Genomic DNA, 144,179 nt, shown 5'->3' with positions numbered 1-144,179 from the left:
AAGATAGATATGCTGATGGCTCATTCCTGTGGTAGGCAATGCCCAGTCAATCATCTTGTAATGTCCAACACCTAGGAAATTCCCCAGGGAGACCTCATGAGTGTTCACCTGAGCCAGCTCCATGGCTTCTTGACTATTCCTCTACCTAATACCCTCCTGGGAGAATCACCTTTCCAAAAATGAGCATAAGAGACATGGGCCACCTCTTCCCCTATTTCAGGGCTCCAATTGGACTCCATCACTACCATGGCTTCTGTTGGCAGAGTGCCATGCAAGAGAACCATGGGGTACCCCAAAGAGGAATGTCACAGTGCTAGCACTTAGACCTCACAGGCATCCAGGCTAGGGGAGGGCCCTTCCCTGCTGAGGTTCCATGAGCTTTCTCCATACCTAACCTCCCTAGAGATTTTTTTCTAGGTATAGCACTATTTGACCCCACATCACAGGGGACTTGTGCCCAGTAACCACTAGTGGACTTTGAGGTCACAGGATTGTCCAGATTCCCCTGAGATTTCACCTGAGCATTCCTGCAAGGTAGGCAGAGTATTGGCAAGATGTGCCAAAAGAAGAGATCCGGCTAAGAATGGAGGTGTGTTTGTTCAGGTTCTGAGGGCCTGTGAAGCCAACACAGACAGCCTTAATGCCTTGTGACACTGGGAAAGTAGGGGATCATCTACCTGTGTGCTTCTTTGGCTTGCTCTGGGTCCTTTCTCCACCTGTCCTGTTTCTATTCCCTCTGCAGAGCAGAGATTTGCGGGCCATTGGTCCTGCAGTCAGTGCTCCCTTGTTATACCCAATTCACCCAGGATCCTGACACACAAGGGCTTTCAGGATGAGACCTTTTGTGTGCCTTGGTGCAAGTCATTTGGGGAGTATTTGTGAAAGCAGAAATGCTGTCAGTCATGGCCTATTGTGACATGTACCATCCCTCCAAGATTCAGGAGCACCATCAACCTCTGCTCAAGTTTGTCAGCTTCTCCCAGGGGCTGTGGAAGTGTCACCTGGTATGTGGGGATTTAGGCCCACATTCTTGCTGGCAAGGGCCAATTTCACAATTTCACTTAGGAGGATACCTCACAGGATGAGGCCTAAGATCAAGTGAGGCTTGGAGGTGAGCTCATATGATATGCCTGATAACATGCAAGAGTTGGTGGAGATCACCCAAGATTTGGTCTGAGATTTGCTGGAGTTCTCACAAGATTTGGACCAATATCTCACAAGTCACGAAGGCGATCTCACAAGTTGTGGACTGAGATCACACGAGATTTGTTGGAAATCTCACAAGTTTTAGACTGAGATCACGTGGGACTCAGTGGAAATCTCATGAGATGTGGATGGAAATCACAGGAAATCTATATGGAAATCACTTGAAATTTGGTGATCTCCCAAGATTTGTTCTGAGATCACACAAAATTTGCTGGAGATCTCACAAGATTTGGACCAAGATCTCTCAAATTTTGGAGGCAATTTCACGTCACATGGACCAACATTATGCAATATTTGGTGGAAATATCACCAGATTTGGATAGTGATATCATGAGAATTGGAGGCGACCTCATGAAACATGGTCCGTGATCACATGAGATTTGGTGGAATACTCACAAGATTTGATTAGAAATCTCGCAAGACTTGGATGGAAATCACTTGAGATTTGGTGGAGATGTCTGGAGATTTGGACTGAGATCTTGCCAGATTTGCTCCAGTATCACCGTAGATATGCTGAGGGCAGAGGCTGGCTCATTCCTGTGGTAGGCAATGCTCAGATCATCCTGTAATGTCCAAGGCCTAAGAAAGTCCCCAGGGAGATTGCATGAGCATTCACCCAAGCCAGCTCCCTGGCTCCTTGACTATTCCTCTATCCAATGCCCTCCTGGGTGGATTGTCTCTCCTGCAATAAGCATAAGAGATGTGGGGCCCCACCTTCCCCATTTTAGGGCCTTGATTTGACCCCATCACCATGTCTTCTGTGGGCTGAGTACCATTCTAGGAGACACCATGCTCCCCTAAAGTGGAATTCAGAGCGTTAGCACTTAGGCCTCACAGGCAACAAGTCTAGGGAAGGGCCCAGCTGGACTGTGGGACTATGAGCTTTCTCCCTATCTCTCTAGAAGTTTTCTCTAGGTGTGGCATTTTGACCTCACCTCTCAGGGGACTTGTGCCAATTTCCTGCCAGTGGGCTTTGAGGTCAGTGGATTGTCAAGATGCTCCTGAGATTTCTTCTGAGCATTCCTGTGACATAGGCAGAGAATTGGTGAGATGCACTCCAAGCAAACATGAGATCCCTTTCTGCACTTGATCATGACTTTTTGGGTTTGGGGGATCTTCAAAGTGAACTCATCAGCCTTAATGCTTTGCCATACTGGGAAAGCTCCCATGGGAGGAGGCTGCCTGTATGCTCCTATGTTCTACTCTAGGGCACAGGCTTCACAGGCACCAAGGGTAGGGGATATCCCAGCCCTGCTAACGTCCCATGAGCTTTCTCCCTAGCTCTCTAGAGATTTTTTTCTAGGTCTGCTGTGATTTGGCCCCGCCTCTCAGGGGACTAGGACCAAGTTATCACCAGTGGGATTTGAGGTCTGAGGATTGAACAGATTCTCCTGAGATTTGTTCTCAGGAGAGGACACGAGATCCAGCTAAAGATGGAGGTAGTGTCTCTTTGGGTTGCAGGGGCCCTGTGAAGTCAACACAGATAGCCTTAACACATTGGGACACTGGGAAGGCACTCACGGGGGAGCTTGCCTGTGTGCTCCTGTGTCTTGCTCTGGGTTACAGAGTACTTGTTCTTTCTCACCTGTCCTCCTGTTTCTAACACCTCTGATTTGCTGGGGAGAAGAGCCACTGGACGCATTGTTCCTCCATTCAGTGTTCCCCAGTCATGCCCACTTCACCTAGGAGGCTTACATACCAGAGCATTTTGGGTGAGACCCCTTGTTTTCCATACTTCAGGTTGTTTTGGGTGGCTTTTATCAAAGTGATAATGCTGGCAGTGGTAGCCACTCCAGCCATGTGACATCACTCCAAATTTCAGGGGTTCAAATCAGGCTCTGTGATGGATTGTTAGCTTCTTCTGAGAGCCAAGGAACTGTGAACAAGGATGCGGGGCATTCAGGCCTGAGATTTTGCTGGCAAGGCTTGACTTCCCGTGAGACTTGGAGATGTCAAGAGATGGAGCCTGAGATCATGCAAGACTTGGAGGTGAGCTCACGTGATGTGTACAAGGTTCACACAGGATTTGGTGATCACCTAAGATCTTTTTTCTGAGATCATGAGAGTCTTGCTTGAGATCTCACCAGATGTGGACTGAGAACTTGCGAGATTTGGTGGAAATCTCATGAGATTTGGATGGATATCACATGAGACTTGGAGTCAGTCTCCCGAGATGTCACTTGAAATCACACAAGATTTTGTGGAGCTCTCTCGATATTTGTAGCAAGACACAGAAGATTTGCCACAATAGCATGTGACATCTGTTGAAGGCAAAGGCTGGAATGTTTCACTGTTTGGCAACACTGTCTCAGAGTGTTGTGAAATGTATAAAGCCTAGGAAAGCCCCCAGAGAGATTTCCCATGTGTTAGGCTGAGCCAGATTCTGGGCTCCACCTAATGCCCGTCTGGGTGGATTGCCTCTCCTGCAATGATCATAAGGGTCGTGGGGGCCCTCCTTCCCCATTTCAGGTGTCTGATTGGACTCCAACACCACAGTGGAATCTGTGGGCTGAGTGCCATGCCAGGTGGTTCCAAGTTCCCTCAACAGGAATGTCAGAACGCTAGCACTTGGGTCTCACAGGCATCAGGTCTAGGGGTGGTTTCTGCCCTGCTGAGGGCCCATGAGTTTTCTCCCCAGGTCTCTAGAGAGTATCTCTAGATCTGTCGTGATTTGGCTCCACCTCTCAGGGGACTTGGGCCCAGTTCTCACCAGTGGGATTTGAAGTTTGAAGATTGTCCAGATACTCCTGAGATTTTGTCTGAGCATTCCTGCAAGGTAGGTAGAAAATTGTTAAGAAGTGCCTCAAGGGGACACAAGATCCAGCTAGGAATGAGTTGGTGTCTTTTTGTGTTTTTGTGGGCTGAAAGTCAAACACAGACAGCCTTAATGATGACACTGGGAAGAACCCCTGGCGGGGGGAACTTGTAGGAGTTCCCTATCAGTTCCATAGCTGATCCTATGTCCTGTTCTGGGGCACAGGGTCTGTCCTTTCTCCTTTTTTCCTCCTGCTTCTATCCCCTCCTATGTTCTGGAGAGAAGAGCCATGGGGGTTGTTGGTCCTGCAGTCATGCTACCTTGCTACACCCACTTCACCAAGGATGCTGACTCTCCAGGGTGTTTGAGATGAGACCCTTTGTGTGCCTTGCTGCATGCCATTTCAGGAGCATTTTTGAAAGTGGAATGCTGACAGTTGTGGCCAAACATGGCATGTGCCATCCCTCCAAGCTTCAGGAGCACAAATCAGGCTCTGCTAGGGACTGTCAGCTCCTCCCAAGAGCCGGGGAAATCTGATCATGGATGCTGGGCTTTTAGGCCTGAGGTCTTGTTTGTGAGGCTGGAAATTGTAAAAGATTTGGTAATCTAATGAGATGGGGCCTGAGATAACTTGAGAGTTGGAGGCATGCTCATGTGATGTGGACTGAGGTCACATGAGATTTGGTGGAGATCTCCCAATATTTTGGCTGAGATCACTTGAGACTTGCTGGAGATCTCACGAGATTTGGACTGAGATCTCACAAGACTTGGAGGTGATCTCAGGAGACAGGGACCAAGATCACACAATATTTGGTGGAGATTTCCAATAATTTGGATTGAGATCACGTGAGATTTGCCCCAATATCACACAAGATTTTTTTTAGGGCAGAGGCCAGTGTGTTCCCCTGGGGATGGACTCTCATCAGACTGTTCTGAAAATGTCCAAAGCCTAGGAATGCCTCTGGGGATATTTTCTGTGTGTTTTGCAGAGCTAGATCCCTAGTTCCTTGCCTATTCCTTTATGTAATGCCCTCCTGGTTGGATCACCTCTCCTGCAATGACCATAGGAGATGTGGGGCACCCTCCTTCCCCATCTCATGGCTCTGACTGGTCCGTAACACCACCATGGCCTCTGTAGGTTGAGTATCATGCCCAGTGATACTTTGGATCCCCCAAAGAGGAAGGTCGTCAGAGTGTTTGCACTTAGTCCTCGGAGGTAACAAGCCTAGAGGAGGGCCCAACCCTGCTGAGGTCCCGTGAGCTTTCTCCCTAGCTCTCCAGAGATTTTTTCTAGAGTTGGTGTGATTTGGCTTCACCTCTCAGGGGACTTGGACTTAGTTACCGCCAGTGGGGTTTGAGGTATGAATATTGTCTAGATTATCTTTAGTTTTGGTCCCAGAAATCTTGCAAGTTAGCCATATATTTGGTGAGATGGGTCCCAAGAGGACACGAGATCTGTGTTAGGAATGAGGTGTCATCTCTTAGTTTTGTTGGGAGACAAACAGTCTTTAAGGGTGGAGAGACTCAGAAAACTACCAGGAAGATCCTACTTCACATGTCATGGTCTGGGCCACAAGGCCTCTTCTTTCTTCTTCTGCCATCCTGTCTCTATCACCTCCAGTTTCCTGGGAAGAGGAGCCCTGGGGACCACTGGTCCTGCTTTCAGTGCTCCTTTGTCCACCCACTTCCCCTAGGAGGGTGAATCCCCAGGGTGCTTGGGGTGAAACCCCTTGGGTCTTTCTGCATGGCATGTTGGGGAGCATTTCTGAAAGCTGAAATGCTGAAGGTTGTACCCAGTCATGGTATGTACCATCCCTACCTCCTTAAGGAGCCCAACATAGGCTCTGCCAGGGAGAGCCAGCTCCTGCCAAGGGCCTGGATCCATGGTCAGAGATGCACAGGGTTCAGTACCTAGATTTCAATAGCTTGGCTTTAGTTCTCGTGAGACTTGTGCTTCTTACAAGATCTGGAGTGAGATCAGGCAAGACTTTGAGGATATCTCAAGAGATTTGGTCTGAGATCTCAGATATTTGTAGTGAGATGGTGAGGCTTGGAGGAGAACTCATGAGACTTGGGGTAAGACTCTGGGAGATCTGGACTGTGATCATGGGAGCTTTGGAGGAGATCTCATGAGATTTGGGCTGAAACCTGGTGAGATTTGGATTGATATCTTGTTAGCCCTGGAGGAAGTCTCACGGGGCTTGTGGCTGAGAAGTCAGGGGATTGGGACCGAAATCACCCCAGATTTGCCCCTTTGCTGATCTAGTGGGATTTTCTGATCCCTTTAGATCAGAAAAGGCAGGAACTGGCTTGTTCCTGCAGGTGGTGACCCTCACCCAGACTGTCCTGAAATGTCCAAAGGCTGGGAAAGCCCCAAGGCACCTTACTGTGTTTCCCTAGGAGGCAGCTCCCAAGCCCCTTGCCTCTTCCTGTACCTAATGCCCTCCTGGGTGGATTGCCTCCCATGTACTGACAGGAAGAGCCCAGGAGGCCTATTCCTGTTTCAGGGCTTCAGTTGGGCCTCCACTTCAGAATGACATCTGTGGCTTCAGTGGCATGCCCAGTGTTCCTAGGCTTCCCAAACGGGAATGTTGGGGTGCTATCTCTTAGGCCTCGCATGTATCCAACATCAGGATGTCCCAGCCCAGCTGAGGTCCCCTGACATTTCACCACAGCTCTAGGGAGATTTCAATCTAGATCTGGTGAAGTTTGCTCCTACCTCTCAGGGGACTGGGGTCAAGTTCCCAGGGTGGGCTTTGCCCCTGGTGAGATTTGTGCAGATCCTCAGGAGATTTAGTCCAAAATTCCTGTGAGGGAGCTATACCATTTGCGAGACTTGCCCTGAGATTACAGGAGATCTTGCTGAGGAAATAGGAGTCATATATTTCTTTTTTCTGGAGTGTTGTAAGACAAACAGAGCCACCCTTCATAAGTTGACAGACTGGGAAAGCCCCCAGGGAGCCTGCCTGGGTGCTGACATGTCCAGCTCTGGGACACATAACTTTTTCCTTCTCCTCCTGCCCTCCTGTTTCTGTCCTCTCCAGTTTCATGTGAATAGGAGTCCACAGGAAGCATTCATCCTGAATTCAGTGCTCCCTTGTTATGCCAACTTCACACAGGATACTTGTAACAGCAGGGATTGGCATGTAAGACAAAATGTCTTCCTGCAGGTTGTCAGGGAATCTTTCTGAATCTGGAAGTCTTGGAAGTTGAGCCCAATCATGAAATATGCCATATCCATCTACTTAAGGAGCACAAAGCTGGATCTACTAGGAAATGCCACCTCCTCCTCAGGGCCAAGCAGCTTTGGCCAGCAAGCTCAAGAGGTATGGCCCTATATCTCACTGGCTGTGCCAGACATCTCTTGAAGTTGGGGTGAGAGTCACAAGATTTGGACTGAGATTACATGAGATTTACTCCCATATTACTCAAGATCTGGCAAAGACAGGAGATGACTTCTTCCTGCAGGTGCCAAGTCTCACAGAGAGGCTCCTAAACTGTCAAAAGCCTAGGAAAGTTCATTTTTTGCTTTTGTTTCCTTTGCCTTCATAGATGAATCTTGCAAGAAGTTGCTGTGGCCACGTTCAAAAAGGGTGTTGCCTGTGTTCTCCTCTAGGATTTTGATGGATTCTTGTCTCACATTTAGATCTTTCATCCATTTTGTGTTTATCTTTCTGTGTGGTGTAAGCAAATGGTCTAGTTTGTTTCTTCTGCACGTGGCTGTCCATTTTTCCCAGCACCATGGGAAGAGACTGTACATTTTCCAGTGAATAGTCTTTCCTGCTTTGTCAAATATTAGTTGACCATAGAGTTGAGGGCCCTTTTCTGGGTTCTCTATTCTGTTCCATTGATATATGTGTCTGTTTTTCTGCCAGTACCACACTGTCTTGATGATCACAACTTTGTAGTACAACTTGAAATCCTGCATTCTGATGTCCCCGGCTCTGGTTTTCTTTTACAATATTCTGCTGGCTATTCCAGGTCTTTTCTGATTCCACACAAATCTTAAGATGGTTTTTGCCAACCATCAGACCTGATTTGTGACCCATTATGTGGTCTCTTCTGGAGAAAGTTCCATGTGCACTTGAGAAGAATGTGTATTCAGTTGTGTTCAGCTGGAAAGTTCTGTATATATCTGTGAAATCCATCTGGTGCAGTGTATCATTTAAAGCTCTTGTTTCATTGGAGATGTGCTTAGAAGAGCTTTCATTTGCAGAAAGTGCCGTGTTGAAGTCTCCCCGTTTTAGTGTATTATTATCTAAGTATGTCTTAACTTTGGTTATTAATTGATTGATATAATTGGCAGCTCCCCCATTAGGGGCATAAATATTCATGATTGTTAGGTCTTCTTGTTGGATAGACCCTTTAAGTATGATGATATAGTGTCCCTCTTCATCTTTTACCACAGTCATTGGGATAAACTTTACTTTTTCTGATATGAGGATTGCTACTCCAGCTTTCTTTTGAGGTCCATTTGAATAGTAAATTATTCTCCAACCTTTCATTTTCAGGCTGGAGGTTTCCTTATGTCTAAAATGAGTCTCTTGTAGACAGAAAATAGATGGGTCTTGTTTTTTTATCCAGTCTGGAAACCTCCGTCTTTTGATGGTATCATTTAGCCCATTCACATTCAGAGTAACTATTGAAAGATATGAATTTAGTGTCATCATAATACCTATTCAGTCCCTGTTTTTGTAGATTATTTCTTTAGGCTTTCCCTTTCTTTTACAGGGTCCCCCTTAATATTTCTTGCTGAGCAGGTTTGGTGGTCACATAGTCTTTCAGTTTCTGCCTATCTTGGAAGCTCTTTATCTTTTCTTCTATTCTGAATGAGGGCCTTGCTGGACAAAGTATTGGCTGCACGTTCTTCTCATTTAGGACCCTGAATATATCCTGCCAGCCCTTTCTGGCCTGCCAGATTTCTGTGGAGAGGTTTGCTGTTAATCTAGTATTTCTCCCCGTACAAGTTAAGAATCTCTTGTCTCTCACTCCTTTAAGGATTTTCTATTTATCTTTGGAACTTTCAAGCTTCACTCTTAAATGTCAAGGCATTGAATGTTTTTTACTGATTTGTGGGGGCCATAGCCCGGGTGGCTCAACGGTTTAGCACTGTCTTCAGCCTGGTGCGTGATCCTGGAGACCTAGGATCGAGTCCCACACCAGGCTCCCTGCATGGAGCCTGCTTCTCCTTTAGCCTTTCTCTCTCTCTCTCTCTCTCTCTCTCTCTCTCCTCTGTGTGTGTGTCTCTCATGAATAAATAAATAAATAAAATCTTTCAAAAAAAGATTTTTTGGGGAAACCTCTTTATCTCTTGGATCTGAATGCCTGTTTCCCTCCCCACGTTAGGGAATTTCTCAACTATGATTTGTTCAAATATGCTTTCTGGCCCTCTTTGTCCCTGTCAGCATTTTCTGGAACTCCAATTTTATGTAGATTCTTCTTTCTGAGGCTATCATTTATTCCCCTTAACCTTCTTAGAATTAGTTATATGATACATTTTCTATGCTTCCACACATTTGAAAACTATTCTAACATTATGAAATAGATTTTAGTTGAAAGATGCTTTCTACACAGATTTTTTTTCTCATAGTTATGTTTTTGACACATTCCCTCTGTGTTCACACATACATTGGAAAATGCTCCAATCTTCATTGTTAAAGTAGATATTAGTTAAATGACTGTTTCTATGCAGGTTTCATTCTTAGAGCTAAGTATATGACACATTATTTATGCTTCCACACATACATTAGAAACCTTCTATGTTCATCAAAAAGATGTTACTTGAAAGAAAGTTTCTTTTTATTTTAATTATTCATGACAGACACACAGAGAGAGGCAGAAACATAGGCAAAGGGAGAAGCAGACTCCATGTGGGGAGCCCAATGTGAGACTTGATCCCAGGACTCCAGGGTCACACCCTGAGCTGAAGGCAGACACTCAACCACTGAGCCAGCCAGGGATCCCAAAAGAGTTTCTATGCACACTGTTCTTTCTTAGAGTTCAGTATATTCTATATTATTTACACTTCATCACATACAATTTGTTGTATATTTTTTATTGGAGTTTGATTTGCCAACCTATAGTATAGCACCCAGTGCTCATTCCGTCGAGTGCCCTCCTCAGTGTCTATCACCCATTAACCCCATCCCTCTGCCCACCTCCCCTTCCACTACCTCTTGTTAGTTTCCTAGAGTTAGGAGTCTCTCATGTTCTGTCACCCTCTCTGATATTTCCCACTCATTTACTCTACTTTCCTCTATAATCCGTCACATACATTTTGAAAATGCTTCTACATTTATGAAAGAAGGTATTAGATGAAAGATGCTTTCTACTTTTAACGTTTGGTAGAATTTGCCTGGTAAGCCAACATACCTTGGACTCTTATTTTTTGGGGAGGTTTTTGATCAATGATCCAGTTCCATTGCTGGTTAATGTTCATGTTTTCTATTTCTTCCTTTTTCTGTTTTGGTAGTTTATACATTTCCAGGAATGCACAAATTTCTTCTAGATTGCCTAATTTGTTGGCATATGGTTGCTCATAATATTTCAAGGAGAAATAATACCTGTCCTACTGAAGCTATGCCAAAAAATAAAAATGGAAGAAAAACTTCCAAACTTCTTCTGTGAGGCCAGGATTACTTTGATCCCAAGATCAGAAAAACACCCCATGAAAAAATTAGAGATCTGTATCCCTGATGAACATCAATGTCAACATACTCAGGTTACTATCCAACAAGATCCAGCAAACATTAAAAAGGATTATTAGTCACCATCAGATGGGATTTATTCCTGGGAAGCAAGGGTGGTTCACCATTTGAAAATCAATCAACTTGATAGATCACTTTAATAAAAGAAAGGACAAGAGCCATATGTTTCTCTCAATTAATGTAGAAAAAGCATTTGACATATACTTATTTCTTTTTTGAAACTCTTCTAAGTGTAGTAATAGAGGAAATATACCTCAATATCACAAAAACCATCTATAAAAAACCCTCAGTGAATATCCTTCTACATGGTGAAAAACTTTTCCCCTAAAGTCAGGAACAGGATAGGGAGGGGTGCCCACTATCACCAATGTTGTTCAACATAGTACTAGAAGTCTTAGCCTCAGCAATCAGACAACAAAAATAAATGAAAAGCATTCAGATTGACAAAGAAGCTAAATTCTCACTCTTGACAGATTACATGATACTTTATGTGGAAAACCCAATAGACTCCACTCCAAAATTGCTAGAACTCATATAGAGACTTAGCAACATGGAAGGTTACAAAATCAATGCATAGAAATCAGTTTCATTTCTATACACTAACAATGAGAGACAAGAATGACAAATTAGGGAATTTATCTATCCTATTTATAGTTGCACAAAACATCATAAGATAACTAGGACTAAGCCTATCTGAAGAGGTAAAAGATCTATATTCTAAAAACTACAGAACCCCTATGAAAGAAATTGAGGAAGACACAGAGATGTAAAAGCACTCCATACTCATATATTGGAAGTGTAAATATTGCGAAAGTGTCTATACTATCCAGAGCAGTCTACACATTCAGTGAAATCTCTGTCAAAATACCCCGGACATTTTTCACAGAACTGGAACAAATAACTCTAAAATTTGTATGAAACCACAAAAGATCCCAAAAGCCAGAAGAACTTTGAAAAGAAAACCAAAGCTGGGGGCATCATAATGCCAGACTTCAAGCTATTAAAAAAAGCTATAATCATTAAGACATTATTGTGCTGGCATAAAAACAGACAAATAGATAAAAGGAACTTCTGTTCCAAAATGGACCCTCAAATTTATGGTCAACTAATCTTTGACAAAGCAGGAAAAACTATCCACTGGAAAAAGGAAGTCTCTTCAGTAAATGGTGCTGGGAAAATTGGACAGCTACATGTAGAAGAATGAAACTAGATCACTTTCTTGCACTGTACACAAAGTTAACTGAAAATGGATAAAAGAGCTAAATGTGAGACAAGAATCAATCAAACTCCTAGAGGAGAACACAGGCAGCAATTTGACCTTGGCCCCAGCAACTTCTTGCAAGCAAGTCACCAAAAGCAAAAATTGAGACTTTTTGAAGATAAAAATATTCTGCACAGCAAAAGAAACAGTTGACAAAACTAAAAGGCAACTTACAGAATAAGAGAAGATATTTGTAAGTGTCTTATCAGATATAGGCTTAGTATCTAAGATATATAAAGAATTTACCAAACTCAACATCCAAATAGCAATTAATCCCTCAAAAAATGGGCAGAGGACATGAACAGACATTTCTCCAAAGAAGACATACAAATGTCCAACAGACAGATGAAAAAATGCTCCACATCACTTGGCATCAGAGAAATACAAATCAAAATCACAATGAGACATCAGTCAAAATGGCTAAAACTAACAAGAGAAGAAACAACATATGTTGGCAAGGATGCAGAAGAAGGGGAACCCCCTTGTACTGTTGGTGGGAATACAAGCAGGTACAGCTATTATGGAAAAAGTTATGGAGTCTCCTCAAGAACTTAAAAATAGAGCTACCTGACAACTCATCAATTGCACTATTAGGTATTTACACCTAAGATACAAATACAGTGATCTGAAGGGACACCTGCACCTCAATGTTTTTAGCAGCAATGTCCAAAATAGCCAAAATATAGAAAGACCTGAGATGTCCATACTCAGATGAATGGGTAAAGAAGATGTGATATATATGTATGTGTGTGTATACACACACACAATGGAATATTACTCAGGCATCAGAAAGGATGAATACTTGACTTTACATCAACATGGCTGGAACTGGAGGGTATTGTACAGAGTAAAATAAGTCAGAGAAAGACAATTATCATATGGTTTCACTCATATGTGGAATATAAGAAAAAACACAGAGTATCATAGGAGAAGAGGAAGAAACCTGAATGGGAAGTCATCAGAGAGGGAGCAAAATCATGAGAGACTCTTAATTATAGGAAACAAACTGATGGTTCCTGGAGAAGAGGTATCCATCGATGGGATAATTGGTGATGGGGATTAAGGGCATGTGATGTGATGAGCACTGGATAATTTTTTAAGGATTTATTTATTTATTCATGAGAGACACACACACACACACAGAGGGGTAGATACATAGGCAGAGAGAGAACCAGGCCTCCCACAGGGAGCCCAATGGGGCACTCGATCTCAGATTCCAGGATTATGCCCTGAGTCGAAGGCAGATGCTCAATTGCTAAGCCACCCAGGCATCCCAGCACTGGATATTATACTCACCTGATGAATTATTGAACACTAAACTTATTGATTAACATATGTTGGCAAATTGAATTTAATAGAAATTTTGTATTATTTTATTTTATTTATTTATTATTTATTTTATTATTTATTTTATTTAAATTCAATTTGACAACATATAGTATAACACCCAGTGCTCATCCCCATTAAGTTCCCTCCACAGTGTCCATTACCCAGCAATCCCATCATCCCACCCACCATTATATATATATATATATGAATATATATATGATGGAATATTACATATATAATTATATTTATATATATATAAAATACCAATATCAATATATAATACCAATACCAATATATAAATGCGATGTATACCCCTCTTAGAACTGCTTTTGATTTTTATGGATTCTTATCTCACAGTTAGATCTTTCATCCATTTGAGCTTACCTTTGAGGTATATCCCAACTCTTTATCCATCCAACTGTCAAAGGACATCATGGCTCCTTCCACAGTTTCGCTATTCTGGACATTGCTGTGATGAACATTGGGGCACAGGTGCCCAGCATTTCATTACATCAATATCTTTGGAGTAAATACCCAGTAGCACAATTGCTGGGTCATAGGGTAGCTCTATTTTTAACTTTTTTTGGAACCTTCAGCTGTTCTCCAGAGTGGCTGTAACAGTTTGCATTCCCATCAACACTGCAAGGGGATCCCCCTTCTCCACATTCTCTACAGCATTTGTTGTTTCCTATCTTGTTAAATTTAGCCATTCTAACTGCTGTGTATTTCATTGTGGTTTTGATTTGTATTTCCCTGATAGCAAGTGATGTGGAGCATTTTTTTCATGTTTGTCTAAGTGTATGTCTTCTTTGGATAAATGTCTATTTAGGTCTTCTACCCATTTCATGACTGGATTGTTTGTTTCTTGGATGTTGAGTTTGATAAGTTCTTTATAGATCTTGGATACTAGCCCTTTATCTGATATGACCTTTGCAAATACTTTCCAATTCTGTAGGTTGTCTTTTTGTTTTGTTGACTGCTGCTTTTGCTGTGCAGAAGCCTTTTATCTTCACTAAGTCCCAATAGTTCATTTTTGCTTTTGTTTCCCTTGCTTTCATAGATGGATCTTGCAAGAAGTTGCTGTGGCCAAGTCAAAAAGGGTTGCGGCCTGTGATCTCTTCTAGGAATTTGATGGATTCTTGTCTCACAATTAGATCTTTCATCCATTTTGAGTTTATCTTTCTGTGTGGGGTATGAGAATGGTCTAGGTTCATTCTTCTGCATGTGGCTGTCCAATTTTCCCAGCACCGTTTATTGAAGAGACTGTCCTTTTTCCAGGAGATAGTCTTTCCTGCTTTGTCGAATATGAGTTGACCATAAAATTGAGGGTCCACTTCTGGATTCTCTATTCTGTTCCATTGATCTATGTGTCTGTTTTTGTGCCAGTACCACACTGTCTTGATGATCACAGCTTTGTAGTACAACTTGAAATCCTGCAATGTGATGCCCCCGGCTCTGGTTATCTTTTTCAATATTCCCCAGGCTATTCAGGGTCTTTCTGATTCCACACAAATATTAAGATGATTTGTTACAATTCTCTGAAGTAGGTCCATGGTATTTTGATAAGGATTACATTAAATGTGTAAATTTCCCTGCGTAGTATTGGCATTTTCATGATATTAACTCTTCCAATCCATGAGCATGGAATATTTTTCCATCTCTTTGTGTCATACTCATTTTCTTTCAGAAGTGTTCTGCAGTTTTTAGTGTATAGATCCTTTACCTATGTTTTAAAATTTATTTATTTATGATAGTCACACACAGAGAGAGAGAGGCACAGACACAGGCAGAGGGAGAAGCAGGCTCCATGCACTGGGAGCCCGATGTGGGACTCAATCCCAGGTCTCCAGGATCGCGCCCTGGGCCACAGGCAGGCGCCAAACCGCTGCACCACCCAGCGATCCCATAGATCCTTTATCTCTTTAGTGAGGTTTATTCCTAGGTATCTTAGGCCTTTGGGTGCAATTGTAAATGGGATTGACTCCTTCATTTCCCTTTCTTCAGTCTCTTTCTTAGTGTATAGAAATGCCACTGACTTCTGGGCTTTGATTTTGTATCCTGCCACACTGCCAAATTGCTGTATGAGTTCTAGCAATCTTGCGCTGAAGTCTTTGGGTTTTCTATGTAGAGTATCATGTCATCTGCAAAGAGGGAGAGTTGGACTTTTTCTTTGCCAATTTGAATGCCTTTTATTTCTCTTTGTTGCCTGATTGCTGAGGCTAGGACTTCTAATACTATGTTGAATAGCAGTGGTGAGAGTGGACATCGCTGTCGTGGTCCTGATCTTAGGGGAAAGGCTTCCAGCGTTTCCCTATTGAGAATGATATTGGCTCTGGGCTTTTACTAGATGGCCTTTAAGATGCTGAAGAATGTTCCCTCTATCCCTACACTCTGAAGAGTTTTGATCAGGAATGGATGCTGTATTTTGTCAAATGCTTTCTCTGCATCTACTAAGAGGATCATATGGTTCTTGTTTTTCCTCTTACTGATATGATCTATCATGTTGATTGCTTTACGAATGTTGAACCAGCCTTGCATCTGGGGATAAATCGCACTTGGTCATGGTGAATAATCTTCTTAATGTACTGTTGGATCCTATTGGCTAGTTTCTAGCTGAGAATTTTTGCATCCTTGTTCATCAGGGATATTGGTCTATAATTCTCCTTTTGGTGGGGTCTTTGTCTGATTTTGGAATTAAGGTGATGCTGGCCTCATAAAACAAGTTTGGAAATATTCTATCCCTTTCTCTCTTTCAGAACAACTTTATTAGAATAGATATTGTTTCTTCTTTAAACGTTTGATAGAATTCCCCTGGGAAGCCATCTGGCCCTGGACTTTCCTGTCTTGGGAAGTTTTTGATGACTGCTTCAATTTCCTCCCTGGTTATTGGTCTGTTCAGGTTTTCTATTTCTTCCTGTTCCAGTATTGGTAGTTTGTGGTTTTCCAGAAATGCGTCCATTTCTTCTAGATTGCCTAATTTATTGCCGTATAGCTGCTCATGATATGTTTTTAAACTCGTTTTTATTTCCTTGGTATTGGTTGTGATCTCTCATTTTTCATTCATGATTTTATTAATTTGAGTCTTTTCTCTCTTCTTTTTAATAAGGCTGGCTAATGGTTTATCTATCTTATTTATTCTTTCAAAGAACCAACTCCTGATTTTGTTGATCCTCTATTTCTTTGAGTTCTGCTCAAGTCTTTACTAACTCTCTTCTTCTGCTTGGTTTATGTTTTATTTGCTGTTCTTTCTCCAGTTCTTTAAATGCAAGGTTAGCTTGTGTTTGAGTTTTTCTTTTTTACAATTTTTTGAGAGATGCTTGTATTGCTATGTATTTCCCACTCAAGACTGCTTTTGTTGTATCCCAAAGATTTGGAATGGTTGTATCTCTTCATTTTGATTAGTTTCCAGGAATCTTTTAAATTTTTCTCTGATTTCCTTGTTGACCCATTCATCTTTTAGCAGGATGGTCTTTAACCTCCACGTTTTGGGCTTCTTCCAAATTTCTTCTTGTGATTGAGTTCTAGTTTCAAAGCATTATGGCCTGAAAATATGCAGAGGACAATCCATACTTTTGGTATTGGTTGAGACGTGATTTGTGACCCAGTGTGCAGTCTATTCTGGAGAAAGTTCCATGTGCAATTGAGAAGAATGTGTATTCAGTTGTGTTCAGATGTAACTTTCTGTAAATATCTGTGAAATCCATCTGGTCCAGTGTATCATTTTATGCTCTTGTTCCTTTGGAGATGTTGTGCTTAGAAAATCTGTCATTTGCAGAAAGTGCCATGTTGAAATCTCCCTGTTTTGGTGTATTATAATCTAAGTAGATCTTTACTTCGTTTATTAATTGATATACTTGGCAGGTCCCACATTAGGGGCATAAATATTCATGATTGTTAGGTCCTCTTGTTGGATAGATCCTTTAAGTATGATATAGTGTCCCTCGTCATCCCTTACTACAGTCTTTGGGATAAACTTTAGTTTTTCTTATATGAGGATTGTTACCCCTGCTTTCTTTCTTTTGAGGAACATTTGAATGGTACTCCAACATTTCATTTTCAGCCTGGAGGTGTCCTTAGGTCTAAAATGAGTCTCTTGTAGAGAGCAAATATATGGGTCTTGCTTTTTCATCCCGTCTGTAACCCTGCGTCTTCTTATGAGATCATTTAGCCCATTTGTGTTCAGAGTTACTATTGAAAGATATGAATTTAGTGTCATCATAAAACCTATTCAGTTTCTGTTATTGTGGATTATTTCTTTGGGCTTCCTCTTTCTTTCAGTGGGTCCCCCTTAATATTTCTTGCAGAGCTGGTTTGGTGGTCACCTATTCTTTCAGTTTCTGCCTATCTTGGAAGCTCTTTATCTCTCCTTTTGTGGATGAAAGCCTTGCTAGATAAAGTATTCTTGGCTGCATGTTCTTCCCATTTAGGACCCTGAATATATCCTGCCAGCCCTTTCTGGCCTGCCAGGTCTCTGTGAAGATGTCTGCTGTTAATCTGGTATTTATCCCCATATAAATTAGGGATCTCTTGTCTCTTGCTGCTTTAAGGATCTTCTCTTTACCTTTGGAATTTGCAAGTTTGACTATTAAATGTCGAGGTGTTGAACAGTTTTTATTGATTTTGGGGGGGGGGGACCTCTCTGTCTCCTGGATCTGAATGCCTCTTTCCCTCCCCAAATGAGGGAAGTTCTCAGCTCTGATTTGTTCAAATATGCTTTCTAGCCCTCTGTCCCTCTTTGCACCCTCTGGAACCCCAATTATACATAGATTTTTCTTTCTGAGGCTGTCAATTATTTCCCTTAACTTTTCCTCATGGTCTTTTAATTGTTTTTCTCTTTTTTCCTCAGCTTCCTTCTTTGCCATCCACTTGTCTTCTACCCTTCTACTCACTCTTTCTTCTATCTCATTAACCCTCGTCATTAGGACCTCCAGTTTGGATTGCATCTCATTTAATTGATTCTTAATTTCAGCCTGAGTAGATCTAAATTCTGCAGTCATGAAGTCTCTTGAATCCTTTATGCTTTTTTCCATAGTCACCAGGACCTTTATAATTGTGATTCTGAATTGGCTTTCTGACATTGAATTTTAATCCAAATTCTGTAACTCTGTAGCAGAGAGTACTGTTTCTGATTCTTTCTTTTGTGATGAGTTCTTCTTTTAGTCATTTTGCTCAGTGCAGAGTGGCTGTACGAGGGTGATGTGTTAAGAATATCGGGATCCCTGGGTGGCGCAGCGGTTTAGCGCCTGCCTTTGGCCCAGGGTGCGATCCTGGAGACCCGGGATCGAATCCCACATCGGGCTCCCGGTGCATGGAGCCTGTTTCTCCCTCTGCCTGTGTCTCTGCCTCTCTCGCTCTCTCTGTGTGACTATCATAAATAAATAAAAATTAAAAAAAAAAAAGAATATCAACTACGACCTAAGCAAATTTCACCCTTGATGATTACTCCGAGGTCAAACACCAGAACGAAGTAAAACAAAGGGACCCCTAAGGTGAAAAACAAATTTTAAAACAAAGTAGTAAAAAATAAAAAGTCCTTGAATCATAAAGAAGAAGAGAACAAAAGAAAAAAAAGAAGAAGTAAAAAAGGAGAAATAAAGAAAATGGGGGACTGGGAGATGGTGTTTGTGCAGAAGTTGTAGTGGAGGGAGAATGTAGTCTACCTGAGAGGGTTCTAGAGGTTGATGCTCTTGTTTCTGAGTATATTAAGTTCTGTATATTAGAAGATGCTCAGTCCAAATGTATATAAACCAGAAATATTTGTAGAGGGCCCCAACATTGACCACCAAAATATAAATGAGATAAAAGATGGAGGAATAATAGGAAGGAGGAATTTCACAGAATGAACCAGCATGGTATACTTAGTTCTGGGTGCATACTGGTCATGTTTTAGAAGGTATTACCTTTCACCATTGTATAACAAAATGAGGCAGAGGAAACAAAAAACACAAAACAAAACAAAACAAACATATCTTGTATATCTCCCAAAATTAAGTTGAGTATGTTGAAGGGAATCTAGAAGTGGAAAATATATCTAGGACCTGTAATTGTAGAAATATGAACGTCAGTGGAAGAATCTTAAAAATGAAGAGGTGGTAAAAGATTGTAGTTAAGGTAGGTAAAGAAAAAAAGTAGAAATTTACAGTCTGGTATAAAAACGAGTTGTGCTGGGAAAAGGGGGAAAAAAAGAAAAAAGGAGGATTATCCTCTGGTTCTATATACTGTAAATCCTTCAACTTCCCTAGAGCTTTAAAGTGATGCTTAGTCAGGAGCTTGCTTTTCTCCCGTTCTTCCAGATGGTCTTCTGGGGGAGGGGTCTTCTGTGCTGTTTCTTAGGTGCGTGCACCTGGGGGAGCTGCCCCGTCCCCTGCCAGGTGCTCGGCTCAGTGGGAGCTATTTATCCTGTGAGGCCCTTGTTCTCCATGGGCCCCACTCTGTCCCCGGGACAGGGTGACACAAGGAGGAACAACACTGGCGGCAGCCAGCTCTCCACCTCTGGAGTCAGCTCCCACGGTAACTACCGCAGCTCCCAGTCCACACTGGCCTAGGTGCTCCGAGGGCGGGGGCGCTGATCTGCACAGCTTGGGGCCCCGGCGGCAGGAGAGTCCTCGCTGTCCTGTGCCCTCCTCACTTCCACCTGTCCGGGGAGGGAGTGCAGGATCCTGGGCTGTGTCCGCTCGGCACCAATCCGGGGCCTGTGCTGCTGGAATCCTGCTCTTGGTGCTGCCATGTGCAGCCCCCTCCATCTGGAGCTGCCACCTGAGCTTCTTCCGAAGACCTGCAGGGCAGTCTTCAGCCCTTTACTGACCTCGGCCCACAGTTTGTGGCGAGCTCTCCCCTGGGGAGCACTTCCTCTATTAGTGACTCCAGGAGACTGGATGCTCTACTGCCCCTCCTGCGATTCTGCATGAGTTCCCTGCTAAGTGCTTTTCCGTCTGGGAAGAATCTGGTGTGGATTTTTAAAGTTCTTGCTTCTCCGGGACTGGGCTTTCCTGCCTGGGAGGCCTTTGCCGCAGGGCCTTAGCCCAGCTCCTTGTGGGAGCTTGATTCTTTTTTTTTATGCCTTCCTAACTTGTTAGAAGCAAAAACCCTTCTCTCTGTAGTATTCCAGATGTTCTCTCTTAAAATCTCAGGTCGATTCAGCATGATTTGAAAGGTAAGGTAAGTTGTTGGGGACAGGTGACTTGGGGACTTGGGGACCCTACTCCTCCGCTATCTTGGTTTCTTTTTTTTTTTTTTTAAGATTTTATTTATTCATGGTAGACACACAGAGAAAGATAGAGAAGCAAGCTCCTTGCAGGGAGCCCGATGCAGGACTCAGTCCCAGGACTCCAGAATCATGCCCTGGGCCGAAGGCAGGTGCTAAACCACTGAGCCAACCAGGGATCCCAAATTTTTGGTTTCTTTTCATTGTATTTTATTGTATTTTTTCTTTCTTTCTTACTTGGGATCTAGTTTCTTTTAACAAACAGATCAAAATACACCTAGAATCTAATTTGTTGTTTTGTTCTGTGTTACTTGTTTGATTTTTGAAATTTTTGTTTTCTTGTGATTTATTTTGTTTCTATTTTTCTGGTGTTGTTGTTCCTTTTCTCTCTCCTTTATCTATTCCTTTCTGAACATAATGATGAGATCTAGAAACTCACCCCAAAAGAAAGAACAGGAGGCAGTACTCATTGCCAGGGATTTAATCAACATGGATAGAAGTAAGATGTCTGAATTAGAATTTTTAAAAATGATGAGAAAAATACTAGCTGGGCTTCGAAAAGTGTAGAAGACACTAGAGAATCCCATGCTATGGAAATTAAAGAACTAAAATCAAATCAGGCCAAAATTAAAAATGCTATTACTGAAATGCAGTCACAAATGGAGGCTCTAATAGCAAGGATAAACAAGGCAGACAAGAGAGTCCATGATATAGAAGACAATATAATGGAAAATAAGGAATCTGAAAAGAAAACACAACTACTGGACCACAAGAGTTTGCAAACTCATACTGTCACTCTGGAAAATAGTATGGATGCTCCTCACAAAGTTAAAAATAGAGCTACACTATGACCCAGCAATTACACTACTAGGTATTTATCCAAAGGACACAAACATAGTAATTTGAAGGGGCACCTGCACCCCAACATTTATAGCAGAAATGCCCACAATAGCTAAAATATAAAAAGAGCCCATGTCTATTGACAAATAAATGGATAAAGAAGATGTCAGATGTATATTTTTTATACATATATGAATGGATAAAAATGTCATATATATTTTTTATTTCATAAAAATGAAATCTTGTCAATTGTAAGGACATTCATTGAACTAGACAGTATTATGTTAAGTGAAATAAGTCAAAGAAAGACAAATACCATATGATTTCACTCATATGTGGAATTTAAGAAACAACAGATCAACATAGGGGAAAGGAAAGAAAAATAAAATAAGATAAAATTAGAGATATAGGCAAATCATAAGAGACTCTTAAGTATAGGGAAAGACTCAGGGCTGCTAGAGGAGTGGTGGCTGGTGGGATGTGTTAAATGGGTGATAGGTATTAAGAAGGGCACTTATAATGAGCACTGGGTGCTATATGCAAGTGATGAATCACCAAATTCTACTCCTGAAACTAATACTGTGCTATATGTTAACTAACTTAAATTTAAGTCATGAAATAAAGGGAATATGGAAGGAAAACATAAAATTTCAAATTAAAAAAATCTCATCCCCTTGTGTCAAAAATGTAAAGAAGTCCCCAGACTGGGTTATTCCAAGACTGGAAGACCTGAGTTCTAGTTGTGGCCCTAGTTGTTCTTGCTTTGTGACTTTGGGGAAGTCAGTTCCCCTCTCCGCATCTCATCAGTAAAATGTAATAGTAATATATGCAATACTAACAGTACAAGGTATTAACATAAGCATCAAATGAGAATGTTGAAAAAGGTACTTTAAGTGGAAATGATTTACCAATGCAACTAACTTCCTTTACTCTCCTCCTCCTCACCTTTTTCTCTCTTGTCCATCCCTTTTATTTTCTTCTTTCATTCTATTTTTATGCCTTCTCTTCCTTTTTTATTCTCCTTTAAGCAGGCTTCAGAATTTCCTGCCAGCACTGCACTTAGGCAATAGGAACACAGCCTTATAGGAAGAGGGACCTGGGTCTGACTCCTGGCTCTGCCTTTTTCTTAGTTGTTAGGCAATCACTTTACCTCTTTAAGCCACAGTTTTATCATTTATAAAATAGGCACAGGGGCTCCCTGGGTGGCGCAGCAGTTTGGTGCCTGCCTTTGGCCCAGGGCGCGATCCTGGGGACCGGGGTCGAATCCCACGTCAGGCTCCCGGTGCATGGAGCCTGCTTCTCCCTCTGCCTATGTCTCTGCCTCTCTCTCTCTCTCTCTCTGTGTGACTATCATAAATAAATGAAAAAAAATAAAATAGGCACAAATAACACCTTCTTTAAAAGGTTGTTGGAAGATGTAGTAGATTGTCTGCAAATATGTCCAACAATCCCTCCCATCTCTGACATGCATGTAGTCCTTCCCATCAGGATATTACCCACTTTGGGTGCCTGGGTGACTCAGTCCATTGAGCATTTGCCTTTGGCTTGGGTCATGATCCCAGGGTCCTGGGATCGAGCCCCTCATGGGGCTCCCTGCTCAGCCGGGAGCCTGCTACTCCCTCTCCCTCTGCCCGGTGCTCTCCCTGCTTATATTCTCTCTCTCTCTTTCTGTCCAATCAATCAATCAATCAATCAATCTTTAAGAAAAAGGATATACCCCACTTCTTAGATCTGGGCTAGCTGTGTGACTTGTTTAGACCAATAGAGTACAGCAGCAGTGCTAGTATATCACTTCTGGTCTTATGCCTCAAAGGCTTTGTTTTTTTACCCTTTGGAAGCCTGCCACCATGTGAAAAATGTCTGACTACACTACTTAAAAGAAATGTCAAATGGAGGACGAGAGGCTGTGGAGGATAAAATACTAACAAATGAGGTAGGAAGCACAGGAAGCCCACAGCTCCTCAGCCACCCCAGCTGAAGTATCAGATATGAGTGCAGACATCTTGGATCCTCCAGACCTAGCCAAGGTGTCTGAGGTAACACTACATAGAATGTAAAGCAATTCTCAGCAAGTCTTGCACAAATTACAGATCATGAGCAAAGAAATTGTTGTTTTAAGCCACTAAGTTTTGAGGTGGTTTTACAACAATAGATAAATGAACCAAGGAAACTAAATGAGGTAGCACCCTACCCAGTGGCTAGAAGGTATAGGTGCTCAACACATGGTTGTTCCCTTCCCATTCAGAAGTGTCTCTAGGAGATGGCTGATCTAGTTAGTGGTGCTACAACTGACTTTTAGAACTGACAAACCTGATCTTCAGTGTGCAAGGATGCGGAGCAATAACAACTCTTCATATACTTACAGGAACCTATGAGGCCTATACAGGTTAAGATATACCCCAAGTTACACAGCTGAGTGTGCTCCTTTTGCCCACAGTGAGCCTGGGCCACCTCAAAAGCAAGCTTGTAGATGAACAAAATCTGTGGTGAGGAAGTAATGTCAGGTAAGACAAATAGTATTTATTTTACCAGTCATTCAACCTACCTGAAGGAAATTAACACTTATTGAGTGCTTACTATGTATTCCATTGATTACAATAGCCCATAAGTGGGTACTGTTATTTCTCCCACTTTTTGGATGAGGACACTGAGGCACAGAGACATTTTTGTCATCTATTGGGTTACTGGGAAGCACTGGGACTATTTAATGTATAGGATGTTAATTAGGGACACCTTTGGATTAATACTTGTAGAAAGGAAGCATTAGAGGAGGCAGGGTTTAACAGAGGATGCTGTTAAACTGCAATGCAGTCTTAATAGAAACCTCAGTCTACCCAATGGAGAGCTCTGAAACTAGGATAGTCTCTCAGTATTGTTCCCTATTGTATCTTTATAGGGAACCAGACCTTTGTATTCCTGCATCAATCACTGGATTCTGAGTCCCTAGTATCTAGTTTAGAGTTATTTCAAATACTCCTATCATCAAAGTATTCCATAGAGGAGAAAGCCTTAAAGAAATAAAAGTGATCATAGAGAAAAAGAAAAAAATGGGCTCTAGAACTAAATCTGGATTGAAATCTTAACATATCTGTTACTGTTTAACTCTGGGCAAGTTATTTAAATTCTCTGAGCTTTGGTTTACCTTTCTGGAAATTAGCAATAAAAATACTTAGCATGAGAAGATTAGAGGGAAGATGGCAGGAGAATAGGGGACCCATGTTTCATCTCATCCCTTGAATTCAGCTAGTTATTTAGAATCATTCTGAAACCTGTGAATTTAATCTGAGATCTAATAAAATAATTGCTGCAATTCTACAAATAGAAAAGTAACCACTATTTGCAATGTAGGAGGTGCAGAGACATGAATCTGAGGGGACATATCGGAATATAAACCATGGGGCGGGGGAACCTCCATAAGCCAGCTACCAGAAAGTGTTATAGCAGTGCATTGCAAAATCAAAGCTTTTATAAGTCTGCTCTTGTGAGGGAAGTCCCTGCCTGAAAGCTGATCAGGTGGTGAAGTGGGGCAGAATCCTAGGTAGGATAGTTTTGTTTCAGGATTCCCAGAGTCACAGAAAGAATGACGGTGCCTGAGTGCAGCAGAGTTCCCAAACATCGGAGAGAGGAAGACCAGCTACAATTAATGAGTCCTGAAGTGGCCTCTCAACTAGGTGTTACCATATTAGCTCTAACCACAGCACAGATGTGGTGACCACTCTCCAAGCAGGGGCCCAGCAAACAGCAAAAACTGCTACAAGACCCTGCTCTTTCCCCTGGGATGAGTGGCCCCAGTGCATGCATGATTGGGGAACTGATCCCCAAGCAGGAGTCCAGTGAGCAACAGGGAGTTGTGAGACCCTCTCAAATCTCCCCTCCTGCAAGATTGGTGTGGGTATGCACTGCAGGAATCTGTGGAATTTGGCACACACAAAAGGGATTGAATGCTTTTCTCTGAAGGTGCACTGAAGAGTGGGGGCAGAAATCTTTCAGCTCCAGGACTGGAGATTGAGGTGCCACCATTTTTACTTTTTTTTTTTTTTACCATCCTTTAAAGCAGCCCAAAAAAGCATTCGGGGAACAAAAGCCACATAGAACAGCCCTAAGCAGCTTACACTGAGCCAGGTCCCCTAACAATGGGGGATTCAACACAGCCCTGGCAAAGACACCTGAGAATCAGCGCAACAGACACCTCCCCTAGAAGAGCAGGAGGAATATGATTCAAATACCAGGTAATGGACCACTCAAAACTGAAAAACTCCTGTGCTAGGGGAGTTTTTCACAACAAAACTCGAGGTTATTTCCTCATGAGTCTTTTGGTATACAGTTTTCTTTTTTTCCCTTTTCAACTAGTTTCTTATTTTAACAATTTTATTTTTAAGTCTTTTTTATTTTCATTTTTAAGTTAAATTATATGTATATACTCTTCATATTTAGCTTCTTTTCACTGCATTGAATTTTATTTTAATAAATATATAAGTTTTGCTCTCTTTATAAATTTGTGATTTAGGGTCTTCTAACAGACAAAAATACACTCAGGACCAAGAGAACCACCCTGTTTTGACTGGCTGCGAAATTATATTCTCTTTTTCCCTTTTTTCTTTTTCTTTACTTTTTTGGTTTCTGACATCTTCAGACTTGACTAATTTGTATTTTGCTAGGGTTGCGGTTGGTATTTTGATTTTGTTCTCTTGTTCATCCATTCTTCGCTGGACAAAATGATTAGAAGGAGGAATCCATAACAAAAAGACAAGAGGTAATACTCTGTGCCACAGACCTAACCCATATGGATATAAGTAAGATATCAGAGCTGGAATTTAGGGAAATGATTATAAAGTTATTAGCTGGGCTTAAAAAGCATAAAAGACACAAGAGAAACTCTTAGTACAGAAATAAAAATCTAATCAGACTGAAATTAAAAATGCTTTAACTGAGACGGAGAGTAAGATGGATACTCTAGGTAGAGAACTCCTCTCAAAATCGATAAAAATAGATCAAGACCCCAACATATAATAGTCAGGCTTGTAAATTCCAGATATAAAGAGAAAATCCTGAAAGCAGTTAGAGACAAGAGGTTCTTAACCAACAAGGGTAGAAACATTAGGCTGGTAGGAGACCTCTCCACAGAAACCTGGCAGGCCAGAAAGGGTTGGCATGATATATTCAGGGTACTAAATGAGGAAAACATGCAGCCAAGAACACTTTATCCAGCAAGGCTGTTAATCAGAATGAAAAATACAAAAAAGACCTTCCAGAACAAACATAACTAAAAGAACTTGTAATCATTACACCAGTCCTGCAAGAAATATTAAAGGGTATCCTGTAATGGAGACAGAGCACAAAAGTAACATAGAACAGAAAGAAATCTACAGAGACAATCTACAGAAACAGAGACTTACAGGAAATAAAATGGTACTTAATTCGTATATTTTGATACTTATTCTGAATGTAAATGAGATAAATGCTTTAATCAAAAGACACAGAGTATTAGAATGAATAAAAAAGAGTAAGATCCATCCAAATACTGTTTGCAAGAGACTCTATTTATTTGTATGTTTTTTTTTGGACTTAGATTTGCCAATGTATAACACCCAGTGCTCACCCCGGGAAGTTCCACCCTCAGTGCTCGTAACACAGTCACCCCATTGCCCCGTCCACCTCCCCTTCCAATACCCCTTGTTCATTTCCAGAGTTAGGAGTCTCTCATGGTGTGTCACCCTCTCTGATTATTCCCACTCATTTACTCTCCTTTCCCCTATAATCCCTTTCACTATTTTTTATATTCCCCATAAGAGTGATACATATAATGATTGTCCTTCTCCAATTGACGTACTTCACCCAGCATAAAACCCTTCAGTTCCATACACGTTGAAGCAAATGGTGGGTACTCAATGTTTCTAGTGGCTGAGTAATATTCCATTGAATATATATACTACATTTTCTTTACCCATTCAGCTTTTGATGGACATTGAGGCTCCTTCCACAGTTTGGTAATTCTGGACATTGTTGCTATGAACATTGGAGTGCTGGTGTATAGTATTTTCAATGCATCTGTATCTTTGGGGTAAATGCCCAGTAGTGCCATTGCTGGGTCATAGGGTAGCTCTATTTTTAACTCTGTGAGGAACCTCCACACACTTTTCCAGATTGGCTGTACCAGTTCACATTCCCACCAACAGTGCAAGAGGGTTCCCCTTTCTCCACATCCTCTCCAGAAGTTGTTGTTTCCTGTCTTGTTAATTTTCACCATTCTCACTGGTGTGAGGGAGTATTTATTCCATTGTGGTTTTGATTTGTATTTCCCTGATAGCCAGTGCAGCGGAGCATTGTCTCATGTGCTTGTTGGCCCTGTCTATGTCTTCCTCTGTGAAATTTCTGTTCATGTCTTTTGCCCATTTCATGATTGGATTGTTTGATTCTTTGCTGTTGAGTTGAATAAGTTCTTTATAGATCTTGGATACTAGCCCTTTATTTGATATGTCATATGCAAACATCTTTTCCCATTTTGTAGGTTGTCTTTTAGTTTTGTTGACTGTTTCTTTGGCTGTATAGAAGTTTTTTATCTTGATGAAGTCCCAAAAGTTCATTTTTGCTTTTATTTTCCTTGCCTTCATACATGTATCTTGGAAGAAGTTGCTGTGGTCAAGTTCAAAAAGGGTGTTGCATTTGATCTCCTCTAGGATTTTGATGGAATCTTGTCTCCCATTAGATCTTTCATCCATTTTCTCTTTGTGTATGGTGTAAGAGAACGGTCTAGATTCATTCTTCTGCATGTGGATGTCCAATTTTCCCAGCACCACTTATTGAAGGACTGTCTTTTTTCCAGGGGATAGTCTTTCCTGCTTTGTCGAATATGAGTTGACCATAAAGTTGAGGGTCCACTTCTGGATTCTCTATTCTCTTCCACTGATCTATGTGTCTGTTTTTGTGCCAGTACCATACTGTCTTGATGACCACAGCTTTGTAGTACAACCTGAAATCTGGCATTGTGATTTCCCCCAGCTATGGTTTTCTTTTTTAAGAATAGCCCCTTGGTTATTCAGGGTCCTTTCTGATTCCACACAAATCTTAAGATGATTTGTTCCAACTCAGTGAGGAAAGTCCATGGTATTTTGATAGGAATTGCATTAAATGTGTAAATTGCCCTGGGTAACATTAACATTTTCACAATATTAATTCTTCCAATCCATTCCATCTCTTTGTGTCTTCCTCAATTTCTTTCAGAAGTGCTATGTAGTTTTTGGGGTATAGATCCTTTACCTCTTTGGTTAGGTTTATTCCTAGGTTTCTTATGCTTTTGGGTGCAGTTGTAAATGGGATTGACTCCTTACTTTGTCTTTCTTCAGTATCATTCTTAGTGCATAGAAATGCCACTGATTTCTGGGCATTGATTTTTGTATCCTGCCACAGTGCCAAATTGCTCTATGAGTTCTGGCAATGTTGGGGTGGAGTCTTTGGGGTTTTCTATGTACAGTATCATGTCATCTGCAAAGAGGGAAAGTTTGACTTCTTCTTTGCCAACTTGAATGCCTTTTATTTATTTTTGTTGCCTGATGCTGAGGCTAGGACTTCTAGTCCTATGTTGAATAGCAGTGGTGAGAGTGACATCTCTGCCATGTTCCTGATCTTAGGGGAAAGGCCTTCAGTGTTTCCCCATCGAGAATGGTATTTGCGGTGGGCTTTTCTTATACGACATTTAAGGTGATGAGGGATGTTCCCTCTACCCCTACATTCAGAAGAGTTTTGATCAGGAGTGGATGCTGTATTATGTCAAATGCTTTCCGCATCTATTGAGAGGGTCATATGGTTCTTGTTTTTTTTCTTGCTGATATGATCTATCACATTGATTGCTTTATGAGTGTTGAACTAGCCTTTGCATCCCGGGGATAAATCCCACTTTGTCATGTTGAATAATCTTCTTAATGTATTGTTGGATCCTATTGGCTAGTATCTTTTTGAGAATTTTTGCATCCATTTTCATCAGGGAGATTGGTGTTTAATTCTCCTTTTTAGTGGGGGCTTTGTCTGATTTTGGAATTAAGGTGATGCTGGCCTCATAGAATAAGTTTGGAAGTACTCCATCTCTTTCTACCTTTTTGAACAGCTTTAGTAGAATAGGTATGGTTTCTTCTTTAAACGTTTGATAGAATTCCCCCTGGAAACCATCTGGCCCTGGACTCTTGTGTCTTGGGAGGTTTTGGATGACTGCTTCAATTTCCTCCCTGGTTATCGGCCTGTTCAGGTTTTTTATTTCTTCCTGTTCCAGTTTTGGTAGTTTCTGGTTTTCCAGAAATGTGTCCATTTCCTCTAGATTGCCCAATTTATTGGTGTGTAGCTGCTCATAATAAGTTTATAAAATCGTTTGTATTTCCTTGGTATTGGTGGTGATCTCTCCTTTCTCATTCATGATTTTATTAATTTGAGTCTTCTCTCTGTTCTTTTAAATAAGGCTGGCTAATGGTTTATCTATCTCATTAATTCTTTCAAAGATCCAACTCCTTGTTTTGTTAATCTGTTCCACAGTTCTTCCGGTATCTATTTCATTGAGTTCTGCTCGAATCTTTATTAATCCTCTTCTGCTGGGTGTAGGAACTATTTGCTGTTTTTTCCCCATTTCCTTTAGGTGCAAGGTTACCCTTTTATTTGAGTTCTTTCCAGTTTTTGGATGGATGCTTGTATTGCAATGTATTTCCCACTCAGGACTGCTTTTGCTGTATCCCAAAGATTTTGAAGAGTTGTATCTTCATTCTCATTAGTTTCCATGAATCTTTTTAATTCTTCCTTAATTTCTTGGTTTACTCTTTCATCTTTTAGCAGGATGGTCCTTAACCTCCACGTGTTTGAAATCCTTTCAAACTTCTTCTTGTGATTTATTTCTAGTTTCAAAGTATTATGGTCTGAAAATATGCAGGGGATGATCCCAATCTTTTGATATCGGTTAAGACCTGATTTGTGACCCAGTATATGGTCTATTCTGGAGAAAGTTCCATGTGCACTTGAGAAGAATGTGTATTCAGTTGCGTTTGGATGCAAAGTTCTATAAATATCTGTGAAATTCATCTGGTCCAGTGTATCATTTAAAGCTCTTGTTTCTTTGGAGATATTGTGCTTAGAAGGTTTGCTGATTGTAGAAAGGGCTATATTCAAGTCACCAAGTATAAATGTATTATTATCTAAGTATGTCTTAACTTTGGTTATTGATTGATATACTTGGCAGCTCCCACATTTGGGGCATAAATATTCATGATTCTTAGGTCCTCTTTTGGATTAGGTCCTCTTGTTGGAGTTTGTGGTTTTCGATAAATGCATCCATTTAGTCTAGGTTGCCTAATTTATTGGTGTGTAGCTGTTCATAGTATATTTTGAAAATAGTTTGTATTTCCTTAGCATTGTTTGTGATGTCTCTCTTTCATTTTATTAATTTTACTCGTTTCTCCTTTCTTTTTAATAAGGTTATCTAGGGGTGTACCTAGCTAATTAATTTTTCCAAAGAACCAGCTCTTGTTTTGTTGATCTGTTCTACACTTCTGGTCTCTATTTCATTGAGTTCTGTTGGAATCTTTATTATCTGTCTTCTGCTTGGTGTAGGTTTTATTTGCTATTCTTTCTCTAGTTCTTTTAGGTTTGAGGATAGCTTGTGTATTTCAGTATTTTCCTATTTTTTGAGGGATGCTTGTATTTCTGAGGATTGCTTTTGCTGCGTCCAAGATTTTGAACGTTTGTATCTTCATCATCATTAGTTTCCATATATTTTTATTTCTTCTCTAATTTCTTGGCTGACCCATTCATATTTTAGTAGGATGCTCTTTAATCTCCATCTGTTTTAGTTTTGTCCAAATTTCGTCTTGTGATTGAGTTCTAGTTTCAAAGAATTTTGGTCTAAAATTATGCAAGCAAGAATCCCAATGTTTACGTATTGTTTGAGACCTGACATATGACCCAGTATCTGGCCTATTCTGGAGAACATTCCATGTGCACTCAAGCAGAATGTGTATTTAGTTGCATTCAGAAAGTTCTGTATATATCTGTGAAATCCATCTGGTTCAGTAAATCATTTAAAGACCTTGTTTCTTTGGTGATGTTGTGCTTATAATAGCTGTCATTTACGGAAAGTGCTGTGATGAAGTCTCCTACTATTAGTGTATTTTTATCTAAGTCTGTCTTAATAACTTAATTAATAACTTAATAACTTAATAACTTTGGTTATTAATTGATATACTTGGCAGCACCCACATTAAGGACATAAATATTCATGATTGTTAGATTTTGTTGGATAGACCCTTTAAGTATGATATAGTGTCCCTCTTCATCTCTTACTACAGTCTTTAGGATAAACTTTAATGTATTTGATATGAGGATTGCTACTCTAACTTTCTTTGGAGGGTCATTTGAATGGTAAATAGTTCTCCAAACTTTTATTTTCAGGCTGTAGGTGTCCTTAGGTCTAAAATGAGTCTTTTGTAGACAGCAAATAGATGGGTCTTGCTTTTTTATCCAGTTCGAAACCCTGTGTCTTTTGATCGGATACTTTAGCCCATTCACATTCAGAGTTCCTATTGAAAGATAGGAATTTAGTGTCTTTGTAATACCTATTCAGTCCTTGTTTTTGTGAATTATTTATTTGGTCTTCTTCTTTCTTTTACAGAGTCCACCTTAGTATTTGTTGCACAGCAGGTTTGGTGGTCACATATTTTTTCAGGTTCTGCCTATATTGGAAGCTCTTTATCTCTCCTCCTATTCTGAATGAGAGCCTTGCTGGATAAAGTATTCTTGGCTGCATGTTCTTCTCATTTAGGACCCTGAATATATCCTGCCAGCCCTTTCTGGCCTGCCAGGTTTCTGTGGAGAGGTCTCCTGTTAATCTGGTATTTATCCCCATATAATTTAGGGATCTCTTGTCTCTTGCTGCTTTAAGGATCTTCTTTACCTTTGGAATTTGCAAGTTTGACTATTAAATGTCGAGGTGTTGAACAGTTTTTATTGATTTTGGGGGGGACCTCTCTGTCTCCTGGATCTGAATGCCTGTTTCCCTCCCCAAATGAGGGAAGTTCTCAGCTCTGATTTGTTCAAATATGCTTTCTGGCCCTCTGTCCCTCTTGGCGCCCTCTGGAACCCCAATTATACTTAGATTCTTCCTTCTGAGGCTATCATTTATTTCCCTTAATCTATTCTCATGGTCTTTTGTTTGTATCTTTTTTCCTCAGTTTCCCTCTTTGCCATCAACTTGTCTTCTATGTCTCACTCATTCTTCTACCTCGTTAACCCTCGTCGTTAGGACCTCTAGTTTGGATTGCATCTCATTTAATTGATTTTTAATTTCGGCCTGATTAGATCTAAATTCTGCAGTCACAAAGTCTCTTGAATTCTTTATCCTTTTTCCATAGCCACCAGTAACTTTATAATTGTGCTTCTGAATTGGCTTTCTGAAATTGAATTGTAATCCATATTCTGTAGCTCTGTGGCAGAGAGTACTGTTTCTGATTCTTTCTTTTGTGGTGAGTTTTTCCTCCCTAGTCATTTTGCTCAGTGCAGAGTAGGTCTATGATTGGTCTGAGTCAAGAATATCAACCAGGACCTAAGCAAATTTCACCCTAGATGATTCTGCTGAGGTCCGAGACCAGAAAATAAAAACAAAGATCAGAACAAAAGAAAACAAAAGGACCACTAAATTGAAAACAAATTTTAAAACAAAGTAGTAAGAATAAAAGCCCAAGAATCCCAAAGAAGAGAAAAAGAACAAGAGAATAAAGCAAAAGGAAAAGGAAAAAAAGGGAGGGGGGAGAGAGTGGCAGATGGTGGTGGTGAAGAAGTTGTAGTGGAGGGAGAATATAGTCTACCTGAGGATTACTAGAGGCTTATCCTCTTGGTTCTGAGTGTATTAAGTTCTGTATGTTAGAAGAGGCTCAGTCCCAAATTTAGATGAACCAACAATACTTGTAGAAAGCCCCAACACTGACCACCAAAATATAAATGGGATAAAATGGGAAAGAAGAGTGAATATAATCTCACAAAATAAAGCAGCATGATATACCACTTAGTTCTGGGTGCATGCTGTTTATGTTTTAGAAAGTATTAACTTGCATCATTGTAGAACAAAATGAGGCAGAGAAAAGATAAGAAAACAAAAACGTATCTCATATATCTCCCAAAATTGAATTGAGTATGTTGAAGGGAATCTAGACATGGAAAATATATCTAAGACATGTAATTGTAGAAATATAAAAGTCAAAAAGGAAACAAAAGAAACTTAAAAATGAAGAGGTGATAAAATATTGTAGGTAAGGTGGGAAAAGAGAAAAAATATTGGAAATTTTTAGTCTCATATAAAAACAAGTTGTACTGGAAAAAGGGGGAAAAAGGAGGGGTACCCACTAGTTCTATATACTATAAGTCCCTCAACTTCCCTTGGAGCTTTCCAGTGCTGCTTGGTCAAGAACTTGCTGTTCCACTGTTCTTCCAGCTGGTCTTCTGCGGAAGGGGCCTGCTGTGCTGACTCACAGGTGTCTGCCTGGGTGGAGCTGCCCTGCCCCCTGCCAGGTGCCAGGCTCAGTGTGCGCTTTTTTTTTTCTGTGAGGCCTTTGTTTTCTGGGGGCCCTGCCTATCCCAGGCACAAGGTGAAAGGAGGAAAAACAACAATGGCAGAGGCCAGATTTCTAACTCTGGAGTCAGCTCCCCACTAGTAACTAATGTAGTCTCCCAGTTCACGCTTGCCTAGTTGCTCCCAGACCAGCTGGGGTGTGCTGATCTGCACAGCTTTGGAGTGCCTGGCAGCAGGAGAGTCCTTGCTGTCCTGTGCCCTCCCCACTTACATCTGTCCTAGGGGGAGTGCAGGATATTGGGCTTTGTCTGCTCAGCACCCTGGGATCAGGGGCTATGTCCTGCTGGAATCACCTCCTGGGCTGTGCAGCTTCCGAAGGCAGCAGGTCACAGACACCTCTGTCTGAAGCTGGCCTGCCTAACTGACTGGCTTCTCCCAAATGCCCTGCTGTCTGTGCGCCAGCCCTTTACCAAGATCAGTCCATGGTTTGTGGTGCACTTTTCCCCAGCTTACTTCCTCTATTTGTGACTCTGAGAAGCTGGAGGTTTCATTGCCCCTCCTGCGATTCTTTTTTTTTTTTCACTTTTATGTGTCCATTTATTAAACAAGAACTCCTTCATGACAATTTAGTACAATATTTATTAGCGATTACTGTTGAGAAAATTATTTCCCTCCTGCGATTCTGCCTGATTTCCCTGTTAAGTGCTTTTCCATCTGGGAAGAATTTGGTGTGGATTTTTAAAGTCCCCACTTCTCCGGGGCTGGGTTGTCCTGTCCTGGAGGCTTTTACCTCCTGCTTTAGCCCTTAGCCAGCTCCTCGCAGTGCCCCCTCCCCCACTGATTTTTGAAAGTTATCTAGTTAAGTTGGTGGGACTAGGTGAATTGAGGACCCCTACTCTTCCACCACCTTGCCCCATGCCCCAAAAGACTCCCTTTAGAAAAAGACACCTCCAGATTGAAAGTGAGGCTGTGGAGAACTATTTATCTTGCAAATGAACCTCAAAAGAAAGCTGGGTAGGAATTTTCATATCAGACAATGAGATTTTAAGCCAAAGATGGTAGTAAGAGATGAAGAGGGACACTATATCATACTTAAAGTATCCATGAGCACTGGGTGTTATGCTATATGTTGGCAAATTGAACTCCAATAAAATAAATTTTAAAAATAAACAAATAAATATAAATACTACTGTTTTTCAACACCTACAAAAAAAAAAGAATATCTAACAATTCTAAATACTTATGCCCTAATTTGCCAACAGTGATTATATCAACCAATTAAAAACCAAATTAAAAAAATAAAGAAATATATTGAGGGGTATCTGGGTGGCTCAGTGGTTGAGCATCTGCCTTTGGCTAGGGTCATGATCCCAGGGTCCTCAGATAGAGTCTGGCATCAGGCTCCCCATAGAAAGCCTGCTTCTCTCTCTGGCTATGTGTATGCCTCTCTCTCTGTCCCTTATGAATAAATAAATAAATAAAATATTTTTAGAAATAAATAATTATATTGATTATAATACAATAATAGTAGGGGACTTTAACATTCTACTCACGGCAATGGACAGCTCATCTAAGCAGAAGATCAACAAGGAAACTAGGCCTTTGAATGACACACTAGACTAGATGGACTTCACAGATATTTACAGAACATTCCATTCTAATGCAACAGAATACACATTCTTTTCAAGTGCACATGGAACATTCTCCAGAATAGATTCCATACTGGATCAAATCAGATCTCAACAGGTACCAAAAGATTACAATGATTCCCTGCATATATTCAGACAACAATGATTTGAAACTTGAACTCAATTAGAAAAGGAAATTTGGAAGGAACTCAAACACTTAGAGGTGAAAGAGCATCCTACTAAAGAATGAATGGGTCAACCAGGAAATTAGAGAAGAATTTAAAAAGTTCATGGGAATAAATGAAGATTAAAATATGACTTCAAGACCTTTGGGAAACAGCAAAGGTGAACCTAAGAGAGAAGTACATAACAATACAAGCCTTTCTCAAAAAATTTTTTTAAAGTCACAAATATACAAGCTAATCTTACACCTAAAGGAGCTGGAGAAGAACAGCAAATAGAGCCTAAAACAAACAGGAGTAGAGAAATAATTACGATTAGAGAAGTCGATGAAATAGAAAGCAGAAGAACAGTAGAACAGATCAACGAAACTAGAAGCCGTTTTTTTTTACTTAATAAGATCAATAAACCCCTAGCTAGACTTATCAAAAAGAAAATAGAAAGGACCAAAAATAATAAAATCATGAATGAAAGAGAGATCATGACAAACATTAATTAAATACAAAAAATTGTAAGAATGCATTATTAGCAAATATATGCCAATGAATTAGGCAATCTGGAAGACATAGATACATTCATGGAAACTTACAAACTACCAAAACTGAAACAGGAAGGAATAGAAAACCTGAACAGACCCATAACCAGCAAGGAAATTGAAGCAGTGGGGAGGAGGCAAGATGGTGGAAAAGTAGGGGTCCTCATTTCATCTGGTCCCCTTAATTTAGCTGGATAACTAACTATGAAATCATCCTGAACACCTATGAAATCAACCTGAGATGTAAGGAAGGAATGGTTGGAAGTATACAAATAGAAAATTTGCCACAGTTTGCAACTAGGAGTGCAGGGAATAAAAAATGGAGAGGATATATTGGAAGATAAAAGGTGGGGGTAAGGCCAGCTACTGGAAAGTAATATGGCTCTGGATCTCAAAATCACAACCTTTAGAAATCTGCTTCTGTGAGAGACTTCCCTACCTGAAAAGTGCTCAGTAGTGAAATGGAGCACAATGGCAGGTGGGACGAGGGGGGGTGTCTCAATATTCCCAGAAGCACTGAAAGAAGAGGGGTGCCTGAGCCAACAGGGTTCCCAAGCACTGGAGAAGAGAAACAAGTTTAAGTCAGAGAGTCCAGGAGGGTGTTCCCGGCTTGCTTTGCCATAATCCTCAAACTGCAGCCAGATTGGTTACCACTCTCCATGCTGGGTCCCTACAAAGGAGTGGAACTCAGCAACCCTCCACCTTCCTCTGGGATAGGCAGAGCAGGCTCACACAGGAGTTGGTGAAAGCTCTTCCTGCCTGAGCCTTGCAATTTGCACAAATTGGTGTCCCTCTGCCTTCTTCCAGGGTGGATCTGAGTAGGTGGGCAACACAGAAGTCTGCAGAATTTGACACACACCATAATCTTTCAGCTCCAGGGCTGGAGATCAGGGAAGGAAATTTTTATTTTCAATCTCTGAAGAGGCAGGGAAAGCCTTCAGGGAACAAAGCCTCACACACCAAACAGCTTACACCGAGCTTGGCAGGCTGGCAAGGATCGGTGCAACTCTGCCCAGGCACCAACACCTGAGAATCAGCACAGCAGACCCTCCCCCAGAAGACCAGCTGGAAGAACAGCCATCCTGCACTGGACGAAATGGTTAGAATTAGGAATTCCCAACAACAACAACAACAACAAACAACAAAAGCAGAGTTAATACTCTCTACCACAGATCTAATGGATATGGATTTAAGTAAAATGTCAGAGATTCAATTCAGGATAGCAATGAAAAAGTTACTAGTTGGGCTTGAAAAAAAACAAAACACTCTAGAGAACCTCGTAGTGAAGAAACAAGATCTAATCAGGCCGAAATTAAAAAGAGTTTAACTGATATGCAATTTAACCTACATGCTTTAATAGCTTGGGTAAATGAGGCAGAAGAGAGAGTAAGTGACATAAAAGACAAGTTGATAGGGCGGAAACAGGAAAATAGAGAAAAACAACTAATAGGCCATGAGTAGAGGCTCAAGAGATAAGTGAACATATGAAAAAAAACCTAAATTATTGGAATTCCTAAGGGCATGGGGCAGGAGGGAAAAGGTAAATTTGAGCAAATCTTAGCTGAGAGCTTCCCTAATATGGGGAAGGAAATAGGCATCAAGTCCAAAAGGTAGAAAACTCCTGTCAAAACCAACAAAAATAGATCAACTCCAGGATATATAATAGTGAAGCTTGCAAATTTCAGAGATAAAGAGAAAACCCTGAAAGCAACTCCAGACAAGAGATTCCTAACATACAGAGGGAAAAATATTAGATGACTGAGACCTCTCCCTAGAGACATAGCAGGCCAAAAAGAGCTGGTGTGATATATTCAAGGTACTAAATGAGAAAATCATGCAGACAAGAATACTTTATCCAGCAAGGCTGTCATTTAGAAGGAAAGGAGACATAAAGAGCTTCCAGAAGAGACAGAAACTGAAAAAATATGTGACCACCAAGGCAGCCCTGTACGATATATTAAGGGGGATCCTGTAAGTGAAAGGGGAACTCAAGAGTAATATAGACCAGAGAGAAACAGAGACAGTCTGCAGAAACAGGTATTGTACAGGTAATAAAACGGTACTAAATTCATATTTTGAATAGTTACTCTGAACATGAATGGGCTAAATGCTCAAGTCAAAAGACACAGGATATCACACTGGATAAAAAAGAAAGACCCATCCATGTGCTGTCTACAAGAAACTCATTTTAGACCTAAAGATACCTTCAGACTGAAAATTAGGGGGTGAAGAACCATTTATTATGCAAATTGACCTCAAATGAAAGCTGTGGTAGCAGTCCTCCTATCAGATAAATTAGATTTTAATCCAAAGACTGTAGTAAGAGATGAAGAAGAACACTATATAGTTCTTATAGTTAAAGAACACTATATCACACTTGTCTATCAAACAAGAAGATCTAACAATTATAAATATTTATGCCCCTAATTTGAGAGCAGAAAATTTTTTTTGAGAGCAGAAAATTTTATCAACCAATTAATAACCAAATTAAAGAAACACATAGATAATAATAGATTAATAGTATGAGACTTTATCACCCACCCCCCACAGCAATGGACCGATCATTGAAGCAGAAGATCAACAACGAAACAAGTGAATGACACACTAGCCCTGATGGACATCACAGATATATACAGAACATTCCATTCTAATGCAACAGAGTACACATTCTTCTTAACTTCACATGGAACTCTCTTCTTCAGAAGAGACAACACAATCAGATCTCAATGGATACCAAAAGTTTGGGATTATTCCCTAGATACTTTCAGACCACAGTACTTTGAAATTTGAACTAAATCGCAAGAAGAAATTTGGCAGGAACCCAAACACTAAGATTAAAGAGCGTCCTACAAAAAATGGAGGGGCCAAGCTGGAAATTGGAGGAGAATTAAAAAGATTAATACAAAGCAATGAACATGAAAGCACAACTGTTCAAAACCTTTGAGATACAGTTACAGTGTCCCTAAGAGAGAAGTACATAACAATACAAGCCTTTCTTAAAAAATTTAAAAAGTCACAAATACATGAGCTAATTTTTTACCTAAAAGAGCTGGAGAAAGAGCAGCAAATAAAACCTAAACCAAGCAGGAGAAGAGAAATAATTAAGATTAGAGCAGAAATCAACCAAACAGAATGGATCAACGAAACTAGAAGCTGGCTCTTTGAATTAATAAAATTGATAATCCCCAACTAAACTTATCAGAAAGAAAAGAGAAAGGACCCAAATTAATAAAACCATGAATGAAAGAGGAGTGGTCATGACCAATGCCAAGGAAATATAAACACTTAAAAGAACATATAATGAGAAACTATATGCCAACAAATTAGGCAATCTAGAAGAAATGTATGCATTCCTGGAAACTTACAAACTACCAAAACTGAAACAGGAAAAAACAGAAAACCTGAACAGACCCATAACCAGCAAGGAAAGTGAAGCAGTTATCAAAAACCTCCCAACAAACCAGAGTCCAACACTAGATGGCTTCCTAGGGGAATTCTATCAGACAGTTAAAGAAAAATTAATATATATTCTTCTGAAGCTGTTTCAAAAAATAGAAAGGGAAGGAAAACTTCTAATCTTGTTCTATGAGGCCAGCAATACTTTGATCCCAAAAGCAGATAAAGACTCCACCCAAAAGGAGAATTACAGATCAATATCCCTGATAAACATGGATGTCAAAATCCAACAGTACATTAAAAGGATTATTCACCATGAGCAAGTAGGATTTATTCCTGGGATGCAAGGGTAGTTCAACATTCACAAATCAATAAATGTGATAGATCACATTAATAAAAGAAAAGAACCATATGATCCCTTTCAATTGATGCAGAAAAAGCATTTGACAAAATACGGCATCCTTTCTTATTAAAACTCTTCAAAGTGTAGAGATAGAAGGAACGTATCTCAATATTATAAAAGCCATCTACAATAACTCACAGAAAATATCATTCTCAATGGTGAAAAACTAAAAGCCTTTCCCCTAAGATCAGGAACACGACAAGGATGTCCACCCTCAACACTGTTGAGTAATATAATACGAGAAGTCCTAGTTTCAGCAATCAGACAACAAAAGGAAATAAAAGGCATTCAAATGGGAAAGAAGTCAAACTCTCCCTCTTCACAGATGACATGATACTGTATGTGGAAACCCAAGGACTCCACCCCAAAACTGCTAGAATTCATACAGTAATTCAGCCACATGGCAGGATACAAAATCAATGCACAGAAATCAGTTGCATTTCTGTACACTAACAATGAGACTGAAGAAAGAGAAATTAAGGAATGGGTCCCATTTACAATTGCACAAAACTCTATAAGATACATAGGAATAAACCTAACCAATGAGACAAAGGGTCTGTACTCTAAAAACTACAGAACACTTATGATGGAAATTGTGGAAGACACAGGAGATGGAAAACCTTTCCATGCTCATGGATTGGAAGAATAAATATTGTGAAAATATTTATGCTACCCAGAGCAATCTACACATTCAATGTAATCCTTATCAAAATACCATGGACAACGGCACCCGGGTGGCTCAGCCAGTTAAATGTCTGCTTTGGTTCAGGTCACAATCTCAGGGTCCTGGTATTGAGCTCCATGTCAGGCTTTCTGCCCAGTGGGGAGTCTGCTTATCCCTCTCCTTCTGCCTGCTGCTCTGCCTGCTTGTATACTCTCTGTCATTCTGTCAAATAAATAAATTATATCTTTTAAAAAAATACCATGGAAATTTATTACAGATTTGGAAGAAGGAATCCTAAGATTTGCATGAAATCAGTAAAGGCCTCGAATAGCCAGAGGAATATTGAAGAAGAAAACCAAGCCCAGAGGCATTACAATGCCTGACTTCAGGCTGTATTATAAAGCTGTGATTTTCAAGACACGTGGTGCTAGCACAAAAACATACACAAAGATCAATGGAACAGAAGGAGAACCCAGAAATGGACTTTAAACTCTATGGCCAACTAATCTTCAACATAGCAGGAAAGACTATCCAATGGTAAATGGACATTCAATATATGGTGTTGGGAAAATTGGACAGCCACATGCAGAAGAATGAAATTAGACCATTCTCTTACATCATATACAAAGATAAACTCAAAATGGAGGAAATAAATAAATGTGAGACAGATCCATCAAAATCCTACGGGAGAACACAGGCAGCAACCTCTTTGACCTTGGCCTCAGGAACTTCTGTCTAGACATGTCTCCAAGGGCAAGGGAAACAAAAGCAAAAATGAACTATTGGGACCTCATCAAAGAAAAAGCTTTTGCACAGCAAAGGAAACAGTCAACAAAACTCAAAGTCTATCTAGCAATCTTTAGAATGGGAGAAGATATTTACAAGTTTCTTATCAGATAAAAGGCTATTATCCAAAATCTATAATGAACTTATCAAACTCATCACCCATAAAAACAAATAATCTAGGCAAGTAATAGGCAGGGGACAATGAATAGATATTTCTTCAAAGATGATATACAAATGGCTGACAGACATGAAAAAATGCTTCACATCACTTGTCATTAGGGATGTAGAGACCAAAACCACAATGAAATGCCATTTTACATTGGTGGGAATGGCTAAAATTAACAAGACAGAAACAGCCTATGTGGGCAAGGATGTAGAGAAAGGGGAACCCTATTACACTATTGGTGGGAATGCAAGCTGATACAGCCACTCTGGAAAACAGTATGGAGGTTCCTCAAGAAGTTAAAAAAGAGCTACCTGACAACTCAGCAATTGCAATCTTTTTATCCCAAAGATACAAATATAGTGATCTGAAGGGGCATCTGCACTTCAATGTTCATAAGCAGCAATGCCCACAATAGCCAAATTTTGGACAGAGCCAAGATATCCACTGACAGATGAATGGGTAAAAAATATGTATATATACAAAATGGAATATTACTCAGCCTTTAGAAAGGATGAATACTTATCCTTTACATTGATTTGTATGAAACTGTAGGGTATTTTGCTGAGTGAAATAAGTCAGTCAGTGGAAGATAATTTTATTATTTCACTCCTATGTGGAATATAAGAAACAGTGCAGAGGATCATACGGGGAGAGAGGGAACACTGAAGGAGAAGTCATCATAGAGGGAGACAAACCATGAGAGAGTCTTAAATGCAGGAAAGAAACAGAGGGTTGCTGGAGGGGAAGTGTATGGGGGATGGGGTAATTGGGTGATGAGTGTTAAGTAGGGTATGTGATGTGATGAGCACTGGGTGTTATTTGCAACCAATGAATTACTGAACTCTACATCCCAAACTAATGATGTACTACTATATGTTGGGTAATTGAATTTAAATTAAAAAATACTTAGCTTGAAAGATTGTTTTGAAAATCAAATACAGTCATGTACTTTAAGTGTATTACAGAGGCTTGACACTGAGTTAATATTTAATAAATGGAATTATAATAATAATAGGGCAAATCATTGTGCAGTGGTGTGTTTTCTCTCATCATTTGTAGGGTGGAGAAATAAAAGTGAAGAAGAGCTACCCAGAAGGGGAAACGGCACCACATTTTTTCTGTTACTTGATACTTATAGAAACTCCTCAGCATTCACTCAAATGAACAAATGTTTATTTAAAAGAATTTGTACACATATAACACTCTCACTTTCAAAAAGCAGAGTAACTTTTTATATTATGAATAAACAAACACTGGCAACTTAAAACTATAGTTAAGGAAGGTAGGAAAAAGATCCCCTTTCCCCAGCCAGGGACTGAGACTTGGAGCTAAAGCCAACCTCCATCTCTGTCTTTTAAGTCTGAAAGTGACTTGACTAGAAATCTGATTTTGGTAGAGAGGAGAACTGTAGAGCTTGGGGAGCCTAGTGCCTTTTCTTTTGTAAGGGAAGGCCACCAAAACAATCTATAGGAAAGGGAGTAGCCAGCAGCTGACTTGAGCTGAGGCTGCTTTACAAGAGAGCAGACCCAAGAGAGGGAGGGATGAATGGAGGGGAAATTCCACCCTCCTACCTATGTGAAATGGTTGGCACTCACTTGAATATCAGCTCATGCCTTTAACCCCTAAGATATATCATTGAGAAACTGCCAGAATAATGGGTTTGAATAAAAATGATTTTGAACATTTGGCAACAGAGATGTCAGCCTGGGGCCCCTCTCATTCTAAGGCAGCCTGTACAGTAGAGCCCGATAATCTAGGCAGCAAGTTACATAGGACTTGTGGATAGCTGCAGCTCACTGATTTCACTGTGAGGAAATTCTGTCATTGATTTGAAAAACAAGGGTTATGGGAAAGGCCTGCTGGTCTCAGGATCTCTAGACACACAACCTATACCTGAGAACTTTACCCTATCTGGGAAACTGGCATGGGAGTGAACTCCATAATAGCAGCCAGGCTTCCCAAATGAATAATAAAAGGAGGTCTTGTCCAACTGACCTCTGGGCCTTCCTTAGACAACATGAGATGAGGAGGGGTTTGTGGGGAAGATATATACACCAAGTCTACTGGAAAGTTCAGCAAGAAGACTGTTGCCCCTTCAGAGCCTAATGTAAAAGTATAAGGAGGGGGCACACTGGAGCCTTCACCTGAAACAAGGGCCTCCTCCAGCCCTCAGCGCTTAGGTCCCAGGCCTCAGACACGAGGCAGAGAATCACATCTTGGCCTCTGCCCTTCCCTCAGCATCAAATAAGGGCAGGAGTTGAAATGTGGGTGGGAGAGAAGGGATCATCAGACACACTATCATTAGCACCTGAACCATATCTCTTCTTAAATCAGAAACCCCAAGAGAAGAAAGAAGAGCAAAGGAGAGAGGTTGTGCTTCCATCACATTAAATAGGAAACTTGGTAGAGGTGGGGCAGGGTGGTTTCAAATCAAGAAATTAATCACTCTAGCCATGGAAGGAATTATGAGCAGCAGAGCTCTATGTGTTCTCCATTTCTTCATTCATCTTGCTTCCGTTTTGGCTTTTTGGGGTTCCGGGACCGACTCTTGGCCTTGCACAGAGGACATATAGGTGCATTCCGATGAATTTGCTGATGGCATGACAAGCAGGCCTGGTGGGAGGACACAGGACAAAGAAAGTTAGTGATCAGATTCTTCTAGCCTATGGTTCAGCCTTCTCATCCCCAATGGTCAAGAAAGCAATTGTGATTTCCCAATAGGAAAATGTTATTATCACTTCTCAAAGAGTGTGACCCAAGTAGAGAGATCAGTGCTAGATGTAAGAATGTAAAGGCTATAAAGGGATGAGGGTCCAAGATGGTTATTGAGGAAAAATATCCAGAATTTGGAAATAAGGCAAAATGAGAATTATATATCATTTTAGCATTATATTGGAGCATGGTCCAACGGGCCCTATTAAGGATTAATACTCTAGGACAGATAGCAGTTAACTTTCTCTATGAATATTTTAGACTTTTCAGGTCATGTGGTCTTAGCTACACCTACTCAACTATACCTGTTCTTTATGAAAGAAGCTACAGACAATACATAAACAAACAGGTAGATGTGTGTGTGTCAGTAAAACTTTATTTACAAAAACTGAGAACCAATCAGACTTGGTCTGTGGGTTCTAGTTTGCTGACCCCTGCTCTAGGAGAATGTCCCTTTCTTGACTATTTACTATTGATCAGGGTCCAAACTGTGATTTATGCTAATAAACTACAAATGATTTTTTTCCCAGTAGAGATGCAGATTATTTCTGTTCCAAAGAAAAGATAATCATAAAAGTTACATTTATTTATTTTATTGGACATCAACCAGTTCTGTATTTAATTTTGCAAACTTGGGATCCCTGGGTGGCGCAGCGGTTTGGCACCTGCCTTTGGCCCAGGGCGTGATCCTGGAGACCTGGGATCGAATCCCACGTTGGGCTCCCGGTGCATGGAGCCTGCTTCTCGCTCTGCCTGTGTCTCTGCCTCTCTCTCTCTCTCTCTCTCTGTGTGTGACTATCATAAATAAATAAAAATTAAAAAAAAATTTGCAAACTTATTTCAGCATTCTTTTCCTTTTCTTACTACATAATTAACTGTTTTTCTTTCTTTTTTTTTAATTTTATTTTTATTTATTTATGATAGTCACACAGAGAGAGAGAGAGAGGCAGAGACAGGCAGAGGGAGAAGCAAGCTCCATGCACCGGGAGCCTGACGTGGGATTCGATCCCGGGTCTCCAGGATCGTGCCCTGGGCCAAAGGCAGGCGCCAAACCGCTGCACCACCCAGGGATCCCAATTAACTGTTTTTCAAATGCTTTTGGAACCACCTTTGTAATCCTGCTGACTCCCTCATTAAGAACAAATGTTCACTATATATTTGCACAAGTCTTTCTAACTTAAAAAAAATTATCCTTTGGTAGAGCCTGCCAACCTTCCTGCATTGTAGCCCCATTGGGAATGTGAAGCAGTGAAACCAGCTCGTCTGCTACAGCACATATATACTAACTCTTCCTCTGTGTCCCAAGCAAAGGCTGTTTTAGGAAGGCACCAAATATGTAACTACAAAGCCCGAGTCCTAGCCTTCCGTGGGGCTGCTTGAAGATACCTTGCTTCCTCCACAACCCCTACTCAGCTCACTTACCTTCATAGGTGGGGGCTGTTGCCTGAAGGTGGCTGTCTGCCGAGTGTCCTGCTTTCTAGCCACTTGGAGTTGTTGGGCAGCAGCAGCTGCAGCGGCCAGAGACTCAGGGATGGGGGGCTCCTGAGGCTCCGTCTGCCACTCCGCTTTCTGCTTCTCAAAGTAACTTTGGAAATGAAAGACATTAGTTAGATCATTCTGAAAGCAAGGAGAACCTTGCCCCTCTTAAAGACTCCATGTCACAGAACCAAAGGGGTGGGGCTGTGGCTCACTATAGAAAGTTCCTGTATCCTCCCCAGCACAAGGTTCTTCTCCTTCACTACCTGGCCCATTGTCTGCTGGGAAGGGTAATCCTTCTCTTTGTTGGCTCTGACAGATCCAGAAAATCAAGACTCCCAGGGCTAACAAAGTCCTTAAAGGGCACTTGCTTACTGTTCATCCCATTTACCCTTGCAATATTCTCATTAAGTGTCCCAGACCTCTGCTCACATACCTCTAGGAAGAAGCTCAACACTTCCACAGGCAGCCCGTTCTACTTTAAGAAGTGTGCCTCCTTCTACTAAACTGAACTCTCTCTGTAAGGTGAGTATCTAGGTCTCTAGATAAAGTTCCAGGATAGCACCTGGAGACCATGAAAGCCCAGCCTTCAACATTTTCAAAGGTTTCTAGACACCCCTTCTAGACTTTGACTTGGGAAGTCACCTCTTAAGAGTCACACACACACACACACACACACACACACACACACACACACAGAGTCATAGACACAGTCTTGTGTTATCAAAATTGCACAAAGAATTTTAAAAGCTTCCCAGTAATACTAGTCTAATCATCCTTATTTTGGTACACAGAGACTTGTCCAAGGTCATACTGACAGGCCTGAAGCTAGGACTGAGAACCATGACTTTAGACCAGGTTTTATGTATGTATATGCGCCTCTGCGTGTGTATGTGTGTGTGTGTTGTATGTGTGTTACAGGGACAGGGAGTAGGCAGCTTACTCCAAAGAGAGCTTCTCTTCCTCTTCACATAGGTCAGGGAGCCTCTGTAGGCCTAGAGTCATGCGTAGGGCATCCACATGTTCCTTCAGTGGCTTATACTCATCATGTAGCCGCCGGGTAGACTCTAGCAGCTTGTTTAGGTCATTCTCAGACTGTTTGATGGTGTTTTCCATCTAGAACACACAGTGAGGTAGGTACAGAGAAAAGACACCAACAATGTCAGCAATGCAACAATGCAAGGCTCTACAGCTAGATGGATAAAATAGCTCAGGGTCCAGAGCCAGACCAATCTATGGTCAAGTCCTTCATTCACCATGTATTATATGTGACTCATCATGCCTGTTTTTTTCATCTTTATAATGGTGATACTAATAGTTCTTATTTCATATAATCTTATGAAGATTCAGTGATTTAATTCATATAAAGCTCTCAGTACAGGGGCTACCAAAGAGTAAAGGTTCAATAAATGGTAGTTATTATACAAATATAGCACCTTAAAGCTAGAATGGCCCTTAGAGCTGATTTAGTCCATCTCACCACCATTTTACAGATCAGAGAATTGAGACTCAGAAAGAAGAAGAAACTTCCTCAGAGAAATACTTCTTAGGGGCAAAGCATAGACAAAGAATAAGGTCTTCTTCCCAAGCCAGTGGTTTTTATCTTAGATCAGTAATTTTCAAAATGTGGTCACCAGATCAACAGCATTAGCATCACCTGAAAATTCATTAGGAATGCAAATTCTCAGGTACAACCTCAGGCATATAAAAATCAGAAATTCTAGGGTTGAATTCAATAATCTATGTTCTAAGAGCTTCTTCCAGGTGACTTTGATTCATGTTTAAGTTTGAAATCCACTAACTTAGATTCTTAGCCTCTCTGTGGGTAATATTTGTAATTTGCATTGGCTTTGTATCCTTTGTTAGTTGGCAACAGTTCATGAGACCCTGGAATCCTGTGATCTTGTGACACAGGAAATACCAAGTACCTACTGTCCAAATCACATTCATATTTCCTTTAAAATCCTAGGCTTGGCAATATCAGGAAATAGGTATTGCCATAGAAATGAGTTTCCTAAGAATAGAAACTTAACTCCTTCAAATGTAATTTTTAAAAACTGCTTCTCATTGTCATAGGCTCAAAGGATTGAAAAGGATCTCCTAAGTCAGCACCTCTAAATTTCCTCCTGGTGCATCAATTTTGCAGCCCAGAGGTAATCATTCAGACTGTGCTTGAATAACTCCAAAAAGTGGGAAACTTATCAACTTAGCAGACAGTTCATTCCCCATGTTCCAAGTATCTCAAAAAGAGACTCTAATGAGGGAGCTACACTTTAGTAAGGTGGCAGAGATTATTTGTTTAGCCTACTCGGAAGCTTTGGAGCCCGTTGAGCTAGACCCCAGAGGCAGCTGTCTGCTCTGATTTACTCCAAGGCTAACTCTCAACTCCCAGACTCCCAGAATGACTGCACATAAGTGCTGAAAGAGACCTTAGAGGTGACTGAATCCCTGTAACAGTAAAGAGAGAAAACGAGGCCTAAGAGAAAAAGGGACTTGTCCAGTGATATTCAGTGACAGAGCCAGAGCTAGATCTCAGAACTCCTGGATTCTTCCATTCTACCACAACCTGATGCTTACTCCCCTAAGTTGGCCACAGTCACATCTCAAGGAGAGGCCACAGTACTCATTACTGTCTATTCAACTAAGGGCCCAGAGGTAGGCTTCAGGCGGCCAGCCACGTACCACATTGATATCAGCATGGATCAGTCGGAGTTCCTCCACATGGGCCATCTTCTCCTGTAGCAGCAAGTCCATCTCCTGCTTATATTCCTTCAGGTGCCTCTCCTCTGATTCAAGAGCCTCAAACTCAGCCTTCAAACGTGCCTTGATTTTCTCCATCTGAAGGGTCTTGTTCCTGCAATTACCAAAAAGCAAGAAACAGATCAGCAGGAAAAGGCAGGAAAATGGTAATAGAATACAGATTTAGCCCTGAGCCAGGGCTATTTTCCTAAGCTTTTCATTCTCCAGGCAGACCCAGCTTGAAGCCATCCTCCAAAAGTTAGGAGATCCATTATTTATTTATTTATTTATTTATTTATTTATTTATTTATTTAATATTGTTTCATGTTTTTTAATAATACATTTATTTTTTATTGGTGTTCAATTTGCCAACATACAGAACAACACCCAAGTGCTCATCCCCTAAAGTGCCCCCCTCAGTGCCCACCACCCAGTCACCCCCACCCCACGCCCTCCTCCCCTTCCACCACCCCTAGTTCGTTTCCCAGAGTTAGGAGTCTTCCATGTTCTGTCTCCCTTTCTGATATTTCCTACCCATTTCTTAGAAGATCCTTTATTCTAAGATTGAAGCTCAGTGGGTCTCAAAAGGGGATAATTGTATTCCTTTATGGAACATTTGCAAACATGGAGGTTTTTGCTGTTAGAATGATTCATGATAAAACACTACTGGCATGTAGTGGCCATAGGCCAGAGACACTAAATAGCCTCTTAATGCACAGGAAAGTCCTACATCACAAAAAACTCCAACCCAAGATGCCAACCATGACCTTTGAGAAACTCCTACAGGAGCACCGTCCATTAAACTTTCTACAATGATGGAAATTTTCTATATCTATACTTTCTCATACAGTTGCCAATACACACATGTAGCTACTGGGTACTTGAAATGTGGCTAGTGCAGCTGAAGAACTGAATTTTGAATTTTATTTAATTTTAATTAATTTTTTAAATTTTAATTAATTTAATGTTATACTATCACACATGGTTAACAGGACTGCACAACTCTACAGAGTCCACCCTTCAGTTCCAGAAGAGGAAGTGGAATGTAAGAACTATAGCTCATTTCTTTTCCTAAAAAATAAAACTTGTATCTGGTTGTTAAATCCCAATTGTATACATTCTGGTTCAGTAATCACACACCTGTGAATTTATTCTAAGGAAATAATTAAGGGAAACAAAACATTAGTACACAGGAATGTTCATTCTGGACTATGGGAAAGACTGCAATATTTGGAAACCATAAAAAGTAATCACTATGAAGACTTATGACATGGAAAATATTGAAGATATGATACTTAATGGAAAAGTGTATATACTTGGATTGCATTTTTCAAAATATACATGCACAAAATATACTGGCACAGTTTCAAGGACCTTTAAGACCATTTGAAGCATGCCTAAATAAAAAGGACACAAAAATTTGGAAGGAGGCCCCTCTAGGGCACATTGTTATCCTCCCGATGGCTCTCTACTTTCTGGTTTTCAGGTACTACCTAGCTGTTATCCATCACTCAGATACTTTCTTCTGCATCAGTAGCTGGCTTTCACCCTTGCTCCAGGCCGTTCCATGGGTGCTCTTGCTCTATACCCTAGACTCTGGCCTCTGGCTTTAGCCTGTTTCTGTCTTTAGTCTCTCTCTCATGGCTCCTGCCTTAAGAGGTGACCCTCAATGGCACAGACCCACAAACAGACTTGTGTTAGGTGGATAGGATAATGGGAGAAATTTTTCTTTATTTATTCAAAAATTCTTTTCATGTTATTGTATTTTGTTATCTAGAAAGGGTGAAAACAAAAGATGGGTGTTATTATCCCATTTCTAAAATAGGAAATTGAGGTTCAGGGTAGCAACTTGCCCAAGACCACAGAACTAGTAAATGGGATGTTGAGATTTGAACACAGGGCCCTCTAACACCACCCACTATGCCACACTAACTGAGTGGGGTTGCCCTGACTAAAGAGCATAAACATAATAAGAGTTCTTGGTATACCTGTTCAACTGCCTTGAAGAGGGTGAAACTGACTTGTATTGGCCAATTAACTAACTATATAGAGCCCCTCCTATCTAGACTTCCATTTTCCTCCTCTACATTACATGTAGAGCAATCTGAATTTTGCCTATTCCTACCCCAATTTACAGATGAGAAAATTGAGATTTAGAGTGAGATATAGTATATCATCCTAAGGCAATCTGTGACAGTGCTCAGCCTACAATCCATTTCTGCAAGCAGAACCATATTATAAAAGGAACATGAGCTTTAGATTCAGACCTGGGTATAAATCTGGGTTCTACCATTCCCTAGCTATCTGTTTTTAGACAATAATAATAACAGCTATATTTATAGTTTATATTTATTGAACACCTATTATGTACCAATTATATAGGATTTTAATATAAACTCTATTTAACAAATATTTATGGGACATTTATCATGAGGCATGCACTATACCAGTTGCAAGGAATAGAACAAAAAACAGAATAGTCTGTGGACAGGAAAATTCATCTAATGACTAAAATGGACCCTGAACACATTGCTACATGAAAAACTATGTGATGAGTAGTAAAGATGAGATGCAGAATGCAATAGGAAGACACAATAAAGGGATATAACAGTCTAAGGGACATTGTAAAGTCAAAGGGACATTCACCAGAAGCTATCCTAATAATCTGTGGATGTGAAAATTGGAGCAAAACCTGGAAAATGAGTAGGAGGTAGCTGGTAAAGTGCACGTAGACACAGAGGAAAGCAGTCCAGGCAGAAAGAATAGCAGGAGCAATTAATTGCCTTGGCACAGAAAAGAAAATGGCACATTAGATGAATTAAACAAAGGTCAGTGTGGCTGGAGCATTTACTATATGAGGGAGGAGGCCTGAGATGAAATTAAGAGGATGCCAGAATATGGCCTGGGGATTGAGATGAGGAGTTAGGACTTTTATCCTTAGGAGAAGGGGGAATCATTGTAGTATTTCAAGCATCAGGAGAGGGACAAAATCTGATTATCTCACTTTACTTCTCTCAGTCTTGGAGAGATTTTTGCTTCTAACAAGGTATGAAAGCAAAACAAAAAAAAAGTGGGGGAGGGGAACAACAACTAGCTGGGCAAAAGCAGTGAGGCAAAAGCCTCCAGGGCAGGAGACCCCAGCCCTGGAGAAGCTGGAACTTTAAAAATCTGCATCGGATTTTGCAGGACAGAAAAGTACTTAACAGAGTAATCTGACAGAATTACAGGAGGAGCAGTGAAGCCGCAAGATTCCTGGAGTCACTATAAAACGAGGGGCAGGGAGGCGGGGCAAGATGACGGAAGAGTAGGGTCCCCAAGTCACCTGTCCCCAACAAATTACCTAGATAACTTCCAAATCATCCTGAAAATCTACGAATTCGGCCTGAGATTTAAAGAGAGAACAGCTGGAATGCTACAGTGAGAAGAGTTCACACTTCTATCAAGGTAGGAAGACCGGGGAAAAAAGAAATAAAGAAACAAAAGACATCCAAGAGGAAGGGGCCCCAAGTAGAGCCGGGCCAAGGCCGGGGCGAGTGTCCCCAGGACAGGAAAGCCCCATCCTGGAGAAGCGGGAGCTTCACCAATCTTCCCGGGTGGAAAGGCTCTCGCAGGGAGTTAGAGCAGGACCCCAGGAAGGGCGGGGATGCCCTCAGGCTCCCTGGGACACTAACAGAGCACCAGCGCCCCAGGGAGAGCGTGCCGGGCTCCCTAAAGGGCTGCAGCTCTCGCACGGCTGGACCCGGGAACAGCTCGGAGGCGGCTCCGGCAGAGGCTCCGCGCAGGAGGAGGCTGCGTGGCCCCGGGAGTGGCTCGGGGGCTGCTTCGGCAGAGGAAGAGGCTCCGCGCGGAGGGGGCTGCCCTGGGAGCAGCTCGGAGGGGCTCAGGCGGTGGCTCCGCGGACAGGGGGCGTTGTGGCCCAGGAGCGCGAAATCAACAGTGCAGGCCCGGGATCACAGGGAAACGGGGACACAGCCCAGGATCCGGCCTCCCCCCTGGAACAGGCAGAGGCCAGGAGGGCACAGAACAGCAAGAACGTTCCTACCCCAAGCTGAGCAGATTAGCGGCCCGTCCTGGGAGCATCCAGGCCCCTGCAGACTGAGAGCTAGGTAGTTACTGCCTGAGCTGAATCCAGGAATCCAGAGCTGGCCGCCACCATTGTGGTTGTTCCTCCTGGGGCCTCACAGGGTAAACAACCCCACTGAGCCTCACAGTGGCCTCACCTGATAAGCAGCTTAAAAATCACTCACTGAGCCCTGCACCAGGCAGGGGGCTGAGCAGCTCCCCCAAGTGCTAACACCTGACAATCAGCACAAAAGGCTCAAAACCCAGAAGACCAGCTAGACAGGCAAAAAACAAATTATTAACCGAGCAGCACAGGAAAGTTCCAGGGGAAGTCAAGGAACTTACAGTATACAGAATCAGAGGATACTACCCCTTGTTTTTTTTTTCTTTTTGATTTCTGTTTGCTTCCCCCCCTTTTTTCTCTTTTTTTCTCTTTTTCTTCACATTCTTTTCTTTTTTTCCTCTTTTTTCTATTTTCATTTCCTTTTCTTCTTTCTCTTCTCTCTTTTTCCTCTTTTCCCAATGCAACTTGTTTTTGGCCACTCTGTACTGAGCAAAAAGACTACAAGGAAAACCTCACCTCAAAAGAAAGAATCAGAAACAGTCCTCTCTCCAGTTACAAAATTTGGATTACAATTCAATGTCAGAAAGCCAATTCAGAATCACTATTATAAAGCTACTGGTGGCTCTAGAAAAAAGCATAAAGGACTCAAGAGACTTCATGACTGCAGAATTTAGATCTAATCAGACAGAAATTAAAAATCAATTGAATGAGATGCAATGCAAACTAGAGGTCCTAACGATGAGGGTTAACGAGGTGGAAGAACGAGTGAGAGACATAGAAGACAAGTTGATGGCAAAGAGGGAAACTGAGGAAAAAAGAGACAAACAATTGAAAGACCATGAGGATAGATTAAGGGAAATAAATGACAGCCTGAGGAAGAAAAACCTACGTTTAATTGGGATTCCTGAGGCGCCGAAAGAGACAGAGGTCCAGAATATGTATTTGAACAAATCATAGCTGAAAAATTTCCTAATCTGGTAAGGAAAACAGGCATTCAGATCCAGGAAATAGAGAGATCTCCCCCTAAAATCAAAAAAACCATTGAACACCTTGACATTTAATAGTGAAGCTTGCAAATTCCAAAGATAAAGAGAAGATCCTTAAAGCAGCAAGAGACAAGAAATCCCTAACTTATATGGGGAGGAGTATTAGGGTAACAGCAGACCTCTCCACAGAGACCTGGCAGGCCAGAAAGGGCTGGCAGGATATATTCAGGGTCCTAATTGAGAAAAATATGCAAACAAGAATAGTTTTTCCAGCAAGGCTCTCATTCAGAATGGAAGGAGAGATAAAGAGCTTTCAAGACAGGCAGGAACTGAAAGAATATGTGATCTCCAAACCAGCTCTGCAAGAAATTTTAAGGAGGACTCTTAAAATTCCCCTTTAAGAAGAAGTCCAATGGAACAATCCACAAAAACAGGGACTGAACAGGTATCATGATGACACTCAACTCCTATCTTTCAATAGTAACTCTGAACGTGAATGGGCTTAATGACCCCACCAAAAGGGGCAGGGTGTTAACTGGATAAAAAAGCAGGACCCATCTATTTGCTGTCTACAAGAGACTCATTTTAGACAGAAGGAGACCTACAGCCTAAAAATAAAAGGTTGGAGAACCATTTACCATTCAAATGGTCCTGAAAAGAAAGCAGGGGTACCCATCCTTATATCAGATAAACTAAAATTTACCCCGAAGACTGTAGTGAGAGATGAAGAGGGGCACTATATCATACTTAAAGGAACTATCCAAGAAGAGGATTTAACAATCATCAATATATATGCCCCGAATGTGGGAGCTGCCAAATATATCAATCAATTAATAACCAAAATTAAGACATACTTAGATAATAATACACTTATACTTGGTGACTTCAATCTAGCGCTATCTTCACTCGATAGGTCTTCTAAGCACAACATCTCCAAAGAAATGAGAGCTTTAAATGATACACTGGACCAGATGGATTTCACAGAGATCTACAGAACTTTACATCCAAACTTAACTGAATACACATTCTTCTCAAGTGCACATGGAAGTTTTTCCAGAATAGACCCAATACTGGGTCACAAATCAGTTCTGAACCGATACCAAAAGATTGGGATTGTGCCCTGTATATTCTCAGACCATAATGCCTTCAAATTAGAACTAAATCACAACAAGAAGTTTGGAAGGACCTCAAACACGTGGAGGTTAAGGACCATCTTGCTAAAAGATGAAAGGGTCAACCAGGAAATTAAGGAAGAATTAAAAAGATTCATGGAAACTAATGAGAATGAAGATACAACTCTTCAAAATCTTTGGTATACAGCAAAAGAAGTCCTGAGGGGGAAATACATAGCAATACAAGCATCCATTCAAAAACTGGAAAGAACTCAAATACAAATGCTAACCTTACACCTAAAGGAGATAGAGAAAAAACAGCAAGTAGATCCTACACCGAGCAGAAGAAGAGAGTTAATAAAGATTAGAACACACAACGAAATTGAGATCAGAAGAACTGTGGAACAGATCAACAAAACCAGGAGTTGGTTCTTTGAAAGAATTAATAAGATAGATAAACCATTAGCCAGCCTTATTAAAAAGAAGACAGAGAAGACTCAAATTAATAAAATCATGAATGAGAAACGAGAGATCACTACCAACACCAAGGAAATACAAACGATTTTAAAAACATATTATGAACAGCTATACGCCAATAAAATAGGCAATCTAGAAGAAATGGATGCAGCTCTAGAAAGCCACAAACTACTAAAACTGGAACAGGAAGAAATAGAAAACCTGAACAGGCCAATAAACAGGGTGGAAATTGAAGCAGTCATCAAAAACCTCCCAAGACACAAAAGTCCAGGGCCAGATGGCTTCCCAAGGGAATTCTATCAAATTTTTAAAGAAGAAACCATACCAAAAAAAAAAAAAAAAAAAAAAGAAGAAACCATACCTATTCTACTAAAGCTGTTTGGAAAGATAGAAAGAGATGGAGTACTTCCAAATTCGTTCTATGAGGCCAGCATCACCTTAATTCCAAAACCAGACAAAGACACCACCAAAAAGGAGAATTATAGACAAATATCCCTGATGAACATGGATGCAAAAATTCTCAACAAGATACTAGCCAATAGGAGCCAACAGTACATTAAGAAAATTATTCACCATGACCAAGCAGGATTTATTCCTGGGACACAAAGCTGGTTCAACACTCATAAAACAATCAATGTGACTCATCATATCAGCAAGAGAAAAACGAAGAACCATATGATCCTCTCAATAGATGAAGAGAAAGCATTTGACAAAATACAGCATCCATTCCTGATCAAAACTCTTCAGAGTGTAAGCATAGAGGAAATATTCCTCAACATCTTAAAAGCCATCTACAAAAAGCCCACAGCAAATATCATTCTCAATGGGGAAATGCTGGGAGCCTTTCCCCTAAGATCAGGAACAAGACAGGGATGTCCACTCTCACCACTGCTATTCAACATAGTACTAGAAGTCCTAGCCTCAGCAATCACACAAAAGAAAGACATTAAAGGCATTCAAATTGGCAAAGAAGAAGTCATACTCTCCCTCTTCGCTGATGACATGATGCTCTACATAGAAAACCCAAAAGACTCTACTCCAAGATTGCTAGAACTCATACAGCAAATGCAGTGTGGCAGGATACAAAATCAATGCCCAGAAGTCAGTGGCATTTCTATACACTAACAAGGAGACTGAAGAAAGAGAAATTAAGGAGTCAATCCCATTTACAATTGCACCCAAAAGCATAAGATACCTAGGAATAAACCTAACCAAAGAGGTAAAGGATCTATACCCTAAAAACTACAGAACACTTCTGAAAGAAATTAAGGAAGACACAGAGAGATGGGAAAATATTCCATGCTCATGGATTGGCAGAATTAATATTGTGAAAATGTCAGTGTTACCCAGGGCAATTTACACGTTTAATGCAATCCCTATCAAAATACCATGGACTTTCTTCAGAGAGTTAGAACAAATTATTTTAAGATTTGTGTGGAATCAGAAAAGACCCCGAATAGCCAGGGGAATTTTAAAAAAGAAAACCATATCTGGGGGCATCACAATGCCAGATTTCAGGTTGTACTACAAAGCTGTGGTCATCAAGACACTGTGGTACTGGCACAAAAACAGACACATAGATCAATGGAACAGAATAGAGAACCCAGAAGTGGACCCTGAACTTTATGGTCAACTAATATTCAACAAAGGAGGAAAGACTATCCATTGGAAGAAAGACAGTCTCTTCAATAGATGGTGCTGGGAAAATTGGACATCCACATGCAGAAGAATGAAACTAGACCACTCTCTTTCACCATACACAAAGATAAACTCAAAATGGATGAAAGATCTAAATGTGAGAAAAGATTCCGTCAAAATCCTAGAAGAGAACACAGGCAACACCCTTTTTGAACTCGCCCACAGTAACTTCTTGCAAGATACATCCCCGAAGGCAAAAGAAAGAAAAGCAAAAATGAACTATTGGAACTTCATCAAGATAAGATGCTTTTGCACAGCAAAGGATACAGTCAACAAAACTAAAAGACAACCTACAGAATGGGAGAAGATATTTGCAAATGACGTATCAGATAAAGGGCTAGTTTCCAAGATCTATAAAGAACTTCTTAAACTCAACAGCAAAGAAACAACCCAATCATGAAATGGGCAAAAGACATGAGCAGAAATCTCACAGAGGAAGACAGACACATGGCCAACATGCACATGAGAAAATGCTCTGCATCACTTGCCATCAGGGAAATACAAATCAAAACCACAATGAGATCCTACCCCGGCAATGAGAATGGGTACTACAGAATTCGTTACTGCAGAGTTGAGGTCTAATGAGGCTGAAATTAAAAATAGATTAAATGAGATCCAACTCAAATGGGATGTTCTAACAGCTAGGGTTAATGAGGTGGAAAAGAGAGTGAGTTACATAGAAGACAAGTTGATGGTAAGGAAGGAAGCTGAGGAAAAAAGAGAAAAACAATTAAAAGCCCAGAGGAAAGGTTTAGGGAAATAAATGATATCTTGAGAAGGAAGAATATAGGTTTTATTGAGATTCCAGAAGAGGCTGAGAGAGTGAGAGAGACAGACAGACAGCAGACAGAGGACCACAAGGTATACTTCAACAAATCATATCTGAGAACTTCGCTAATCTGGGGAAGGAAGCAGGCATTCAGGTACAAGATATAGAGAGGGACCCCCAAAAAAATCGATAAAAACCATTCAACACCTCGACATTTAAGAGTGAAACTTGCAAATTTCCGAGATAAAGAGAAAAGTCATAAAGCAGCTTGAAACAACAGCTTCTTAACTTATATGGGGAGAAATATCAGATTAACAGCAGACCTCTCCACAGAGATCTGGCAGGCAAGAAAGGGCTGGCATGATATATTCAGAGTACTAAATGAGAAGAACATGTAGCCAAGAATACTTTATGCAGCGGGGCTGTCATTCAGAATAGAAGGAGAGATAAAGAGCTTCCAAGATAGGCAGAAACTAAAAGAATATGTGAACACCAAACTAGCTCTGCAAGAAATAATAAGAGGGACCCAGTAGAAAAAGAGGAAGCCCAAAGAAATAATCCACAAAAACAGGGACTGAATAGGTATTATGATGACACTAAATTCGTATCTTTCAATAGTAAGTCTGATCGTGAATGGGTCAAATGATCCCAGCAAAAGGTGCAGGGTTTCAGACTCGATAAAAAAGACTTCTCATCTATTTGCTGTCTACAAGAGACTCTTTTCAGATCTAAGGACACCTATAGGCTGAAAATGAAGAAGTGGAGAACCATTTACCATTCAAGTGGTCTTCAAGAAAAAGCTGGGGTAGCAATCCTCATTTCAGATGAATTAGAGTTTATAGCAAAGACTAGTAAGAGATGAAGAGGGATACTATATCATACTAAAAGGTCTATCCAACAAGAAGACCTAACACTTATGAATGTACATGCCCCTAATGTGGGAGCTGCCAAGTATGTCAATTAATAATCAAATAAATACATACTTAGATAATAAGACACTAACAATAAGAGAATTCAACACAGCACTTTCTGCAAATGACAGATTTTGTAAGCACAACACCAGAAAAGAAACAACGGCCTTAAATGATATACTGGAAAAAAAGATTTCACTAATATATACAGAACTTTCCATTTCAAACTCAAATGAATACACATTGTTCTCAACTGCACATGGAACTTTCTCCAGAATAGACTGCACACTGGGTCACAAGTCAGGTCTCAACCAATACCAAAAGATTGGGATTGTCCCCTGCATATTTTCAGACCATAATGCTTTGAAACTAGAACACAATCGCAAGAAGAAATTTGGAAGAAGCTCAAACACATGGAGGTTAAAGAGCATCCTAGTAAAAGATGAATGGGTCAACCAGGAAATTAGAGAATTAAAAAGATTAATGGAAACTAATGAAGATACAACCATTCAAAAACTTTGGGAAAAGTCATCCTAAGAGGGAAATGCATTGCAAAACAAGCATCCCTCAAAAAATCGGAAAAAACTCAAATACAAAAGCTAACCTCGCACCTAAAGTAACTGGAGAAAGAACAACAAATAAAACCAACACCAAGCAGAAGAAGAGAGATAATAAATATTAGAGCAGAACTCAATGAAATAGAGACCAGCAGAACTGTAGAACAGATCAACAAAACCAGGAGTTCCTTCTTTGAGAGAATTAATAAGATAGATAAACCCCTAGCCAGCCTAATTAAGAAGTTTAAAGACTCAATAAAATCATGAATGAAAGAGAGAGATCACAGCCAATACCAAGGAAATACAAACGATTTTTAAAAAGCATTATGAGTAGCTATATGCCAATAAATTATGCAATCTAGAAGAAATGGATGAATTTCTGGAAAACCACAAACTACCAAAAATGGAACAGGAAGAAATAGAAAACCTGAACAGGCCAATAACCAGAGATGAACCTGAAGCAGTTATCAAAAACCTCCCAAGACACAAAAGTCCAGGGCCAGATGGATTCCCAAGGGGAATTCTATCAAATGTTTTTTTTAAATAATAAATTTATTTTTTATTGGTGTTCAATTTGCCAACATACAGAATAACACCCAGTGTTCATCCTGTCAGGTGCCCCCCTCAGTGCCCATCACCCATTCACCCCCACCCCCCGCCCCCTCCCCCTTCCACCACCCCTAGTTCATTTCCCAGAGTTAGGAGTCTTTATGTTCTGTCTCCCCTATCAAATGTTTAAAGAAAAAATAACACCTATTCTACTAAATCTATTTCAAAGGATAGAAGGACAGAATACATAGAAACTCTTTTTTATGAGGCCTCTATTACCTTGAATCAAAAACCAGGCAAAGACCCCACCAAAAGGGAGAATTATAGACCAATATCCCTGATGAACATAAATGGAAAAAATTCTCAGCAAAATACTACTCAATAAGATACAACAGTACTTTAAGAGGATTATTCACCATGTCTAAGTGGGATTTATCCTCAGGATGCAAGGTTGGTTCAACACTCATAAAATAATCAATGTGATAGATCACATCAACAAATGAAATAACAAGAACCACGTGATTCTCTCAATAGATGCAGAGAAAGCATTTGACAAAATATACCATGCATTCCTGATTAAAACTCTTCAAAGTGTAGTGATACAGGAAACATTCCTCAGTATCTTAAAAGCCATTTATGAAAAGCCCACAGCAAATATCATTCTCTATGGGGAAACCCTGAGAACATTTCCCCTACGTTCAGGAACACGACAGGGATGACCACTCTCACCATTTGTTATTCAACATAGTGCTAGAAGTCCTAGCCTCAACCATCAAACAACCAAAAGAAATAAAAGGCATTCAAATTGGTAAAGAAGAAGTCAAACCTTCTCTCTTTACAGATGACATGATACTGTACATAGAAAACCCAAAAATCTCCACGCCAAGATTGCTAGAACTCATACAGCAATTCAGCACTGTAGCTGGATACAAAATCAATGCACAGAATTTAGTTGCATTTCTGTGCAGTAACAATGAGATTGAAAAGACAAATTAAGGAATCAATATCATTTAAAATTGCACCCAATAGCATATGATACCTGGGAATAAACCTAACCAAAGTGTTAAAGGATCTATTCCCTAAAACATACAGAACACTTCTGAAAGAAATTTAGGAATATAGAAAGAGATGGAAAAATATTCCATGCTCATGGATTGGAACAATTAATATTGTGAAAATGTCTATGCTACTCTGGGCAATTTACACGTTCAATGAAATCCTTATCAAAATACCATGGACTTTCTTCAGAGAGTTGGAACAAATAATCGTAAGATTTGTATGTAATCAGAAAAGACCTGAATAGCCAGAGGAACATTGAAAAAGAAAACCAATGCCAGGGGCATTAGAATGGCAGATTTCAAGCTCTATTACACAGCTGTGATCATCAATACAGTATGGTAGTAGCACAAAAACAGACACATAGATTAATGGAACAGAATAGAGAACCCAGAATTGGGCACCAACTCTATGGTCAACTAATATTTGACAAAGCAGGAAAGAATACCTACTGGAAAAAGGACAGTCTCTTCAATAAACGGTATTGCGAAAATTGGACAGCCACGTGCAGAAGAAACAAACTAGACCATTCTCTTACACCATACCCAAAGGTAAACTCAAAATGGATGAAAGTTCTAAATGTGAGACAAGAATCCATCAAAATCTTAGAGGAGAACACAGGCAACACCCTTTTTAAACTTGGCCACAGCAACGTCTTGCAAGATACATCTATGAAGACAAGGGAAACAAGAGAAAAATAAGCATTGGGACTTAAACAGGATAAAAAGCTTCTGTACAGTAAAAGAAATAGTCAACATAACTAAAAGACAACCTACAGAATGGGAGAAGATATTTGCAAATGACATATCAGATAAAGGGCTAGTATCCAAGATCTATAAAGAACTTGCTAAACTCAACACCCAAGAAGCAAAAAATCCAATCATGAAATGGGCAGAAGACATGAACAGAAATTTCATCAAGGAAGACATACACATGGCCAATAAACACATAAGACAATGCTCTGCATCACTTGCTCTCAGTGAAATGCAAATCAAAACCACAATGAGATACCACCTCACACCAGTGAGAACGGCAAAGTTTAACAAGACGGGAAAACAAATGTTGGAAAGGAGGTGGAGAAGGGGGAACCCTCTTGCACTGTTTGTGGGACTGGAAACTGATGCAGCCACTCTGGAAAACAGTGTGGAGGCTCCTCAAAGAGTTAAAAATAGAGCTACCCTTTGACTCAGCAATTGCACTACTGGATATTTATCCCAAACATATGGATGTAATGAAACACCAGGACACCTGCACCCCAATGTTCATAGCAGCAATGTCCACAATAGCCAAACTGTGCAAGGAGCCACGATGTCCTTTGACAGATGAATGGATAAAGAAGATGTAATATATGTATACACACACACACACACACACACACAATGGAATATTACTCAGCCTTCAGAAAGGACGAATACCTACCATTGCCTCAACGTGCATGAAACTGGAGGATAGTATGCTGAGTGAAGTAAAAGTCAGATGGATAAGAACAATCATCTTATGGTTTCAGTCCTATGGGGAATTGAAGAAATAGTTAAAGGGATTATAAGGGAAAGGAGGGGAACTGAGTGGGGAAAATTAGAGAGGGAGACAAACCATGAGAGGCTCCTACCTCTGGGAAATGAACAAAGGGTTGTGGAAGGGGTGGTGGTCAGGGATTTGGGGTAACTTCATGATGGGCACTGAGGAGGGCAGTTGATGGGATGAGCACTGGGTGTTACACTATACATTGGCAAACTGAATTTCAATAAAAACAAATAAAAAAGTAACAAAATGGCTGGGTATGTCTTTGACTCATTTTTAATTGAATATTTTTTCCTAACAGTTGAGTTTTGAGAATCTATATATCCTAGACATGAGTCCTTTGTCAGTTATGTTGTTTGCAAATATGTTCTCCCAGTCAGTATTTTGTCTTTCATCATTTTTTAAAAGATTTTATTATTTATTCATGAGAGACACAGAGAAAGGCAGAGATATAGGCAGAAGGAAAAGTAGGCTCCTCGCAGAGCCTGATGCAGGACTTGATCCTGGACCCAGGATCACGCCCTGAGCTGAAGGCAGACGCTCAACTGCTGAGCCACCCAGGTATCCCTGTCTTTCATCATCTTAATCATGTTTTTAGCAGAACATGTTTTTATTTTAGCATAAAAAATTATGAAATCCAATCCATCAATTTTATCTTTTATGGATAGTGCCTTAGTGTCAGGTCTAAGACTTCACCAAGCTCTAGGTTCTGCAGGTTTTTCCGTATATTATCTTTAAAAATTTTTATGGTTACATTTATATCTACAATCTACTCTGAGTTAAGTTTTATATAAAGTGTGAGGTTTAGGCTGTGATTATCTTTTTTCCTTACTTATGTATATACAATTGTTCCAGCACTACTTGTTGTAAAGACTGTCCTAATGTTGGATTACTTTTGCAATTCTGTCAAAAATCAGTTGGCCATACTTGTGTGGGTCTCACGTGATTTCTCACGGTTTTTTAATAAGATGTATTTATTTACTCATGAGAGTCTGAGAAAGAGAGAGGCAGAGACATAGGCAGAGGAAAAAGCCAATTCATGACTCAATTCTGGAGTCTGGGATTATGCCCTGAGCCAAAGGCTCAACCCTGTGCCACCTAGGCTTCCAAATTTGTCTGTTCTTTTTTTAAGATTTTATTTATTTATTCATCAGAGACGAGAGAGACAGAGAGGCAAAGACACAGGCAGAGGGAGAAGCAGGCTTCATGCAAGGAGCCCGACATGGGACTCGATCCCAGGACCCCAGGATCACGCCCTGGGCCAAAGGCACAGGCGCTAAACCGCTAAGCCACCCAGGGATTCCCCCCCCCTAATTTGTCTGTTCTTAATGTTGTTCCATTTATCTATGTGTCTGTCCCTTTGCCAATACCACATAGCCTTGATAAGTTAATTAGATCCTGGACTTTTTGGGAGGTTTTGTTGTTTTCAATTTATTGGGATTTCTTACATGACAATTATGCTATCTGCAAACAAAGACAGTTTTATTTCTTCCTTTTCATTTATATGATTTTTACTTATTTTTTGACTAATTGTTCTGTCTAGAGCCTCCAGTGCTAATACTGACTAGCAGTGCTGAGAATCGGCATCCCTCCCTTGTCCCTGATCTTGAAAGGATAGCATTTATTCTTTCACAACAAAGTATGTTAGCTCCCTGGAAAGTTTTTATGGGTGCACTTTATCATGTTGAGAAAATTCTCCCTTATTCCTAGTTTCCTAAGAGATCTCATAAATGTACTGAATTTTTCCAAATGCTTTATCTGTATCAATTGACATGATTATGTGATTTTTGTCTGTTAATATGACAAACAAAATTGACTTTTTTAGCAGCAAACCAGCCTTGCATCTCTGGAATAAATCCCACTTAATTATGGTGTATAATTCTTTTTATATATTGTTGAAATCTATTTGCTAATATTTTATAAAGAGTTCTGTTATATTATTTTTTAACTTAAAAAATTTTTTTTATTGGAGTTCAATTTGCCAACATATAGCATAACACCCAGTGCTCATCCCAAGTGTCCCCCTCAGTGCCCATCACCCAGTCACCCCAACCCCCCACCCACTTCCCCATCCACTACCCCTTGTTCATTTCCCAGAGTTAGGTGTCTCTCATGTTTTGTCACCCTCACTGATATTTTCACTCATTTTCTCTCCTTTCCCTTTATTCCCTTTCACTAATTTTTATATTCCCCAAATGAATGAGACCATATAATGTCTGTCCTTTTCCAGTTGCTATGTCTATATTCTTGAGTTTGATTTTATTAATGTCAGAGACCACACTCCATTTTACATTCTTTTAAATTGGTTGGGGATTATCTTATATCCCAAGATATGGCCTATTTGTCTCGGTATGTATTTAATGGGCACTTGAATATATAACTTGTCTTTGGGTTAAGTGTTCTATAAATATTAAGGAGATCCTGTTGCTGATGGTGTTGTCAAGTTCTATACCTTTGCTGATTTTCTAATGATAGAGGAATGTTAAAGGCTCCAACTATAATTGGATTTATCTATTTTTGCCTTTGGTCCTATCAGATTTGCTTCACATATTTGGCAGTTCTTTCGTCTGGTGTATACCCTCTTAGGATTACTATGTCTTCTTGGTGGATTTACACCTTTGTCATTATGTTATGTATCTAAATGTACCTAGTAATTTTCTTTGCTCTGAACTCTACTTTATCTGATATTAATATTTCTGTTCCTATTTTTCTGATTAATGTTTTCATTATATATCTTCTTCCATTCATGGCACTTTTAACATACATATATCTATATATTTGAAGTGAGTGTTTTGTAGATAACATATAAATGGATCACATTTTTAAAATTCTCTTGGCTCATCAGTTTTTAATTACTATACTTAGGCCAATTATATTTAGTGTACTTATTGATAAGTTAGAGCTTAAATGTACCAATTCATTCTTGTTTACCATTTGATCTTTTATTCTGTTTTCTTTTAGCTGCTGTCCTGTGCTTAATTCATTATATTCCAGAATTATATTTTATCTATACTGTTTTTAAGTGTATCTTTTTCTATAGTTTTTTAGTGGTTGCTCTAAGTATTACATTTCATAATTTTGTAGTCTATTGTGTCATCACTTTATTGGTATGATAGTAGAATCATTACCTACCTTTATGCCCCTTCACCTTCTACCATTTATAACTATCTGAAATATTTCTTCTACATACATTGAAAACCATATTAGCACTACATTATTGCTTCCACCATCAGAAATAATTTAGAAAACTAAACAGGATAAGGAAAATGTACTGTATTTTATTATTATTTTTATTTATAAAAATATTATTATATTTTTCCTCTTTCTCATATTTTTTCTCCGTCCTGTTATTTCATGTTTTCCTCTTTTATTTCCTTTTTAAAAAGGAAATTCCTTTATTTTAGGGTAGATATGCTACTCACAAATTTTCTTACGTTTTCTTCATCTGAGGATATCTTAAATTTTTTCCTCATTCTTAATGGATATTTTTAATACATATAAAATTTAGGGTTTAGTTATAAACTGAATTGTGTCTCTCAAAAGTTCCCATGTTGAAGCCCTAATTCGCAGTGTGAATGCACTTAGCTTGTGGTCCTTTGGAGAAGAAATTAAAGTTAATGAGATAATAAATATGGTACCCTAATCCAATTGGATTGGTGTGCTCATAAGAAAGAGACACCAGAGATTGCTCTCTCTCTCTCTCTCTCTCTGAATGCACAGAGGAAAGGCCATGTGAAAATATAGCAACAAGGTGGCCAACTGCAAATCAGAAAGAGAGCCCCCACCAGAAAGCTAGTTTGCTGCATGTTGACCATAACTGCCTTTATTAGTGAGAAAATAAATGTCTGCTGTTTAAGCCATCCAGTCTATGATATTTTGTTGTAGAAGACTGAACAGCTTTTTGTACTGTAAAGTGGGGGTGTTACTTTAATAAATACCTAAAAATGTGCAAGTGGCTTTGGAAATGGGTGATGAGTAGAGGCTGGACATGTTTAGGGCATGTGCTTAAAAAGCCTATCTTGCATTGAAAGAACTGCCGATAGAAATATGGTCATTAAAGGTGTTTCTGATGAGTTCTTACAGAGAAAAGAGGAACATGCTATTGGAAACTGGAGGAAAGGTAATCCATGTTATAAAGTGGCAAAGAATTTGGCTGAATTTTGTTCTAGTGTTTTACGAGGTAGTAAATGTGAGCAAGGACATTGAATACTTAGCTGAAGAGATTTTTAAGAAAAATGTTGAAGGTGAGGATGGTTTCTCCTTGTTGTTTATAGTTAAATGCAAGAGGAGAGAAAGAACCAGAAAGAATCATTAAGCAAAAAGGAACCAGAACTTGAAGATTTAGAAAACTCTAATTCCATCTATATTGCAAAATATATATAACATAAACATGTTATGGAAAGAACATGAACGATGTGGCTGGAAACCACTCTGAGATTACTTATTATTTTAATCAGGTATCTCAGCAGACATCAGGAATACAAATGTGATTATACAAGCATAGACACTGTCAGTATGCACAAAGGAAAGCAGAAATATAAAGTTTTTCAAACTCTGGGATTTTGCAGGAAAGGACAATAGAATTATTTAGTTCAAACATGTTTTTTCTTTCAAGTAAAGGCAAGAATGATGCTGAACATGATTCAGAGATCATTAGGGCTGCCACTCCCACCATAAGCCCACAATTAATAGACCCAGGGGGCAAGGCTGTTTTCTCCTCATTTTCAAAGAATGGGTTCCCCTACTTAGTTCCAATAGGCCAGGATACTTGACTAGTGCCTCATGGAGAAAGGTGACTGCATAGAGCTGTCAGGATGTGGCTGCCACAAGGAGTTGTAGGGGTGATGCTGCTCAAATTACCTAGCCAAAGAAATTGATTCTTGAGCCTTAAAAATGTAATATAGACAGTTGCAGTTGTGCTCTCCAAGTTCCTGCCTCCCTCCCTGCGCCGCCAGGATGGCCTCCCAGAACTGAGACCCAGCTGCCGCCAGTGTCACCACTACCTGGAAAGGAGCCAACTCCAGCGGGGGCACCGCCCAGGGCCCCATGGGCAAGAGGCTGCAGCAGGAGCTGATGACCCTCATGATGTCTGGTGACAAAGGAATTTCTGCCTTTCCTGAATCAGACAACCTTTTCAAATGGGTGGGGACCATCTACGGAGCAGCTGGCACAGTATATGAAGACCTGAGGTATAAGCTCTCTCTGGAGTTCCCCAGTAGCTACCCTTACAGCGCACCCACAATGAAGTTCCTCACACCCTGCTACCACCCCAACATGGACACCCAGGGTAACATCTGCTTGGACATCCTGAAGGACAAACGGTCTGCCCTTGTGACGTCAGGACCATCCTGCTGTTCATCCACAGCTTGCTAGGAGAACCCAACATTGATAGTCGTTTGAACACACATGCTGCTGAGCTCTGGAAAAACTCCACAGCCTTTAAGAAGTAACTGCAAGAAACCTACTCAAAGCAGGTCACCAGCCAAGATCCTTGACTGCCCAGCCTCTTTCCTTGTGTTGTCTTTTTATTTTCTCCCTACATGGTCTGTCCTCTTCATTTCTGTCTAGGACTCTGTATCTGAAGCTGTGGTATCATTTTTGTTTTGTTTCTGTTTTTTAAATTACTAATTTAAATTAAGTCTCTGTTTGAACCCTTGTGATGAATATATTAAATACACTGGGTTTAAATAAATGTAATGGAACTTAACATGCTAGGTTTAGCACTTCATTGGGAACTGCCAATCTAATCTTTCTGATTTCTCCTTTTAAAAAAGAGAATGTTTTTCCTATACCTGTTATACTACTATACTTGGGAAATATAACTTGTCTGCTTTCACAGATGGAGAGAAATTTTGACTCTGGATGAATCATACCACAAGTTTCACCCAAACCTACTTGAGATGATATTTAGATGAGACTTTGGGCTGGGCATATATGCTGCAATGGCTTAAGACATTTGGGATTATGGGAAGGAATGAATGACTTTTGCACATGAGAAGGATGTGCCGGGGTGGGGGGGGCATAGAGTAGAAAGTACAGAATGCATTGTGTCCTTCTAAAATACATGTATTCAAACCCTAACCCCTAAAGTGACAATATTTGGAGAGAAGATTTTTAGGGAGGCACAAGTTAAATAAAGTCTTAACACTGGGACACAAATCCAATAGTATTGGTGGACTTATACATAGAGGCACGAATATATGAGCTCATTCTATGCCCACAAAAGAACAGAGGATAAACTTAAAATCGATTAAAGATCTAAATGTGAGATCTGAAACCATAAAACTAAAAGAAAACACAGGTAATAATCTCTTGGATATCAGCCTTTGCAACATATTTGTAGATATGTCTCTTCAGGCAAGGAAAACAAAAGCAAAAATAATCTATTGGGACGATAGCAAAATAAAAAGCAAAAGAAACGATCAATGAAATGAAAAAGCAAACTACTAAGTGAAAGAAGATATTTGAAAATTATATGTCTGATAAAAGATTAATATTCAAAAGATATAAAGAGCATATAAAACTCAAGATATACATAAAAAGCAAATAGTCTGATTAAAAATGGCAGAGAATCTGAATAGACATTTTTACAAAGACATATCATTGTAAAGCCCACATATGAAAAGAAGCTCAATAACACTAATCATCAGGGAAATGCAAATCAAAACCAAAATGACATACTACCTTATACCTGTTACAATGGCTAGAATCAAAAAGACAAGAGATAAGCGTTGGTGAGAATGTAGAGAAAAAGGAACCCATCATGCACTGTTGTTGGTAATATAAATTGGTACACCTACTGTGAAAAAGTTTGTAGTTTCCTGAAAAAAATTAATTGAAATATCATAGGATCCAATAATTCCACTACTGGGTATTTACACAAAGAACAAAATCACTAATTCAAAAAGATATATGCACCCCCTGTATTTATTGAGTTTTATTTACAATAGAAATGGCAGCAATGCAAATGTCTACCAATAGATGAATGCATAAAGAAAATGTGGTATATAAATATATAATGGAACATTGCTTGTCATAAAAAGAATGAGATCTTGCCATTTGTGACAACATGGATGAACCTAGAAGGCATTCAGCTAAGTGGAATAATTCAGTCAGAGACAAATTCCATATGATTCTCCTCATATGTGGGATCAAAAAATAAAACACATAAAAAACCAGAAATGGATTATTAAAAATAGAGAACTGGTGGGTACCACTGAAATGTGGAGGAGGAAGCTGATGAAATAGATAAAAAGTATTAAAAAGTACAAAATCTACTTATAAAATAAATAAGTTGTGATGAAAAATACAGCACAACAAATATAGTCAATAATATTGTAATAATATAGTAGGTGACAGATGGTGACAACACTTACAGTGGTGAACAATTAACAATGTACAAAATGATTGGATTACTCTGTTATATACCTGAGGCTAATATAACATTATATGTTCATTATTCTTCAATAATAAATTTAAAAAGCAACATTGACATATTGTCATAAAGATGGACAAATGGAACTATGAAGTAAAAAAGAAAGTCCAGAAATAAACCTACAAACATAAGAACAACTGGTTTCTGAGAAAGGTGTAGAAACAATGCTATGGAGAACATGTCCTTTTCAAAACTGGTCCTGATACAACTGTATATTCACATGCAAAATATAAACAAATAAATAATTTTGACATAATCTGAATCATATACAGCAATTAAGTGAAAATGAATCATAGGCTTATGTGTAAAACCTAAAAAATAAACTTTCTGGAGGAAAACTCAGAAGAAAATATTTGTGACATAAACATAGAAGAAAATTTTTGTGAATTTCTCTTAGGCAAAGATTTCTTTTACAGAAATACAATCCATAAAAGAAAGTATTAATGATTTAGACTTCATCACTATTGAGAAGTTCTGCAATTCAAAAGACAGTTAAGAGAATGTAAAGACAAATCACAGATTGGGAAACCATCTTTGTGATGCCTGTATCTAAAGGTTTTGTATCCAGAATACATAAAAAATCCACAGTAAGTTAACAAACAATTGAAAAATGGGCCAAAGATCCGAATAGGTATTTCAGCAAAGATATATTGGTGGCAAATAACCCATGAAGAAGATGCTCAAAAGAATTACTCATTAGGAAAATGCAAGTTAACTACAGTAAACTACAAAGAATTACTACTTTACACACCACTTTGATGGCAATAATGTCCTTTTATACACACTTGATTACCAAGTGTCACGGATATAGAGCAAGTGAAATCTTCATACACTCCTTCTGGTGATGGAAAGTGCCACAATACTTTGGAAAATAGTTTCCAATATCATAAAAAGTTATATGTATGCTTATCATATGATGCAGAAATTCCTGGTTAGGAATCTAACCAGGAGAAATTAAAATCTATTTCCATGTAAATAATCAACAAAATTAAAAGGCAACCTATTGAATGGGAGAAGATATTTACAAATGATGTATCTAATAAGGGACAGTATCCAAGATATATAAAGAACTTATAAATCTTAATACCCAAAACGACTGAACAAACCAATTAAAAAGTGGACAGAAGACATGAATAGATATTTTTTCCAAAGATATTTTTTCTAATGTCCTAGAAGGCAATGAATGGCCAAAGACACATTAAAAGATGCATAATATCACCCATCATCAGGAAAATAAAAATCAAAACTACAATAAGATATCACCTCACACCTGTGATGATGGCTAAAGCCATCAACACAAGAAAGAATAGGTGTTGGTGAGGATGTGGAGAATGGGGAACCCCTTTGCACTGTTGCTGGGAATACAAACTGGTGGAGCCACTCTGAAAAATTGTATGGAGGTTCCCCAAAAAGTGAAAAATGAAACTATGCCATGATCCAACAATTGCACTAGTAGGTATTTACCCAAAGAATAGAATAATACTAATTCAAACGAATAATGCACCCTAGTGTTTATAGAAGCATTATCTACCATGGCCAAATTATAGAAAGAGCCCAAAAGTCCATTGACTGATGAATGGATAAAGAATTATAATACATATATAATTAATATAATATATAATTACATAAAATTTATAATAGAATATTACCAAGCCATCAAAAAGAATTAAATCTTGCCATTTGCAATGAAATGGATGGAGCTAGAGTGTATTATGCTAACAAAATAAGTCAGAGAAAGACAAATACCATGATTTCACTCATATGTGGAATTAATACACAAAACAAATAGGCAAAGGGGAAAAAGAGAGAGAGGCAAATCAAGAAACAGAATCTGTGGAGCTAGGAGAGAGAGAGAAAAGAGAAAAGCACACAGGGGACACACAAGGAAAAACCTTCTCCAAAGCTACTGACTGGGAAAATAAGAGGGGCTGGTTTCTGTGAGTTTTTTCAACCAGCGGAGCTCAAAGACTTGAGTTTCAGAGGTCGGTATTGTGGCTGGTATACAGCACTGAGGACATTGCAGTGCTCCCGTAGAGAAGGCAGTCAGGTTGTAGCCCGGGGGGCAGACAGCACCATTTGAAGATCTCCTGAGACACACTGGGAGAGATGGTTTCCCCTTCTTGGAGTACATCTGAGAGAGGTGGCATTGCCTCTCTGGGGACAAAGGAGCTGGTGAGAGATATTACCCTCCCCTGCCACTCAGCATAGGGACAGAGCCACCTGATGAGGGTGGCTAACCCAGACACTAGCCATTTAGCAAAGCTGCTTGCTTTGTCCCAAATTCCACATGCCTGAGCTCTGGTGCAACTGCCCTTCTGGGTCAAATCTGCATCAATCCCAGCACAGTGAAATATCCCCCCACCCCACACAGAAAACCAGTGTGGGCCCCTGTCATTCCAGGTCTCTAAAGTTTTAGAGTTCTGAAACTCAGCTGGCCTGTATGGAATAACCCCAAAGTACACTGCACTTCTCCAGACAGGCAAGTGACCTAGACACAGACAGTGTGTAAGCAGTGATCTGAAAAACACCTAGGATGCAGGAGGGAAATATATTCATTTTTCTAGGAAGGCTTCCCTGACAGCAACAAACATGAATTCCCCTCTCTGAAGACAAGGGAGCTGGCTGGCACCATTTCCCTCCCTTGTCCCTTAGCATAATCTAACTTGAATAAATAGCACAGGGCCAACACTGGAGGCCAAAATTGCTTATATCAAACCCTGCCTCCCCTGTACTTTGCTGGTACTGCTTTTCTCAAGCAAGTGTGTCTGAGAACCACTGCACTGGGCTCCTATCCCAGAAGACCAGGACAAACCCCAGCATACACCACATCTACTGACCATAAAGTTCTGCAAAGCTTCAGCACTGCTGGAAATAGCATCGTGTCTTTTATAACAAGCAGACCATCTAAATTAAAACTCACCACACTCTGGCCAAGGTCCAAACACGCCCCACTGCAGGTTAATAAAAAACTCTACAGAGGACTGACCTGAGGGATAGAGCAGCCATAACACAAAAGCAGAGTACACACACCATACAAAAGAGACAATTCCTGAAGCACCAGGCTCAGGACATTATATATGACCTCTTCTTCATAAAGATGTTACTCTCAGGAGCAGGGAAATACAACAGGCTTTCCTAGCACAAAGAGGATGATAAAGACTTAGACAAAATGCCACATGGAGAAATTCATCCTAAAAGAAGGAACAAGAAAATATCATTGCTAGGTATCTAAATGAAACAGATATAGGTAATACTCCTGATTCAGAATTTAAAGTAATGATTAAGGGGGGGGCAAGACGGTGGAGGAGTAGGTGCCTCACTCACCTGACTCCATCAACTTACCTAGATTACTTTCAAATCATCCTGAAAACCTACAAATTCAACCTGAGATTTAGAGAGAACAGCTGGAACACTACAGTGAGAAGGGGTTTCAGATCTAACAAGGTAGGAAGGCTGAAAATAAATAAATAAATAAATAAGAATCAAGGGGGGAGGGGCTCCGTGAGGAGCCTGGTTAAGGATAGGTGGGGAAAGCCCAGCCCCGGAGAAGCAGGAACTTTATTTTTTTTTAAATAAATTAATTTTTTATTACTTTTATTACTTTTTACTTTTATTTTTTTTAAATAAATTAATTTTTATTTACCAAGATACAGAATAACACCCAGTGCTCATCCCGCCAAGTGCCCCCCTCAGTGCCCGTCACCCATTCACCCCCACCCCCCGCCCTCTTCCTCTTCCACCACCCTCAGTTCGTTTCCCAGAGTTAGGAGTCTTTTTCTTCTCCCTTCCCTTATATTCCCTTTCACTGTTATTTATATTCCCCAAATGAATGAGAACATACACTGTTTGTCCTTCTCCGATTGACTTACTTCACTCAGCATAATACCCTCCAGTTCCATCCACGTTGAAGCAAATGGTGGGTATATGCCGTTTCTAATGGCTGAGGAATATTCCATTGTATACATAAACCACATCTTCTTTATCCATTCATCTTTCGATGGACACCGAGGCTCCTTCCACAGTTTGGCTATTGTGGACATTGCTGCTAGAAACATCGGGGTACAGGTGTCCCGGCATGTCATTGTATCTGCATTTTTGGGGTAAATCCCCGACAGTGCAATTGCTGGGTCGTAGGGCAGGTCTATTTTTAACTGTTTGAGGAACCTCCACACAGTTTTCCAGAGTGGCTGCACCAGTTCACATTCCCACCAACAGTGTAAGAGGGTTCCCTTTTCTCCGCATCCTCTCCAACATTTGTGGTTTCAGAAGCAGGAACTTTAAAAAATCTGTACCGGATTCCTCCTGCATGGAAAGGTGCTTAGCAGGGAAATCAAGCAGAATAGCAGGAGGGGTAATGGAGCCTCTAGTCTCCTGGAGTCACTAATAGAGGAAGTGCGCCCTGGGGGGAAATTGCACCACGCTATGGGCCAATCTTGGTAAAGAGCTGGAGCGCACACCCAGCGGGGCATCTGAGAGAAGCCGGTCCAGCAGGCGGGGGATCTGGGTGGAGGACGCTGCGCCCTGCTGCCTTTGGGACCTGTGGCCTTGGGAGCGTGATTCCAACAGCACAGGCCTTGGATCCCAGGGCACTGGGTGGACAAAGCCAGGGATCCTGCACTCCCCCCTGGACAGGCGGTGGTGGGGTAGGCACAGGACAGCAGGGACTATCCAGCCGCCAGGTGCCCCCAAGCTGTGCAGATCAGCACACCCACCCCAGGAGCATCCAGGTCAGTGCATAGTGGGAGACTGCAGTAGTTACTGGGGGAACTGACTCCTGAGCTAGAGAGCTGGCGTTTGCCAGTGTTGTTGTTCCTCTTTGTTTCACCCTGTGCCTGGGAGGTGCAGGACCCAAGGAAACAGAGGCCTCACAAGATAAACAACTCCCACTGAGCCCAGCACCAAGTGGGGGACGGGGCAGCTTCCCCAGGTTCACACACCTGAGAATCAGCACAGCAGGCCCCTCCCACAGAAGACCAGCTGAAAGAACAGGGAAAGAGTAAGTTATTGACCAAGCAGCACTGGAAAAGCTCCAGGAATCATCTAGGCTGAAATTTACTTAGGTCGTAGTTGATGTTCTTGACGCAGCTCGCTCATACAGCCACTACGCACTGAGCAAAATGACTAGAAAGAAGAACTCACCACAAAAGAAAGACTCAGAAACAGTATTCTCTCCCACAGAGTTACAGAATTTGGATTATAATTCTATGTCAGAAAGAATTATAAAGCGCCTGGTGGCTATGGAAAAAACAATAAAGGATTCAAGAGACTTCATGACTGCAGATTTTAGATCTAATCAGGCCAAAAATAAAATCAATTAAATGAGATGCAATCCAAACTGGAGGTCCTAATGACAAGGGTTAATGGGGTAGAAGAAAGAGTGAGTGACATAGAAGACAAGTTGGTGGCAAGGAAGGAAGCTGAGGAAAAAAGAGAAAACCAATTAAAAGATCATGAGGAAAGGTTAAGGGAAATAAATGACAGCCTCTGAAGGAAAAAAATCTAAGTATAATTGGGGTTCCATAGGGTGCAGAGAAGAAAGCACATTTGATCAAGTCATAACTGAGAACTTCCCTAATATGGGAGGGACACAGGCATTCAGATCCAGGAGATAGAGAGGACCCTCCCTAAAATAAATAAAAACGGTTCAACATATCAACATTTAATAGTGAAACTTGGTAATTCCAAAGAGAAAGAGAAAATCCTTAAAGCAGTGAGAGACAAGAGATCCCTAAATTATATGGGAAAAAATTAGATTAACAGCAGACCTCTCCACCAAAACCTGGCAGGCCAGAAAGAGCTGGCAGGATATATTCAGGGTCCTAAATGAGAAAATCCTGCAGTGAAGAATACTTTATCCAGCAAGGCTCTCATTCAGAATAGAAGGAGACATAAAGAGCTTCCAAGATAGGCAGAAACTAAAGGAATATGTGATCACCAAACCAGCTCTATAAGAAATAGTAAGGGGGACTCTGTAAAAGAAAGAGGAAGCCCAAAGAAATAATCCACAAAAACAGGGATTGAATAGGTATTATGATGACACTAAATTCATATCTTTCAAAGGTAACTCTGAATGTGAATGGGCTAAATGATCCAAAAAAGACGCAGGGATTCAGACTGGATAAAAAAGCAAGACCCATCTATTTGCTGACTACAGACACATTTTATTTTGTTTTTTTTTTTAAGAGACTCATTTTAGACCTAAGGATACCTCCAGCCTGAATATGAAAGGAGGGAGAAACATTCAATGGTCCTCAAAAGAAAGCAGGAGTAGCAATCCTTATATCAGATAAATTAAAGTTTATCCAAAAGACTGTAGTAAGAGATGAAGAGGTACATTATATCGTACTTAAAGGATATATCCAACAAGAGGACCTAGAAATCATGAATATTTATGCCCCTAATGTCGGGGCTGCCAAGTATATCAATCAATTAATAACCAAAGTAAAGACATACTTAGATAATAATACACCAAAACTGGGAGACTTCAACATGGCACGTTCTGCAAATGACAGATTTTCTAAACACAACATCTACAAAGGAACAAGAGCATCAAATGATACACTTTACCAGATGGATTTCACAGAAATTTAGAGAAATTTACATCCGAACGGAACCGAATACATTCTTCTGAATTGCACATGGAAATTTCTAGACTAGACCAGATATTGGGTCACAAATCAGGTCTCAACCGATGCCAAATGTTTGGGATTCTCCCCTGCATATTTTCAGAACATAATGCTTTGAATCTTGAACTCAATCACAAGAAGAAATTTGGAAGACAAACATGTGGAGGTTAAAAAGCATCCTACTAAAAGATGGATTGGTCAATCAGGAAATTAGAGAAGAATTAGAGATTCATGGAAACTAATGAATGAAGATACACCTGTTCAAAAACTTTGGGATTCAGCAAATGCAGTCCTAAGAAGAAAATACATCGCAATACAAGCATCCCTCAAAAAACTGGAAACAACTCAAAAAAGCTGACCTCACATCTAAAGAAACTGGAGAATGAATAGCAAATAAAACCTACACTAAGCAGAAGAGAGTTAATCCAAGGTGAACTCAATGAAATAGAGTCCAGAAGAACTGTACAACAGATCAACAAAAGCAGGAGCTGGTTCTTTAAAAGAATGAGTAACATAGATAAACCATTAGCCAGCTTTATTAAAAACAAAAGAGAAAAGACTCAAATTAATAAAATCACGAATGAGAAAGGAGAGATCACAACCAATACCAAGGAAATAAAAACGATGTTAAAAATGTACTATGAGCCACTATACACCAATAAATTAGGCAATCTAGAAGAAATGGACGCATGTTTGGAAAACTACAAACTATCAAAACTGGAACATGGCGAAATAGAAAACCTGAACAGGCCAATAACAAGGGAGGAAAGTGGAGAAGTCATTGAAAACCTTCCAAGACACAAAAGTCCAGGGCAGTATGGCTTCCCAGGGGAATTCTATCAAACGTGTAAAGAACAAACAATATCTATTCTACTAAAGCTGTTCCAAAAGATAGAAAGGGATGGAAAACTTCCGAACTCGTCTTATGAGGCCAGCATCATTTTATTTTATTTTATTTTATTTTATTTATTTTATTTTTATACTTTTATTTAAGATTTTATTTATTTATTCATGAGAGACACACACACACACACAGAGAGAGAGAGAGAGAGACAGCGACACAGGCAGAGAGAGAAGCAGGCTCCATGCAGGCAGCCCGATGTGGGACTCGATCCCAGGTCTCCAGGATCACGCCCTGGGCTGAATGCAGCGCTAAACCACTGAGCCACCGGGGCTGCCCGCAAGCATAATTTTAATTCCAAAACCAGGCAAAGACCCCACCTAAAAGGAGAATTATAGACCAATATCTCTGATGAACACAGATGCAAAAATTCTCAACAACATACTAGCCAATAGGATCCAACAATAGGGGATCCCTGGGTGGCTCAGCAGTTTAGCGCCTGCCTTTGGCCCAAGGCGTGATCCTGAGTCCCGGGATCGAGTCCCGTGTCGGGATCCTGGCATGGAGCCTGCTTCTCCCTACTCCTGTGTCTCTGCCTCTCTCTCTCTCTCTATGTCTATCATAAATAAATAAATCTTTTTTAAAAAAAAGGATCCAACAATACATTAAGAGGATTATTCACTATGACCAAGTGGGATTTATCCCCGGGATGTAAGGCCGGTTCAACACTCGTAAAACAATCAATGTGACTCATCATATCAACAAGGGAAAAACAAGAACCATATGATCCTCTCAATAGATGCAGAGAAAGCATTTGACAAAAGACAGCATTGATTTCTGATCAAAACTCTTTAGTGTGGGGCAGCCCCGGTGGCCCAGCAGTTTAGCACCTGCCTTTGGCCCAGGGCCTGATCCTGGAGACCTGGGATCGAGTCCCATGTCAGGCTCCCTGCATGGAGCCTGCTTCTCTCTCTGCCTGTGTCTCTGCCTCTCTCTCTCTCTCTGTCTCTCATGAATGGGTAAATAAAATCTTTGAAAAAAAAAGAAAAAAGAAACTCTTTAGTGTGCAGGGATAGAGGAAACATTCTTCAGCATCTTAAAAGCCATCTACGAAAAGCCCACAGCAAATATCATTCTCAATGGGGAAACGCTGGGAGCCTTTCCCCTAATATCAGGAACAAGACAGGGATGTCCACTCTCACCACTGCTATTCAACATAGTACTACAAGTCCTAGCTTCAGCAATCAGGCAACAAAAAGAAATAAAGGCATTCAAATTGGCAAAGAAGAAGTCAAACTCTCCCTCTTCGCAGATGACAAGATACTCTACATAGAAAACCCAAAAGACTCCACCCCAAGATTGCTAGAACTTATACAGAAATTTGGCAGTGTGGCAGGATACAAAATCAATGCCCAGAAATCAGTGGCATTTCTAGACACTAACAATGAGACTGAAGAAAGAGAAATTAAAGAGCCAATCCCATTTACAATTGCCCCCAAAAGCATAAGATACCTAAGAATAAACCTAACCAAAGATATAAAGGATCTATACCCTAAAAACTACAGAACACTTCTTTTTTTTAAGATTTTATTTATTTATTCATGAGAGATACACACACACAGAGAGAGAGAGAGAGAGAGAGAGAAAGGCAGAGACAGGTAATGACGCAGGCTCCATGCAGGGAGCCCGACGTGGGACTTGATCCTGGGTCTCCAGAATCAGGCCCTGGGCTGAAGGCGGCATTAAACCACTGAGCCACCCGGGCTGCCCCTACAGAACACTTCTGAAAGAAATTGAGAAAGACAAAAAGAGATTGAAAAATATTCCATGCTCATGGATTGGAAGAATTAACATTGTAAAAATGTCAATGCTATCCAGTGCTACTTACACATTTAATGAAATCCCTATCAAAATACCATGGACTTTCTTCACAGAGTTGAAACAAGTAATCTTAAGATTTGTGTGGAATCATCAAAGAATAGCCAGGGGAATATTAAAAAAGATAACCAGAGACGGGGGCATCACATTGCAGGATTTCAAGTTGTACTACAAAGCTGTGATCATCATCACTATAGTGTGGTACTGGCACAGAAACAGACACATAGATCAATGGAACAGAATAAAGAATTCAGAAATGGGCCCTCAACTCCATGGTCAACTAAGATTCAACAAAGCAGGAAAGACTATCCATTGGAAAAAGGACAGTCTCTTCAATAAATGGTGCTGGGAAAATTGGACAGCCACATGCAGAAGAATGAACCGAGACCATTCTCTTACACCATACACAAAGATAAACTAAAAATGGATGAAAGATCTAAATGTGAGACTAGAATCCATCGAAATCCTAGAGGAGAACACAGGCAACACTCTTTTTGAACTTGGCCACAGAAACTTCTTGCAAGATACATCCATGAAGGCAAGGGAAACAAAAGCAAAAATGAATTATTGGGACTTCATCAAGATAAAAAGCTTCTGTACAGCAAAAGCAACAGTCAACAAAACTAAAAGACAACCTACAGAAAGGGAGAAGATACTTGCAAATAACATATCAGATGAAGGGCTAGTTTCGAAGACCTATAAAGAACTTTTTAAACTCAACACCCAAGAAACAAACAATCCAATCATGAAACGGACCATAGGCATGAACAAAAATTTCACCAAAGAAGAAATAGACATGGCCAACAAGCACAAGAGAAAATGCTCCACATTACTTGCCATCAGGGAAATACAAATCAAAACCACAATGAAATACCACCTCACACCAGTGAGAATGGTGAAAATTAACAAGACAGGAAACAACAAATGTTGGGGAGATGTGGATAAAGGGGAGCCCTCTTGCACTGTTGGTGGAAATGTGAACTGGTACAGCTATTCTGGAAAACTGTGTGGAGGTTCCTCAAAGAGTTAAAAATAGAGCTACCCTACTACCCAGCAATTGCACTGCTGGGGATTTACCACAAAGATACAGATGCAGTGAAATGGCTGGACACCTTCACCCCGATGTTTATAGCAGCAATGTCCACAATAGCCAAACTGGAAGGAGACTCCGTGTCCATCAAATGATGAATCGATAAAGAAGATGTGGTCTAAATATACAATGGAATATTACTTGGCCATTATAAATGACAAATACCCACCATTTGATTCAATGTGGATAGAAACGGAGGATATTATGAGTAAAGTAAGTCAATCAGAGAAGGACAAACATATGGTCTCATTCATTTGGGGAATATAAAAAATAATGAATGGGACTATAGGGGAAAGGAGAGAAAATGAGTGGGAAATATCAGAGAGGGTAACAGAACATGAGAGACTCCTATCTCTGGGAAACGAACAAGGGGTAGTAGAAGGGGAGGTGTGCGGGGGGATGGGGTGATTATGTTGGGCACTGAGGGGGGTACTTGACAGGATGAGGACTGGGTGTTATAGTATATGTTGGCCAATCGAACTCCAATAAAAAATATACACAAAAATATTTAAAAATAAAATAGAAAAGTAAAATAAATATTACATAAAATGAAAAATAAATAAATAAAAATATATTAAAAATAAAATAAAGCAATAATTAAAAGGATAGTAGCCAAGATTCAGGAAAGCATAGAAGAGGGATCCCTGGGTGGCTCAGTGGTTTAGCACCTGCCTTCGGCTAAGATTGTGATCCTGGAGACCTGGGATCGGGTTCCGCATCAGGCTCCCTGCATGGAGCCTGCTTCTCCCTCTGCCTGTGTCTCTGCCTTTCTCTCTGTGTATGTCTCTCATGAATAAATAAATAAAATCTTTAAAAAAATAATCCATAGATGACATCACAGAGTTTGAAAACCACTGAGATAAAGGTGCAAAAAATGAATCAGGCTGAAATGAAAATTTAATAACCAAGATTCAAAACTAATTGGCTGTAATGAACTCAAGGATGGAAGAAGCAGAACAAATAAGTGATACAGAAAATAGATTTATGGTAAATAATGAAGTTAATTAAGAGAGGGAAAGAAAAATCTTGGATCAGGAAGGTAGACTTAGAGAACTCCATAACTCCATGAAACCTAATAGCGTTCATATCATAGGACTCCCAGTAAAAAAGAGAGAGAAAAGGGGGCAGAATGTTTATTTGAGGAAATTATAGCAGAACATTTCCCTAATTTAGAGAATGAACTGACTTCCAAATCTGTGAAGCACACAGAACTCTCACCAAAATCAAGAAAAGCAGACCAACACCAAGATATATTGTAGTTAAATTTGGAAAATATCGAGATAAAAAGAAAAACTAAAAGCAGTGCGATTAACTTTATACCTAAAGGAGCTAGAAAAAGAAAAACAAATGAAACCTAAAGCAATCAGAGGAAGAAATAGAAAACTTGAACAAATAACCAGCAAAGAATTTGAATCACTAATCAATATCTCGCCACAAAGTTCAGGGCCATGTGACTTGCCAGGTGAATTCTACCAAACAGATTTTTAAAAAAGTTTTTATTTATGTATTTGTTTGTATTAAAAATATTTAAAACTATAATTAAAAATTAAAATACTACACTATTTGTTTGTTTAAGAGAGAGAGCATATGAAAGAGACCATGAGTAGTGGGGAGGGGTAGAGGGAAAGGGAAAAGCAGACTCCCCTCTAAGCAAGGACACTAATATGTGGCTTGACCCTAGGACACAGATCATGGTCTGAGCTGAAGGCAGATGCTTAACTGACTCAGCCATTCAGGTATCCCTTCTATGAAACATGTAAAGAAGAATTAATATCTATTCTTCTGAAACTGTTCCAAAAAATAGAAATGGAAGGAAAGCTTCCAAACTGATTCTATGATGCCAGTATCACTTTGATTCCAAAATGAGACAAAGATCAAAATCAAATACAACAATACATTAAAAGAATTATTCACCAGAACCAAGTAAGATCTATTCATGGGCTACAGGGATGGTTCAATATTTGCAAATCAATAATGACAGATCACTTTAATAAAAGAAAGGATAAGAACCGTATCAATACTCTCAATAGTTGTAGAAAAAAACATTTGACAAAGTACAGCATCCATTCTTGATGCCTTAACAAAGTAGAGTTAGGGGAAACATATCTCAACATCATAAAGGTCATATATGAATGACCCATAGCTAATATCATCCTGAAAACTGAGAGTTTTTCCCCTATGGTCAGGACAAGAAAAGGATGTTCACTATCACCATTCTAGTTTATCCTAGCCTCAGCAATCAGACAACAAAAAGAAAAGGCATTCAAATCTGCAAGGAAGAGATCAAAATTTCACTATTCACAGATGACATGATACTCTATGTAGAAAACCTGAAAGACACCAAAAAATTGTTAGAGCTGATACATGAATTTAAAGTTGCAGAATACAAAATCAATGTACAGAATCTGTTGCATTTGTATACATCAATAATGAAGCAGTAGAAAGAAAAATCAAGGAATCAATCCCATTTACAATTGCACCCAAAACCATAAGATAACTAGGAATACATCTAACCAGGGAGGTAAAAAGACTTGTACTCTGAAAACTATAGAAGACTTATGAAAGAAATAGAAGATGACACAAATGGAAAAATATTCCATGGTCATAGACTGGAAGAACAAATATTGTTAAAATGTCTGTTTTAGCAATCTACAAATTCAATGTAATCCGTATTGAACACCATATTCAATAGGTATTGAATAAAATACCATTGCATTTTTAGAGTTAGAAAAAAAATAATCCTAAAACTGCAAAAGACTGCAAATTGCCAAAGCAATCTTGAAAAAAAAAAAAGCAAGCTGGGGAAAGAGGGGCAAGATGGTGGAAGAGTAGGTCCCCAAATCACCTGTCCCCACCAAATTACCTAGATAACATTCAAATCATCCTGAAAATCTACGAATTCGGCCTGAGATTTAAAGAGAGAACAGCTGAAATGCTACGGTGAGAAGAGTTCAGCTTCTATCAAGGTAGGAAGACGGGGAAAAAGAAATAAACAAAAGGCATCCAAGGGGGAGGGGCCCCGCAAGGAGCCAGGCTAAGGGCGGGGCGAGTGCCCCCAGGACAGGAGAGCTCCGTCCCAGAGAAGCAGGAGCTGCACCAATCTTCCGGGGGCGGAAAGGCGCCCGCAGGGAGTTAGAGCAGGACCCCAGGAAGGCGGGGATGCCCTCGGGCTTCCTGGGACACTAACAGACACCTGCGCCCCGGGGAGAGTGCGCCGAGGTCCCTAAGGGCTCGGAGCTCAGAGGGGCTCCGGTGGTGCCTCCACGGAGAGGCGGCTGCGTGGCCAGGAGCACGAATCCAACAGTGCAGACCGGGAGCATACGGCGCTGAGACACAGCCCAGGATCCAGCCTCCCCCCGGGACAGGCAGAGGCTGGGAGGGCCCAAGACAACAAGTACACTCCTGCCCCGAGCTGAGCAGATCAGCGGCCCCGCCCCGGAGCCTCCAGGCCCTGCAGATGGAGAGATCCAGAGTTACTGCGGGAGCTGAATCCAGGTTTCCAGAGCAGCCACTGTGGTTGTTCCTCCAGGGACCTCAGGGGGTAAACAACCCCCACTGAGCCCTGCACCAGGCAGGAGGCAGAGCAGCTCCCCCAAGTGCGAACACGTGAAAATCAGCACAACAGGCCCCTCCCCCAGAAGACGAGCTAGACGGGCAAGTTCCAGGGTAAGTCAAGGGACTTAAAGTATACAGAATCAGAAGATACTCCCCCATGTTTTTTTTTCTTTTTGATTTCTGATTGCTTCCCCCACCCCTTTTTTTCACCTTTCTTTCTATTTCTTTCTCTTTTTCTTGTCTTTTTTACTTTTTTTCTTCTTTTCTTTTTTCTTTTTCTCTTTTCTTCCCTTCTCTCTCTCTCTTTTTCTTCTTTTCCCAATATAACTTGTTTTTGACCACTCTGCACTGAGCAAAATGACTAGAAGGAAAACCTCACCTCAGAATCAGAAACAGTTCTCTCTCCCACAGAGTTACAAAATCTGGATTACAATTCAATGTCAGAAAGCCAATTCAGAAGCACTATTATACATCTACGGTGGCTCCAGAAAAAAGAATACAGGACTCAAGAGACTTCATGACTGCAGAATTTAGATCCAATCAGGCAGAAATTAAAAACCAATTGAATGAGATACAATCCAAACTAGAAGTCCTAACGACGAGGGTTAACGTGGTGGAAGAACGAGTTAGTGACATAGAAGACAAGTTGATGGCAAAGAGGGAAACTGAGGAAAAAAGAGACAGACAATTAAAAGGCCAGGAAGACAGATTAAGGGAAATAAACGACAGCATGAGGAAGAAATACCTACCTTTAATTGGGGTTCCTGAGGGTGCCGAAAGGGCCAGAGGGCCAGAATATGTATTTGAACAAAACATAGCTGAAAATTTTCCTAATCTGGGAAGGGAAACAGGCATTCAGATCCAGGAAATAGAGAGATCCCCCCTAAAATCAATAAAAACCGTTCAACACCTCAACATTTAATAGTGAAGCTTGCAAATTCCAAAGATAAAGAGAAGATCCTTAAAGCAGCAAGAGACAAGAAATCCCTGACTTTTATGGGGAGGAGTATTAGGGTAACAGCAGACCTCTCCACAGAGACCTGGCAGGCCAGAAAGAGCTAGCAGGATATATTCAGGGTCCTAAAGGAGAAGAACAGGCAACCAAGAATACTTTATCCAGCAAGGCTCTCATTCAAAATGGAAGGAGAGATAAAGAGCTTCCAAGACAGGCAGGAACTGAAAGAATATGTGAACTCCAAACCAGCTCTGCAAGAAATTTTAAGGGGGACTCTTAAAATTCCCCTTTAAGAAGAAGTTCAGTGCAACAATCTACAAAAACAAGGACTGCATAGATATCATGATGACACTAAACTCATATCTGTCAATAGTAACTCTGAACGTGAACATGCTTAATGACCCCATCAAAAGGCGCAGGGTTTCAGACTGGATAAAAAAGCAGGACCCATCTATTTGCTCTCTACAAGAGACTCATCTTAGACAGAAGGACACCTACAACCAGAAAATAAAAGGTTGGAGAAGCATTTACCATTCAAATTGTCCTCAAAAGAAAGCAGGGGTAGCCATCTTTATATCAGATAAACTAAAATTTACCCCAAAGACTGTAGTGAGAGATGAAGAGGGACACTATCTCATACTTAAAGGATCTATCCAACAAGAGGACTTAACAATCCTCAATATATATGCCCCGAATGTGGGAGCTGCCAAATATTTAAACCAATTAATAACCAAAGTGAAGAAATACTTAGATAATAATACACTTATACTTGGTGACTTCAATCTAGCTCTTTCTACCCTCGATAGGTCTTCTAAGCACAACATCTCCAAAGAAACGAGAACTTTAAATGATACACTGGACCAGATGGATTTCACAGATATCTACAGAACTTTACATCCAAACGCAACTGAATACACATTCTTCTCAAGTGCACATGGAACTTTCTCCAGAATAGACCACATACTGGGTCACAAATAGGGTCTGAACTGATACCAAAAGATTGGGATCATCCCCTGCATATTCTCAGACCATAATGCCTTGAAATTAGAACTAAATCACAACAAGAAGTTTGGAAGGACCTCAAACACGTGGAGGTTAAAGACCATCCTGCTACAAGATGAAAGGGTCAACCAGGATATTAAGGAAGAATTAAAAAGATTCATGGAAACTAATGAGAATGAAGATACAACCGTTCAAAATCTTTGGGATGCAGCAAAAGCAGTCCTGAGGGGGAAATACATCGCAATACAAGCATCCATTCAAAAACTGGAAAGAACTCAAATACAAAAGCTAACCTTACACCTAAAGGAGCTAGAGAAAAAACAGCAGATGGACCCTATGCCCAGCAGAAGAAGAGAGTAAATTAAAATTCGAGCAGAACTCAACGAAATCGAGACCAGAAGAACTGTGGAACAGATCAACAGAACCAGGAGTTGGTTCTTTGAGAGAATTAATAAGATAGATAAACCATTCGCCAACCTTATTAAAAAGAAGACAGAGAAGACTCGAATTAATAAAATCATGAATGAGAAAGGAGAGATCACTACCAACACCAAGGAAATACAAACGATTTTAAAAACATATTATGAACAGCTATATGCCAATAAATTAGGCAATCAAGAAGAAATGGATGCATTCCTGGAAAGCCACACTACCAAAACTGGAACAGGAAGAAATAGAAAACCTGAACAGGCCAATAACCAGGGAGGAAATTGTAGCAGGCATCAAAAACCTCCGAAGACACAAGAGTCCAGGGCCAGATGGCTTCCCAGGGGAATTCTATCAAATTTTTAAAGAAGAAATCATACCTATTCTACTAAAGCTGTTTGGAAAGATAGAAAGAGATGGAGTACTTCTGAATTCGTTCTATGAGGCCAGCATCACCTTAATTCCAAAACCAGACAAAGACCCCACCAAAAAGAATTACAGACCAATATCCCTGATGAACATGGATGCAAAAATTCTCAACAAGATACTAGCCAATAGGATCCAACAGCACATTAAGAAAATTATTCACCATGACCAAGTAGGATTTATCCCTGGGACACAAGGCTGGTTCAACACTCGTAAAACAATCAATGTGATTCATCATATCAGCAAGAGAAAAACCAAGAATCATATGATCCTCTCAATAGATGCAGAGAAAGCATTTGACAAAATTCAGCATCCATTCCTGATCAAAACTCTTCAGAGTGTAGGGATAGAGGGAACTTTCCTCGACATCTTAAAAGTCATCTAGGAAAAGCCCACAGCAAATATCATTCTCAATGGGCAGCACTGGGAGCCTTTCCCCAAAGATCAGGAACAAGACAGGGATGTCCCCTTTCACCACTGCTATTCAACATCGTATTGGAAGTCCTAGCCTCAGCAGACAACAAAAAGACATTAAAGGCATTCAAATTGGCAAAGAAGAAGTCAAACTCTCCCTCTTTGCCGATGACATGATACTCTACATAGAAAATCCAAAAGCCTCCACCCCAAGATTGCTAGAACTCATACAGCAATTCGGTAGTGTGGCAGGATACAAAATCAATGCCTATAAATCAATGGCATTTCTATACACTAACAATGAGACTGAAGAAAGAGAAATTAAGGAGTCCATCCCATTTACAATTGCACCCAAAAGCATAAGATACTTAGGAATAAACCTAACCAAAGAGGTAAAGGATCTATATCCTAAAAACTATAGAACACTTCTGAAAGAAATTGAGGAAGACACAAAGAGATGGAAAAATATTCCATGCTCATGGATTGGAAGAATTCATATTGTAAAAATGTCAATGTTACCCAGGGCAATTTACACGTTTAATGCAATTCCTATCAAAATACCATGGACTTTCTTCAGAGAGTTAGAACAAATTATTTTAAGATTTGTGTGGAATCAGAAAAGACCCCGAATAGCCAGGGGAATTTTATTTTTTTTTTATTTTATTTTTTTTTAAACTAATTTTTTTTTAATTTTTATTTATTTACTTATGATAGTTACAGAGAGAGAGAGAGGCAGAGACACAGGCAGAGGGAGAAGCAGGCTCCATGCACCGGGAGCCTGATATGGGATTCGATCCCGGGTCTCCAGGATCGCGCCCTGGGCCAAAGGCAGGCGCCAAACCGCTGCGCCACCCAGGGATCCCGCCAGGGGAATTTTAAAAAAGAAAACCATATCTGGGGGCATCACAATGCCAGATTTCAGGTTGTGGTCATCAAGACAGTGTGGTACTGGCACAAAAGCAGACACATAGATCAATGGAACAGAACAGAGAACCCAGCAGTGGACCCTGAACTTTATGGTCAAGTAATATTCGAGAAAGGAGGAAAGACTATCCATTGGAAGAAAGACAGTCTCTTCAATAGATGGTGCTGGGAAAATTGGACATCCACATGCAGAAGAATGAAACTAGACCACTCTCTTTCACCATACACAAAGATAAACTCAAAATGGATGAAAGATCTAAATGTGAGACAGGATTCCATCAAAATCCTAGAGGAGAACACAGGCAACACCCTTTTTGAACTTGGCCACAGTAACTTCTTGCAAGATACATCCACCGAGGCAAAAGAAACAAAAGCAAAAATGAACTATTGGGACTTCATCAAGATAAGATGCTTTTGCACAGCAAAGGATACAGTCAACAAAACTAAAAGACACCTACAGAATGGGAGAAGATATTTGCAAATGACGTATCAGATAAAGGGCTAGTTTCCAAGATCTATAAAGAACTTATTAAACTCAACACCAAAGAAACAAACAATCCAATTATGAAATGGGCAAAAGACATGAAGAGAAATCTCACAGAGGAAGACATAGACATGGCCAACATGCACATGAGAAAATCCTGTGCATCACTTGCCATCAGGGAAATACAAATCAAAACCACAATGAGATACCACCTCACACCAGTGAGAATGGGGAAAATTAACAAGGCAGGAAACAACAATGTTGGAGAGGATGCGGAGAAAAGCTTACTCTGTTGGTGGGAATGTGAGATGGTGCAGCCACTCTGGAAAACTGTGTGGAGGTTCCTCAAAGAGTTAAAAATAGACCTGCCCTACGACCCAGCAACTGCACTGTTGGGGATTTACCCCAAAGATTCAGATGCAATGAAACGCCGGGACACCTGCACCCTGATGTTTCTAGCAGCAATGGCCACAATAGCCAAACTGTGGAAGGAGCCTCGGTGTCCATCGAAAGATGAATGGATAAAGAAGATGTGGTTTATGTATACAATGGAATATTACTCAGCCATTAGAAACTACAAATACCCACCATTTGCTTCAACGTGGATGGAACTGGAGGGTATTATGCTGAGTGAAGTAAGTCCATCGGAGAAGGACAAACAGTGTATGTTCTCATTCATTTGGGGAATATAAATAATAGTGAAAGGGAATATAAGGGAAGGGAGAAGAAATGTGTGGGACATATCAGAAAGGGAGACAGAACATATAGACTCCTAACTCTGGGAAATGAACTAGGGGTGGTGGAAGGGGACGAGGGCCGGGGGTGGGGTGAGTTGGTGACGGGCACTGAAGGGGACACTTGATGGGATGAGCACTGGGTGTTATTCTGTATGTTGGTAAATTGAACACCAATAAAAAATTAATTTATTAAAAAAAAGCATCACAATTTTAGACTTCAAGCTATATTACAAAGGTGCGGCCATCAATACAGTATCTTACTGGTACAAAAACAGACACATAGATCAATGGAACAGAATGAAAAGCCCAGAAACAGACCCATAACTATATGGTTCAACAAAGCAGGAAAGAATACCCAATAGAAATAAGACAGTCTCTTCAACTAATGGTGTTGGGAAAACTAGATAGCAACAAGCAAAAGAATGAAACTGGACCTCTTTCTTTCTTTCTTTCTTTCTTTCTTTCTTTCTTTCTTTCTTTCTTTCTTTCTTTCATTCTTTCTTTTCTCTCTCTCTCTCTCTCTTTGAAACTGGACCACTTTCTTATACAGTACACAAAAATAAATTCAAAATGGATGAAAGACATAAATGTGATATAGGAAACCAATCAAAATCCTAGAGAACACAGGTAGCAACCTCTTGGACATTGGCTGTCACAACGTCTTACTAGACACATCTGATGCAAGGGAAACAATAAAATTAACTACTGGGACTTCATCATGATAAAAAGCTGCTGCTCAGTGAAGGAAACAATCAACAAAACTAAAAGGCAACTTTTGGAATGGAGAGGATACTTGCAAATTACATATCTGCTAAAGGGATAGTATTTAAAATCCACAAAAAATATCAAACTGGGGATCCCTGGGTGGCTCAGCAGTTTAGCACCTGCCTTCGGCCCAGGGTATGATCCTGGAGTCCTGGGATCAAGTCCCACATCAGGCTCCCTGCATGGAGCCTGCTTCTCCCTCTGCCTGTGTCTCTGCCTCTCTCTCTCTCTGTCTCTCTCTGTCTCTCATGAATAAATAAATAAAATATTTTTAAAAAACTTATCAAACTAAACACCCAAGAAACAATACAGTTAAGAAATAGGCAAAAGATATGAAGAGACATTTTTCAAAAGAAAAGATAAGGATAGCCAACAACACATAAAAAGATGCTCAATACATCACCCATTATCAGGGAAATACAAATCAAAACTACAATGACATTATCACCTCACACATGTAAGAATGACTAAAATTAACAGCAGAAAAAACCCCACAGGTGTTGGTAAGGATGTGGAAAAATGGTAACTCTTGTATTTTTGGTGAAAATGCAAAGTGGTGCAGCCACTCTGAAAAACAGAATGGAGTTTCCTCAAAAAGTGAAAAATGGACCTACCTACAACCCAGCAACTGCAATACTAGGTATTTACCCAAAGAATACAAAATACTAATTCAAAAGAATACTTGCACCTTGATGTTTATAGCAGCATTATCTATATTAGCCAGATTATAGAAACAGGTCAAGTGTCCATTGACTGATGAATGGATAAAGAAGTTACGATATACATAGAGAATGGAATATTGCTCATGCATAATAAAGAATCAAATCTTGCTATTTGCAATGACATGGATGGAGCTAGAGTGTTTTGCTAAGTGAAATAAGCCAGTCAGAGAAAGACAAAAGCTCATGACCTCACTCATATGTAGAATTTAAGAAACAGAACAAATGAAGAATGAGGGGGGAAAAGAGAGGCAAACCAAGAAGCAGACTCTTAACCATAGAGGAGAAAATGATGGTTACCAGAGAAGAGGTAAGTGAGGGATGGGTATGGGATAAATAGGTGAAGGGATTAATGAGTGCATTTGTGTTAAGCACTGGGTATTGTATGGAAGTGTTGAATCACTATATGTACACCTAAAACTAGTGTCATATTGTATGTTAGTAAACTGGAATTTAAATAAAAACTTAAAAATAAAATGTAATTCTTTGCAATGACTTATATGCCTATGTTTAGAGGAACATTATTCACGGAAGCTGAAAGGTAGACATAACCCAAATGTTTACTAATTGGTCAGCAAATGAACAAAATGTGGTATTCTCATACAATGAAAAACCATTTGCCATTAAAAAGGAAAGAAACAATGGCATATGTTACAATGTGTACAAGCCTCAAACTCAATATGCTAAGTTGTATGTAAAGGCAAATCTATAAAGACAGAAAGTACATTACTGGTTGTCTGGAGCTGTGGGTGGGAATGGAGATCAACTTAAAACTGGGCATAAGGGCTCTTTATTGGATGATGGAAATGTTCTAAAATTGTATTGAGGTGATAGTTGTACAACTCTATAAATTTACTAAAAGCCATTGAATTGCACACCTAAAATGGATGTTTTCTATGGTATGAAAATCACAACTCAATAGATATTACACATATATCCTCCAATGACTTCTTACCATACTTAGAATTAAATCTAAATTCACAAAACCATCTGAACCCAAATTTTAAGCTGTTCCTACCCCTCCGTTCCTGTTTCTCCAGGAAAATAAATGACATGTCAAAAGGCTTGTGTAGAGGCAAGAGATTTTTAATGTAGTTGGTCAACTGAGGTACCCAGGAGGACTAGGGAGGGGGTTAATGATGAAACAAAACATGCAGACATGTTACCCTGGTGGTCAATTGCCTTTACTCTGTTCTTAGGATTAGTATCTATTGTTCTACCATCTATGCTCTGTCCAGTTACTGGGTAGTTTGGCTAAGATTAAATTTAGGGAAAATGTCCTTCCTTTCCCAAATCTACAGAGTAGACATCATGCTAACTTCCTCTTCCTTCTCTTCACATTTTTTCTATCAATCAAGTGGACAAAGAAAGTTTATTAAGCAAGTACCATTTACTCTAACAGTGTGCTGGATCCTGTGGGTTACTGATGAGTAGACCTCTTCCTTCAAATAAAATAACTGTGATCCAATACAGAAAATAGAACACATTTTAACTGTTATGGCTGAAGTGGAACTGGGACCTCCAGAGTCCTTATTCTCCAAATCCAACTCTGTCTGACTCTATGAGAGTGGCCATTGATAAACCTCTGTGGAACTCCCAGGGCTTCTCAGAACATTATTTCAAAGCCACCAATCAAATTCATCCTCTTCATTTCAGAGATGAAGAAACAAATGCCCAGATAGGGCAAAGAACTAGCCCAAGAGCATGCAGCTATGGTCCTTTGGGTCCTCTAAATGTACAGACTTACACATGAAGCAATTTAAAATATAGATAATTATACACACAAGAGCTTTCTAGAGAATGGCACAATGTTATACTTCTCTCTATAAACTCCCCATCATCCATCACACTGCTTTGGCCATAAGCAGGGCTCAGCAATTACATTTGGAGTGACAAAATGAAAGCAAATAGGTAGTAAGTTTAGGGTATTGACTGAAATTTCAGTAGCCTCAGAGAAAGAAAGACATTATCATGGGTGGGAAGGGTTGATTCATTTAGGCATCATTTATTGAGTCTATAAGTACCAGGAACTGAGAAGAAATCGGGTGTTCAGAAGAGTTCTGTTTAATAATAGCAGATGTATGTGTGTGTGTGTGTGTGTGTGTGTGTGTGTGTGTATTATGTTCCAGCAACTGTGCTAGGCATCTTATATGTCATCTACTTTAATCCTTATCATGACCATATCAATGGGATGTTTAGCTTCATTTTTACAGATGAAAAATCTGAGGCTGAGATCACAAAGCCAAGAAGTAGAGACTCCATTGTAGTGAGCCTAATCAACTTTGCCATCATACCAAGGGACTTTTCTCATATGAAAGATCTCAAGCAGTAGAAAACAAGCAAACAGAGGTGAATTCTTGTCCCGGTGCAGTCACCAATTTTCGGGATGGAATAAGGCGCATAATGGAACTTCCTGGAACCTTGGAAATTCTACCTGAGAAGTAAAACTCAGTATAACCTTGCACATAGGTCTTGGATGACTCCATGAGATAGAATCTGTGGTATATTTGGCCTTACAAGAGAGGAAAACATCCAAATCATTAAAGATGTGATTTTATGTGGAAAGTTTTATAAGGAAATCCTCCCAAGAGGCTGAAGTGCACATGGTGTGGTCAAAGAATCACAGGAAAACCACATCATACTTACTTAAGGTTTCCCACAATCACTGGGGCCATAGTTTTATTTAACTGTTGAACCAGGATATCTGACCTCCCTAGGTCACAGTCTATCCATACAGAATCCTGAGTCAAAACAAAAATATTCAGCTGGCTGACTTCTTTCCAATGGATTTTTACTGGCTAACATGGAGTAGGACGTATAGGGAGGAGAGGTTCTAGGGCAATAGAACATCCATTCATGGGCCGAACTTGGCAGGCTCATCCATCATCCAGCTCCAGAGGTGATTTAGCCCCAATACTCACACAACAAACAGGACAGGGCAGCTGGGATCTATAGGACTTGAGGATGCGCTGATCAAGTGAAGCCACTGGGTAGTGCAGATGTATGGAAACCTGCACAAATTTGTTGATGAGCTAAGTAAATGGTGAGAAGTGGACAGATCCAGAATATATTATATAGGTATACCCACCAGGTCAAACTAACTAATGCAGTGGTTTTTCAAGTGTGATCTCAGGACCACAAGTAACACTATTGCCTGAAACTTGATAGAAATGCATATGCTCAGGCTCCACCCGGGATCTACTGAATCAGAGATTCTGGAGATGGGACCCAAAAATCTGTTTCAATGGTCCTCCAGGTGGATTCTGATGCATAACCAGTGTACTACTGTTTGATAATCACTGTGATAATGTCTCAGATGTAGGGGGTCAGAGAGAGGGAGGAATGAAGAATGATTCCAGATTTTGAGTTCAGGAGACAATTACTATTGATGGGGCAGACTAGGAGTGGAGAATGTTGGGGTGGGAGTGGAACTGAAAGTTCTGCTGGAGCTTGAGATGCCAGTGACACATCCAGTAGGTATGGGTAAGTGGGAAGTTGGATATGTGAGTCTGGAACTCAGGGGAGAGATCAGAGCTATTCACCTTGATTCTAAGATCCTTGAGAACAGGTCTAATTTATCTTAATGGTCCCCAGAATATCCCAGTCCAGTGTATGGCTCAGAACAGGTGGTTGGTAAATGTTACTGAATTAAGAAAGGGGAACCAGTTTTTCCTGCCTTCTCTAGTCTAGTTAGAACAGTCCCTAAGTACCAAGTGTCTTTCCATCTAATATTTATTTGCTCATCTGGGAAAACAGAACAGGTACTGTCAGAAAATCAGGTTAGAACAGTTCTGTTTGAAGACTTTCTTACAGCTCACTAGCAAATGTCAACTCCTTCCCATTCTCTTTCCTGTGATCATCATTATTTGGCTTACTCATTCCTAAGGCCCAGAGGTACTGAATCTCCTGTAACTGGCTGTTGAGTGAGTACTGGGCTGTGTCAGTTTTCAAGCCAGGTGACAGAGGAGCCTGCCGAAGCTGCCACAGCAATGAGTGAATAAAGGGAGGAAGGGAAGGAAATATATGCCAATTCAAAACTTGATCATAAGGCATAAGTCTTACTGTGGGAACCCAAAAAGGTAGTGATCCATTTGGACTGGGGAAATTGAAAGGTTTTGGACAACAGGTGGGGTTTGTTCTGGGTCTTCTTTGAAGAACGAGTAGGACTTACGGCCTAGAATGAGGAAAAGGCATTCAATAAGGGATTAACATTGGCAAAGGCCTAGGGGTGTAAAAGTGTATGATAGAGCAGGGAACTTTCATGTAAATAAAGGATAGGTTGAATAAAAAGTAGTAGCAGATAAGATTGGAAAGGTGGGTGTGGGTCAGACTTGTGGGACAGAGGTGCATGAATGCAACAACTATAGGCAAATATCTGTTCATTAGAAATACAATAAGAAATGGCCTACAGCAAGAAATGATTTTTATGTTGTGACCCAATACACACAAACACAGATAAAAACTTGAAACAAAAGTTTCTGAAAAGAATATTTACCATTTCTTATGCAATGTAGGCTGGTATTTCCTATCTTATTTTGATATTTAAATGTTTTACAGATGCTACTGGCAACTGATTAATTTATTTCATGAAACATGTGGTTTGTAACCTGTGTTTTGAAAAATACTGCTATAGGGACACTTGGGTGGCTCAGTGATTGAGCCTCTGCCTTTGGCTCAGGGTGTGATCCCGGAGTTCTGGGATCGAGTCCCACATCAGTCGGGGTCCCTGCATGGAGCCTGATTCTCCTCCCTCTGCCTATGTCTCTGCCTCTCTATCTCTCTCTGTGTCTCTCATGAATAAATAAATAAAACCTGTTTTTTAAAAAAGGAAAAATACTGCTATAGGCTGTGGGAAGTTGGCAAATATGTTTGAGGGATAACATAACACCAGTGCTTTAGGAAGACAGTTCTTATAGCAATGTGAATGGCATTGAAGACAGGGAAGGAGAAAAAAGACAAGAAAACAATTTCATAGGTAGAGTTATAAATATGCAGACAAGTCATGATGAAAACATAAAATGTGGCAGTTAGTGTGGAAGTGGAGAGTGGGGTAGGAATTTGAATTATAATGGTAAACATAGAAATAGTAGGATTTGCTAAGTGTCAGAGATGAGTCGTAAAAAAAGAAAGGGTAAGCAACACTGAAATATAGGTTTCAATTTGAGGTAACTATTCAGAAAATAATGGCATTAAACAAGAACCTGGACTGGTGTAGAGACAAAGTCATAAGAGCTGGCCAACTTAAGCATCATTTGTGGAACAACCAGGTGGACAAGCCCAGTACAGTGTGGGATGTATTGGGCTAAAACTTGGAAGGAAGCTGGGGGGACAGAGATTGGGGATTTGAAGGTAATACCTGAAGCCATGGAAGTATAGTTGGTCACACAGAAGAATTTGTAAAGAAGGAAAGAGAGGACCCAGAGCAGAAACATTTAAGGGAAACTACTTCACATCACAAAACAGACATGCCTCTGAGATACTGTGTGTTCTGTTCCAGATCACTTCAATACAGTGAATATTGCAATAGAGAGCCAAATAATTTTTTGTTTCCCAGTGGATATAAAAGCTATGTTTACACTGTACTGTAGTCTATTATGTGATAGCATTATGTCTAAAAAAGGTATACATAAATTTAAAAATACTTTATTGTTAGAAAACCTGTTAACCATTACATGACCTTTAAGTGAGTCCTAATCTTTTTGCTAGTAGAGGGTCTTCCCTTGATCTTGATGTTTACTGACCTATCAGGGTGATGATTGGCAAAGGATGGGGTTGCTGTGGCAATTTCTTAAAATAAGACAATGAAGTTTGCCATATCAATTGACTCTTCCTTTTGTGAATGATGTCTCTGTGGCATGTGATGATGCTTGATACCATTTTACCCACAGTTCTTTCAAAATTGGAGTCGTCTTTGACTCTCAAATACTGCTGCCTTATCAACCAATATTTACGTACTATTCTAAATTTTGTTGTCATTTCGACAATCTTCACAGCATCTACACCTGGTGTCTATCTCAAGAAACCACTTTCTTTGCTCATCCATGAGAAGCAACTCTTCATCTCTTAAAAGTTTTATAATGAGATTGTAGCAATCCAGTCACATCTTCAGGTTCTACAACTAATTCCAGGTCTCTTGCTATTTTTACTACATCTATAAATACTTCTTTCACTAAAGTCTTGAACTCCTCCAAGTCACCCATGAGGGTACAATTAATTTCTTCCAAACTCCTGTCCATGTTGATATTTTGACTGCTTTCCATGAACCATGAGTGTTCTTTTTTTTTTAAGATCTTTAAAATTTATTTAATCATGAGAGACAGAGAGAGAGGCAGAGACATAGGCAGAGAGAGAAGCAGACTCCCTACAGGGAGCCTGATGTGGGACTCAATACCAGGACCTCAGGATCACAACCTGAGCTGAAGGCAGACACTCAACCACTAAGCCACCCAGCTGCCTCAAACCATGAGTGTTTTTAATGATATCTAGAATAGGGAACATTTTCCAGAAGGTTTTCAATTTACTTTGCCCAGATTCATCTAGGAATCACCATCTATGGCAGCTATGGCCTTACAAAGTGTATTATTTTTTTAAATTGAAGTTTGATTTGCCAACATATAGTATAACACCCATCAAGTGCCCTCCTCAGTGCCCTTCACCCAGTTACTCCATCCCCCCACCTGCCTCCCCTTCCACTACCCTCTGTTCCTTTCCCAGAGTTAGGAGTCTCTCATGTTTTGTCACCCTAATTTTTCCCACTCATTTTCCTTCCTTTCCCTTATAATCCCTTTCACCATTTCTTATATTCCCCGTATGAGTGCAACCATATGATGATTGTCCTTCTCCGATTTTGTTTGCATAAAATGTATTTCTTAAAGGATGAAATTACTCCTTGATCCATAGGCTTCATAATGAATGCTGTGTTAGCAGGTATGGAAACATTAATTTTGTTGTTCATTTCCAGCAGAGCTCTTGGGTGACTGGATGCATTGTCAGTGAGTAGCAGTATTTTGAAAGGAATCATTTTGTTTTCAATAGTAGGACTCAACAGTAGGATTAAAATATTCAGTAAACCATGTTGTAAACAAATGTGCTCTTATCGAGGCTTTATTGTTCTGTTTATGGGCCATGGGCAAAATAGATTTAGGGTAATTCTTAAGGGCACTGGAATTTTCAGAATGGTAAATGGTCACCAGCTTAAAGTCAACTTTAAGTCACCAGCTGTATTAGCCCCTAACAAGGGTCAGCCTGTCCTTTGAAGCTTTGAAACTTCTCTCTAGCTATGAAAGTCCTAGAAGGCATCTACTTCCAATACAAAGCTACTCAATCTACATTGAAAATCTGTTGTTTAGTGTAGTCACCTTCATTTATTATCTTAGCTACATTTCTGGATAACTTGCTGCAGCTTTGTTAGCGCTTGCTGCTTCATCTTATACTTCTGCTTTATGGAGAAAGCTTCTTTCCTTAAACCTCATGAACCAGCCTCTGCTAACTTCACACTTTTCTTCTACAGCTTCCTCACCTCTCTCAGCCTTGACAGAAATGAAAAGTGTTAGGGCCTTGCTCTGGATTAGGCTTTGGCTTAAGGAAATGCTGTGGCTTGTTTTATCTTCTATCCAGATCACTAAAACTATCTCTGTATCAGCAATAAGGCTATTTTGCTTTCTTATTCACTGGAGCAGCACTTTCAACTTCCTTCAAGAACTTTTCCTCTGCACTCACAACTTAGTTAACTGTTTGGCACAAGAAGCCTAGCTTTTGGCCTATCTCAGCCTTTGACTTGATTTCCTCAGTAAGCTTAATAATTTAATTTCTAGCTTTTGATTTAAAGTGAGAGATGTGTTTCTCTCACATGAACACTTAGGGATCATCATAGGCTTATTAATTGGTCTATAGTCAATATTGATGTGTCTCATGGGATAGGAAGGTCAAGGAGTTAGAGATAGAAAAACTGCTGGTCAGTAGAGCAGTCAGAACAGACATTGTTTATTGATTAAGTCTACCATCTTATATGGGTGCAGTTCATGGCACTTTGAAACAATTGCAATAGTACATCAAAGATCACTGGCCACTGATCACCATAAAAATATGATAACAATGAAAAAGTTTGAATTATTACAAGAATTACCAAAATATGATATGGAGACATGAAATGAGCAAATGCTATAGGAAAAATGGCACCCAAAATCTTGCTTGATGACACAAGGGTTGACAAAAACTTTTAATTTGTTTAAAAAAATGCACTATCTGCAAAACACAATAAAATGAAGTATACCTGTGTATACTTACAAAATGTGTTTTCCTTTCTTAAGTGGGGAAAACTCATTGTGTATAGATACTTGTGCACCAGGACATGAGTGGATGTAATGTATGTGTATGAATGGAATGTGCATGTTAAGGAGATATTAGTATGCATTTGGGGAGCTGGTGAAGCGCTCTGGTTCGTTTAGTGGTGGCTGCACTCCTTTCCTCTGCCTCATGGCTTCTTTTCTTCCCTCTTTTCCACCTCCCTTCTTTTGTTCTATTCTCCTCTTCCCCTTCCTACATATCTGCAGCACCACTTGAAAGCCTAATGAATGGATTGGCAAAATAGACCAGTGTCAGATTTGGGGGCTGTGGTCTTAAACACACTATTGGGAGTGTGGGTGGGATTGGGAGGAAAGGCAGGGCTGGACAGATGGTCAGAGTCAGGACTGGGGAAATGGTCTGCGGTTGGAGGATCTATTCCTGAAACATTTCCCATTTCAAATCCTGCCATTGGTATGCATGACCACTGAATATGAATGTGTTTCTTTCTGGGCCTGGAGGTCCATCTAGCTTCCCGCTTATCTTAATTAGGCCTTCTGATGATGTTGCCGTCATCACTACTACTTCAGCTCAGAAGCAACATTTTATTATTTTTTAACAGAAATAGGCTGCTCTGATCATACCTTCCAGGGATTATCTTATCTCAGATAAGAGCAGTTGAAGAACTGTGCATAATAGTTAATGAGATTATCAGCATTTTTAAAAGATTTTATTTATTCATGAGAGAGAGAGAGAGAGAGAGGCAGAGACATAGGCAGAGGGAGAAGAAGGCTCCATGCAGGAAGCCCAGTGTAAGACTCAATCCTGGGACTCTGGGATCCCGTCCTGAGCCAAAGGCAGACAGACGCTCAACCGCTGAGCCACCCAGGTGTCTCAGATTATCAGTATTTGCTAAAATGTGTATGTCATGTGAAGAGGAGGATATATTCTTCCTTTCCTAGCTATATATCCATAGATAGATAACCTAACCTTTCTGAGCCTTGGTATCCTTACTGTAAAATGGGGATAATAATTCCTACCACAGATTTCCACTAAGAAGGTTAAATATAAATGAGCCAAGAACTCTGAAATTAGGTGATGGACAAATAAATGTTAGCTCCTTTCTCCAGTTCCTTCTACCCCTTTCTTTGCTCCCTCCTTCTCTCACCCACCCATACACGGTTACCTGTCCCATGTGTGAACATCAAATTGTATTTGTAGTAATTTCCCCACTTTAAATTCGTAAACCAAGTGATGTAACCTTTGTATATTACATTAAAATTGTCTAAAAAAATAAAATAAAATTGTCTAAAGCAAGCTAATTTAAATGACTTTGGGGGCATATGCATTTAGAATTGTTATGTCCTCTTGGTGGCTTGACCCTTTCTCATTATGTAATATCCATCTCTATTCTTGGAATGTTTTTTCATCTGAAATCTGTTTTACCTAACATTACCATAGCTGCTCCTGGTTTCTTTTAAAGTTTCCATTGCATCTTTTCCCCTCCTTTTACTTTCAGCTTACCTATATCATTATATTTCAAATGTATTTCTTTATAGACAGTATATGGTTGGATCTTTTTTATTTTAAATCCACTCTTGGGGGCGCCTGGGTGGCTCAGTCAGTTAAGCATTTGCCTTCAGCTCAGGTCATGATCCCAGGGTCCTGGGATCAAGCTCCCTGCTCAGGGGTAGTTTGCTTTTCCCTCTCCCTCTGCCTGCTGCTCCGCCTGCTTGTGCACTTACTCACTCTCTCACACACACTCTCTCTCTGTCAAATAAATAAATAAACTTTTAAAAAATCCATTCTTTTACATTGGTGTATTTAGACCATTTATATGCACACAATTACTGATATATTAAGGCTCAGCCTGCCATTTTACTTTGTTACCTGTTTGTTCTGTCTGGTTTTATTTTGTTGTTGTTGTTTTGCCTTGCTTTCCTGTGGGTGACTTGAACATTTTTTAAAATTCCATTTTTATTTATCTATAATGTTTTTGAGTGCATCTCTTTGTACAGCTTTTTTAGTGTTTCTTCTCATTATTACATTATGGATACGTAATTTATCACAGTCATCTGATGTCATCATTGTGTCAGTTCAAGTGAAATATACAAACCTCACCTTTTACATCACTTTACGCTGCCTTATTTGTGACATGAATGTATTAAATGTTTCCTCTACTTACACTAAGAACTGCATGAGACAGTGTGATAAATTTTGAACCAATAATCAAATGTAATTCAGATGACTCAAGAGGTAAAGACTTCTCTTGTAATTACTCATGTTTTTGCTCACTGTATTCTTCCCTACAAGAGTCCTTTTATTGTTTATTTTGTGTTTAAAGGACTTACTTTAATCATTCTTATAAGGTAGAATTTATCAATAGGAAGCTATTGATAAATTCCCTGATTCAATTCATTTTAGAATATCTTGGTTAATCCTTTTATTCATGCAGGATATTATCACTGGATATAGGATTTTGGATTTCATTCAAGATTCTCTTCTGTCAGGACTTGGAAAATGTGCCACTTTCTGCTAGGGCCTCTTCAGTGTCTGACGAAATGTCTGCTGTCTTCTAAAATTTTTCCCCTGAAGGTATAGGTAAAGTGTTGTTTCTCTCTGATTGCTTTCTAGATCTTTTCCTTGCCCTTTGTTTTCAGAAGGCTGATTATGATGTGTCTTGGTGTGAATTTCTTCACATTTATCCTGATGGTTGCAGAATCTGGAAGTTCATGTCCTTTGCTTAGTTTGTGAAGTTTTAGCCACTGTTTCTTCAAGTACTTTCCTAGTCCTGACATAAAGTGGACATAAATGTTAGATCATTTGTTATAGTCCCACAGGTCTGGACACTCTGGTTAATTCTTTTTTCTTATTTTTGGAATCTAATTTCCCTTTGGTTGGATTATGAAATTTCTAATGTTTGATGTTTAAGTTGTCTGGTATTTTTTTCCCTCTATCTTCTCCATCCTGCTGTAGAGCCCATCCATTTAGTTTGTATTACGTTTTTTGGCTTTGTGTTTTTTCAGTTCACAAATTTCTATTTGGTTCTCCTTTATGTTTTATATATCCTTGCTGAGACTTCTATTTATATGCTGAGATATTTTATTTTATCATTTGTTTTAAGTGTGTTGCAATCACTTAGTGAATCATTTTTATGAAAGCTGCTTTAAAATCTTTGTAAGATAATTCTACCATCTGTGTCATCTTAATGTTGACAAGGGTTTACTTTCTCTTGTCATTTAAATTTATAATCTTGGTATGGCAAATAATTTTTCTAAAAATTAAATTTGGACAATGGATCTCTTTTAAACCTTTGGTTTTGCAGACCTGATGTATTCTTTTTGCAGGAAGTGAGTAGTATAAATCCAGGTTCTACACCTGGTCTCTAGTTGACCTTCACGTTTACAAAGGGCTCTTTGTTACTGCTGATTGCTGATGGGAGTTCAGCCCTCTCTGTAGGCCTCTGATGTACCCCTCCCAGCTAGTAGTGGGAATGCCTGGTTTATATAGGTGAGGGTAGAGGCTCCCTATGAAGTCTCCATTGGGAGGGTACTTCCCTTTCTCCCAACTGTCCTTTCTTTTGGAGTTGGACAGAGGTTTCTTTAAAGTCCAGTAAGAGGGACACCTGGGTGGCTCAGCGGTTGAGCATCTGCCTTTGGCTCAGGGGGTGATCCCGGGGTCCTGGGATAAAGTTCTACAACGGGCTTCTTACATGGAGCCTGCTTCTCTCTCTGCCTATGTTTCTGCTTCTCTGTGTGTGTGTCTCTCTCATGAATAAATAAAATAAATAAAATCTTAAAAAGAAAATAAAGTCTAGTAAGAAAAAGATCTAGACTCTTCACTTGTAGGCCTAAGCTTCTTATTAGCTACATTGTTATTATGATAGCTGGCTTTCTGACACACCAAAGTATCTCACTCTTTTTGCAAAAGAATATTGCAACATAATCCCCCTCTCCAGCCTTTTGTAGACCCTCCATGGGATACAGTGGGAAAACCAGAGACTCTGCACACAAATTGGGTTCCTGTCAAAATCTGACATTTATTTTCAAGTTGTCAGGCTCTGGGAAAGTTAGTTAAATGTTCTGAGCTTCCATTTTCCCAGTTGTAAAAGAGGTGTAGGAAGCTCTCAGGGCTCTTGCTGAAATAAGCAATAGTGGGTCAATGAACTTGGCTCACCAGATGCTTAATAATTAATAGTCCCTTCCCTTTACACTTTACAGTCCTGCAAGGAGAGATGCAAACCTCCAAAGGACAAAAAAAGCTCAAGTGCTTCCCTACACATGTGAGTCTCACCCAAGACATTCACTCCAAGGGTTAAATCTCTTGGTCCAACGTCTTATTTCCTAAATAGACACACTTGACATAAATATCCTTTTCCCCGAGTTCTGTGAAAACGCTAAAGGGAGACTGTCCAACCCAGGCCATCCTCAGAATTAGGGTGAAAACTGGAGCCAGCGAGGGAGGATGGTTCTGGAAAAGCAGAGTGGTTGAAGGAAAGCCGGGTGTCAGCCCAGTCAGTCCACTTGCTTGGCAATAGTGTGTTCTGAGCAAGGACAACATCATCACCTTGCCAAAGGTGCTCCTGGAAGGAAGGGGTCAGGAAGCCGGCAAATTCCCCTTTGCTGGCCTGTCCCTTCACCTCTGGCACCTTAGAGCTGCAGCTGAGCTCCCACCATCTGGCGCAGCCACTGCCTCCCCAGTCCCCACTGCTCCCATTCCCCTTTCAGAGCACCGGGTAGGAGAGGAAGACGGTGGTAAATTTGTGAATGCAAAAGTACATACGTGCGAGTGCTTTCCGGCCTACCAATCCCAGACTGCCGTATACTTCCGCACCCCCAGCAATTAGTCCCTGGAGGCCACCACCTGCCCCAATGCGCTGGACTTTGCTCTCAAAAGTCCAGCCTGAGCTCTAGGTCCTGAAGTTATCAGGAGACTGAAAAAAATCTCGCCTCTGAAAGAACAAGGAGCCACACAAAACACTAATAATAATAATAATAATAATAATAATAATAGATCCAAGAATGCTGTCCAACTCCCACCCCAAGATGAAAAAAGCTGTCTTGGAACCAACATCACCACCACCCGCCAAGGTCCACGCCCCAGCCCACCCCCACCCCCGGCACGGTCCTCCCCAACCTCCCGGTGTCTCCATCTGGCTTTCTCTCTGACATCTGGCGACAGGTTTCTCTTGGTCAATCTGCTGGCCTCAGTTCCAACACTTTGCAGCCTCCCTCCCATCGTTGAATTCCGTGAATGGGTTCCTTTCCCGCCCCTCTCCACAAGTAGCTTAACAATAGATACTTTCCATTGGTAACTCAGCTCTTTCCCGCAGCGGGGGATTTTGGGGGCTTCGAGGGGGTCTAAGGGGCGCTGCAATGTTCACTTACCTGATCTCTTTAATGCTTTCCAATTTGCACATGATTTCTTGCTCATCTGCCATGCTCTTCACTCCCAATTTCACGTCCCGAGAAATGTACAAATACAAACCCAGGCATACAATAGACACAACGTAACCACCGCCTCCGGGCATTGGGCTCTGAGCCTGTGCGGTAGGGATTCGGAGCAGGCCTGGGAGCTGTAGTCCGCAGCTCCAGGACCAGCCATGAAGCCCAGGGACCAAAGGGACTACAACTCCCAGAAGGCCATGCGAGACATGCCTGTTTCTCTTCCTGCAGTTACATTATTAATCAATTTGTCACAGATAATTGTGTCAAAGGTTGTGAGGTGTTCAAGGGAACGAGGATATTCGTCTGGCCCATGCGGAAAAAAATGGGAAAAAATGCCTTCTGAGGAAGGCAACCGGAGAGATAAGAGATGTACTCACACCCTTCCCGGGGCCCTTATGCCTACCCACTCCCAAAAGGTAACAAGGACTCGCTAATTAGTGGACTCGTTCGGGCTGGAGGGAAACCCTGCGGAAGAACTCTCTTTTGACATGTTGAGTGTTTCGTCAGCTGCCTGGGAATTAGTGGCTTTGGCATTTAGATGTAGATGAGGGGGGTGTGGTTAGAGAAGAGGCAGAGGACTTAGGAGGGAGCAGCTGCTAAAAGCTGGGGAAATGGGAGAGTGACCTAGTTCTTTCCAGCCTAAAAACAGTTAACAGAGTTCAGATTTTGCCAGTCATTGAAGGAGGTACCGGGGAGGGGGTCACTGGGTGAGGCAAAATAAATAAAAAGAATCCTTGGCTTTGAGGAGCATAAGAGACTGTAAGGTGACCCATTAATTACAGTGCTGTGTTCTATCATAAATACAGGAATAGATAAGCTGTAACCTCAGCAGAGAAGATGTACATAGGTCTCAAAAGGCGATTGAGAATTTGGCAGACCATTGGTGAGGATGGACTTTCCAGGAAAAGGCACAACACATATTGAAAGGACAAGTGGGCCATAGTGTCTGAGGTATAAAGTTCATATATGGCATGTGGAGGTGGGAAAGAGAAGCAGGAAAAGTATGTAGAAAAGGTAGGTTGGAGCCAGAATGTGAAAGACCTTGAATATCACAATAAAGAATTTGGACTTAATCATATAGCCTTTAAAGGCTTATTGTGAGTACTCAATGAAAACATCCCCAGCAGTGCAGAATACAGAGCTTGATATTTTTTAGGTGCTAGAGAAAAGTTAGTACAATATAAATATCAGGACATTCTGGATGTCCACACTGATTTTTTTTAAGATTTTATTTACTTATTCATGAGAGACACACACACACAGAGAGAGAGAGAAAGAGAGAGAGAGAGGCACAGGGAGCAGCAGGCTCCATGGAGGGAGCCCGATGTGGTACTTAATCCCAGGTCTCCAGGATCATGCCTTGGGCTGAAGGCAGGTGCTTAAACTGCTGAGCCACCCAGGTGCCCTGTCCACACTGATTTTAAGAGTTCTCTAGGGAAAAAAACTGAAGTCATTCTCTTCATTGGATCCCAAACATACCTTTCACAACTAGGAAATTATCTGTGCTGTCTACTCTAATACTTTTTAAAAAAATTTTTATTGGAGTTCAATTTGCCAACATATAGCATAACACCGAGTGCTCATCCCACCAAATGCCCCCCTCAATGCCCATCACCACAACCCCCCCGCCAACCTCCTCTTCCACTACCCCTTGTTCATTTCCCAGAGTTAGGTGACTCTCATGTTTTGTCACCCTCACTGATATTTTCACTGATTTTCTTCCCTTTCCCTTGATTCCCTTTCACTAATTTTATATTCCCCAAATGAATGAGACCATATGATGTTTGTCCTTTTCCGATTGTCTTATTTCACTCAGCATAATACCCTCCAGATCCATCCACATCGAAGCAAATGGTGGGTATTTGTCATTTCTAATGGCTGAGTAATATTCCACTGTATACATATAACACATCTTCTTTATCCATTCATCTTTAGTTGGACACTGAGGCTCCTTCCACAGTTTGGCTATTGTGGACATTGCTGCTAGAAGCATCGGGGTGTAGGTGTCCCGGCGTTTCACTGCATCTGTATCTTTGGGGTAAATTCCTAGCAGTGCAATTGCTGGGTCATAGGGCAGATCTATTTTTAACTCTTTGAGGAACCTCCACACACTTTTCCAGAGTGGCTGCACCATCTCACATTCCCACCAACAGTGCAAGAGGGTTCCCTTTTCTCCGCATCCTCTCCAACATTTATTGTTTCCTTTCTTGTTAGTTTTCCCCATTCTCACTGGTGTGTGAGGTGGTATCTCATTGTGGTTTTGATTTGTATTTCCCTGATGGCAAGTGATGCAGAGCATTTTCTCATGTGCATGTTGGCCATGTGTCTGTCTTCCTCTGTGAGATTTCTGTTCATGTCTTTTGCCCATTTCATGATTGGATTGTTTGTTCCTTTGTTGTTGAGTTTAATTAAGTTCTTTATAGATCTTGGAAACTAGCCCTTTATCTGATACGTCATTTGCAAATATCTTCTCCCATTCTGTAGGTTGTCTTTGAGTTTTGTTGACTGTATCCTTTGCTGTGCAAAAGCTTCTTATATTGATGAAGTCTCAATAGTTCATTTTTGCTTTTGTGTTTCTTTTGCCTTCGTGGATGTATCTTGCAAGAAATTACTGTGGCAGAGTTCAAGAAGGGTGTTGCCTGTATTCTTTTGTTGGAATCTTGTCTCACATTGAGATCTTTCATCCATTTTGAGTTTATCTTTGTGTATGGTGAAAGAGAGTGGTCTAGTTTCATTCTTCTGCATGTGGATGTCCAATTTTCCCAGCACCATTTATTGAAGAGGCTGTCTTTCTTCCAGTGGATAGTCTTTCCTCCTTTGTTGAATATTAGTTGACCATAGAGCTGAGGGTCCACTTCTGGATTCTCTATTCTGTTCCATTGATCTATGTGTCTGCTTTTGTGCCAGTACCACACTGTGTTGATGACCACAGCTTTGTAGTACAACCTGAAATCTGGCATTGTGATGCCCCCAGCTATGGTTTTCATTTTAAAATTCCCCTGAGTATTTGGGGTCTTTTCTGATTCCACACAAATCTTAAAATAATTTGTTCTAACTCTCTGAAAAAAGTCCATGGTATTTTGATAGGGATTGCATTAAATGTAACATTGGGTAACATTGACATTTTCAGAATATGAATTCTTCCAATCCATGAGCATGGAATATTTTTCCATCTCTTTGTGTCTTCCTCAATTTCTTTCAGAAGTGTTCTATAGTTTTTAGGGTATAGATCCTTTACCACTTTGGTTAGGTTTATTCCTAGGTATCCTATGCTTTTGGGTGCAATTGTAAATGGGATGGACTCCTTAATTTCTCTTTCTTCAGTCTCATTGTTAGTGTATAGAAATGCCACTGACTTCTGGGCATGGATTTTGTATCCTGCCACACTGCCAAATTGCTGTATGAGTTCTCGCACTCTTGGAGTGGAGAATTTTGGGTTTTCTATGTACAGTATCATGTCATCAGCAAAGAGGGAAAGTTTGACTTCTTCTTTGCCAATTTGAATGCCTTTAATGTCTTTTTGTTGACTGATTGCTGAGGCTAGGCCTTCCAGTACTCTGTTGAATAGCAGTGGTGAGAGTGGACATCCCTGTCTTGTTCCTGATCTTAGGGGAAAGGCTCCCAGTGCTTCCCCATTGAGAATGATATTTGCTGTGGGCTTTTCGTAGATGACTTTTAAGATATTGAGGAATGTTCCCTCTATCCCTACACTCTGAAGAGTTTTGATCAGGAATGGGTGCTGTATTTTGTCAAATGCTTTCTCTGCATCTAATGAGAGGATCATATGGTTCTTGGTTTTTCTCTTGCTGATATGAGTCCCGGGTATAAATCCTACTTGGTCATGGTGAATAATTTTCTTAATGTACTGTTGGATCCTATTGGCTAGTATCTTGTTGAGAATTATTTTGCATCCATGTTTATCAGGGATATTGGTCTGTAATTCTCCTTTTTGGTGGGGTCTTTGTCTGGTTTTGGAATTAAAGTGATGCTGGCCTCACAGAATGAATTTGGAAGTATTCCATCTCTTTCTATTTTTCCAAACAGCTTTAGTAGAATAGGTATGGTTTCTTCTTTAAATGTTTGATAGAATTCCCCTGGGAAGCCATCTGGCCCTGGACTCTTGTGTCTTGGGAGGTTTTTGATGACTGCTTCAATTTCCTCCCTGGTTATTGGCCTGTTCAGGTTTTCTATTTCTTCAGGTTTGGTAATTTGTGCCTTTCCAAAAATGCAACCATTTCTTCTAGATAGCCTAATTTATTGGCGTATAGCTGTTCATAATATGTTTTTAAAATCTTTTGTATTTCCTTGGTGTTGGTAGTGATCTCTCCTTTCTCATTCATGATTTTATTAATTTGAGCCTTCTCTCTCTTCTTTTTAATAAGGCTGGCTAATGGTTTATCTATCTTATTAATTCTTTCAAAGAACCAACTCCTGGTTTTGTTGATCTGTTCCACAGTTCTTCTGGTCTCGATTTCATGGAGTTCTGCTCGAATCTTTATTAACTCTCTTATTCTGCTGGGTGTAGGATCTATTTGCTGTTTTTTATCTAGCTCCTTTAGGTGTAAGTTTAACTTTTGTATTTGAGTTCTTTCCAGTTTTTGAATGGATGCTTGTATTGCGATGTATTTCCCCCTTAGGACTGCTTTTGCTGCATCCCAAATATTTTGAATGATTGTATCTTCATTCTCATTAGTTTCCATGAATCTTTTAAAATCTTCCTTAATTTCAGGGTTGACCCTCTCATCTTTTAGCAGGATGGTCCTTAACCTCCATGTGTTTGAAGTCCTTCCAAACTTCTTGTTGTGATTTAGTTCTAATTTCAAGGCATTATGGTCTCAGAATATGCAGGGGACGATCCCAATCTTTTGGTATCAGTTCAGACCCGATTTGTGACCCAGTATGTGGTCTATTCTGGAGAAAGTTCCATGTGCACTTGAGAAGAATGTGTATTCAGTTCAGTTTGAAATTAAAGTTCTGTACATATCTGTGAAATCCATCTGGTCCAGTGTATCATTTAAACCTCTTGTTTCTTTGGAGATGTTGTGCTTAGAAGACCTATCGAGTGTAGAAATCGCTAGATTGAAGTCACCAAGTATAAGTGTGTTATTATCTAAGTATGTCTTAACTTTGATTATTAATTGAATGATATATATGGCAGCTCCCACATATATATATATTGAGGATTGTTAAGTCCTCTTGTTGGATAGATCCTTTAAGTATGATATAGTGTCCCTCTTCATCTCTCACTACATTCTTCCGGGTAAATTTTAGTTTATCTGATATAAGGATGGCTACCCCTGCTTTCTTTTGAGGACCATTTGAATGGTACATTGTTCTCCATCCTTTGATTTTCAGGCCATAGGTGTCCTTATGTCTAAAATGAGTCTCTTGTAGACAGCAAATAGATGGGTCCTGGTTTTTTATCCAGTCTGACACCCTGCGCCTTTTGATGGGGTCATTAAATCCGTTCACATTCAGAAATATATGAGTTTAGTGTCATCATGATATCTAATCAGTCCTTGTTTTTGTGGAATGTTCCACTGGACTTTTTCTTAAAGGGGAATTTTAAGAGTCCCCCTTAAAATTTCTTGCAGAGCTGGTTTGGAGTTCACATATTCTTTCAGTTCCTGCCTGTCTTGGAAGTTCTTTATCTCTCCTTCCATTCTGAATGAGAGCCTTGCTGGATAAAGGATTCTTGGTTGCATGTTTTTCTCATTTAGGACCCTGAATATATCCTGCCAGCTCTTTCTGGCCTGCCAGGTCTCTGTGGAGAGGTCTGCTGTTACCCTAATACTCCTCCCCATAAAAGTCAGGGATTTCTTGTCTCTTGCTGCTTTAAGGATCTTCTCTTTATCTTTGGAATTTGCAAGCTTAACTATTAAATGTCGAGGTGTTGAACGGTTTTTATTGATTTTAGGGGGGATCTCTCCATTTCCTGGATCTGAATGCCTGTTTCCCTTCCCAGATTAGGAATGTTTTCATCTATGATTTGTTCAAATACATATTCTGGACCTCTGTCCCTTTTGGTGCCCTCAGAAACCCCAATTAAATGTAAGTTTTTCTTCCTCAGGCTGTCATTTATTTCCGCTAATCTAATCTCATGGTCTTGTAATTGTTTGTCTCTTTTGTCCTCAGTTTCCCTCTTTGCCATCAACTTGTCTTTTGTGTCACTCATTCGTTCTTCCACCTCTTTAACCCTCATCATTAGGACTTCTAGTATGGATTGCATCTCATTCAATTGATTTTTAATTTCTGCCTGATTGGATCTAAATTCTGCAGTCATGAAGTCTCTTGAGTCCTTTATGCTTTTTTCTAGAGCCACCAGTAGATGTATAATAGTGCTTCTGAATTGGCTTTCTGACATTGAATTGTAATCTAGATTTTGTATCTCTGTGGGAGAGAGGACTGTTTCTGATTCTTTCTTTTGACGTGAGGTTTTCCTTCTAGTCATTTTGTTCAGTGCAGAGTGGCCAAAATCAAGTTGTATTGGGAAAAGGAGAAAAAGAGAGGAGAGAAATATGGAAAGAAAAGAGAAAAAGAAAAAAGAAAAAAGAAAAAAGGAAGGAAAAAAAAGAAAAAAGAGAAGAAAAAGAGAAAGAAAAAGAAAGAAAGGAAAAAAAGGGTGGGGGAAGCAAACAGAAATCAAAAGCAAAAAAAAAAGAAAAGAAAGGAAAAAAGGGTGGGGGAAGCAAACAGAAATCAAAAAGCAAAAAAAAAAAAAAAAAGAAAAAGAAAAGAAAAGAAAGAAAGGAAAACACGAGGGAGTATCCTCTGATTCTGTATACTTTATGTCCCTTGACTTCGCCTGGAACTTGTCCGTCTACCTGGTCTTCTGGGGAAGGGGACTGTTGTGCTGATTTTCAGGTGTTAGCACTTGAGGGAGCTGCTCAGCCCCCTGCCTTGGTGCAGGGCTCCATGGGGGTTTTTTACCCCGTGAGGCCTTAGGAGGAAGAACCACAGTGGCGGCGGCCAGCTCTGGAGCCCTGGATTCAGCTCCTGCAGTAACTACGGAGCTCTCTGTCTGCAGGGCCTGGATGCTCCCAGGGCGGGGCCACTGATCTGCTCAGCTTGGGGCAGGAGCATCCTTGCTGTCCTGGGCCCTTCTGGCCTCTGCCTGTCCCGGGGGGAGGTCGGATCCTGGGCTGTGTCCCTGGCACCCTGTTCTCCCAGGCCTGTGCTTTTGGATTCGTGCTCCCGGGGCCGCGCAGCCCCCTCGGAGGAGCCGCTGCCCGAGCCCCTCCGAGCTGATCCCGCGTCCAGCCAAACCTGTGCTGCAGCCCTTTAGGGAGCTTGGTGCACTCTCCCTGGGGCGCAGGTGTCTGTTAGTGTTCCAGGGAGCCTGAGGGCATCCCCACCCTCCTGGGGTCCTGCTCTAACTCCCTGCAGGCGCTTTTCCACTGGGGAAGATTGGTGAAGCTTCTGCTTCTCTGGGAGGGAGCTTTCCTGTCCTGGGGGCACTCACCCCAGCCTCAGCCCGGCTCCTTGCGTGGCCTCTCCCCCTTGGATGCCTTTTGTTTCTTTATTTCTCTCCCCCACCCCCCCCCATCTTCCTACCTTGATAGAAGCACAAAGTCTTCTACTGTAGCATTCCAGCTGTTCTCTCTTTAAATCTCAGGTCGAATTCGTAGATTTTCAGGATGATTTGAAGGTTATCTAGGTAATTCGGTGGGGACAAGTGATTTGGGGACCCTGCTCTTCCGCCATCTTGCTGAATTCCCTGTAATGACTTCTTATTGCATCTTTCACTCATTACCCACACAGTGAAATGTCCCAGGGCAGTTCTGGGGCCAATATATGCAAGTGGCATTTGCCTGGTACACAGACTGGCTGGATTGCAAGGCTGCTTATAGAACTTGTCCTCCATGGAACAAAGTGCTGCTCTAGCACAACCTGAGAACTACCCTGGCCACATTCCACTTCAAAATAAACCCACAGGACTTTATTCTAGTACTGACATTTTATAGTTATGCCTTCCTTGAAAAAACTTTGAGTGTAATATCAAATCTGAGTAGAAATCATTGATTTCACTGTGAAATGCAAAACCTATGTATGGATTATGAGTGATAGGAACCACTTCATTCATTCTAAGTTACAATTATGTTCTCAGTTGAAAACACATCCTAGCAGGTGTATTTTAATCTATGTTATACAGGTAGTTCATACTATAACATTCCCAAAGCATGTTGCATTGCAGTTAAGTGTTTCCAAGTGGTACAAATTCCCTGAGTTAAATGTATTTTAATCCTAAAGATTTGAGGTTGATCACTTAGGGTCAAAAAAACAATGAAAATTTATGACCATGATTTGAAGAGATCTACTCCACCCTTAATTTTAGTACATAAATACAGATACCTACATACTGTGATAGGAAGTTATAATTCATCTAAAAAATTTTTTTTACTGCACAGATTGGTATAGCATAGCAATTCATGAGTTTAAAATTAGTCAACAATTCATTTGTAGATCAAAAATGTAACTCAAAACTGCAGAATTGAAAAGAAAAAGAAAGACCTCTTCAAAAATTAATACTGTAACTTTCCTTCATAAAAAGACCATTTGGCAAGTCCACAGATAAACATTAGTCTCTGATGTATAAGCGAACATTAGGCCCAGAGCCCATCACAGGTCAAATCTCAAAGTGGCGATTTAGAGTCTGTCCAAATTTTCTATTGTATTGAATATTTTTGAAATATTTGGACCATCAGCCAGGGCTTAAAATTTTTGTCACACAGGGATGTGTTTTAACAGGATTTGACATGCATACTGTTAAAGTGTTTGCAGTGTTTGTTTAGTCCTCCCAGGTATTCATGGTGCACTGAAAGGGAAATTCTGTCTTCCTGATGCTGGTATCTGAAGAGTTCTGATGCAGCATTTTTGAAGAGAAGTTTACAAAAAGCTTTCCCTAGAGCCTTTCCTTTTTGAAGAGAAGTTTACAAAAAGCTTTCCCCAGAGCTTCAAGTCACAGAACAGTCTGGGTCAGGAATTATCTTCACATAAAATCACCTTTTAAAGCATGGAGTAATGCAAGGGTAATGTTCATTTATCTAACTCTGGTTATAAGAAACATTCAGACAGGGCTTCACTTCTACTGGTATTGCCAGTGACATCCCAACACCAGTCTGCACGTGCCCGAAACCCTGAACACTGGTTTGGAAGCCAGAAGGACAAGTCTATAGTGTGTAAGATGAGGTGTGTGTGGTAGATCCAATCTGCTGGCAGGTCGGCTGTTCTGCTACAGGATGGCGGTACTGCAGCGAAGTGTGGTGGATCTGATGGAGATAGTGGGGCTGCTGAAAGTGAACCGGCCATGAGGGCTGGGAGGCTGACTGCAGCACACTCAGCTGCGCTGGCTGGGACCCTGCCTGTCCTCTCTGTTTGTTGGCCTCTTTCACATCGTTATCATGTGCGATCAATAGCCGTTCAATGCACTGCACTAAAAAAATCCCAGGAGTAAGCAGTAAGACGATGCAGTCTTGTGGGCCACGTTGGAGAAAGACGAAGTATAATCCTTGAAGAAGCCACACATGCAGCAGCTACTAAAGAAGGTGCATAATTTAGAAAGGCATAATCTTGCAAAGATACTTCCAGGAAATAATCTGCATACTTGGCCATGTAAAGTTTCGTTTTTTCCAAGCAAATCATCGGCCAGCCATCATGAAGATCTGTTTCGCGTACTGCTTCAGATAGATAATACTCCATGAAATGAGCAGCTGTTGGAAGGCAGAGGTTCCACTGAAAGGTTTCTAATAATAACAGTTCCATATGTAGCAATTATTGCTTTGTTAATACTAGATTCATATTAGTCATACAACCCAGGCTGTTGAGCTGTTCCAGTTTAGGCACGCTATCTTCTTTTTCTTCAAATTTACTTTCTAAAAGCAGACAGGAAAGTGAAACTAAATGCAGCTGCTGGATAGAGATGTCATATCGATCCATAAATCAGTCCAGCAAATAGCAAGATGTCGGGCAGAAGGGCAGAGGGTGAAGCAATTGCTCACTATGGCAATCAGGTCAGCAAAATACCTTCTGAGACTTAGTTGAGGGGACTGGCCTTTGTAGGAAGGCAACTTCAGCTCCTTGTATCGAAGCGCTTGATGAATGTCGGCGGCCAGCTGCCCCCGACACCTACAGCTCCATGGGACCGGGCGGCACGCCTGGCCGGACGCGGCAACTTCAGTCCAGAACCGCGGCCCTCACAGCCCCAGCCCCGCCGGCGTGCGGGGGAAGCCCGCCCGGCTCGTGATGCGGACAGTTGGCCGCGAAGCACCGGCCTCAGCTCGGGCCCAGCACCAGGGCGCTGGCACCGCCGGTTGTGAAAGGACCGGCAGGCGGCTCCACGTACAAAGCCAGCGCCGAGAGTACTGTTTCTGATTCTTTCTTTTGTGGGGAGTTTTTCCTTCTAGTCATTTTGCTCAGTGCAGAGTGGCCAAAAACAAGTTGTACTGGAAAAAGCAGAAAAAAAGAGGAAAAAAAGCGGGGGGGAGGGGGACAAACAGAAAACAAAAAACAAGGGGGAATATCCTCTCATTCTATATACTGTAAATCCCTAGACTTCCCCTGGAACTTTCCAGCACTGCTTGGTCAATAACTTGCTTTTCCCCTGTCTTTACAGCTGGTCTTCTAAGGGAGGGGCCTGCTGTGCTGATTCTCAGGTGTGTGCACCTGGGGGAGCTGCCCAGCCCCCTGCCAGGTGCACAGCTCAGTGGGAGCTATTTATCCTTTGAGGCCCCTGCTTAGTCCCAGGTACAAGGTGACACCAGGAGGAACAACAGTGGCAGTGGCCATCTCTCCTGCTCTGGAGTCAGCTCTCGCAGTAACTACCGCAGCTCCCAGTCTGCAGGGGCCTGGATGCCCCGGGTGCTGATCTTCAGAGCTTGGGGCTGCCCGGCAGCAAGAGCATCCTTGCTGTCCTGGGCCCTCCTGGCCTCTGCCTGTCCTGGGGGGAGTGCAGGATCTTGGGCTGTGTCCCCAAGCGCCCTTGACTCCGGGGCCTGCACTGCTGGAATCATGCTCCCGAGCTGCACAGTCCCCTCCGTGTGGAGCCGTTACCTGAACCACTGCCTGAGCTGCTCCCGGGGTCCTGCCAGGCATGCACTCCAGCCCTTTAGGGAGCTGGACTCATGGTGTGTGGCACGCTCTCCCCCGGGGCACAGTTCCTCTGTTAGTGCCCCTGGGAGCCTGAGGGCATCCCTCCCCGTCCTGGGATCCTGCCCGAGTTCCCTGGAGCGCCTTTCTGTGCGGGAAGATTGGTAACATTTCTGCTTCTCCGGGACTGGACTTTTCTGTCCTGGGGGCACTCTCTGAGAGGCCTTAGCCTGGCTCCTCGCGGGGGCCCTCCCCCTTGGGTGCTTTTTAATTTCTTTATTTTTTTCTGTCTTCCTACCTTGATAGAAGCGTGAACTCTTCTCACTGTAGCATTCCAGCTGTTCTCTCTTTAAATCTCAGGACGAATTTGTAGGTTTTCAGGATGATTTGAAACTTATCTAGGTAAGTTGGTGAGGACAGGGGACTTGGGGACCCTACTCTTCTGCCATCTTGCCCCCTAATACTTTTTTGATGGTCTTGAAGATGTCTGTCATATAGGGCCACTAGCAAGCATTTGAAGACTATTCGTTTAGTTGGCCACAAAGACTGTGGATCTGAGCTACCCTACCATAAAGTCTAGAGGGCAAGAATTTGCCCCAGACCTATCTTATAAGAGGAGGGTGAAGGGAACAAGTCTGTGTAACTTCCTGGCCTGTATCAGCTAATGTGCTGATAGCTGCATGTGCAGGCCCTCATTTCTTCACAATTACTATGAAGGTGGTAAGTAGATTAATCCCCTTTTATAGGGAAGAAAACTGACTCATATAGGGAAAGTGGCTTGGCCCAAGACAACATGGTAAGGTACAAAGCTAGAGCCTAGGCTCAGGTTGGACCAAGTTAATTGTAGATTAAGGAAGGGATTTTGTTTGAAAATTATGGAGATAAAAGCAAAATGGGGTCCTAGATGTATGTATCTATATCAAACATAAATTGAATATGAGTTAACTGTGGTTTGAAGAGAAATGGAAGGTATGTATGGTGATGTGTGGGAAGCAATTCAGGAATTTCCTTAGAGGTTTTAAAACTAATGTTTCTTCGTTCACTATCCACTTACTCTTAGAATCTTAACCTCACTCTCTGTTCACATATCTGGTAAGGGTCTAGATGTGGCTTTGCATCTGTTTAAATTAAATGTGTTAATAGCTTTACAGTATAATTTTGAAAGTAATTTTGCAGATATCTTGTCTCTCAAGCCTCAGTAAAGCCCCATTTCGCAGATGAAGAAAAAAGCCAAGAGAGGCAAAGGACTTGTCCAAAGTCACCCACCCTGACACAGAAACTAGACTCCTAACTCAGGGCCTTTTGCTCTTCCTAAAGCCCCACACTGCCTGTATCAAGCTGCTGCAGTCCCCATGGAATCCAAATGTCTCTGTTACTTCAGCCAGATGGTATACTCCAATATGGGGAGCCTACAGAGGGCCAAGTATGTCCTATGCTTCCAATCCATTGACATTACAAGGAGATGACAGTTAATCTAGGAGGAAGGATCTTGGGAGCACCTAGAGCTTGGAAGGTTTGTGCTATTTGTAACAATCAAGGTGTCCAATTAAGGAAAGGGTTCATAAGCCTCTTAATTTCTATGAGTTTATCTTGGCTTCTTGATCTCTTTAATAACAGATATTTCACCTGCTCTTACTTTGTAAGAAACCAGACTAGCAAGGAAGGGAAGGAAAAATGTTGAAGATAAGAAAGGGGAATAGAAAGAAATTATAGCCTCTGCCACTTCTCCTGAAGTAGTACTTTAAACAATACCTTCAAGCCAAGTTGGTAGCCTTCTTATAGTAAATGTTCAATAACTCTCCATTCATTAGAAGTCTGTAATGGATGAGAGAATATTTAGGTGCTGTGCTAGCAGTAAGTTCTGATGCATTATTTTATTAGAATAACTGATTTGAGGTGGTGGAAAAGAAAACTTAGTCCCATCAGGACCAGCATTGTCCTTATTGATAAGAAATAGGTAAGGAGGGCAAGGAATGTTGAGGTGAATACCATTAAAATGCAAGGAATTGGGCAGCCCAGGTAGCTCAGCAGTTTAGTGCTGCCTTTGGCCCAGTGTGTGATCCTGGAGATCCGGGATCGAGTCCCACATCAGGCTCCCTGCATGAAGCCTGCTTCTCCCTCTGCCTGTGTTTCTGCCTCTCTCTCTCTCTGTCTCTCTCTGTCTCATGAATAAATAAATAAAATATTTTTAAAAATGCAAGGAATTAGCAAAGGAGAAGTCAGCCAGTTACTTGTTGACATGATACTTTCAGGGAATAGATTAAGATTTGAGTAGAGGCCAAAATGTTTGAATTCATATATCTTTTCCTGTGCTTCAATACTGAACTGAACCAAGAGAGGAGACAGAGATGCAACAACTTTAAAACTGAATTGTCTTTCAAAAAGTGCTGCAAAGTACTTACTAAATTTCTCAAACCATGTTTCTTAATTAGCATTCCTAAAAGAAAAATGAACCAACGTTTTTGGGTCATTCAGCTAAAAAATATTGATTATATACATATTACATCAGGCATTATGCTATGCAGCAGAGATCCCATAGTAAATACAACAGACATAGGCCCTGCCCTCAGCAAGCTTGCAGTTTTTTTGGAGAGAGACCAGTTATATTACAAAAATCACACACAAATATATAGCTATACCCAGCAATTAGGGATTGGAAGAAGTCTGGGTTCTGTGAGTATACATAACAGGAGAACAAACTTAGTCCTGGGCAGAGGGCAGGGTTATAGTCAGAGTATAGCTTCCCAAAGGAAACTAGACAGGAAAAGAGAGAAGCAGTAGGAGTCATCAAAGATTCATTCATGCAGTCAGCCTTCAAATATTTCCTGGGCACCTACTACATGCTAGTCACTCTCCTAGATGCTAGTGCTTTACATATAATTCAGATAACTCAAAGAAGCATTACTGTTATTATCCCAATGTAATAGAGAAGGAGGCTAAGGCATAGGGAAGTTAGGTAGCTTTCCCAGAGTCACTCAGCTAATAAGTGGCAGAACTGAGATTTGAATTTAGACAGTGTAGCTCTGGAAGCCATGCCCCTAACCACTATGTTTTACTGCTTTCCTAAGTTTCCTGTTCTCATGATGTTTACATTCTAGTGGGAGGAACAAGACAATAATCACAGAAAATGAAAAAATAAATATGATAATTTTAGGTGAAGATAAAGCCAATAAACAAATTAAAAGAAGGTAATGGAATTACAGTAGTGTCAGAAGGGAGAATATTTTAAGTAGGATGCCCAGGGAAGGGTTATCTTCAGAGATGACACTGAAAAGGAATTCCTAAAAAGGAATCAGCCATGCAATGATCTGGAGGAGAAAGAGTATTCCAGGCAGAGGGAAGAGCCAGTGTAATGGTTCTGAGGAAGAAACATGCTTGATCTATGACAGAAAGTAGGCAGGACTCTGGCTGATTTAGGGGAACAGTAGTATATTGAGGAGATAGAGACAATATCTTATAAACCCTACTGAGAAGTTTGGATTTTACTTTAATTAAAATGGCATCCATTGAGGGTTTTAAGTAGTAGAGTAACATGATCTAGTTTTTATTTTTATTTCTATTTTTATTTTTTAAGATTTTATTTATTTATTTGAGAGAGAAAGAACATGAGCATAAATAGGGGGAGGGACAGAGGAACAAGCAGACCTCCCACTAAGTGTGGAACCCAATGCAGGGCTCCATTTCAAGGACCCTGAGATCATGACCTGTGCCAAACTCAAACACTTAGCTGACTGAGCCACCTAGCCACCCTATGATCTACTTTTTAAAGATCACTTTGACTGCTGTGAGAATAATACATTTTACTGGGTCAAGAGTGGAAGCAGGAAAACCATCAAAGGGCTATTGCAGTTATCCAGGAAATAGATTATGGTGGCTTGGATTGGGGTCATAACAGTAGATATGAAGAAAAACAGACTGATTAGAAACATACTATTGGGGCAGCCCGGATGGCTCAGCAGTTTAGCTCTGCCTTCAGCCCGGGGCCTGATCCTGGAGACCCGGGATTGAGTCCCACATCAGACTCCCTGCATGGAGCCTGCTTCTTCTGCCTGTATCTTTGCCTCTCTCTCTCTCCTTGTGTGTGTGTCTCTCTCGTGAATAAATAAATAAAATCTTTAAAAAAATAAACATATTATTGGATGTAGAACTGGTATGATTTGCTCATAGATTGGATAAAGAATTATGGAGGGAAAGATAGGACATCTAAAATGACTTATGAATTTTTAAGCTGGATAATAAGGCAGTGCCATTCATTGAGACAGGGAAGAATAGAAGAGAACCATAGGTTGTTAGAGTCAGAAGGGTTCCCACATATGATATATGGGAAAACTGAATATCAGAAATTGTAAATGACTTGTCTAGGATCAACCGGTAAACTGGGAGCAGGGATAGGTAATCCCATTTTCACAATGTTTCAGATATGTTTATGTTCTCTATCTCTTCAATTAATCTGGCCTAATAATTCTTATAATGTGTGTGTAGGAAGTAATTGAAGACTTACTCAGGATTCCCTTAGGAGATGGGAATTGTGGGTGATTATAGCATATAATTTACATCTGCCTACATGGATTATGCCCAATATTTTCAGACAATGTTTCATCTCAGATTCTTGCTATTTGTGATGGCTTGTGTCACTGAACTTTCTTGCTCCTCTGCCCTTTCTCACCTACCCAATGTCACTGACCTAAATCCCCCAAATGAAAGTGCAGGGTGGGGTGCCTGGGTAGCTCAGTTGGTTAAGCATCTGCCTTAGCTCAGGTCTGGATCCCAGGGTCCTGGGATGGATCCCTGCATCTGCTTTTTCCTCTGCTTCTTCTCCCTGCCCCTTTCCCCATTCATGCTCTCTCTGTGTCTAAAATAAATAAATAAAATCTTTTTTTAAAGTGCAAGTTATAAAAAAAGTGCAAGGTATAAAGAAATGCTGTCACAATAGGGAAGCTCCATTCCAAGTCTATAAACCCTAGTATGAAAAACCCTATTATAAAAGTAGTCTAGTGTACCTCTACTAAGTTTTCTTAGTACACATTCATCAGCTTCCTCCAGAACTCAAGGAAAAAGATACACTGACTGCTGAGTCCATGACCTTTGATTCAAATTCCAGCTTTCATACTGCCTCTCTGTGTCTTGAGAAAGTCCCTTCCCCTACAAGGTCTCAGTCTTCCCATCTCTAAAATGAAAGGATGGCACCCTCTGGAATGTAAAAGAAACTATCTAACAGAGTATATATATGCTTAAAAGCCCCATTTTCTAAGCCTAACAAGATGTGAACCTAGGGTCCTCTCTTGTTTTCTTGTGTCATCTATCTCCCCAACTTCCAGTAGATATGAGTCATTTAAGCCATCTGCCCTTGCTCTTTCCTCTTTATGCTGTTTTAAAGGATGCAGTCATTCTCTCATTTCCTTAAACTTTTTCCTTATGTGCTTGTTCCCATAGCACTTGTATTCTGACTAGAAAAGGTGAGAAATCATGTGAACAAGTGCTTTGTTGTATTTATTTCTTAAATGTATGCAAGTTTTCTAAATCTGTATGGATCAGCTTCCATGAAGAGGCAAGCTAAGGAGAGCTCTGTTGAGGGACTGGCTGCACCACTAACCAGCCAAGCCTCTCTGCGTCTCAGTTTCCTCATTTGTAAAATAACATCACATCAGATGAAGAACTCCAGGGCCTGCTTTATTAGTGACATTCTGAGATACTATTTTATAACACATATACTTTTAAAAATTCATCAGCGTACTGGGAACATTTGCCACTGTTCCTCTCCTTGTTAATTTCTCACTTACTCAGAATCATGCAAAGGAGAGAAGGAGGCAGGAGATCTGGTTACTCTGCCCAGCTTTACCATTAACTCTCTGTGTTACCTGTGCAGGTCGTTTCCTTCTCTTCTTCCATTCTAACATGTTTAACACAAAGGGGTTAAACTAGCTGGTCTGGTATTCTAGTTTAGTCACTTTGGGATTCTATGATGCTGTAATTGAGTATCTTTGAGGATTTCTATGTAGACAAAAGAGTTGGATAACTATATTGGTAACTTTTCTGATTCCTTGGATATTGCCCCCCCCAAACACATAACCTGGTAATGGTCAGGATTTTCCAAGATGTGTGTTCACCTGTGTGTGAATGTTTGTTGTTCTACTAAATGCTTTCATCTACACTAACTCTTATGAAGACTAAATATTTAATTAATATAGTTTTCTTTCTTTAAATTTTGGTAAGAGAACAACTTGGATGATTGGAGAATTGGAGAATGATTTGGATGATTTGGGTTTCATGGAAGGGAAAGATATTCAGGAAGGAACAGAAGAATTTAACAAACATTTTTTTCTTTATTTTAAAGTTTATTTAATTTAAATTCAATTAATTAACATATAGTATATCATTAGTTTCAGAGGTAGGAGTTCAGATATTCATCATGGCATATAACACCCAATGCTCATTACATCACATGCCCTCCTTAATGCCTATCACCCAGTTACCCCATCCCTCACCCACCTCCCCACCAGCAACCTTCAGTTTGTTTCCTATAGTTAAGAGTCTGTTATGGTTTGTGTCCCTCTCTGATTTTTTCTTATTTTATTTTTCTCTCCCTTCCCCTATTTCCATCCATGTCATTACAAATGGTAAGAGTTCATTTTTGATGACTAAGTAATATTCCATTGTGTGTGTGTGTTTATCACATTTTCTTTATCCATTCATCTGTTGATGGACATCTTGGCTCTTTCCATAGTTTGTCTATTATGGACATTGCTGCTCTAAACATTGGAGTACAGATGACCCTTCAGATCACTATGTTTGTATCCTTTGGGTAAATAACTAGTAGTGCAATTGCTGGGTGGTAAGGTAGCTCTATTTTTAATTTTTTGAGGAAACCCCATACTGTACAAACATTTTTTTCTTTTTTTTTTTTAAAGATTTTATTTATTTATTCAATGTACAATGATAGTCACACAGAGAGAGAGAGGGGCAGAGACACAGGCAGAGGGAGAAGCAGGCTCCATGCACCGGGAGCCGGACGTGGGATTCAATCCCGGGTCTCCAGGATCGCGCCCCGGGCCAAAGGCAGGCGCCAAACCGCTGCGCCACCCAGGGATCCCCAAACATTTTTTTCTTGATCCAACATTTCACTTCAACAAATGTTTATTGAATAAGCTCTCTATTTTGGTTGTTATTCTAGGGGCTGGAAGTCCAGAGAAATAAGAATGTTTCATACTTTTAGGAAGTTTACAGCCTAATTTGAGATGGCCTAGTAAATAAACAATAGCAGTACATTGTGAGTTGTGTTCTAATGGAAAAGTTGATAGCATGCTCTGGGATCACATAGAAAGTACTAAGGAATTCCAAATGGGAGAATCAAGAGGGTTTTCCCAGACAGGCATTATCAGAGCTGGATCTGTTGCAGGTACCATCAGAGAGCTTGAATCAATTTCCTGTGGTAGGCAAAGACATGCATGTCCCTCGAACCCGGGCATGCCCCTCTAAGCCAACACATCTTAAATAAAGACTGACTCAAAATTTCTCATCCTCTTGACCCTGTTACTTCCTTGGTTTATTTAATGCTACAAAGGCTAGTGAATATTAGCTCTGAAAAGGCTTCTCAGAAGTCAGCTATATCAATGGTTTTCAAATTGGGTTTGAAAAAGCTCTAAAATTTCAGAGTAAAGGGGAACCACCCCATTTCTGCTTCAACTAGAGCTCAGCTAGTTTTGGTTTCATATTTGGAATTTTCATAAAAGAGATTTTTCAACATAATGCTCTGTTGTTTAAAAAATACTGGATTTTGGGATCCCTGGGTGGCGCAGCGGTTTGGCGCCTGCCTTTGGCCCAGGGCGTGATCCTGGAGACCCGGGATCGAATCCCACGTCGGGCTCCCGGTGCATGGAGCCTGCTTCTCCCTCTGCCTGTGTCTCTGCCTCTCTCTCTCTCTCTCTCTATCATAAATAAATAAAAATTAAAAAAAAAATACTGGATTTTAAAGAAAAACAGTAATTTAGTCTTACTTGTCCTTATTTTAAAGATAGAAAAACTGAGGACCTGGCCAAAGACCAAAGAAATGCAACAAGAAAACAAGTGCTATTGAAATAAACATGCTTATCTTTATTTGTCAAAAACAGCTTTGCCAAAGCGTCTGTATAGACTATAAATCCTCCAGTCCCAAGCTAGTAGCCTTGCCTAGGATCACCTGGGTGGCTCATTTGGTTAAGCCTTTGGCTCAGGTCATGTTCTCAGGATCCTGAGTCCCATTGGCCTCCCTTCTTGCAGGGAGTGTGCTTCTCCCTTTCCTTATGCCCCCCCCCAACTTGTGCTCCCTGTCTCAGGTACTCTGTTTCTCAAATAAATAAATAAAATATTTTTTAAATTTTTAAAAAAGAAGTCCAGCCTAGTCTGGCTTTGTTAGCAGTGGAGAGCCAGGTTAAGGCTGAAGGAGATCAGAATCTGGGCCAAGAATTCTCCCCATTCCTCTGTTACCACGTATTCATATTGGTGTTAGATGAATGTTTGGGGTTGGGGAAGACTTAGGCCCCACATAAAAAGCTGTACTAGGTATATTCACTGACAAGCCACAGACCAGAGAGTTAGTTGGAGTGTGATACGAATTAAAAGGAGTATCCCCACAGGTAGGAGATGCAGAGCAAGAAAGCTCTAAGGGAGTAACACATTTGGAAGCTCTCAGTGGGCAGCTGCCTCCAAAAGAGTGTGTCCATAAGAGACAAGGGCTCCAGCCACCAGACTTCAGTTAGTCTCGATATGAAAGCAATGGAGGAAGGTAGATACACTGTCCATTAAGATAAAAGTATGTCTCTGTTGTAGAGGGATTGGTGACCTGAGCAACAAACTAAGGCATAGGGAACAAGATGAGAGCCTAATCACTAGCACTGGTACAAAATGTTGATACTTTCCAAATGTTGATACTTTTCCAAAATGATACATAAGTTTAATGCAATTGATAACAAAATACAGAAAAAGTTGGGAGCAGCTTGAGGCAAGATAATTCTAAAATTGATATGAAAAGGCAAAGGAACTGGAATAGCTAAAAACAATTTTGAAAGAGAAGACTAAAGTGAAAGAAATCACTGTAACCTATTTCAATACTTATTAAGTAGCTATGGTGTTTAATACTGTGTATAAACATAGAAATCAATGGAATAGAAGAGCCTAGAAACAGACCCACACAAATATACTCAACTGATTTTTGTCAAAAGTACAAAAACATTTCAGTGGTAGAAGGGTGGATCTTTCAATAAATGATGCTGGACTAAGTGACTTTCTGTTGGCTAATAAATCATCATCATCATCATCATCATCATCATCATTATCTTGACCTAAACCCCACATCTTATGCAAAAATTAATTCAAAATTGATGATGGACTTAATGTAAAATGTTAAACTATAAAAACTTCAGGAATGTTAAACAGGAGAAAATCCTTAGAATCTAGGGCTAAGCAAATACTTATATTTATATCCAAAGCATAAATCATACAAGGATAAATTGATAAATTGTACTTTATCAGGATTTAAAACTTCTGTTGAGAGAAGATGAAAAGGGTGACGGGCACTGAGGGGGGCACTTGACGGGATGAGCACTGGGTGTTATTCTATATGTTGGCAAATTGAACACCAATAAAAAATAAATTTATTAAAAAAAAGAAAATACATGAAAACCACATATTCAACATAGGACTAGCATCTAGAATATAAAAAGAATCTTCAAACTTCAACAGTAAAATACAGCCAATCTGATTAGAAAATGGGCAAAACATATGAGGAGCTATTTCACAGAAGAAGATATACAGATGGCAACTAAGTACATGAAAAGATGTTCAACATCTTTTAGCCATTGGGAATCATCATTAGCCATTTGGGAATTACAAATTAAGACCCTGATGAGATATTGCTACATACTGATCATAAAGGCTAATTTTTTTTAAAATAGTGATAACACCAAATGATAGCAGGGATTCAGAGAAACTGGATCACTCATATATTACTGGTAAGCATGTAAAATGGTATGGACACTCTGGAAAACAGTTTGGAAGTTTCTTTTAAAAAAAAAGGAACATGTAACTATCATACAACGTGGTAATTGCACTCTTGGGCATTTACCTTAGAAAGAAAAGTGAGAACTTCTGTTTACACCCAATCCATAAATGTATAGTCAATTGAATAGCCAAAAACTGGAAATAAGCCAGCTGTTGATTCAACATATGAATGTTTAAACAAGCTGTGCTACATTCATACCATGGAATACTACTCAGCAATAAAAACATAATTATGCTGAGTGATAAAAAGGTCAATTTCTAAAGGTTACATACTACATGATTCCATTATATAACATTCTTGAAATGATAAAATTATAGAAATAGAGAACAAATTAATGGTTTCCAGGGTTAAGAGAAGGGATGGTAGTAAGAGGAAAATGGATATAGCTATAAAAGGGCAATGTGAGGATTCTTGCAGTGGTGAAAATGTTTTGTATCTTGACTGTATCATTGTCAGTATCTTCTTTGTCATATTATACCATAGTTTTTCAAGAGCTACCATTGGAGAAAACACAGTGAAGAGTGTGCAGTATCTATCCATATTATTTTTTTGCAACTGCAATGAATCTACAATTATCTGGAAATAAAAAAATATTGTTTATCTTGATTACTGTGTTTGTTGGATCCTCTTAAAATTCTTCCCAAGGCAAATAATCTCACCTTAGTCCTAACCTTTCTCCTCTTCTATATCTCAGGGCCTAGCATAGACCAGGCCCTCAGTGGATTCACACTGTACAGTTGGGAAGTGGATAACTTCCTTCAAATAGGTTATTCCCAGTAATGCTACCTTCACAGGGAAAAAGAGAATTCCTTGACTCCTTCTGTCCATATTTATTTATTTTCTTTTGTCATAAAGATCAATTTTCAACATTGTTGAGGTAATCTGGATTCAGTTTATGAGCCCAAATATATCCTTTGATCTTCTACCTTTTCCAGAGGTGTTATAGGGCAAATACTTCAGTGTAAAGGAGTCTAGAGCAGGTGTTGAAAGCCTTAGCATCTAATGCAAAATCAGAAACTCACTGACTTTAGGACATTTGACAAGTCACTTTACCTGTTGGAGCCTCAATTTCCTCATCTGCCAAATGGGAATAATAATGCCTTCCTGTCAAAAAAGCTTTGTATCCTGGAAAATACAGTGTATCTGAAAAACGTAAGAATACATTTTATACCTCCTCATCTCCATGAAGTAAATAGATACAAGAGGGAAAGTGTGGGAAGAAGGGAAGTAAGACCCCATTTGGGAGTGGCAGTGTTATATTAGTATAGTTCTTTCCATTGGACCTTGAAGATTATCCAATACTGGTTAATGACAGGATTTCTCAGTGGTGAAGAGTCTCAGATTTATTTCCATTTGTGAAGGCTCTTGGGAATATTAAAAATGAAAAGTTGATAATTCCTCAATAAGTCAAAGTTACCATGTAACCCACCAATTCCACACCAAGTCATATACCCAACAAAAAATGAAAAAATAAAAGAAATGAAATGAAAACCTATGCTTATGTCCTCACAAAAACTTGCATATGAATATAGCAGTATTATTGATAAAGCCCCAAAAGGTAGAAATAAGTCCCCAAAGTCCATTAACTGACAAATGGATAACCAAAATATAGTCTATCCTTACTATAAAATATTATTTATCCATAAAAGAATGAGATACTGATCACCTGCTAAAACATGGATGAACCTTGAAAACATGCTAAGTGAAAGAAGCCAGATGGAAAAGGCCACATGCTGTATGATTCCATTTATATGTAATATTCAGAATAGGCAAATCCATAGACAGAAAGTAGACTAGTGGCTGCCAGGGGATCAGAGGGATGAGGAATACAGAGTGACTTCTTAATGGGTATAGGTTTTATTTTGGTGGTTATGAAAATGTTCTAGAGTTAGACAGTGGAAATGGTTGCACAATGTTATGAATGTAATAAAAGCCACTGAATTGTACATTTAGAAAGTGTACATTTTAAAAAGTGTGAAATGTATGCTATGGGCTATATCTTAAAAAAAATGTCAGATCATGTCTTTTATCAGTGGTAGTATTTAGATTCATATGGAGATAATACAAAAAGTCTCAAGACCTTACATGAATGTGACTTTCAGGCCAAATGGGTCTTCTCATCCCTCATACCTTCTGATCCCACCCTTTGATAGGCTGTGATTGAGAATCCCTCAGTGTATGCCATCCACATGTCTGTTAAAATTATAGCTGAATCCACTAACGCCACTATCCAGGTTCAGATCTGCCTGTGTCTGAGTACTTGGCAATACATATAATTCTGCCTACTGCTTTGTGGGGTTTAGAGTTTACTCACATTTTCAAATTTGGGTGTTCCTTCACAATAGCTGAACTCCCAAGCCTTCTTTCTCCCAGGCATACCTATGATTCAGTGGTTTCAGGGACCAGATCTAGTCATGCCAGTGATATCATTCCCTAACTCTCCAACTTGCTTGCTCTGCCCCACTTGTGCTCAAGTCTGCAGAGCTAAGTTTCTGCTACTTTCCCATTTTGGTATTGATGATTACTGTAGTTGATACTGCCAAGTTTCACTCCTTCTATTCCTCCCACAGATACAAAGCACTACCATGGCTCGTCATTCTTCACCCTGCTTTTATTGCTTGCCAGTGCCTTTACTTGGGACAGATCTGATCCCCACCCTTCCTGGCCACTGATTATGTCTTGAACCCCAGGTACTACCTCCTGAGTATTGTACAAGAGTCTGGATACATGGCTACCTGACTCACCCACCACAAGGCTTAATTTAGAGCTGCCACTTCAGGAATTGGGCCTTGGTCCTAGACCACTTAGTTGTGCAGTCCTTAGCTAATCTCTGCAAATGCGGCTATTCCAACCCCCCCCTCCCCCGGCCAGATAGGATTACTAGATTTAACAAATAAAGTCCAAGACACCCAGTCAAATTTAAATTTCAGGTAAGCAATACTTCTTTGCTATGTCCCATGTGCTATCTCAAACATACTAGTTTTTTTTTTTGTGGTTTATCTGAGATTAAAATGTCGCTCAGCATCTTGTATTTTATTTGACAGCTTTGTCACCAGGAGAGTTGGCATTAGTTTAGATATCCCATTCCTTTAAGCTCCTTATCTTCATGTTGTCTCTGCTTCCTTTGCTCCCTTTTTGTGTTGCCTAATTGATTTACTTAATTCTTAATCACAGGCTTCCTGGTTATTGTTAAGGGTTTTCTTTTTCCCCACTCTCCTAGGGCTCCTCTCCCCTCTATTTTAAACCTGCCTATTCTTTATTCCAAAATAATAATAAAAGTTATTTGAGTGCTTATGTGTCAAGCACTGTGCCGGGTACTTTTATTTCTTCCTCAAAGCGGTTATTATTTCAATGCCCGCTTTACAGATGAGGAATTTCAGATGCAAATACATGAAATAAATTTGCCAAAAGCCACTTACTAAATGGCAAAGCCAGGATCCTAGTCATAATTATTTTCTTAATTCTAAGATAATTATTTACCATTAAAAGGGGTCCATATCAGAATTTTAAAAATTTTGTTTTCATTTTAAAAGTTCACTCGTTTTTTCTTTGTTAGTTATAGAGACACAACTTCACTTTTTGCATGATGACTCATCACCGAATAATAAATAACATTTTTTGAGTACTTATATTCTACGTACTATGGTAACTCTTTACATGTATAAATAAATTTATCTTAAGAGAACTTTATGAATTAGGCATTACTGTTATATTCATGTTAAAGCTGCAGAAACAGAGTCAGAGAGAGGTAGTTAATATAACTAGCCCAAGATCGCGTAGTTAATAAGTGACATGCTTAGGATCAAACCTAGGCAAACTGGCTGAAGAGCTCATGTAATTAACACTATGTAATAATCCATATGAATAAGTTAATTAAAACTTTATTAGATCTGTGTTGTTTAAATCAGGGTGTTCTTAGGGATTCAAAACACATTTTTCATTATACTAGTCAATGTCCAGAAACTTTGCACTCTTTTGTATTGCTGAGTTGTTACAGTAACCTTCATTTATTTCAACTTGTGGACTTTATAGTTGAAAGGCAGGTTCAGGAACACAATTATGAATTATTAGCTATGGTACACTTTTTGTGCTGTTCTTGGCTTTTTTTCCACTGAAGCAATGATATATGGTGTTAAAGCAATAGGATTTCAACAGATACATTCCTAGTTTTAAGATGGGTAGGTCATAAGTAAAAATATTAGATTTTTAATCGTATTCTCTTCTTTATATCTTTCCTCCTTCCACAAAAAGAATTTCATGAAGTTTACAGAGATACACAGATATTGTACACACAGATTTGTACACACAGATATTTGTAAAAATAAATAAAGTGAAAAGGAAACAAGAACAAATGGGAAATAAATGCATTAAATAAGATAAAAGCAGAGGTAAAGACTGAAAAAGAAATTCTTGCATAATTGCTAGTGATAGCCACAATGGGTCTCTGACTTTCTTAGCAGCCAAGGTCAAAATGAAATCACAGAATCAGTCATGCTTCCCTTAGGATTAACTGTAGAAAATAAAGCAGATTAGTTTCTCAGGATTCCCTTTTCCTTAAAAAATGGATTCTAGGTGACAACAGGAAAATGACAGAGTAGGCAGCTCCATTCCCATCCCATTACCAAAACAATGAAAAACAAGCAAAATATTGTTAGAACCAACTTTCTTAGAATTCTGGAAAACAGTTAAAGGTTCACAGCAATCGAGAAAATTTTAATCCAGAAGTTCTGGTGGAAAATTATTGTAGGAAAGCTTGTGATATTTCTATTTGTCATTGTCCCACCCTCTCCTCAGATTGGCAATGGTCCTGAAGATGGTAGTTGCATTTGCAGAGTGAGACTCTGGTATCTGGTTCCAGAAGCACAAAAGACCTCATTTGTAGATTATTATATAGGTCTGTTCTAACCTATCTATGGGCTACCCAAAAGACTGATGCAAATCATTCATGTCTGTTTTGCCTAACTTGGAATTTACTGAGGCCAGAAAACTGGTGGGTGTTGCTTGAAAACATTGTAAGTCAAGGCAGGCAAACCACACATTACCAGGGCAAAAGACTACTGTTGAGATATGCAATAGACCTCCTGGGGCCTGGAAGAAAAAATACTGGAGAGTTTCATTGGGAAATTAGGGCATTCAAAGGTACCTGTGTATGGTCACCTGAGTGATGCAGTTAAGCAATCTGACCCGGTTTTGGCTCAGATCTTGAACTCAGAGTCCTGAGATTGAGCCCTGTGTAGGGCTCTGTGCTCAATGTGGAGTCTGCTTAGGACTCTCTCTCCTTCTATGAAATAAATAAGTAAATCTTTTTTTTAAGTACCTGTGTGTATGAAAGAATTTAGAAAATATGCATACAGGGCAAGATACATGCTCACAAAAGACCTGTGAAGACCTTAAGCTTCAACTTTGGGCTGGCATTTGGGCTTGATGATTAAAGGTGAGGTACATGCTAATTGTCAAAGGAAGGGCACATCGCACAGCTGATCTGCAAAGACAGGAAGAGATGGGTTTTCATTTGTTTGTTTGGTAAGGTCCTGAGATTTACAGAAATATGTTCACATAAGAGGGACACCAGCTAAGAAACAAAAACTTCAAAAGCTACACACAAGAAGAATACAGTCTCTGAAAATTAAGTAAGGTCACTAGACAGACTATTACAGCTTTTAGAAACCCACAACAGTAAATCCTGGGAAAGAATGATAATCATATTTCCAGAGTAACTACATTATAATTTTCAAATGTAATTTGAAAAGGCATGTAAAGAAACACATGAGAAAAGCCCTCTTCATAAAAAATAAATCAACAGAAATCATCTTTGAGCATTCTGGGACACTGAACTAAACAAAGACATTAAAACAATTGTCTTAAATATGCCAAAATAACTCAAGGGAACAGTGGATAAAGAACTAAAGGACATCGGTAAGAAAAATAATATATGAATAATATGAGAATATAATATAAAGATAGAAATTATAAAAGATATCAACTGACCAGAGACTTTTGCAGGGCCTCAGTTCTGTTAGAGGTGGTAACAGGTCTCATTTCACAAGCAGACGAGAGTACACTTTATTAAAACTCACTATATTCAGGTCAGGGACCAAACACTGCCTAGAACAGGCAAGGGGAGCCTCTGCCGATGACTGGCCTGAAGGATAGAGCTGACAAAATGCAACAGCAGAGTCCATGCAGCAAACACCAGAGACATTCCCTGAAGCACTGGGCCTGGAGCACTTACATGATCTCTTCTTCCTCAGGGATTATTTTTAGAAGCATGAGACACAGTTGGTTTTACTAACACAGAGAAGAAGGCAGAGACTTAGAAAAAATGCCAAGACACAGGAATTTACCCCAAAGAAAGAAAAACAGCCAGAGATCTAAGCTAAACAGATATAAGTAACATGCCTGATGGGGAATTTAAAGCAATAGTCATGGGGTGCCTGAAGGCTCAGTCAGTTAAGTATCTGCCTTCAGCTCAAGTCATGATCTCAGGGTCCTGGGATTGAGCCCTGAATCAGGCTTCCTGCTCATCAGGGAGTCTACTTCTCCCTCTTTCTCTGCCCCTCCCCCCTGCTTAGGAACTCCTCTCTCTCTCTCTCTCTCTCTCTCTCTCTCTCAAGTACATAAATAAAATCTTAAAAAAATAAAGCAACAGTCATAAGGATATTCACTGCACTTAAGAATAGAACACGTCAGTGAGATCCTTACCACAGATATAAAGGAGTTAAGAAAAAACCAGAGATGAAGAATGCAATAAATGAGATTGGAAACAACCTTGATGCAATGAACAGCAGAAGGAAAGAAGCAGAGGAATGATTTAGTGAAACAGAAGACAAAGTAATGGAAAGCAGTAAAGCTGAACCAAAGTGAGAAGAATTATGCAACATAAGAATAGACTTAGGAACTCAGGGATTCTAAAAATGTAATAACTTTCCTATTATAGGAGTCCAAGAAGAAGATAGAGAAAAGGCAGAAAAGTTATTTCAAGAAATAACAGCTGAGGGGCACTTGAGTGGCTCAGTGATTAAGCATCTGCCTTTGTCTCAGGTCATGATCCTGGGATCCTGGGATTGAGTCCTGCATCAGATTCCTTGTAGGGACCTGCTTCGCCTCTGCCTATGTCTCTGCCTTGCTCTCTGTGTCTCTCATGAATAAATGAATAAAATCTTAAAAAAAGAAATAATAGCTGAAAACTTCCCTAATCTGGGGAAGACAACAGACACCCACATCAAGGAGGCACAGAAAACTCCCCTCAAAGTCAAGAAAATCAGGCCAACACCATGACATATTGTAATTAAGTTTGCAAAGTATGGCAATAGAGAAAAAGTCTTAAAAGAAGCAATATAAAAGGAGTCCTTAGCTTACAAGGAAAGATCCATAAGACTGGCTGGAGATTTTGCAACAGAAACTTGGCAAGCCAGAAGAGAGTGGCATGATACAGTGAAATTGCTGAATGGGAAAATATTCAGCAGAAATACCCTATTCAGCAAGGCTATTATTCAGAATAGAAGTACAGATGAAGAGCTTCCCAGAAAAACAAAGACTAAAGGAGTTCATGATCATTATACCAGCCTTTCAAGAAATACTAAAGAGGACTCTCTGAACGTAAAACAGAGACCAAAAGTGACAAAGACAAGAAAGGATCAGAGAAAAATCTCCAGAAATAATGAAAAGGCAAGTAAGAAAATGGCAATAAATATATATCTATATCAATAATGACTTTGAATGTAAATGTACTAAATGCTACAATCAAAAGACATAGTGTCAGCATGGATAAAATCTCAAGACCCATCTACTTGCTGCATACAAGAGACTCATTTTAGAAATAAAGACACATGCAGATTGTAAGGGAGGAGATGGAGAAACATTTATTAACATTTATTACAATTGGATGTCAAAAGAAAGATGGAGTAGCAATACTTATATTAGACAAACTAGACTTTAAAACAAAGCCTGTGGGATGCCTGGGTGGCTCAACAGTTGAGTGTCTGCCTCTGGCTCAGGGCATGATCCCAGGGTCCCGGGATCGAGTCCCACATCGGGCTCCCTGCATGGAGCCTGCTTGTCCCTCTGCCTATGTCTCTGCCTCTCTCTCTCTGTGTCTCTCATGAATAAATAAATAAAATCTTAAATAAAATGAAATAAAAGACTGTAACAAGAAATGAAGAAGAGCACTATATAGCAATAAAGGGGACAATCAAACAGGAAGATATAACAATTGTAAATATTTATGCCCTCCACTTGGGAACAACCAAATATATTTTAAAAATAATAATAAACATAAAGAAGCTCATTGATAATAATACAATAATACTAGGGGACTTTAACACCTAGGTTACATCAACAGGCTGATCATATTAAAAAATCAATACAGAAACAATTGCTTTGAAGGATATACTGGACTAGACAAACTTACAGATATATTCAGAACATTTCATCATAAAACAGCAGAATACACATTCGTATCAAGTGAACATGGGACATTCTCCAGAATATTTTACATATTAGGTCAGAAAACAGACCTCAAAAAATATAAAATGATTGAAAGCATACCATGTATGTTTTCTGACCAAAATGATATGAAACTAGAAGTCAACCACAAGAAAATATTTGGAAAGACCACAAATACATGGAAATAAAACAACATGCTATTGAACAATGAATGGGTCAACTGGGAAATCAAAGAAGAAATTTAAAAATATATGGAAACAAATGAAAAAGAAAACATAATCATTCAAAACTTTTGGGATGCAGCAAAAGCAGTCCTATAAGGGAAGTATATAGCCATACAGGCAAAAATCAAGAAGCATGAAAAATCTCAAGTAAACAATAAAGAAAAAAATAGCAACTGGAGCCTAAAGCCAAAAGAAGGAAGTAAATAAAAAAGAGTACAGCAGAATAGCAAAGGAAATAATCAACAAAACTAAAAAGTAGTCCATGGAATGGGGAAAGATATTTTCAAATGACATATCTGATAAAGAGTTAGTATCCAAAATCAATAAAGAACATACCAAACTCAATACTCAAAAAAACAAATAATCCAATTAAGAAATGGGCAGAAAACATGAATAGACACTTTTCAAAAGAAGACGTCCAGAGGGCTAACAGACATCATCAGGGAACATTCATCATCAGGGAAATACAAATCAAAACCACCAAGAGATTCCATTTCATACCTGTTAGAATGGCTAAACGTGTTGGTGACAATGCAGAGAAAGGGTGCTCTTGCGCTGTCAGTGGGAATGCAAACTGGTGCAGCCACTGTGGAGAACAGTCCAGATGTTTTTCAAAAATATAATAAAACTGAAAAAGAATGTAATAAAACTGATAGAGGCACTTGGGTGGCTCAGTAGGGTTGAGCATCTGCCTTTGGCTCAGGTTGTGATCCTGGGGTCCAGGATGGAGTTCCACATCAGGCTCCCCATAGGGAGCCTGCTTCTACCTCTGCCTATGTCTCTGCCTCTTTCTGTGTGTCTCTCATGAATAAATACATAAAATCTTAAAAAAATAAACAACTGATAAAGCCTTAGCCAGACTTACAAAAAATACAAGTGAGAGGACCCAGATAAATAAAATCTCAAATGAGAGAGGAGAAATAGCAACCAACACCACAAATATGCAAACAATTGTAAAAGAATATTATGAAAAACTATATGCCAACAAATTGGAGAAATGGAAGATATGGATAAATTCTGAGAAACAAATAAATTATCAAAACTGAAACAGGAAGAAATAGAAAACCTGAACAGAACAATAACCAGTAGAGTAATTGAATTAGTAACCAAAGAACTCCAAAAAAAAAAAAAAAAGTTCAGGGCCAGATGGCTTCACAGATAACTTCTTTTTTTTTTCACAGATAACTTCTATCAAAAATTTTTTAAAAAGTTAATACCTAGTCTTCTAAAATGATTCCAAAAATTAGAAATGGAAGGAAAACTTTCAAACTCATTCTATGAGGCCAGCATTACCCTGATATCAAAACCAGATAAAGACTTCACTGAAAAAGAGAACTACAGGCCAATATCTCTGATGAACATGAATGAAAAAATTCTCAATAAAATATTAACAAACGAATCCAACAGTATATTAAAAGAAACATTCATCATGATCAAGTAGTATTTATTCCTGTGCTTCAAGGATGTTTCAATATGTGCAAATCAATCAACATGTTACATCACATTAGTAAAGGATATGAACCATATGGCCCTCTCAGTAGATGCAGAAAAAAGCATTTGACAAAAAACAACATCCATTTATGATAAGAACCGTCAACAAAGTAGGGTTAAAGGAAACATACCTCAACATCATAAAGGTTGAAAGACCTACAGCTAATATCATTCTCCATGGGGAAAAACAGATCTTTTCCTCTAAGGTCAGCAACAAGATAGAGATGTCTACTCTCACCACGGTTATTTAACATAGTACTCCATGTCCTAGCCACAGAAATCAGACAAAAACAAAAAATAAAAGTCATCCAAATCAGCAAAGAAGTAAAGCTTTCACTATTTGCAGATGACATGGTACTCTATATAAAAAAAAACTCAAAGTCTCCAACAAAAAAATAGCTATAAGTGATACACAAATTCAGTAACATCACAGGATAATAAATAAACCTATAAAATATGTTGCATTTCTCTATACCAATAATGAAGCAGCAGAAAGGTAAAAGAATCCATCCCATTTACAACTTCACCAAAACCCCTAAGATACCAGGAATAAACCTAACCAAAGAGGTGAAAGACCTGTACTCTGAAAACTATAAAACACCGGTGAAAGACATTGAAAATGATACATGGAATTGGAAAGACATTCTGTGCTCATCAATTGGAAAAACAAACAGTTTTACAATGTGTATACTAACCAAAGCAATTTACACTTTTAATGCAACCCCTGTCAAAATACCACCAGAAATTTTTACGGAGTTAGAACAAACAATCCTAAGATTTCTAACACAGGACATAGAAGACACTGAATAGCAAAAGTAACCTGGTAAAAGAAAAGAAAAGCTGGAGACATCACAATTACAGACTTCAGGTTATATTATGAATCCTTAATCATCATGAAAGTATAGCACTAGCACAAAAACAGACTTATAGATCAATGGAACAGAATAGAAAACTCAGAAGTGAGCCTACCAGTAGATTGTCATTTAATCTTCAACAAAGCAGGAAAGAATATCCGATGGGAAAAAGAAAGTCTCTTTAACAAACGGTGTTGGGAAAATTGGACAGCAACATGCAAAACAATGAAATTGGACCATTTTCTTACACCAGACACAAAAATAATTTCAAGATGAATTAAAAACTTAATCTGAGACCCAAAACCATAAAAATCCTAGTGGAGTACACAGGTAGTAACCTCCTTAACACAGGCCATATCAACCTCTTTCTATCTATGTCTCCTGAGTCAAGACAAACAAAAGAAAAATAAATTGTTGGGACTTCACAAACATTAAAAGCTTCTGTATAGCAAAGGAAACAATCAGCAAAACTAAGGCAGCCTATGGAATGGCAGAAGATATTTGCAAATGACATATCTGATAAAGGATTAGTGTCTGAAATATATAAAGAACTTAGAAAACTCAACACCCAGGGGCACCTGGGTGGCTCAGTTGATTGAGCATCTGACTCTTGGTTTTGGCTCAGGTCATGGTCTTGTGGTCATGAAATCAAGCCTTGAATTGGGCTCCACATTCAGCATGGAGTTTGATTCAATTCTCTCTTCATCTCTCTCTCCTTCTTTCTCTGCCTCTCTCTTCACTCATGCCTGTGCCCTCTCTCTCTCTAGAATAATAAATAAAACCTTAAAAAAACCCTCAACACCCAAAAAATCCAATTAAAAAATGCGCAGAAGACATGAATAGATATTTTTTTTCCAAAGAAGACCTACAGATGGCCAACAAATACATGAAAAGATGTTTAACATCACTCATCATGAGGGAGATACAAATCAGAATTACAATGAGATTACCTGATACCTGTGATGATAGCTAAAATCATCAACACAAGAAAGAATAGGTGTTGGTGAGGATGTGGAGAATGGGGAACCCTCTTGCACTGTTGCTGGGAATGCAAATTGGTGGAGCCACTCTGAAAAGTTGTATGGAGATACCTCAAAAAGGAAAAAATGAAACTATGCTATGATCCAGCAATTACACTACTAGGTATTTACATACAGAACACAAAAATACTAATTCAAAGGGATACATGCACCCTGATGTTTATAGCAGTGTTATCTACAATAGCCAAATTATGGAAAGAGCCCAAATGTCCATTGACTGATGAATGGATAAAGAAAATTTAGAAGTTTATATACATATATACATATATTGTGTATATATTCACACATATACACATATATACAACTATCTATATAATGGTATATTACTCAGCAATAAAAAAGAATGAAATTTTGCCATTTACAACAATGTGGATGGAACTGCAATATATTGTAGAGAGCAAAATAATTTGGTCAGAAAAAGACAAATATATGATTTCACTCATAAGAGGAATAAAGAAAGAAAACAAAAGAGTAAGGTAAAGAAAAGAGAGAGGCAAAATGAGAAAAAGGCTCTCAACCAAAGAAATAAAACTGATGGTTACTGGAGGGGCGATGAATGGAGAGATGGGTTAAATAGGTGATAGGGTTTTAGGAGTGCACCTGTGATGGACACCAGGTGTTGTATATAAGTGTTGAATCAATAAATTGTACACATGAAACTAGTATTACACTGCATATAATCTAATCAGAATTTAAATAAAAACTTGGGGGAGCTAAGACAGTGGAGTAGTTGGAGGACCCTAATGTTGCCTCCTCTTTCAAACACAGCTAGATAAATATCCAATCATTCTGAACACCCAAGAAATCCATCTGACAGAACCAACTGCACAACTAGAGAAAGAGAATAGGCCACATCCTGGAAGGTAAGAGGTGTGGATACATGATTTGATGGAGAAAAGGATTGCAAGCACTGCAGTGGGGGTGGAGCCATGATGATGGAGAGAGGAGAGAGAGAGAGAGAGAGAGAGAGAGAGAGAGAGAGAGAGAGAGAGAGAGATGAGTGCACAGGGAAAACACAAGGAAAACACTTCCCCAAAGCCATTGACTAGGAAAAATAAAGGAGCTGATTATCATAATTTTTTCCAACCAGCAGAGCTCAAAGATTAATGTTTTAGAGGTGTGAGTTGTGGCAGGTGTTGAACACAGTGGGCACTGCAGTGGTCCTGTGGAGGACAGCAGATAGCCCAGTAGCAGGTTGCATGATTTGAGGATCCTCTAGGATGCACTGAGTGAGACAGCTCCCCCTTCTTTTCTTTTAAATTTTTTAAAAAACTTTTTATTTGAGAGAGAGAGAGAGAGAGAGAGAGAGAGAGAGAGAGAGAGAGAGAACAAGCAGGGAGAGGGGCAGAAGGAGAAGTAGACTCCCCACTGAGCAGGAAACCCAATGTAGGGCTTGAATCCAGGACCCTGGGATTATAACCTGAGCTGAGGGCAGACACTTAATTGAATGAGCCACCCAGGTGCCCCAACAGCTCCCCCTTCTTGGAGTGCATCTGGGAGAGATGGTTTTGCTTTTCCAGGGACAAAGTGCTGATGGGCACCATTACGCTCCCCTGCTCCTCATCATAAATGCAGGACACCTGTTGAGGGTGGCTAACCTGGACACTGGCTTTTCTTATGCCTTTTTCCAAAATCCAAGCTCTTGCACGTTAGTGCAACTGCCCTTCTGGACAAACTGGCACCAGCCCCAGTGTGGCAAGAACCTGTTGTAGATGACAAGTGCAGGTCCAAGCCATGCCAAGTCCCTAAAGTTTGAAATTTTAGAACTCAGCCAACCTGCTTGGGATAAAACACAGGTTCACAGCACTTCTGGGTGGGCAGATAGCTTGGACACAGACAGGATGAAATCAGGGAACTGTGGGATGCCTGGGACACACGAGGTGAGATTGTTCATTCTTCTGTTTGATTTCTGGGCAGTGGCAAGCACAAACTAACCTCTCTGGGAATGAGGGAGAGGGCTGGGTCCACTTCCTTCCCCTGCCCCTTAGCATAAACTAACTTCAATAAGCAGCACAGCACCAACATTGATGGCTAAAATCATTTACATCAATTCCCTCCCCTCTGTGCTCTGCAGATATAGCTTTCCTAGGGCAACAGTGCCTGAGAACTGGAGCAGTGGTCCCCTCCCCCAGACTACAAAGCATAGCACAAACCCACCCACAGGCACCACATCTACAGACCATAGATTGCTGCAAAGCTTCACCTCTACTGGAAATAGCATCAGATCTCTTTTAATAAGTAGACCAGAGCACACCTAAATTGAAATTCACCACACTCTGGCCAAGGTCCAAACACTCCCCACTATAGGCAAGGAGAAACACTGCAGAGGATTGACCTAAAGAATAAAGCATACACAACATCGCAGCATAGTGCACATAGCACACACCAGAAACACTTCCTGAAGCACCAGGCTCTGGACATTATATGACCTCTTCTTCATAAAGCCATTATTCTCAGGATCAGGAAACATAACAAGATTTCCTAACACATATAAGGGAGAGACCTAGACAAAATGCTAAGATGGAGGAATTCATCCCAAAAGAAAAAACAAAAGGTCACGGCCAGGGATCTAATTGAACCAAATATAAGTAATATGGCTGATACAGAATTCAAAACAAAAGTCATAAGAATTCTAGCTTGAGAAAAGCATAAAGATATCAAGGAGTCTATTAGGCCAGAGATAAAACACCTAAAAACTAGTGAGGGTAAAAAAAAAAAAAAATATGAGGGAGGGGCAAGATGACGGAAGAGTAAGGTCCCCAAGTCACCTGTCCCCACCAAATTACCTAGATAACCTTCAAACCATCCTGAAAATCTACGAATTCGGCCTGAGATTTCAAGAGAGAATAGCTGGAATGCTACAGTGAGAAGAGTTCACGCTTCTATCAAGGTAGGAAGACGCGGAAAAAAGAAATAAAGAAACAAAAGGCATCCAAGGGGCAGGGGCCCAACGAGAAGCCAGGCTAAGGCCGGGGCGAGTGCCCACAGGACAGGAAAGCACTGTCCGGGAGAAGCAGAGAGTAAGAGCAGGACCCCAGGAGGGGCGGGGATGCCCTCAGGCTCCCAGGGACACTAACAGAGCACCTGTGCCCCGGGGAGAGTGAACCGAGCTCCCTAGAGGGTTGCAGCACGCACATGGCTGTACCTGGGAGCAGCTCAGAGGGGCTCAGGCGGGGGCTCCGCAGAGAGGGGGCTGCACTGCCGGGAGCGCAAATCCAACAGCGCAGGCCCGGGAGCACAGGGCACCGGGGACACGGCCCAGGATCCGACCTCCCCCCGGGACAGGCAGAGGCCAGGAGGGCACAGGACAGCAAGGACGCTCCTCCCCCGAGCTGAGCAGATCAGCGGCACCGCCCCCGGAGCATCCAGGCCCCTGCAGACTGAGAGCTCCATAGCTACTACGGCAGCTGAATCCAGGACTCCAGAGCTGGCCGCTGCCACTGTGGTTGTTCCCCCTGGGGCCTCACAGGGTAAACAACCCCCACTGAGCCTCACAGTGGCCTCACAGGATAAACAGGACAAACAACTCCCACTGATCCGTGCACCAAGCAGGGGGCTGAGCAGCTCCCCCAGGTGCTCACACCTGAGAATCAGCAGAGCAGGCTCCACCCCCAGAAGACCAGCTAGATGGACAGGGGAAAAGCAAGTTATTGACCAAGCAGCACTGGAAAGTTCCAGAGGAAGTCAAGGGATTTACAGGATATAGAATCAGAGGATACTCCTTGCTTTTTGCTTTCTGTTTCCTTCCCCCCCCCGTTTTTTCCTTCTCCTTCTTTCTTCTTCTCTTTTTTCTTTCTCTTTTCTTTTTTCTCTTCTCTCTCTTTCTCCTTTTCCCAATACAACTTGTTTTTGACCACTCTGCACTGAGCAAAATGACGAGAAGGAAAAACTCACCTCAAAAGAAAGAATCAGAAACAGTCCTCTCTTCCACAGAGTTACAAAATTTGAATTACAATTCAATGTCAAAAAGTCAATTCAGAAGCACAATGATAAAGGTACTGGTGGCTCTAGAAAAAAGCATAAAGGATTCAAGAGACTTCATGACTGCAAAATTTAGATCTACTCAGGCCGAAATTAAAAATCAGTTAAATGAGATGCAATCCAAACTGGAGGTCCTAAAGATGAGGATAGTAGAACAAGTGAGTGACATGGAAAACAAGTTGATGGAAAGGAAGGAAACTGAGGAAAAAAGAGAAAAACAATTAAAAGATCATGAGGAGAGGTTAAGGGAAATAAACGACAGCCTCAGAAGAAAAAATATATGTTTAATTGGAGTTCCAGAGGGCGTGGAAAGAGACAGAGGACCAGAAACTGTATTTGAAGAAATCATAGCTGAGAACTTCCCTAACTTGGGAAGGGAAACAGGCATTCAGACCCAGGAGATAGAAAGATCCCCCCCTAAAATCAATAAAAATTGCTCAACACCTCAACACTTAATAGTGAAACTTGCAAATTCCAAAGATAGAGATCCATAAAGCAGCAAGAGACAACAGATCCCTAACCTTTATGGAGAGAAGTATTACGTTAATAGCAGACTTCTCCACAGAGACATGGCAGGCCAGAAAAGGCTGGCAGAATATATTCAGTGTCCTGTATGAGAAGAACATGCAGCCAAGAATACTTTATCCAACAAGGCTCCCATTCAGAATAGAAGGAGAGATAAAGAGCTTCCAGGATAGGCAGAAACTGAAAGAATATGTGACCACCAAACCAACTCTGCAAGAAATACTAAGGGGGACTCTGTAAAAGAAAGAGGAACTCCAAGGAAACAATCCACAAAATCAGGGACTGAATAGGTATCATGAAAACACTAAATTCATATCTTTCAATAGTAACTCTGAACGTGAATGAGCTTAATGACCCTATCAAAAGGTGGAGGGTTTCAGACTGGATAAAAAAGCAAGACTCATCTATTTCCTGTCTATAAGAGACCCATTTTAGACAGAAGGACACCTACAGCCTGAAAATAAAAGGTTGGAGAACCATGTACCATTCAAATGGTCCTCAAAAGAAAGCAGGGGTAGCCAACCTTATATCAGATAAACTAAAGTTTATCCCAAAGACTGTAGTGAGAGATGAAGTGGGACACTATATCACACTTAAAGGATCTATCTAACAAGAAGACTTAACAATTATCAATATATATGCCCCGAATGTAGGAGCTGCCAATTATATCAATCAATTGATAACAAAAGTTAAGACATATTTAGATATAAATACACTTAAACTTGGTGACTTGAAGACAGCGCTTTCTACAATAGACACGTCTTCTAAGCACAACATCTCCAAAGAAGCAAGAGCTCTAAATGATACAATGGACAAGTTGGATTTCACAGATATTTACAGAGCTTTACATCCAAACTCAACTGAATACACATTCTTCTCAAGTGCACATGAAACTTTCTCCAGAAGAGACCACATACTGGGTCACAAATCAGGTCTTAACCGATACCAAAAGATTGGGATCATACCCTGCATATTTTCAGACCATAATGCTTTGAAAATAGAACTAAATAACAGGAAGAAGTTTGGAAGAACTTCAAAGACGTGGAGGTTAAGGACCACCCAGCTAAAAGATGAAAGGGTCACCAGGAAATTAGAGAATAATTAAAAAGATTCATGGAAACTAATGAGAATGAAGGTACAACCATTCAAAATCTTTGGGATACAGCAAAAGCAGTCCTGAGGGGGAAATACATCGCAATACAAGCAGCCATTCAAAAATAGGAAAGAACGCAAATACAAACGCTAATCTTGCACCTGAAGGAGCTAGAGTAAAAACAGGAAATAGATCCTACACCCAGCAGAAGAAGAGAGTTAATAAAGATTCGAGCAGAACTCAATGAAATAGAGGCCAGAAGAACTGTGGAACTGATCAACAAAACCAGGAGTTGATTCTTTGAAAGAATTAATAAGATAGATCAACCATTAGCCAGCCTTATTAAAAAGAAGAGAGAGGAGACTCAAATTAATAAAATCATGAATGAGAAAGGAGAGATCACCACCAACACCAAGTAAATGCAAGCGATTTTAAAAACATATTATGAGCATCCATGCACCAATAAATTAGGCAAACTAGAAGAAATGCACATATTTCTGGAAAACCAGAAACTACCAAATCTGGAACAGGAAGAAATAGAAAACCTGAACAGGCCAATAACCAGGGAGGAAATGGAAGCAGTCATCAAAAACCTCCCAAGACACAAAAGTCCAGGGCCAGATGGCTTCCCTGGGGAATTCTATCAAATGTTTAAAGAAGAAACCATACCTATTCTACTAAAACTGTTAGGAAAGATAGAAAGAGATGGAATACTTCCAAACTAGTTCTATGAGGCCAGCATCACCTTAATTCCAAAACCAGACAAAGAACCCCCCAAAAAGGAGAATTATAGACCAATATCCCTGATGAACATGGATGCAAAAATTCGCAACAAGATACTTGCCACTAGGATACAACAATACATTAAGAAGATTATTCACCATAACCAAGTGGGATTTATCCCCAGGATGCAAGGCTGGTTCAACTCTCGTAAAACAATCAATGTGATTGATCATATCAACAAAAGAAAAAACAAGAACCAGATGATCCTCTCAATAGATGTAGGGAAAGCATTTGAGAAAATACAGCATCCATTCCTTATCAAAACTCTTGAGAGTGTAGAAATACAGGGACATTTCTCAGCATCTTAAAAGCCATCCATAAAATCCCACAG

At 40.1% G+C, this 144,179-nt stretch overlaps 1 protein-coding gene and 2 pseudogenes across 2 annotated transcripts; 1 reads left to right on the top strand and 2 right to left on the bottom strand.

Moving 5' to 3' along the window:
- Window positions 1-42,746: 42,746 nt before the first annotated feature.
- On the bottom strand, window positions 42,747-104,467 carry ZC4H2 (zinc finger C4H2-type containing). 2 transcript variants are annotated; one of them, XM_072818274.1, is made up of 5 exons: window positions 104,232-104,462; window positions 48,466-48,637; window positions 46,727-46,899; window positions 45,730-45,892; window positions 42,747-44,208 (listed from the first exon to the last, which is right to left on the bottom strand). In XM_072818274.1, the coding sequence occupies exons 1-5, from the start codon at window positions 104,372-104,374 to the stop codon at window positions 44,095-44,097; spliced, it is 765 nt and encodes a 254-aa protein (XP_072674375.1). In that variant the 5' UTR covers window positions 104,375-104,462; the 3' UTR covers window positions 42,747-44,094. The 2 variants fall into 2 exon arrangements, with proteins under 2 accessions (XP_072674375.1, XP_072674376.1); XM_072818275.1 differs by lacking the exon at window positions 45,730-45,892 and having other exon boundaries at window positions 104,232-104,467.
- LOC140627504 (ubiquitin-conjugating enzyme E2 C-like) lies at window positions 67,241-67,779 on the top strand (annotated as a pseudogene).
- Window positions 104,468-113,290: 8,823 nt separating the features above from the next.
- Window positions 113,291-115,870, bottom strand: LOC140628501 (cyclin-J pseudogene; annotated as a pseudogene).
- Window positions 115,871-144,179: the final 28,309 nt, after the last annotated feature.

Source organism: Canis lupus, chromosome X (genome assembly GCF_048164855.1).
Source record: "Canis lupus baileyi chromosome X, mCanLup2.hap1, whole genome shotgun sequence".
Lineage (NCBI taxonomy): Eukaryota > Metazoa > Chordata > Mammalia > Carnivora > Canidae > Canis > Canis lupus.
This window is presented reverse-complemented; position numbering and strand designations above follow the sequence as displayed.

Bases quoted from the DNA above. Each gene is read 5' to 3' on its own strand.
- ZC4H2 (XM_072818274.1), bottom strand. From the start codon at position 104,374: ATGCCCGGAGGCGGTGGTTACGTTGTGTCTATTGTATGCCTGGGTTTG. The intron at 46,900-48,465 runs GTACGTGGCTGG...TGTGTGTTCTAG, and splicing joins TCCATGCTGATATCAATGTG to ATGGAAAACACCATCAAACA. The intron at 45,893-46,726 runs GTAAGCTGCCTA...TCATTTCCAAAG, and splicing joins GAAGAGAAGCTCTCTTTGGA to TTACTTTGAGAAGCAGAAAG.